Raw genomic sequence first — 126,365 nt, 5'->3', positions numbered from 1 at the left:
AGTATTATTCCTTGAGTTAAAACTACAACAGATGCAGTATTATTCCTTGAGTTAACACTACAACAGATGCAGTATTATTCCTTGAGTTAACGCTACAGCAAAGGCAGTGGTAATTCTTGTGTTATCACAAAGTCCGTGGTATTCTTGTTATCACTATGACAGTGGAAGTGGCTTTTCTAGAATTATCAATACAACAGAGGCAGCGAAATTCCTTTAGTTCTCGCTTCAACAGAGGCTGTGGTACTATTTGAGTTACTACTACAACCATGAAAGTTGTATTTCAGGTGTTACCACTACAACAGCGACAGTGGTATTCTTCAAATTATAGCTACAACACTGGCAGTAGTATTTCTGGAGTTATCACTACAACTGATCGCGAGACGGTATTCCTGAAATTATCGCTAAAACAGAGGCAGTGACATTCCTTTACTACCACTTCCAAAGAGGCTGTGGTATTCCTGGAGTTACCACTACAACAAAGGCAGTGGTATTCCTGGAGTTACCACTACAACAGTGGCATTAATATTCCTGCAGTTATCACAACAGCAGCAGAAGTGGTATTCCTAGAATTATCACTACAAAAGAGGTAGATTTATTCCCGGAGTTATCACTACATCATAAAAAGTGGTATTCCTGGAGTTTTCACTTTAGCAGAGGGGGCAGTGTAATGTCTGGAGTCATCACTTGCAGAAGAGGTAGTGGTATTCCTGGAGTTTGCACTAAAACGGCGGCAGTGATAGTTCTGGAGTTTTCACTAAAACAGTGGCAATGGTATTTCTGGTGTTATCACGAAAACAGATGCACTAGTATTCTTGGAGTTATCACTACAATAGCGGAAGTGGTATTCATGGAGTAATCGGAACAACAGTGACATTGGTGTTCCTGGAGTTATCACTAAGACAGTAGAAGTGACTTTTTTTTCGTAATTATCACTACAACATAGTCTGTGGTAGTACTATTTGAGCTACCACCACAACAGCCGTATAGATATATGTGGAGTTATCATTACAACACCGGAAGTGGTATTCCCGATATTTAACACTATAACCGAGACGGTGGTATTCTTTCAATTATCACTACAACAGATGCAGTGTAATTTTTCGAGTGATCACAGAACAGAGGCACTGATATTTCTCGAGAGTTAGCACTAGGCCTATACAAGAGGTGGTGGTATTCCTAGGGTTATTGCTGTAACAGTGTAAGTGGTATTTCTGGAGTTATTACTGCAACAGTGTAAGTGGTATTTCTGGAGTTATCACTGTAACAGTGGTATTTCTGGGGTTATCATGTAACAGTGTAAGTGGTATTTCTGGAGTTATTGCTGTAACAGTGGTATTTCTGGAGTTATTACTGTAACAGTGTAAGTGGTATTTCTGGAGTAATTACTGTAACAGTGTAAGTGGTATTTCTGGAGTTATAACTGTAACAGTGTAAGTGGTATTACTGGAGTTATAACTGTAACAGTGTAAGTGGTATTTCTGGAGTTATTACTGTAACAGTGGTATTTCTGGAGTTATTGCTGTAACAGTGTAAGTGGTATTTCTGGAGTTATTACTGTAACAGTGTAAGTGGTATTACTGGAGGTATCACTGTGACAGTGTAAGTGGTATTTCTGAAGTTATTACTGTGACAGTGTAGGTGGTATTTCTGGAGTTATTACTGTAACAGTGTAAGTGGTATTTCTGGAGTTATCACTGTAACAGTGTAAGTGGTATTTCTGGAGTTATCACTGTAACAGTGTAAGTGGTATTACTGGAGTTATTACTGTAACAGTGTAAGTGGTATTTCTGGAGTTATTACTGTAACAGTGTAAGTGTTATTTCTGGGGTTATTACTGTAACAGTGTAAGTGGTATTTCTGGAGTTATTACTGCAACAGTGTAAGTGGTATTTCTGGAGTTATCACTGTAACAGTGGTATTTCTGGGGTTATCATGTAACAGTGTAAGTGGTATTTCTGGAGTTATTGCTGTAACAGTGGTATTTCTGGAGTTATTACTGTAACAGTGGTATTTCTGGAGTAATTACTGTAACAGTGTAAGTGGTATTTCTGGAGTAATTACTGTAACAGTGTAAGTGGTATTTCTGGAGTTATAACTGTAACAGTGTAAGTGGTATTACTGGAGTTATAACTGTAACAGTGTAAGTGGTATTTCTGGAGTTATTACTGTAACAGTGGTATTTCTGGAGTGATTGCTGTAACAGTGTAAGTGGTATTTCTGGAGTTATTACTGTAACAGTGTAAGTGGTATTACTGGAGTTATAACTGTAACAGTGTAAGTGGTATTTCTGGAGTTATCACTGTAACAGTGTAAGTGGTATTACTGGAGTTATTACTGTAACAGTGTAAGTGGTATTTCTGGAGTTATAACTGTAACAGTGTAAGTGGTATTTCTGGAGTTATTACTGTAACAGTGTAAGTGGTATTTCTGGAGTTATCACTGTAACAGTGTAAGTGGTATTTCTGGAGTTATTACTGTAACAGTGTAAGTGGTATTACTGGAGTTATTACTGTAACAGTGTAAGTGGTATTTCTGGAGTTATTACTGTAACAGTGTAAGTGTTATTTCTGGGGTTATTACTGTAACAGTGTAAGTGGTATTTCTGGAGTTATTACTGTAACAGTGTAAGTGGTATTACTGGGGTTATTACTGTAACAGTGTAAGTGGTATTTCTGGAGTTATTACTGTAACAGTGTAAGTGGTATTACTGGAGTTATTACTGTAACAGTGTAAGTGTTATTTCTGGGGTTATTACTGTAACAGTGTAAGTGGTATTTCTGGAGTTATTACTGTAACAGTGTAAGTGGTATTACTGGAGTTATTACTGTAACAGTGTAAGTGGTATTTCTGGAGTTATTACTGTAACAGTGTAAGTGTTATTTCTGGGGTTATTACTGTAACAGTGTAAGTGTTATTTCTGGGGTTATTACTGTAACAGTGTAAGTGGTATTTCTGGAGTTATTACTGTAACAGTGTAAGTGGTATTTCTGGAGTTATTACTGTAACAGTGTAAGTGGTATTTCTGGAGTTATAACTGTAACAGTGTAAGTGGTATTTCTGGAGTAATTACTGTAACAGTGTAAGTGGTATTTCTGGAGTTATTACTGTAACAGTGGTATTTCTGGGGTTATTACTGTAACAGTGTAAGTGGTATTTCTGGAGTTATTACTGTAACAGTGTAAGTGGTATTACTGGAGTTATTACTGTAACAGTGTAAGTGTTATTTCTGGAGTTATCACTGTAACAGTGGTATTTCTGGGGTTATCATGTAACAGTGTAAGTGGTATTTCTGGAGTTATCACTGTAACAGTGTAAGTGGTATTTCTGGAGTTATTACTGTAACAGTGGTATTTCTGGAGTTATAACTGTAACAGTGTAAGTGGTATTTCTGGAGTTATAACTGTAACAGTGTAAGTGGTATTACTGGAGTTATTACTGTAACAGTGTAAGTGGTATTTCTGGAGTTATTACTGTAACAGTGTAAGTGGTATTTCTGGAGTTATTACTGTAACAGTGTAAGTGGTATTTCTGGAGTTATCACTGTAACAGTGGTATTTCTGGGGTTATCATGTAACAGTGTAAGTGGTATTTCTGGAGTTATTACTGTAACAGTGGTATTTCTGGAGTTATAACTGTAACAGTGTAAGTGGTATTTCTGGAGTTATAACTGTAACAGTGTAAGTGGTATTACTGGAGTTATAACTGTAACAGTGTAAGTGGTATTTCTGGAGTTATTACTGTAACAGTGGTATTTCTGGAGTTATTGCTGTAACAGTGTAAGTGTTATTTCTGGAGTTATTACTGTAACAGTGTAAGTGGTATTTCTGGAGTTATTACTGTAACAGTGGTATTTCTGGAGTTATTGCTGTAACAGTGTAAGTGGTATTTCTGGAGTTATTGCTGTAACAGTGTAAGTGGTATTTCTGGAGTTATTACTGTAACAGTGTAAGTGGTATTTCTGGAGTTATTGCTGTAACAGTGTAAGTGGTATTTCTGGAGTTATTACTGTAACAGTGTAAGTGGTATTTCTGGAGTTATTACTGTAACAGTGTAAGTGGTATCTCTGGAGTTATTACTGTAACAGTGTAAGTGGTATTTCTGGAGTTATTACTGTAACAGTGTAAGTGGTATTTCTGGGGTTATTACTGTAACTGTATTACTGGAGGTATAACTGTAACAGTGTAAGTGGTATTACTGGAGGTATCACTGTGACAGTGTAAGTGGTATTTCTGGGGTTATCATTCTATCAGGGACAGTTTACAATAGAGATTTATATGGAAATCACATTCCTGTGTGTATCTATGTTATATGTTTATCACAAATAGTGATTTTTTTTAGATTAATCATCTTCAACTACACAAAGAAAATGTAAATACATTAGATGATAATAAAAATGAGAACGAAAATTTGAGACGGACAAGAAGTTTTATTAAAATATATACAAAACATCTCATCTTTCGAATTATTCTAAAAATATTATCAGAAAAAAATGGGACCAAGACTAAACATCTGCGTAATTGTACAATTTGTGAGAGGTTGTGATGACCACTCCGTGCGCGACTGATATGACCAACTGAAAGATTTCTAATTACTGAGATGACCACTCCGTGCACGACAGATGTCACCAACTGAAAGATCATAACATTAAGGTGAGAAATTCTATAAAAAGGACTTGGGAAACGACTCCTGGTAATATGAACTGTACCAATAAAATAAACGCAAGGAATTTTTGAGGGATATTGTCGTGTCAATCAAAAATGTTACTTAAACTTGTTTTAATAGCAACTGATCAGTGGTGGTCTCTTGAAAAATTAAAAAAAAACCCACTATTTTACAAGTAAAAAAGGCACACAAGTGAAGCACATTTTATACAAATTTAGAGTAAAAAAATAAACTGAATTATACAGCTGTATCGTCCTTCTAAGAGGTAAGAAATGGACACTTTGCAACTGTGTGCGGGCCTGTCAAATGTAAGTTTACAAGTGACAACATAAGATCTCGTTTGTGCACGAGCTTGACAAATGTAAGTTAAGACATAAGATCTCGTCTGTGTACGAGCTTGACATAACAACATAAGATCTCGTCTGTGTACGAGCTCGACAAATGTAAGTTAAGACATAAGATCTCGTCTGTGTACGAGCTCGACAAATGTAAGTTAAGACATAAGATCTCGTTTGTGTACGAGCTCGACAAATGTAAGTTAAGACATAAGATCTCGTTTGTGTACGAGCTCGACAAATGTAAGTTAAGACACAAGATCTCGTTTGTGTACGAGCTCGACAAATGTAAGTTAAGACATAAGATCTCGTTTGTGTACGAGCTCGACAAATGTAAGTTAAGACATAAGATCTCGTTTGTGTACGAGCTTGACATAACAACATAAGATCTCGTCTGTGTACGAGCTCGACAAATGTAAGTTAAGACATAAGATCTCGTTTGTGTATGAGCTTGACATAACAACATAAGATCTCGTTTGTGTACGAGCTCGACAAATGTAAGTTAAGACATAAGATCTCGTCTGTGTACGAGCTTGACATAACAACACAAGATCTCGTTTGTGCACGAGCTTGACAAATGTAAGTTAAGACATAACAACATAAGATCTCGTTTGTGCACGAGCTTGACAAATGTAAGTTAAGACATAACAACATAAGATCTCGTTTGTGCACGAGCTTGACAAATGTAAGTTAAGACATAACAACATAAGATTTCGTTTGTGCACGAGCTTGACATAACAACATAAGATCTCGTTTGTGCACGAGCTTGACAAATGTAAGTTAAGACATAACAACATAAGATCTCGTTTGTGCACGAGCTTGACAAATGTAAGTTAAGACATAACATAAGATTTCGTTTGTGCACGAGCTTGACAAATGTAAGTTAAGACATAAAAACATAAGATCTCGTTTGTGTACGAGCTTGACAAATGTTAGTTAAGACATAACAACTTAAGATCTCGTTTGTGTACGAGCTCGGCAAATGTAAGCATACAAGAGAACACGTTGCCATTTTGTTTGTGTACGAGACTGTTGAACGAAAGCTGTATATGAGCATGCAAACGTAAATTTACTGGTGAATAGTTTGCCGTCTTGTTGGTGTAAGAGGATTGCAAATCTAAGCTTACCGGTGAACACGCTGGAACTTGTGTCCAGAAACACGTTTCCATAATGTAACCGCAACAATGAGCTTATTTTTGTTTTAAGGTGACCAAAATATGATAGATATTTGTATCATTTCGAACAGAAACCAAAAAGCAAACATTCAAGATAGCTGTACCAGACTAAAACTATAATTTATTCAGAAGGACTGTATGGATGATGACATACAAATATCCGGAATGTCGAGCTATCCTGGAAAGATAGTGCAAATTTCCTAGGGAATATTTTGATGGTCAGTGATTGCATGACGCGACTAATGCATTACAATGAATGACTTTAGTTTTCATGATGAAAATCAACTTACTGTTTACTATTAATGGTGCACCCTTGTTTCCGTCTTCATATACTCGGTACACTTTGATTTACTCATGCGCAAAATATATCTGATTACTGTACATAAAAAAAAACTTTATGATGTATGCTTTGTTAAATATTGTAAGGATTAATGAACAGGCGTAAATGATTATTGTACTTCACACTATTTAAGCAAAGATGATGAAAAAAGCCAATACGACCAGCATAAGGATAACAGATAGAACATTTGATGTTATTTTCCATCGTCGACTTTCCTGTATAGACAACATGTCCTTACGTTGAATCTGATGGGACGACAGAGTCTCCCTGTTTTGATCAGTTCCACATATCCAATTTATCACCAGCCATGCACAAAAAGCACACTTAGAGTAATCTGAAAGATAATATTAAGTATCGATTATTAGTTATATTTTTTTAAACAATAATTTTATTTCCAGAAAAAAGATACAACGATATCACATACATTGTCTTCGAGCAGGAAAGCTCTCTTACTTCATTCATTTCGCTTACACCAGAATTACACACACTTTCTTATATTATTCACATTACACATTATTTTTAAATAATGAAGATGATATAAAAGAAAATAAAGGTCGAAAGCTAAATAAATAAATAATGAGAAGAAAAGGAAAAGTTTTTAGCGCATTTAGAGCTACCCTTATAATAATAGTCAAAGGGAATAACCCCATTAAAAAGTCACGCTTGGACGTCGCCACGTGGAGCGAGCATCGGCAACCTGCTTATAATTAATTCAATGTAATTTATAGATGAAGAATCATATTGTCGCGTTGATGCATATCGAAAGTACATATACATCAATTAGAAAGCTGTTAAAAGGCGGTGGATTACATGCATTTTATATTCTATTTTTCGACAAGCGAGTTTACGTGAAAAGAATATTACAGTAATACGCCACAGCGCAACACTAATCTTAATTGTAAAATATGTATTTTAAGATACCAACCGTCGTCTGTCTTGCTGTGGGGATCGTCTTCTGTGGGTTTTTCCTGGTCGTTCTGTTCTTCACACTCGCAAACGTCTTCCATATTTTCCGATTCACCATTCAGGTCGTTTGCATCGAGTCGCAGTTTTTGATTCTCTATGAAATCCAGCGACTCTGTCTCCAAACTGATCTCGTCCCTGTTGTTTGAATGTTTATCATCTTTTTGCCTCTCCCATATAGCAATGTCTAGACGCTTTTTCTTGCTGTGTCTTGTCCAGAAAGTGAGACGATGCAGCTGCAACAATGCACGCATAATATGTGAGACTCTCAAGCAATTCGCCTTTTTTTTAATTATTCATGCAATTTGCTTTTTATTATTCTTGAGTTATAATAATTTGATTTTCAAGTAATTTTTATTGTCGTAAACGCCATGGCTACATCTTGATATTGTTTTCAATCAACTTGCATTTTCAGTAACACTACTACGACCTAATGCAAATTTTCACAAACCCTGCTGAACAATAGATATATTTAGATTTAAATATCATTGAACAGTCACTATCCGCTTTTATCACACTGCAAAAAAAGCTATGTAGTAAAAAATGTATTTTGCGCTCTTGTAATATTACCCAGCGGATATGTGATTGGGTGAAACTTCCCATTGTTCCTATAATGCTCTCTTTCATGAGTATTTGCAAAAGTATACGATAAACAGAATCTTACATTCGTTTCCATTTCATGAGATTTATGATTGAAACTCGTCACGATTATTTTGAATTTCATTTCACCTGAGACTCGATGAATAAAACAGTCTTGTGTTATAGATCTCTTATATATGAAAGCCTAAAAAGGTCAAATTAAGCGAACAAAGTCGTAATAGCGCCTTTCAAAAATCGAAATAACGCCTCTCAAAAGTCGTAATTACACGTAATGATTTCATATTTTATCCCCTCGAAATTTGACCTTTCTAGGCTTTCGTACTTATAAATGTAAACTCATGCAAGATAATTGTTACTATTTTTACACAGTGACTTAAATCATCACTGGCGTCATACTGTGGTACCTACACAGTCGCTAGGTATAGGTTTGGTAAGTAAACTGACGACCACGGCTGTAGCACCAGTGAGTCCAAACAAAAAGCAGGAGAAGTAAAGGTAGTGGAAGTCCTTGATAACACCAGGCCGAGGATCGGGTCCAGGATCTCCACATTTTGGAGTGGTGTATGAGTACTGCACGATGAATCGTACCATACCCATCAACATGCCAACAAGGAGACCGAAAAAAGCGCCCTGGAAAAACGAGAAACCATATATATATTTGTGACTTCTAAAGCTTTTTTACAAGAACTGCAAAGCGTTCTTTAAGTTACCTAAACAACAAATATTCACGATATACGAGTATGATACAATGGTTTAGTTTGTTTTGTACAATGCGTAAAGCTTATAAAATATTGGTTAACAATAGAACCCACAGGTTTGTCGTTTTGATATTGTTTTTCACCTTTTCATTGAGCCGAGACCAGAATAAGCCGAGCAGGAAGATACAACAGATCGGAGGCTGGGTAAAGCTGGACACTTCTTGTATGTACACAAAGAGTTCACTGCCCTCAGAAGCCCGTATGACGGGGACCCAGATAATACTGATGACCACCAACAAGAGAACGGACACCCTGTGTTAGAAAAATATATAGGATTACTTTCGACGAGATATATGAGTATTCCATTGTCATTAGGCTGGACACCATGTGTTACAAAAGTATACAGGATTACTTTCGACGAGATATTCAGGTGTTCAGTAAACCACATGCAAATAAATATTCCTTTATAATCATGCTGGGCACCATGTGTTAGAAAAGTATACAAGATCCCTTACAGCGAGATATGTTAATGTCATGAATTTATTATACACTTATTTTGCTATCAACGGATATCTTCACGGACAAAATGTATTGGAGAAAAACCCAGAATATGTTATGTCAGTATCGACACCTACGGAATACTAGTAAGTTATGTCAGGATTATTCAATAGCACGGATAGCTGGACGGACACCATGGGTAAGAGAAACATACGGAATACTAGTATGTTATGTCAGGATTATTAAATAGGCAGGATACATGGATGGACAGCATTTGGTAGAGAAATTTACAGGATGCATTATGACAGGGTCATTCAACAGGGCAGATACCTGGACGAAAATATTTTGATATAGAAGTACACTGTATACCGGATCATTTATTGCTCTGTCAAGACTTGTTATTGAACTGAGGTTTTCTTTCCAATGAAAAGCAATCAGTGTGATCCAGTGGCTGGAGAGAGCACTTCTACATGATAATAATCTTACCCCCTATTACTAAGCAATAGCATTTTAACTTCGTTCAAAATTTATCTAGCTATGTCTGTCTGTCGTTATCAGTTTTGCATTAAATGACGCAAAAAGAATTTGGTTCAGTGGAACAAACAAGTGATCCCGGCAGGATCTTGGCGCCCACCAGTGTTTGGTTTTCATTTGTTTATTAAAAGTTTAATCTTTTCCCTTCTTTTTTTCTTCTTTCCTCTTACTTGCTCTTAACTATACGAAATTTGAGAATTCCTCTCAAGAAATGGCTTCAATAATCTTCATCTGTTTAATGAGAGATGGTCAGCTTTCAGCATTTTGTTTATCTAATCGTCCCAATACTTCCCAAGAAAAGGCAATAACAAAACTTTCTTTGTCAAAATTCGCCATGGCCACCTATTGGCCATGATGTTTTTCGAATCAATCAGAAAGTAGAACAATGTACATCGAGGGACCAAGCATTCTCGATACTCCAGGGATTACGACCACTTTCGCTCTCTGAACCAAGGGGAACTTACATATAAAATTTGAAAAAGATCATCCAGTACTTCACAAGAAATAGTGATAACAAGAATTATATGAGGACTGAGGGACGGACCACAGACACCAGGCGATCGCCCACGATCTGATAGTTATGGACTAGAAGTGGAAATATAAATTTTTATATTAGACTAAGACCAAGGTGGATTAGAATGAAAAGGGTTTGAATATCCTTTACTATTGAAGCTATCGATGTCCAGACCTGCCGATAATCATAATCTCAAGTTCTGAAGCGGACTTCCGTATCTTGGTCCAGATATCCATGGCGAAAATAGTGCTGCTACTGTTAAATATTGAGGTTAGCGAAGACATCAGACCAGCTAACATCACAGCCAGCATCATTCCGCGCGCTCCTGTAGATACACAAGTTCCTCTTAATAACAACTGATATTTACAACAGTTTATTTTGTAAATAAGAAACTGATAATATGATCATTTTAGCACAGAATGTAAACATTGAGCTTTCCTTGTTTTATATAGATCACACTTCAGATATCTAAGAGGCGTAACAGAGTATATTACCATTTATACACTTTAAGTAGTTTGGTATTTAATACCGTTTGGCATTGTACTGATGATGAGTTAGAAATGCTCCTGTCTTACCTTTGGCACGAGATTGGTAATGAATAACAGGTATTTGTGCATTATCTGGGGGCGTAAAGATGATGACGATCATGTAAGGGTATGAATGATGACGAGGTAGGTGTGTTACCGTGAATCATGAGTTTGGTGACGAGTATAAGGTATTGTGAGCTGCATCAGGATAAGGGGTTGATGAAGAGGGTAAGGTATTGTGAGCTGCATCAGGATGAGAGGTTGATGACGAGTATAAGGTATTGTGAGCTGCATCAGGATAAGAGGTTGATGACGAGTATAAGGTATTGTGAGCTGCATCAGGATAAGAGGTTGATGACGAGTATAAGGTATTGTGAGCTGCATCAGGATGAGAGGTTAATGACGAGTATAAGGTATTGTGAGCTGACTCAGAATAAGAGGTTGATGAAGAGTGTAAGGTATTGTGAGCTGCATCAGGATAAGAGGTTGATGACGAGTATAAGGTATTGTGAGCTGACTCAGAATAAGAGGTTGATGAAGAGTGTAAGGTATTGTGAGCTGCATCAGGATGAGAGGTTGATGACGAGTATAAGGTATTGTGAGCTGCATCAGGATGAGAGGTTGATGACGAGTATAAGGTATTGTGAGCTGCATCAGGATAAGAGGTTGATGACGAGTATAAGGTATTGGGAGCTGACTCAGAATAAGAGGTTGATGAAGAGTGTAAGGTATTGTGAGCTGACTCAGGATAAGAGGTTGATGACGAATACAAGGTATTGTGAGCTGCATCATGATAAGAGGTTGCTGACTAGTATAAGGTATTGTGAGCTGCATCAGGATAAGAGGTTGATGACGAGTATAAGGTATTGTGAGCTGCATCAGGATGAGAGGTTGATGACGAGTATAAGGTATTGGGAGCTGCATCAGGATAAGAGGTTGATGACGAGTATAAGGTATTGTGAGCTGCATCAGGATGAGAGGTTGATGACGAGTATAAGGTATTGGGAGCTGACTCAGAATAAGAGGTTGATGAAGAGTGTAAGGTATTGTGAGCTGCATCAGGATAAGAGGTTGATGACGAGTACAAGGTATTGTGAGCTGCATCATGATAAGAGGTTGCTGACTAGTATAAGGTATTGTGAGCTGCATCAGGATAAGAGGTTGATGACGAGTATAAGGTATTGTGAGCTGCATCAGGATGAGAGGTTGATGACGAGTATAAGGTATTGGGAGCTGACTCAGAATAAGAGGTTGATGAAGAGTGTAAGGTATTGTGAGCTGCATCAGGATAAGAGGTTGATGACGAGTATAAGGTATTGTGAGCTGCATCAGAATAAGAGGTTGGTGACGAGTACAAGGTATTGTGAGCTGCATCAGGATAAGAGGTTGGTGACGAGTATAAGGTGTTGTGAGCTGCCTTATACTCGGATAAGAAGTTGATCATGATGTAGAGGTATTGCCAGTTGTGTGAGGCCATAAGTTGACGGTGAGTTAGAAGAATTGCTTGTTACCTGGTGGCATGAGATTGATGACGAGTGAAGGATACGCTATATTGCTGCAGCCTGTGGTACTGCCGCACACTTCTACACATGTTTCGGTATCAGCACAGGCGACCGTATCTATTAAAAACATAACGTTTAGGATAGATAAAGTTGATCGTGTAAAATATACAACCTATCAATATTCCATCCGTAGTTCACAAAATACAATAAAACCTGAGGTTTTGATGAAGGTTTTCAATCTTTTTGTAATTTCTGGGAAATTCGAATAGCTTAGCGATGCCCGTTAACATTAAATCTCTTTGTATGTCGCAGACCCTTCTGATATGTTTTCTGTGAATAGTATAAGTATGAACACGAGACTGTTTAACTCGGTATATACGTGTTTTGCACAGGACAGGTCAGTATCATCCGGACAGAAATGAAAAGGAAAGCCTTTTCTAGTGGTCACGACAGCTGAACTGCACTTCTTTGCTCTCTTGCACTCACTACTCAGTAAAATGAGAGTGCCAAGTATTAGCTTCCTCCGTTGAGTATTTTTGCAAGTACTTCAGTTTGTTAAATGCCATTCACAATTGTGTTCTGAAAGCTAAACATTACAGAATGGAGGGGCGCTTTGGCAATTAGTCAACACTTTTAGAGCGTGCCAGGTTCAGACGTCATCATTCAGGCCCCAGACGGGTTCAGTCGCTGGCCAGATTTAGTAGCTGCATAATGCAAGATTTATTGTATAAATATACATGTAGGTTGTTTTATACCAAAACAAATGTTGGAATATATATTCAAATATCATTTGGAAAACGAAAAAAAGCTTGTTTATGTAATCAGAGAGTGTAAATGACCAATTATGTTGTTTGCTAACTGATATACCAAAGTACAAAATAGCGTAAACAGTAATACAAGTCACTCGAATCTATTTACTTGTTTCGCCCTTTGTTATATATTTTTCATTGATTGCGTGACTTTTTAGGGAAAACCTTGGGACAATTAAGTATTTAAGAAAAATTACCTCATAAGTATTTTTTAGATCGAAGTCTTTAGTATTTTCACATTGGTCCTTGACATACCTAGCTTATGTTTACACGTGAGCATTGCTATTACCCTTCTAGATCATAGGACTATTTGTGTAGTTGTTTAAACATGTTTAATCAGGTTTACATCCGTACTAACATGCATGCTGTTTAGCTTCACTGTAAATACCATCTTTCTAGGCCGAGCATATCTTTGGAACGTAATTCCGTTTTATCCTCATATGTATGTTTCATGAACAAATGCGATTTTGTAAATTATCCGAGCTACAAATTCTGTATAATTCATACTTCGAATAACACTATGAAACACTTCACCACCACGAAATCGATTGTAAATCTGCATTAAAATGATATGCATTAAGCTAAGGAACTGCTGTTTCAGGTAGATGCTAACTTGGATAATTCATCTTAAGTACAAGCAGACATTGCCTATCCATTTGACGGACAAAATAAAATATATACCACATTTCCTTCAGTCATCTGGTGTCACACTAAAGGCATATCGAAATGTTTCATTCTGAAGCACGTTCAAGGTGACGGTACCACCAATCAAAGATATTTACAATCACCAAAACCGTAAAATATTTAAAATCTATCTGTAAGCATTTTCTAACCTAACTGTAAATGGTATACAACTCGTTTCGAAGTTTTTCATAGAATATTTTATCTATCGCTGTTTGCAGATTCGTACAAAGTACTGAAATCGACAGCGGAAGAATAAAATTAAGTTTGTTGTTGTTAATGCTTCGTTGAAAAGAAATTGATATCTATGTACTGTTAATATAACCAACACAAGTGTAATAGACTTTGGCCTATCACAATTGCATTTCACTGAAAGATCAATTCCCATAGTATTGCATTTGAATCATGACAATAGACAATGATGTTTGATTTGGTGTAGAAAAGTTACGATGATGCAATGGAAAATAGAAGTGCCTCGTTGTCTTGTAAACATACCCGGGAAAAGGATTCGAGCAATCATTCCCGGGAACACAAACAGAAATAGAGGAAGCACCTTCAGAAATCCGCAGAATATGGTCCCGGCTTTGGCGTGGTCGAATGACTTAGCAGCTAGCGCTCTTTGTACAATAACCTAGGATAATCAAATATTTACAGAGAGTAAACTGACATTCACATCATTTTACAATGAAACTATATATAAACATAAGTATCTATTATCATATGCTTCTCTACAAAGAAAATTATAATACAAAATTGATAAGAACAGAGAACAACAATCTATTATAATGTACAGATCAGGTTAGCCGGGCTATAGGTTTTTAATGAAGCAGAAAAAATAAAAATGGTCGAATAATATTCTGTCATATTATTTATTAAAATATTTTTAAAATATCAATAATGTGGACAAAAATATGCTTTGCCACATGTTTTATCGTCGCTTTTCAAGCAATTGACGAACTCCAACACACGAATAGGGATTAATAAAATGAGCATAACGCTGTACCTATCCCTAGTCACCACCACCACCACATAATATACCTGATCCGAACACCAGTACCATATGGAATTGATTGACAGACCGATTATCCCCGGCCAAGGTAGATCTCCTGTTGTCGGATTGCGGAATAAGTGCATGTAATCATCACGTGGTTTTCCACACGTCGAGTTGTTGTTTAATGAATTATTAGCTATGGAATACGGATACTTGTCAACCATACCGCTGAAGCCACCGACCTCCACAAAACCTGCAATATATCAAAATCACCGAATACTATGGAAGCCGTTAATATGTTCATACATTTTCACAATTGAACTGTAAATGGTAGCATTGAATTTAATTGTTACTCTTTAATTAAGTCACAAGCCATGGACGTAATAGAGCTAAACGTTCATAAGTGAATTGTATCGTTGTTATAGCGCTTTTTAAAAACGTTTAACCTTCTCTTATAACTAACCATTGGCGACATGTCTTTATTAATCACTTGACATGAAAAACCATATTTCGGTAAAGTAAGGTTTTCATTGCGTGCAAATACGCTAATTTCTTACACATATTGGATTCCAACCTCTGAAGAGCTGAAAGCATTACAGAATTCTTCTATGAAACCAGGAACCGTATTCACGAAACCGTTCTCATGCTCAAGCATAGATTTAGTACTCAAGTCTTGTATCTTGTTTTAGTTAGAAATGAATAAGAAAGGCTAATTTTGTCAAAGATTTATAAATATTTTGAAAAGACTTTTGAATGCTATATTCAATGTCTATATTTGACATTTGTTTTATAGGATATGATTCAGGTGAAATAAGAAAAAATTATCTTGAATACAAAATCTATGCTTGAGCATGAGAACGATTTCATGCACACGGACTCTGTTCTTTCTCAAACTTACTAAGGATCATAAGGACTGTTGCACCGATGATCATGATGATGGTTTGTACGAAGTCTGTCCACATCACGGCTGTCAGCCCTCCTGAATAAAACAAAAACTACTTATAAACATACATTTTGACAGAAGATATCAGGCATTCTGGAACATTTGATATATATCGTGATTCACTTACCTGTGATGGTGAATATTGCCGCCACACCTAGCAGGAGCAAGATCGACCAATAGATGTCCCATTTGAGTGACTGTTCGATGAAGATGGCACCAGCATACAGGTCGGCCTGAAGAATTACAATAAAAACGAAAGTTATTTAATAAAACACAGCTTTTCTCCTCGATTCATATAATCTTCTAGCTTGATTTATTCGTCATCGATTTATCTAAATTACAGGATGAAATTTGCAATTCTCATTCAGATGTCGCCCCGAAATAAATCTCAAACACAAACAGATATCATGAAGTCCCTTTGGCTAAATTTCGTATGCTTAGCATATGACAGTCAACTGTTTCATGTACAAGAGAGAAGACGTCCCGATAGAAATGCTTACAGATATCTTGGTGAATATATAAACAAGCAAGGCGAGCACTGCAAGGGAAATTTGTATCCTCTGACCTCCAAATCTACGTTGGAGGTATTCTGGCATGGTGTAAACCTATAACACAGAGCATAAAAACGACACTCAAACACAAAATCCACTTGATTATCTTAACTTAAGGTAAAGCTATGGCGTAATCAAAAGAAAACGAAAGACAACATGTTATACCGATATTCCAGATACTAAGTGGGGATAAGATGATCGGGAAAGTAAGATACTTATAATTACACTCTGCTATGTATATCACAGTTACTATATCGTAAGATTTTAAAATTTCCATATCGCAAGGGATTTGTACACGAAAACAACAATCAGTTGTCAGCATTGGTGATTACAGATCATGTCCATTTGAGGAATGTGCTTACGTAAGGCATCGATTTGTCACCATTCTGACATGAATATTGAAAACACCTTGCCATCACACATTGGTGTTATCGATCCCATTGTCTATACAAAGTAAGCATGATTTTTTACACTTTAAAAGATTTCCTATGTGTATACCATTTACCATATTATGGACTATAATTTTGCTGTAAATATTGTTTCGTTGAAACAGGAATACTGATAATGTGTATAAGGTATATTGCTTATCATAACTCTGCTTTGTCCAATGTATGGATTAGTTATTCGATGTTTGAGGAATCATAAGTCTGTTACCTAGAAAAGCAATTGTCTTCTATTTTATCTTATATAACTTCAAACTATTACGAAATTTCTTTCTGTTTCTTTTATGCCAAATATGACAAATATGCCGTTTGTCACACGGTATCGATATCACTAGGTTACAAAGGTTAAACTACATTGTCGGTTAACATCTCAACATCTACATACCTGTCATGATGTTATGATTGAATTACAAACAGATCTTTATCTTATATTTGCCAAACAATCACAAGAAAGTTCTTTGTTTGAATGTATGTCATAACCTTCATACATGATTCAGTGTAACACACCAGCTTGACATTCAATTTTGCTCTCTCAACCAAAACCTTTTACCTTGATAATGGTACTTACTCCTGAGGCTATATATACCGGCAGGAAGATATACCCAAGGAGCAGCATGATGTACAGGGCCTTGTAGATGTAACAAAAAATAACAGCATTAGTTTCATACACTATGGTAACATGGGTGCTAATTACGAGCATTGCATACAGGGCCCAGAAGATAATTCAATAATAATTCGTCTTATCAAGTCTCCGAAAGTTCGGTTGATGTAGGAAATATTCAGAGAGAATCTCTGAATTAACATTCAACATAGAAGTACATATCAATATGATTCTGGAGAAGTGATAACGACAGAATAAACACAAAGACATTTATAAAAAATTTAACTGCAATCCGACTCCTTCTCAAGATGTAAGATATTAACATAAATAATGTAGATCGATCACAAAAATACGTCTTGTCAAAATCCGTTCTCTACTTATGATATATTGCCTGTAGCTATTGGTTTCTGTTTCGTCTTCTGTTCTTCTATTAAAAGATGTGAATCTGTAAGCTATGAAAATAAATGAATTCGATAGACGATGAAAAATAAATGAATAGAGAGGCTATTAAAATAAATTAATCTGAAAGCTATAAAACAATTTAATCTGAAGGCTTTCGGTATATATCAGTATATATCTGGAGGCTATAACTGAAGGCTATTAAAATCGATGAAGCTGAACGCTGCAGACTGAAAGATATGCGATATCATATCCCTTAGATGAATTGATAAATAAAAACGTGCTTTGCTAGTTGTGTTTCTGATCACTCAAAGAAAACATAAGTGTTGGAGTTGCTGGTTATTACAAATGCCTCATTATCTGTCCTCTCCAACGTCTGTCGCACAGATAATTTTAACACAAGTAGCAGTTTTTAGTTAACACATCCATACGGATGTACATATAGCTGAGCAATCTGGGTCATTTTGAGGCAGTGCGTTCTTATAAAGTGCAAGGTCTACTGTTGTCTGGGACTCTGATGCATGTGATACTTATTGGTTAACAGAACAATTTAAGTAACAAATGTTGTTCTATCCATGAAACTTATGTGCCTACATTGATATGTCTAAAATATTTAAACTAGACATAATGATATACTTACATTGAGTTCGTATAAACCTATAGCTATGCCTGAAGCTGCACCGGAACCAGCAAGTCCTACAAAGTGTATACTCCCTATGTTACTTGCGAAGAGAGACGCTCCAGTCTGCACAAAAAAGACATAAAACATAGGAGCACTCAGGATACTAGCAAATCCGTAATAAACACATCACAGTAAGGATAGCTTTATGATAATACAAAAACAAAATATCTTGCAACATTTTTCTTTAAACAGACCTAAAAGCACAAGCGAAGCAGAATAGATATGTGATTTCAAATCCTGAAAGTAAGAGCCAGACAAATTACAAAGGCGTGGTTCGTTGGCAACCTTATCATGCCTAAAATTCATTTTTAGCAGTATCTGTAAAATAATTTAAAGTCGCGCCTTTAACACAAAAGACTCGTAGCTCTGAAGAGACCATTATTCCTACAGATTGGCTAATAACCCCTGCATGTCCATATTGTTTAGATAAATGCCCCCCTACACACACACCCACACACATACCCTTTGTTTGAAAGCTAGGGTAAGACATTTTCCGGATGCAGGGGCCACTCCTCTACTAAAACTTAATAAGGCATCATTCTACTTTCTTTTTTGAATCAACATAGAATTGCCAATTGCATTGCGTAAACTTACATAACTGAGTATCCCGTGGTATACGATATATCCAAGTTGACGTTGACATCGGAGATAAACATAATGAATGGGAACACTTTCTTTGTTCGGTTATCAGTATGATCCTATTACCTCATTATCCAGAAATATCGTATTGTTACACTTTATGTGCAGAAGTTCATGGTACATAGTAAAGTTGTAAAATAAATTCTGAAGTCATGAACTCTACTTGAATCCAGAATTAAGAGAATTTCAGATAATATTTTTAAGATGTTTCAGAGATGTGTATCAATATGAATAAAAGTACAGTAAATCTCACTTGTGTCGAACACGCTTGAATCGAATACATCGTATAAGTCGAAAGTTTTGTTCAGTCCCGATTTCTTTAGCTTAGTAAATTAAAGACGGATGATTCGAACACCGTTGAGTCGAATACTGCGTTTGTGTCAAATATAATTAGTTCCATCCTTTCTAAATTCTACCAACTTCTTTTTGTGTCGAATTTTTTCAGGCGTAGCCATGTTTCAGTTAAAAAGTGTGATCGGTCAGCCGTATCGGTGTTAACGAGCCCTATTGTACTTTTCGATCGAACATTAATCATTGCTTTTAAACAGATGCATAGGTGAAAGTTAGAACTTACACAGAATTAGGGAACCAAACTTATACAAAGTTTTCTTTTTTTCTATGTTACGGTTACGCTTTTACGGTGCGGACGTTATGCTTCATTTATGTTTTCGCGGCCTTCACCTTTTTGTAACCCACCTCAACGCTATCGATGTTACGCATTCATTGAGTCTTATTTCAAAACCTTGTTCACGAGACGTGTTGATCTTTAGGATATAAATATGAGTACAAAATGTGTATTACATAAGGTGTCGGTTTCACCTATTTATGTGTATGTGAGTGGGTGGTATCCTCGCGTTTTGCATTACATTCTTTGTTTTATATATTCGTACTTACGACGGTTTATTGAAATAACAGACATCTTTAGTGTATAAAAAACACAAAAATAGTTTAAGTTGTAACTTATCCATTACTGTCACGTCATGCTACGAGACACGAATCCGGTAAACAATCGGTGAAGATACAGACAATTTTCGATGCACAATGTCTTCGTTCTTGCATACATCATGCCTCGACTGAACAACATCTGAAGAACAGGGACATATCCTGTCCTATGTGAACACTCCTTTACATTTTATTGTAATATCTAAGTCACTGTTTTAATCATTATAATTAATCGAAAATATCAAGACAATATGTTGCAATTGAATTCATTATTTCGCATAACGTTATAATGAACATGCGTCTTTCGTACATATCTTTGAGACAGGATAAACTCATATACTAGTTGACGTTGATCCATGTCAATACAATTTTCTAAAGAATTATGGAGTGATTGAACTTCTCCAATATTTGTTTCAGCTAGATTATTTTCCTTACTAAGCTTATATCTACAAGTCTCTAACACCACGGACAAATCTTATGAAAACCAGTTTTATGCCCACTTTATTCACTTTGCTGTGTTAGTTGGTGTAATTTCTGTTCAAAGGGTTTGTTAAGGCGTTGGAACAGTGACTTACCAGGACGAAATGCATGTTACGTCCAGCCAAGAAGTATCCACCCGCACTGCCGCGGTTCTTCCTCGAGGTCTGCAGCAGACAATAAGCAAAAATATTTACACCACCTTACCTTATAACATTTCATATGATGTAATCGTTCAAGTCTCATTATCACCAGCAATTTCTGCATCCTAACTAGCTTACCAACGACAATCTAAAAGTATTGAAATTTTATCATTTTAAAATTACTTAATATTACTTTTCATAAATCCATTGGATTTATCAACAGAAAGCATGGTGATAAATACATAACCATGAAAAGTCTTTAGAGATGGAGACATTGATGAAATGTCAATAAAGACAATACGATAAAGTCTGCACATGATGTTGGTACAAGGAACAGTGTAGACGAGTAAATGATGATGCATATGATAGTCTACAGAAAATAATATTGAGAAGTATGATGAGATCACTAGAAAACATAATTTTCGAATGCCGACTTACCCAAAATATGAAATAGAGAAATAAGATGAATTACTTGTTTTCACATTTGTTACAAGGAGTGCTGGTTAAACCTCTATCGGTCTTTCTTTTTAACTTCGTCTTGAAGCTTGAGTAACGGACATTCGCACCACAGAACTGTTTGTCTTTATCTCCAAGTGCCAGCAAACAATGGCCCCCGACTAAAGGACATTGCCCAAAATATACTAAGGTCTTCCCAGTTGCTATTAAAATCTTGAGAATGTACAAGTCTACTGAACTTGTTGTAGCAAAAAACATAATTGCAAAATTGGATGGAACTAGTTGTTACATTACAGCAATACTTTATTAATTGAATTGGTTACAAGGTACACAGGAACTTGTCATCCTCCACCAGCCGCCACAATCACATTGTGTGATGTTCCAAGCTCGAGGAAGTCGGAAAAAGTAAGATAGATCGAGAATTATGTTAAAACTCTCATGATTTCTTCTGCATAAGACTCTCCCGTAAACCTCTGATACATAGTCACCCTGTCCTCATGATCAATCACCATTGATCTACCCGCTACGAAGACTAAATTTATAGGCATTATTTGAATTCATATTAATGTGCCTTTACATTGAGAAAAGTTCAATTACTATTCATTTTCTGTAAAGTACATTGCTTGTGTAAAGTGAATAGTGCGCTATATAAAGGATGTATTATTCAGCATTGGGGCGCTATCTTACCGTTCTTCATCACAAATCGGTAAAACAATCCGATGAATAATATTTATTTGTACAATTTCAATTAACTTTGATATATCAAAAATTTGGGTAAATAACCAAATTTTCCCTGTCTTCACAATAGATTAGTATTTTCACTTCCGACTGAATTGTCACTTCACATCTCTCTCGATTAGAAATGAAAAGAAGTAAAAATGTGAACTTTCGTTTGGCTTTACTCACATGGAAAGATTAAACAAGACATCTGTCATCGATGTTACGCATTCATTGAGTCTTATTTCAAAACCTTGTTCACGAGACATCTTTAGATATAAATAAGTGTATTACATAAGGTGTCGGTTTCACCTATTTATGTGTATGTGTCATCGATGAAGCAGAAGACGCTTATAATCCAGGAACACCTGGTCTTATTCTCCTTGTGTTTTTTCCTCTTTTTTCTCTTGTTCATGTTTTGCCTTCGGTTCTTCGGTTTTGAACTTTAAAACAAGATCTATAAGATTCTGGTTCTTAGAATCCCGCTACTGGTAAATCATTATCTAGTGTTCCCGCAAGTCTGTCTAGCTGTTCTGGTTCGTAGATTCCCGGTACTAGTAAATTATCACCTAGCGTTCCCTCGCATCTGTCTGGCAGTTCTGGATCGTAGAATCCCCTTGTTGGTAAATAATTACGTAGCGTTCCTCACGTCTGTCTGGCAGTTCTGGTACGTAGATTCCCGGAACTGGTTAATATTTACCTAGCGTTCCTACACGTTTGGCAGTTCATGAACGTAGAGTCCCCTTGTTGGTAAATCATTACCTAGCGTTCCCTTGCATCTGTCTGGCAGTTCTAGTTCGTAGAATCCCAGTACTAGTAAATCATTTTCAAGGACACCCTCACGTCTCGTTTCTGATTAACTTTTCTCAATAACCGTCAAATCGTTAAATAATACCTAAATTTTTACAGAACACTAATAAAAAAATTCATAATATTTGTCATTCTTCAAACACACGCGTTCGTGACAAGTAATGGGTTATTATACCCTGATTTAACTGCCAGTTATATTGCGTCTCATGAATACATCAACAACAGGCGCGGACATGAAGGTTCAAAAGTGGAAAGTAAGAATCACAAACAATGATGCGACAAGTTCAGTTTGCGACCAGTTATAGTGGTCAATTCAAGTTTTCAATAAAACAGGAATTTCAAGATAGTTAGCAGGTGTGTAAGTAGAACAATGTTAATGTTAATGTTATTAATAAAACCGAATCAAGAAGGCAGAAATTGAATCGGTAATGTAATATGTAAAGCGGTGGGGGTTTAGAAATTCATTATCCATTTACTGTTTCCGGAGAGTTAATTTAGAAATATCTTAATATAAAGTAAAATTGCTGAACATTATAAGATTCAAGTTCATTTATGTTGTTTACACTCGATCACTGAAAATCCACGGTCGACGTCCTTCACAACAACCGTGTCCTATTCAACACATCAAACTTGTTTACATAAGGAGTGCCTTATAAAATGTATTGGTTTTTTTTTTGCCACGTCAGTGATTTATGAGTTGTTTGTTCATATAACCCTCTGGTCAGTCGGTCGCTGACCATGACCCGGGATAATTTCTGCTTGACAACGGATTCAATTACTCGTTTAAACTGGCATGTGAAGTATGTGCTCCATTCGAGCTACTACAAACGAACGGAGTCGTTCTCCAATTATACCAGGAACTTACCCATAATCCAACGAAGAGGATGAAGACAAAATAGATGATAATGACGATGAAATCTCCATAATGAAGAAGTGTTCCGGAAACTTTCTTCTCTGCCATGCAGGATAGGTGCAGTGTGGCTGGCGACAGGTGTGATCCGAGGCGACGTGATACAAACTACACCATGTACACCTCGCGTGTTAAGGTTAAAGCTTACCTACAACTTTATTCATGCTAGCGATTAAGTGAGGCCTACACTAGACGAAGTGGAGTAACCGTATGTTTGTTCTTCATAAAATTATGTTTGGTTTATTGTTGTTTTACTTACACTTGATGTACCATCAAATGATGTTGAACATCAACTGTGTAACTGTGTGATATATGTTATTGCGAGGATTCTGGATAGAATCAGTACACCTTGGTGGTTGTACTGAAGGGCGATGATGTAAGGTAAATCGTTCACTATACATAGTAACAGAAAGAAACAGCGGAGCACATCTGAACAAGCCTACAACATGAACAAGCAATTAGTATAGAAGATTTATAGTGTTGTAAAGGATTAGGGAAAATGTGGGTTACATACTTCTGTATTTGGATCACAGTGTAATTAAATTTCATTCAAGTTATTTGAAAAAGATGATTGAGCGCTCGTGATATAGGTATATTACGGATTATGGACATATCTAGGTGTATATTCACAAAGGTTGCTTGTCTTTTAACATGAAAAGACAACTGACCTTTAAAATTCTTACATAACGTCTCTATTTTCTGTATGTTGATTCGTCCCATAGTTTACAGTCATCCATTTATTCCGGTGTTCTTCAATGTTTCCACTTCGTTGTGCACCATTGATGCAATTAGTGGCTTTACGTATTCCTGGCTAAGTCCTAAACAATCTCATTGTATAATTACCGACTTGCTGAAAGACACAGCTACAATGCTAAGTCAACACAAATTACCATGATTAATTTAATTACCTAAAATTGTTCAATATATCATTCAAGTCGGACGCATGAATGTGGGGAAAACTAAATCTTCAGATAACGCGTTTCGGGAGGAATACTATTCGATTTGAGTTTTTGACATTCAAACGACTCTCAAAATCTGCATTGAAATATATCCCAAGCTGTTCGCTCTTTTTCGCTGACGACTTGCCGCTCGTGTTGACTTTTCTAATTCTGGTGAGGTAGCCGACAGCTATATTGGACGTCACCTTCTCAATATTTCTTGGACTTCTCTCCTTTGGTGGAAACTTGATGCAAATTGACTCCCTTCTTGGACGTCACCTTCTCAATATTTCTTGGACGTCTCTCCTTTGGTGGAAACTTGATGCAAATGGACTCCCTTCTTGGACGTCACCTTCTCAATATTTCTTGGACGTCTCTCCTTTGGTGGAAACTTTATGCAAATTGACTCCCTTCTCTCTTAAAAGTCAATAATAGAAATAAAATGACATCATAAAATCACAAGATGTTCGTTAGACATGAGGAACTGCCTGCTACCTTCTCAGACACAATAAGTCAAAACAAAGCCGAGAGAACAAAGCTGTCACGGAACAAGTGCCAATATATTAGCCCGTGTCTCGTCGTTGATATATCAAGGCTGAGAAACTCGTGGTTGTCATAAAATCCAAAACAAAATGTTCCATTTTATTGATAAAATACTTCAATGTTAAATATGAGTCTGTCAACAAGGCTCGGAGTTCTAGTACGTTGGATCTTGTTTGCCTATGAAACACATATAAACTCCAATCAGCTTGAATTTACGCTTCTGTAGGCTACTTACCTTTGTACTATAATATACAAAAGCTACTGTACCATCAACGTTGAGTTTGATACAATAGGTTTTTAAGCGTGTGCACATATCGAAACTATTGAAAGATGACAATTATATGACTATAAATTGCACCGGACATTTAACTGCGTAAAGAGAGTATAATGTAAACAATCGGGTGCCATACAACATATGACAACAGACTTTGTGTTTCTATTGTTCTCGGTGTTGTTGTTTTAATTAAGAACTTCTGTTAATCTGCATTGGGAGTCACTTAAGCTATCCAAACAAATATTGTGTGACATCATTATCATTCTGTTTGTCTGATCTTCAAGTCTCGAAATAAAGGTGTCTTCTCACTTAGCCAACATTTTGATTTTTATGGTATACAGGTAAGGTAATTTGTTGGCCAGGTGAGACTAGGTGTGAAAGGTAGAACAATAGGAGATAATTACAGGTAAGACTATAGACTGCTTCATAAACTTCTTTCGGGAGAAAATAACTCTGGATAGTTAAGAATTACACGTATATTTATTTCACATTGAATGCATTTACAGTATTAACTTACTTATATACCCTATATATAAGAAACATAGCTATATATAAGAAACATAGCTACTATTTTTCAATTACAGAATCATAGAAAAACAGGAATTTCATAAAGTACACATATAGCTACTATTTTTCAAGTATTTTAATTATATATGTACATACACATATATAGTCAAATAAATTAGTTGATGTTAACCTGTGCATTAGCCATCATTGAATATGAACGATTTGAAAATATGAAAATTAGCGCAAGACCTTTGGTATGTTTTATTTGAATTTCAACCCACCCAAGCCAAGAAGAAAGCTTTGATGTCTTCTGTCATCACATCCATGTTTTAAATAATTTTAGTTACAACAACACTACTATATTAGGTAAACATTTAGGTACACAATTACCTTTATTTCACGAACGGACTATTAAATGATAAAACAACATTTAGGCGAATAATGTTAACGATATCTAATTGTATGTAACAATTCTATCAATTATGTAAGTGATTAACAGAAGACACAACAACATCTAATAGGATATTATATATTTTAGAATTACTGGTAGCACGGAATAGATTTTTTTGCGTTTTCAGTTCTAAATCTGTCATTTTGGAAAAAAAATATTGATTAAAACACTTGTAAATACATTTTTTATTGATATCATAATTTAAACTCTTGAGATTAAGATTTTAGAATATAATACATAACGCATGTAAATTTAAGTACATATATAAGTAATTGCCGCAAACATTTAAGAATTAAATATGATTTCCTACATGAGTTGATTTAAATCAGTTCTAATTCTGTCATTTTGGAAAAAAAATATTGATTAAAACGCTTGTAAATATATTTCTTATCGATATCACAATTTAAACTCTTGAGATTAAGATTTTAGAATATATTACATAACGCATGTAAATTTAAGTACATATATATTAAGTTATTGCCGCAAACATTTAAGAATTAAATATGATTTCCTACATGAATTGATTCAAATCTTTATTTTATAAATCATATTCAGCTAGTCATTTTTTATATTTTCTGTCAAGGAAAGTAGGAACAGACTATAGCTGAAAATCAATCAGGTGTAAAATTTGACATGTTGGCCAGGTAGTACAGGTAAATTTCAGAATGTTGGCTAAGTGAGAATGAATCGAAATAAGGAGGCGAGTGTTAACAATTTCGAAATAACGAAGAAGGAATAAATCAATCAATCTGGAATTAACTAAGAAAGAACTAATTGTGCAATTTCGAATTGACGGATAACGTTGATTCAGCTATCTCTTCGTGCAAAATACAACGAATTGAAAGTCATTTAATTAACTTTGGAAGAGGGATAACTGTACAGCTATCAATCCTTAAGTGAAGAATCATTTTTCCAATTCTGAAATACAATCGTGAGAGAGAATGCAGCAATCTCGTCATATGAAATGTACGTTCAACTAAAACTATATTTTTAAAACAATCAAGGAATATCTAAACCTCAAAGTTTCGGTGATTTCCCCAATATAAATGCACACGATGAACACAGGAAAGTAAGAAGGGTGAAATAACATTCAAAATGCTCACGGAGAAGGTTACACAGGGCTGCTTAGTGTTGACAACCACGTGACAGCTACACATAATGACAACTGTGTCCTCGCCTCATCAATATGTGCTTTACGTAAATAATTAATTGTCTACTATCATCTCTTATTCATAAACCTATTTCGTTTCAATAAAGTTGTTGAAAAATGACACAACATAAAGGTTTTTTCCCGTCGTTATCTTAAATATCTGTCAAGGGGAGCTTTATATTTTTGAAGGAATGTTTTCGTGGTATTTTTAAGCATAAGATTTTGGTAATATTGTTTTCTGTTTGTTTTTCAATACAGATAAAAATGAGTAAATAAAGAAATTAGTAAATAAACAGATAAAATGTTATTAATAGTAATAAGAAAAGAAATCAACCATTCAAAAAAAAAATCTGCAATTAATACCTAAATATTCACTTCAACCTAATTTATCAGTTGCAAATATTTCCGTTAATTATGAACATTGAAAAGAAATATAGATTATACTTTTCTTTTTTTTCACTTTATCAAGTTCAACAATTTACACACAGAAGAAATTCGAGGCAAAGTCTAGAGCTGGTCGTGAATATCCACAATTAATTTTCTATTTGTTACAACAATGATGAGTGAAGTTTTGTCAATCTGTAACAGTTAACATATCGGTACAGACACGATAATGATACAGCGGCAGTAATGAATATAGATGTACTTCGCCATTTGTGCCGTATCGATATTTTTCCTAAACGATTATTTGTTCCAGAAAAGTAGTTTTATAGATCATAAGATTAATTATATTGATTAGGTCAGCACGACACCAAAGTTATCTCCCCTTGTCATTAAAGGAGAGTTATCTCCTCCTAGTGTATGGTTTTCGTTTTTCCTCTCATGGACAGCGAATATTAAAAGCAACAGCCATAACAAAGAACGAAAAGGAAAATATCATTTTATAAACGAGCCAAATAATGTGGTGAGGACAATTCAAACGGAGCTAGCTAACAATATGGATTAATATCTGAATATTAACAAATTGTTACCAAGGCAACCCTCTCTATTCGTCAGAGACATTAAGATAAACAAAAAACTCTTTATGAATAGCGCAAGCATTGAAAACTCAAACAACAGCGAATTATGTCTAATATCTCCACTCTGGTATAAATATTTGGAGTAAAGCCTAACTCAACAAATCACTCGTTACAACTTCTGTTGTCCACGGTCAACTAGGACCGGTGCTGACTGGGACCTGCGTTGACTGGGACCGTTACGATAAATAATTCATGCTGCTGATCATACATGTGTGTAACTGATACAAACACGTATACGTTTAACGTTATCAATTTAATGGCATTTCAGCGTGTTGATACAAAGAGATGCGCTTTACCCTTTGACGATCTGGAATTGATAATGAGGTAGAAATCGAGTGCATTTTCTTGTCGGATATTCTAATTAGCATATCCTCTCTAGAGATGGGGTCCCAGTCACCAACAGCCAAGATCAGGAACTCTTACGTCTTATAATTTCCGGCAATTTCATCGTAACTAATCAGAAATAAGTCTACTCATCTTTGACCAACTGAAATTTAAAATGAGATAGAAATGGAGTGTTTTCATTTGTCGTATATCCTAATAAACACACCCCCTATTGAGACGTTCCCTGTCAGCGCCAGGCAAGATAAGGAAATGTGACGTCTTATATTTTCCAGCAAATACATCGTATTTAAACAGAAACAAGAGTACTAAGTCCTTGACCAAGTGAAATGAATTTTGAGATAAAACTCCAGCAATTTCTTTGTCGTATTTTAATTAACACACCCTTTACGAAAACTGTCCCAATCAGCGCCAGCCAAGATAAGGAAATCTTACGTCTCATATTTTCCGGAAATTATCAAAAATAGATTTCACATAATCCCCTGACTTATATAGTAACCTATACATTTTACTAGGTAACTAGGTCATCTAGGATTTTCAGAAAATTAGTAATAAAATCAATCGATACATCTGGAATAATGAAAGAGGTTCCATCCTCTGTTCGATCATAAAACATATTCTTTCAGTTTCTGGCAATCTCAATAAAAATATTTATTAAACTGACTGACTTTTTCACTCTTTTCTAATCATGCTTATTATCAACAGTCAACATATTTGAAGACGGTAAAGTTTCTTTTGGACAAACTACCCGTATACACTTCCATAGATTTTTTTGGAGTTGTTATGTTCCCTGCTTAGTCCGTCCGTCCGTTCGTCATAATTTTGTCCGGATCATAACACAAAAAAAATCTATAAGAGGTATCAACATTAAACTTCATATGAAGATCGATCACAGCCATGAAAAGAGCAATGCACAAGAACCATTACTCTCTTTTGCATGATTTAGGAGTTATTGCTCTTTGTTATATTTCATACTTAAATATTTCTGTCGCATTACTCTAAAACTATCAGAGATATTTACATGAAACATCCTAGGTAGATAGGTCTCAAAGAATAGGAGGACGGTGCACAAGATTCATAACTCTCTTACAGCCCTTTGTTATTTTTCATACTTAAATTTTGTCCCAATTGGGGAGTATAACCCGTCTCTGACGGCCCTTGTTTAAATTAGTTTGGACTAAAGTTTTGTAATAGTGAGATACATGTATTGCTCTGCGGATCATAGATGTAACCTGATTACGCTGATTATTTTATATTGTTCAAGGTCACCTTGATATTTAAGCTCATCTCTAATCCTGTTATGAACTGATACGATAAAAACCTTAAACAGTGAACTAAACATTGTAAGGGGTAAAAAATCTCTTCGTACAAAGTTTTGTTTTGTTTTTCTAATATATTGAATTGGATTACCTAAAAATATATATAGTGAACGGCGTGTGTTAAGATATGTATCAAAATGAATCACATAATGTCTATTTCAAAATTAATTGAAGTTTGTCAAAAATACCGTGACTTGTTTCTGTATTTCATCACAAAAAATATTATAAAAATCTGCGTAACTTTTCATTATGTTGATTGCCCTTGACAAGGGCCATTTTAGGACATCTAACAAAATAAACCACTTAATTTCTTCTTCAAAATTTATTACAGTTGATCACAAACTAATTTCCCTTTTTTTCGTTTAAATATCATGAAATGTCATGAATATATATATTGTTACATTTCCTGATGTTGGGTAGCCCTGGCCCGGGCCGTCTCAGCCAACGGTGAAACGCTGTGCTCTTTCAGAAATATATTCATATAACCGAGCATGTGATTTCTATTTCAAAATGATAATATCAGTAGACCACTCACTAAAAACACTTAAATCCGTTTAGATACGATGAAATAACCTGAACATACGAGAGAGGTAGATTTCCTGATTTTGGCTGGCCCCGGCCAGGACCATCTCTGTAAACGTTGTGGGTTTTTTTAGGATATATATATTTAAAAAAAAAAAAAAAAACCATTTGATTTCTTGTTCATAATTGTTTCCAATTGATCAAAGACTTAAAACTCTTGTTTTTCGTTTTTTGTTTTGTTTTATAACATAGAAAATCTTCAGATATACGACGTTAGATTTCTTGATTTTGGCTGGGGCTGACTGGGACCGTCTCCGTAGGGGGTGTGTTTATTAGGACATACAACAGGAGAAAGCATTCGATTTCTACCTTATAAATTAATTTCACTTAATTAAAGACTCAATACACCTATTTCCGTTTAAATACAATGAAATATCCCGAAAGTTATTAATATTTCTGATATGCCAATGGTCAAGTCTGTCTCAATAGACGGCGTGTATTTTTTTTTTTTTTTTTTTATAGAAAATGTAAGAAATAAATCACTTACTTTCCTGTACCTTTACTTTACAAAAATTAAAGATATATTGCTTTGAGAAGTAAAAATCCAGTATTAGAATTTTTTCTGGTGATGATTTTGGGAAAGGTGTGATTTTAGAAAGTAGTTTAAAATAAAAGAAAAAAAATATAAGCTTTCCGCACTTCTTTTTCAAGTTCAGGCGTCAGAACATGTGTAGCGAAAAAAAATCACATAGCATTCTAATTTTTTCCTGAATAACAGACATTGTCAGATATTTTGACAGTAAGATAAGAGTGTGATACATGATATTTAGCAAAAAAAAAAAAAAAAAAAAATGTGAAAAAAGATAACTTTGAACAACATAACAACTAAAAAATTAAAATGTTGCTAAGTGACCAAATTCGCTTATTTGACCAACTTCTGGTATTAAACATTTTAGGAAATTTTGTGTTTGTAAAGAGAAATTTTCGAGGATACTTTTTCATGATTAAGACAGAATGGTTTCTCCGTGCTTTAAGTTTTGCAATTTCCACCTAAATAGACAATCTTTTGAAGATCAAGAAACAAGTTGAAATATCAGTTGTTGGATCCTAAAAAGATGGCATTCACGAATTCAATTTGAAATCAATTATTTGAGGTGATAATTCATGCAAAATTTAGTCGAGATATACGCAAGAGTTACACTCAAGAGAAGTACATTAGCAACCAGAAAACGTTGAAATGGTTGACGCCCTCAAAAAGTAGTCCATTAGATTTCCAGGTCAAGGCTGGCCCTGATAAGGACCGTCTCAGTGAAACGTACATTCATTAGGATAACCAGGATATGAAAGATCGCATTTGCTATTTAAAAATTATCTTAGCAAATACACGTAATTCTGTGCTTTTGATTTCCTTGTCTCATTTTTAAAATTTTATTTTTTAAAATATTTTAACGGTTTATTGTATATTAAAATAATATTGCAATAAAAGTTACAGCTGGTTATACGTAACAATTGTTAGATATAATTGTATATCTGTATTACCTATAAGCTAGGACACTTATTCATTTGACACTTTATATGTCATTATAATTTGTTTATAACCAAGAAAAAAATATGCGAGCAATTGAGGTCTTTTCTTTCTAATAATGAGTCACATTACGCCAGCTTATGCTATATCATCTATATCATTTTATAATTACATTCTTTTGTTTTCATTTATTTATCTTATTGATTTTACGACCACTATTTTCGGCATTTCAGCGGACGAGTTTCATTTATTTTTAGATATAGCATCAACCAGTCTGCTGTATGCAGAAGTTGGTTGTGCAATTTTACAGATATTTTGTTTATTTTCCTGTTGTGATTTTTTGTCTCTTGTGGGTTTGCCTTCGTCGATTTTTTTTGTATCAAAAATTGAAGTTGCTAAAAAAGGAACCTTCATTGACATTCTTTCTTCAAATTCTCTGAACGCGGCCTTCTGTATTCGTGTGGTCCTACCAGAAGGAACGCAATTGAGGGGAGATAACTCTTGTCCTACATTTCTACTTCACGCCAACTTTCGCTATTTATAGTCGCTTTAGATCGGTATTTTGATATTTTTCTTTGACTTTTTAACTTTAAGTCACTTGTTGATAGAATTCAACACACACCATAACAGAAATGTGCGATAATACGATATAACAACGACGGTCCCAGCCAGCACCGACCCTGGTTAGCGCCACCTCAGTTGTTTGAGACTGTAGGTGGTTGAAATCCGTTACCTACAATCGAAGGTCATCAAGCAGAATATAGACAGAGCACGAAGCATGTGCAAAATGACGTACGTACAGCATCAGACGAAACTCTCCAACTGATATAACTTACCCATAATCCGATGAGTAGAACAGACGCAAAATAGACAATGATGACGATTATATCTCCATCATGTAAACGAGTGCCAGCAACCTTGTCTCCTGTCATGGTGGACTGTAGGATAAGTGTCGCTTAACGTTGTAAACGTGCAGTACGTATGCATTTGATTAATTTTTTTGATGATTTTACATAACTACCAGTTTCAGAAATCAGGTAAAGTCGGTCTGCATTTTCAAATCTTGATTTATTCCACGGATGCCCCTATACGTAACATAGATTTATTGCTCGGCCATATATAGCTGCCTACACGCACGGTAGAATTTTTCCAGAGAGTATCGATCGAGAGATCAGATTCATCACATTTTCATTTTTCACTATTTATCAAAATAGGACATTGTTATTGTTTCTCGTGATAATCTAGCTATAAAACTTAGTTAGACGTATACATGTTTATAAGGTATTAATACAAATTATACTATTTACTCCACGGGAGGAACTCATCAGGTGTTGGTATCATTTCAATAGTTCTCTATTGCAAGGTGAATTTGTTCATACGTGCATGAAATATTAGCATCATTATTTAAATATTACACAGAATGAATATCTAATGGAAAATACATCAAAATTAGCAATTCAAATCCATGGTCGTATATACCATCAATATTTCCATGATTCCGTAAATTGAAAACAAGCAATATGTTATGTAAATTAGATTGACTGGAGTGTCCGCCATGTAATAGGAAAACCACTCGGACCCGTCCGTCATTCAACGGAAAGGCCCGAGTGGTTTTCGGGTTGACAAGGAAAATTGCGACTGACACAAAGTTTGGGAGACGGTGTCAAACTGTGACCTGCCCTCCGATAACGGAAACAAATTATACACATTACAGAACATTAAAATCTTTCATGTAATAACAATTATATAACCCCTTTATGTAAACTCTTCCCTAAAATCTGGAGAACTTCCTAACGGCTGGAAGGAAGGTCAGGTTACTACTCTACACAAAAAGGGGGACAAGAAATCACCAGCAAATTACAGGCCAATTAGCTTAACGGGTGTACTATGCAAAGCTATGGAGAAAATTATCAGGACAAGAATAATGACCCATCTGGAAGATAACAATCTCGTAAGTAATCACCAATTTGGATTCTTCAACGGAAGGTCAACTGTCTTACATATGTTAAAAGTTATTGATCATTGGACAGAAGTAACCGATCAGGGGGGATCAATCCAAACAGATTATCTAGACTTTATGAAAGCATTCGACACTGTCCCACATCAAAGGTTCTTAGACAAATTAAAGGCATACGAACTATCACCAGAAATAATTGAATGGGTTCATAGTTTCTTAACTGGTGAAAAACAGCGCGTAACAGTATATGGGGAAATGTCAGACCGGAGGGCGGTAACAAAGTGGGATCTCACAGGGAAGCGTTTTAGGCCCATACCCTTTTGTAGTTTACATCAATGATCTTCCGGAAAATATTAAGAACATATTTATTTGCAGATGATACGAAAATTTACAGTCATAATGATAACTTGAATTTCGAGAAAGATTGAGATAAGCTTCAATAATGGTCCGATAAGTGGCTCTTGAAATTTCACCCGGACAAATGCAAAGTTCTGCACGTAGGAAAGAAAACCGATAATACACCGTTACACTTATATAGAGACGAGGGAAATGGAAGAGTCGAGGTTACATTAGATCAGGTAACGAAAGAAAAGGACCTTGGCATTATAACAGACAACAACCTTAATTCCAACGAACATATACACGAAGCAGTCAATAAAGCCAGTAGAATAATGGGAACCATCCGAAGAACATACACGTGCTTAGACAAAAAGGTCATCTGTCTTTTATATAAAGCGCTTGTGCGTCCGCACCTTGAATATGGGGCCTGCGTGTGGAATCATTATCTGCAAAAGGACATAAATGAGTTGGAAAATGTACAGAGAAGAGCAACGAAACAAATACCGAGAATGAAAGACCTAAGCTATGAAAGCAGGCTAAGGATTCTTAAATTACCGACACTGAGGCACAGAAGATTGAGAGGAGATATGATTCAAGCATACAAACTAACTTTTTAACTTTAAGTCACTTGTTGATAGAATTCAACACACACCATAACAGAAATGTGCGATAATACGATATAACAACGACGGTCCCAGCCAGCACCGACCCTGGTTAGCGCCACCTCAGTTGTTTGAGACTGTTGGTGGTTGAAATCCGTTACCTACACTCGAAGGTCATCAAGCAGAATATAGACAGAGCACGAAGCATGTGCAAAATGACGTACGTACAGCATCAGACGAAACTCTCCAACTGATATAACTTACCCATAATCCGATGAGTAGAACAGACGCAAAATAGACAATGATGACGATTATATCTCCATCATGTAAACGAGTGCCAGCAACCTTGTCTCCTGTCATGGTGGACTGTAGGATAAGTGTTGTTTAACGTTGTAAACGTGCAGTACGTATGCATTTGATTAATATTTTTGATGATTTTACATAACTCACTATCGATCTGGTGAATTATAAAGAGGTTATAACACTCTCCGATGTATTTACTACCAGTTTCAGAAATCAGGTAAAGTCGGTCTGCATTTTCAAATCTTGATTTATTCCACGGATGCCCCTATACGTAACATAGATTTATTGCTCGGCCATATATACACGCACGGTAGAATTTTTCCAGAGAGTATCGATCGAGAGATCAGATTCATCACATTTTCATTTTTGACTATTTATCAAAATAGGACATATAAAGTTTTATAACTGTTATTGTTTCTCGTGATAATCTAGCTATAAAACTTAGTTAGACGTATACATGTTTATAAGGTATTAATACAAATTATACTATTTACTCCACGGGAGGAACTCATCAGGTGTTGGTATCATTTCAATAGTTCTCTATTGCAAGGTGAATTTGTTCATACGTGCATGAAATATTAGCATCATTATTTAAATATTACACAGAATGAATATCTAATGGGAAATACATCAAAATTAGCAATTCAAATCCATGGTCGTATATACCATCAATATTTCCATGATTCCGTAAATTGAAAACAAGCAATATGTTATGTAAATTAGATTGACTGGAGTGTCCGCCATGTAATAGGAAAACCACTCGGACCCGTCCGTCATTCAACGGAAAGGCCCGAGTGGTTTTCCGGTTGACAAGGAAAATTGCGACTGACACAAAGTTTGGGAGACGGTGTCAAACTGTGACCTGCCCTCCGATAACGGAAACAAATTATACACATTACAGAACATTAAAATCTTTCATGTAATAACAATTATATAACCCCTTTATGTAAACTCTTCCCTAAAATCTGGAGAACTTCCTGAAGGCTGGAAGGAAGGTCAGGTTACTACTCTACACAAAAAGGGGGACAAGAAATCACCAGCAAATTACAGGCCAATTAGCTTAACGAGTGTACTATGCAAAGCTATGGAGAAAATTATCAGGACAAGAATAATGACCCACCTGGAAGATAACAATCTCGTAAGTAATCACCAATTTGGATTCTTCAACGGAAGGTCAACTGTCTTACATATGTTAAAAGTTATTGATCATTGGACAGAAGTAACCGATCAGGGGGGATCAATCCAAACAGATTATCTAGACTTTATGAAAGCATTCGACACTGTCCCACATCAAAGGTTCTTAGACAAATTAAAGGCATACGAACTATCACCAGAAATAATTGAATGGGTTCATAGTTTCTTAACTGGTGAAAAACAGCGCGTAACAGTATATGGGGAAATGTCAGACCGGAGGGCGGTAACAAAGTGGGATATCACAGGGAAGCGTTTTAGGTCCATCCTTTTTTCGTAGTTTACATCAATGATCTTCCGGAAACTATTAACGCAAGAACATATTTATTTGCAGATGATACGAAAATTTACAGTCATAATGAGAACTTGAATTTCGAGAAAGATTGAGATAAGCTTCAATAATGGTCCGATAAGTGACTCTTGAAATTTCACCCGGACAAATGCAAAGTTCTGCACGTAGGAAAGAAAACCGATAATACACCGTTACACTTATATAGAGACGAGGGAAATGGAAGAGTCGAGGTTACATTAGATCAGGTAACGAAAGAAAAGGACCTTGGCATTATAACAGACAACAACCTTAATTTCAACGAACATATATACGATGCAGTCAATAAAGCCAGTAGAATAATGGGAACCATCCGAAGAACATACACGTGCTTAGACAAAAAGGTCATCTGTCTTTTATATAAAGCGCTTGTGCGTCCGCACCTTGAATATGGGGCCTGCGTGTGGAATCATTATCTGCAAAAGGACATAAATGAGTTGGAAAATGTACAGAGAAGAGCAACGAAACAAATACCGAGAATGAAAGACCTAAGCTATGAAAGCAGGCTAAGGATTCTTAAATTACCGACACTGAGGCACAGAAGATTGAGAGGAGATATGATTCAAGCATACAAACTAACTTTTTAACTTTAAGTCACTTGATAGAATTCAACACACACCATAACAGAAATGTGCGATAATACGATATAACAACGACGGTCCCAGCCAGCACCGACCCTGGTTAGCGCCACCTCAGTTGTTTGAGACTGTTGGTGTGAAATCCGTTACCTACACTCGAAGGTCATCAAGCAGAATATAGACAGAGCACGAAGCATGTGCAAAATGACGTACGTACAGCATCAGACGAAACTCTCCAACTGATATAACTTACCCATAATCCGATGAGTAGAACAGACGCAAAATAGACAATGATGACGATTATATCTCCATCATGTAAACGAGTGCCAGCAACCTTGTCTCCTGTCATGGTGGACTGTAGGATAAGTGTTGTTTAACGTTGTAAACGTGCAGTACGTATGCATTTGATTAATATTTTTGATGATTTTACATAACTCACTATCGATCTGGTGAATTATAAAGAGGTTATAACACTCTCCGATGTATTTACTACCAGTTTCAGAAATCAGGTAAAGTCGGTCTGCATTTTCAAATCTTGATTTATTCCACGGATGCCCCTATACGTAACATAGATTTATTGCTCGGCCATATATACACGCACGGTAGAATTTTTCCAGAGAGTATCGATCGAGAGATCAGATTCATCACATTTTCATTTTTCACTATTTATCAAAATAGGACATATAAAGTTTTATAATTGTTATTGTTTCTCGTGATAATCTAGCTATAAAACTTAGTTAGACGTATACATGTTTATAAGGTATTAATACAAATTATACTATTTACTCCACGGGAGGAACTCATCAGGTGTTGGTATCATTTCAATAGTTCTCTATTGCAAGGTGAATTTGTTCATACGTGCATGAAATATTAGCATCATTATTTAAATATTACACAGAATGAATATCTAATGGAAAATACATCAAAATTAGCAATTCAAATCCATGGTCGTATATACCATCAATATTTCCATGATTCCGTAAACTGAAAACAAGCAATATGTTATGTAAATTAGATTGACTGGAGTGTCCGCCATGTAATAGGAAAACCACTCGGACCCGTCCGTCATTCAACGGAAAGGCCCGAGTGGTTTTCCGGTTGACAAGGAAAATTGCGACTGACACAAAGTTTGGGAGACGGTGTCAAACTGTGACCTGCCCTCCGATAACGGAAACAAATTATACACATTACAGAACATTAAAATCTTTCATGTAATAACAATTATATAACCCCTTTATGTAAACTCTTCCCTAAAATCTGGAGAACTTCCTGAAGGCTGGAAGGAAGGTCAGGTTACTACTAAACACAAAAAGGGGGACAAGAAATCACCAGCAAATTACAGGCCAATTAGCTTAACGAGTGTACTATGCAAAGCTATGGAGAAAATTATCAGGACAAGAATAATGACCCACCTGGAAGATAACAATCTCGTAAGTAATCACCAATTTGGATTCTTCAACGGAAGGTCAACTGTCTTACATATGTTAAAAGTTATTGATCATTGGACAGAAGTAACCGATCAGGGGGGATCAATCCAAACAGATTATCTAGACTTTATGAAAGCATTCGACACTGTCCCACATCAAAGGTTCTTAGACAAATTAAAGGCATACGAACTATCACCAGAAATAATTGAATGGGTTCATAGTTTCTTAACTGGTGAAAAACAGCGCGTAACAGTATATGGGGAAATGTCAGACCGGAGGGCGGTAACAAAGTGGGATCTCACAGGGAAGCGTTTTAGGTCCATCCTTTTTTCGTAGTTTACATCAATGATCTTCCGGAAACTATTAACGCAAGAACATATTTATTTGCAGATGATACGAAAATTTACAGTCATAATGAGAACTTGAATTTCGAGAAAGATTGAGATAAGCTTCAATAATGGTCCGATAAGTGACTCTTGAAATTTCACCCGGACAAATGCAAAGTTCTGCACGTAGGAAAGAAAACCGATAATACACCGTTACACTTATATAGAGACGAGGGAAATGGAAGAGTCGAGGTTACATTAGATCAGGTAACGAAAGAAAAGGACCTTGGCATTATAACAGACAACAACCTTAATTTCAACGAACATATATACGATGCAGTCAATAAAGCCAGTAGAATAATGGGAACCATCCGAAGAACATACACGTGCTTAGACAAAAAGGTCATCTGTCTTTTATATAAAGCGCTTGTGCGTCCGCACCTTGAATATGGGGCCTGCGTGTGGAATCATTATCTGCAAAAGGACATAAATGAGTTGGAAAATGTACAGAGAAGAGCAACGAAACAAATACCGAGAATGAAAGACCTAAGCTATGAAAGCAGGCTAAGGATTCTTAAATTACCGACACTGAGGCACAGAAGATTGAGAGGAGATATGATTCAAGCATACAAACTAACTTTTTAACTTTAAGTCACTTGTTGATAGAATTCAACACACACCATAACAGAAATGTGCGATAATACGATATAACAACGACGGTCCCAGCCAGCACCGACCCTGGTTAGCGCCACCTCAGTTGTTTGAGACTGTTGGTGGTTGAAATCCGTTACCTACACTCGAAGGTCATCAAGCAGAATATAGACAGAGCACGAAGCATGTGCAAAATGACGTACGTACAGCATCAGACGAAACTCTCCAACTGATATAACTTACCCATAATCCGATGAGTAGAACAGACGCAAAATAGACAATGATGACGATTATATCTCCATCATGTAAACGAGTGCCAGCAACCTTGTCTCCTGTCATGGTGGACTGTAGGATAAGTGTTGTTTAACGTTGTAAACGTGCAGTACGTATGCATTTGATTAATATTTTTGATGATTTTACATAACTCACTATCGATCTGGTGAATTATAAAGAGGTTATAACACTCTCCGATGTATTTACTACCAGTTTCAGAAATCAGGTAAAGTCGGTCTGCATTTTCAAATCTTGATTTATTCCACGGATGCCCCTATACGTAACATAGATTTATTGCTCGGCCATATATACACGCACGGTAGAATTTTTCCAGAGAGTATCGATCGAGAGATCAGATTCATCACATTTTCATTTTTCACTATTTATCAAAATAGGACATATAAAGTTTTATAATTGTTATTGTTTCTCGTGATAATCTAGCTATAAAACTTAGTTAGACGTATACATGTTTATAAGGTATTAATACAAATTATACTATTTACTCCACGGGAGGAACTCATCAGGTGTTGGTATCATTTCAATAGTTCTCTATTGCAAGGTGAATTTGTTCATACGTGCATGAAATATTAGCATCATTATTTAAATATTACACAGAATGAATATCTAATGGAAAATACATCAAAATTAGCAATTCAAATCCATGGTCGTATATACCATCAATATTTCCATGATTCCGTAAATTGAAAACAAGCAATATGTTATGTAAATTAGATTGACTGGAGTGTCCGCCATGTAATAGGAAAACCACTCGGACCCGTCCGTCATTCAACGGAAAGGCCCGAGTGGTTTTCCGGTTGACAAGGAAAATTGCGACTGACACAAAGTTTGGGAGACGGTGTCAAACTGTGACCTGCCCTCCGATAACGGAAACAAATTATACACATTACAGAACATTAAAATCTTTCATGTAATAACAATTATATAACCCCTTTATGTAAACTCTTCCCTAAAATCTGGAGAACTTCCTGAAGGCTGGAAGGAAGGTCAGGTTACTACTAAACACAAAAAGGGGGACAAGAAATCACCAGCAAATTACAGGCCAATTAGCTTAACGAGTGTACTATGCAAAGCTATGGAGAAAATTATCAGGACAAGAATAATGACCCACCTGGAAGATAACAATCTCGTAAGTAATCACCAATTTGGATTCTTCAACGGAAGGTCAACTGTCTTACATATGTTAAAAGTTATTGATCATTGGACAGAAGTAACCGATCAGGGGGATCAATCCAAACAGATTATCTAGACTTTATGAAAGCATTCGACACTGTCCCACATCAAAGGTTCTTAGACAAATTAAAGGCATACGAACTATCACCAGAAATAATTGAATGGGTTCATAGTTTCTTAACTGGTGAAAAACAGCGCGTAACAGTATATGGGGAAATGTCAGACCGGAGGGCGGTAACAAAGTGGGATCTCACAGGGAAGCGTTTTAGGCCCATACCCTTTTGTAGTTTACATCAATGATCTTCCGGAAACTATTAAGAACATATTTATTTGCAGATGATACGAAAATTTACAGTCATAATGATAACTTGAATTTCGAGAAAGATTGAGATAAGCTTCAATAATGGTCCGATAAGTGACTCTTTGAAATTTCACCCGGACAAATGCAAAGTTCTGCACGTAGGAAAGAAAACCGATAATACACTGTTACACTTATATAGAGACGAGGGAAATGGAAGAGTCGAGGTTACATTAGATCAGGTAACAAAAGAAAAGGACCTTGGCATTATAACATACAACAACCTTAATTTCATTCTCTCGCTTTAACAAAGAATTAAATTTAATGTGGTTTGATAATTAATTTTATCTTCCAATCTACATCCTTGTCCACATTTCAGAAAACTGGTTATCAGTGAAATCAAAATATAATCGATCGGTTTCAGTTTACATTCTTTATTACAACGGAGATTACAGGTCATCATGCTTGTTCTTTATCGAATCCATGACCAAAACCTCAACCACTTAGACAGGAGATTCTCATTTTGTTGAATGTAAAAGAGCCCCGGTCTAAGTAATTGTTAGTCGGGGTTAACTGATATCTCTAATATCTGTACTACTCTTATACCACAGGGGGCCGCTTGAAGTTTTTTTGACTCTTCTTATTTCTAGGAGTTATGGGCCTTAGCGGTCATCTGACTGTGCAAACCTATATATAAAAGAGGCCAAATAGACCTAAATTGCTCAACTGCTATAATGCTTACAAAGAAGACATTGTTGCTTAATGAAACAATTTTCTGCAAACTTGAAATCCTGTTCTTTAAAATGCTACAACACAAATACCATGACTCCAAAACTATTGCCTATTGAAAGAAGGAATTTTAAGATTTTAACATATTTGACCCTAAAGACCTTGAAAGCGGGTCAATGTCATTTGAATAAATTTCGAAGCCCTTCATGCAATTATGTTATACAGTCTGGACCCTTTGGTTATTAAGAAGTCATTGAAAGTACAGTTTGTGCAAGTCAAGGTAAATCACACGAACAAACTTGGCAGCGCTTCATCCCAGCAGGCTACAGGCCAAATATTGAGAAGTTATCTAAAGATTTCAACATACCTGATACATGTGACCTTGAAAGAGGGTCGAGGTTAATCATGTTACAAACCTTGAAACCCTTCATCCAAGCATACTAAAGGCCCAATATAAGCACCCTGAATCTTTTGGTTATTTAAAAGCCGTTGTAACATTTCAACATCATTGAGCCTATGACCTTGAAAAGTTTGTCAAGGTCATTCAAATGAACAAAATTGATAGCCCTTCACCCTAGCATGCTGCTAGACCAAAATCACCATCCTAGGCTTTTTGATTGTTGAGTAGACGTCATTTCAATATTTTGACACATTTGACCCCTGTGATTTAAAAAGTGGACCAAGGTTATTCATATTAACAAACTTGGTAGCCCTTCATCCATGCATGCTACGTGGCCAATATTAGACCTTTTGGTTATTGAGAAGTTATTTGAATGGATAGTTTGTGCACAGCAGATGACGGATGCTATATGGCACAAGACGATGGATGAAATACGATGGCTATACATTAGTCTGACCCTTCTGGTCAAATCACCTAAAAATCAGAATAAATAAAGCATATTCATCACTTGATCTGATCCAAACAGGGCACTGTACGAAAACTGGAATAACAATAATTTCAACCTAAAAACTACATATTTAAACAATAAACAGATAATGAAAAGCATGAAAAATTTGTTTATTGCTCCTGAATAAAGATTGAATCCAAGAAGTTGCCATGTTTTATGTATTGTAGGTATGAAGGTGTTTTGACTCAATCAGGAACATGTGAAAATTGGTCTGTAGCTAGATTTTCATAAAAACAACAACAAACAAAATCCCAGCTTGTCTGAAATATCCTTTAATTGCTTCTATTTCACATGTCAAAACTGTTGAATACCAGCTTCTAATTAAAACTGTAAACGAAAGTGTAATTAGTTTGAAGACTAGTGGAATTATAAGCCCTTGTTACCTCTAAATAGTTAAACAAATTCTGGACACAGACTTCAACAATTAAATAATTGTATTTTAAACACATTTCTAAATCTTGCTTTGAAATTGAATAAGACATAATTTTGCAAAGGTTATCACACAACAGATGATGACTGATTATGTATATGCAACAGACACAATTAATATGGAACAAGGAGTGCAGCCTTTTTATAAGCATCATTTGAAATAAAAAGAAGAACATTCACATTACAAGAGATCTCAAAGGGATCTTGGCGCCCAACATTGATCTTTATATGCTCTTCGCAAGTTGGATCTTTGCCCTTATTTTCTCTTCCCTGTTTTTCCACTTAAAAAAATTGAACATTCATTAGCAGAAACAGTGATGATAATCTAACTGCCAAATCCAAGATGGTTGCCTTGAAGCCATTTTCTTATTTCTGATCAGTCCCAAAATCAAACAGGCACAAGTAGAAACCAAAGCAAACATCCATATGAAGTTTGAGAGAGATTGATTCAGTACTTTTAAAGAAAAACGATAACAATCTTTATCATGCAAGATCAAAGATGGCTGCCTGTCGGCCATTTTGTTTTTCTCAAATGAAATTTGAGAGAGAACCATCAAGTGCTTTTCAAGAAATAGCGATTACAATCTTCAGTGAAAATATCCAAGATGGCCGTCTGGAAGCCATTATGTTTTTTCTGGTAAGTCCCAAAATCAAACTGGCACAACTAGGGAATCTACACTTGAAATTTGACAAAGATCTCAATTAATTCTCTAGAAACAAAACCTGTTTACAGACATACAGGTGAACTGACCATGGACCATGGACATAGAGCGATTCGACCATCAGATGGGCGGCTAAAAACATGAAACATGTTCAGGTCTTTAAAGACTATTTGTTCAATACATGAAAGTGATGGCTGTAAAATATGTTAATAAATAAGGGGAATGAAGGGAACATTAAGTTTACAGGGCACAGGATGAGATGATCACTGTGGTTAGACAAAATTATTTCATTCATCAAAATATTTGGTATGCCAACCGGAGTCATATTCAAAGTAAACTAGTGCAATTTCATAGAGTTCCTGTGCTGTATTGGTGAAAAAGATCTATCTTTAAGCTAGAAATGTAAGCCAATCACTGACTAATACCCCAGTTCCTTTTCAATTGCATAATATAGTTTTATAGTACTGACACTGTAATTTAATAAATATATTGGCTGGTTACCATGGTAACCAATATTTTGCTGGACATCTACACATGGTCCCCAATATTCTGTTATAGTCGATCCAGTAGTTAAGGACAGACAAATTTTTTCTATGAAAGGACAGATGGTACAGTTGTTATGATAACCAAATTTTTTTTAGGGAACAAATGTTGCATGCACATCTCCACATGGTTGCTATCATTACTATATATAATTATATTGAAATTGATCCACTAGTTTATGTGGCTTTGTCTTGACAAAAATCCAGTTAATAATGACCCATTACCCAAGCAACAACACATTTTGTTATTTAAAAAGGAATGCATGCACATTTACACATTGTATCTAACACTGATGTATTATAAAAATGAATCTGATACATTAGTGTAGGAGAATATGTCCAGACAAAATTTTCAAACAAAATAAAAATTTATAAAGACTAGTTACCATGGTAACCAATGTTGTACTGGAAACGAGAGGTCCAATGGGCCTGTATCGCTCATCTGGTATTCAATGTTCATCAAAAATAGAATCAGTGTTCACATCACAAATATATTGGCATATACACCATTGGCATTCAAAGTGGGCACATCCAATCGATGTTAACCAATAACAAAGAGCTACTAATACTCGCCTCTAAACAGTGACAGTTATGACCTGTATTTTAAGTAGATGACATATCTTTTTTCTCAAAATTTGCTGGGCTTTGCCTTAGAAACCCCTTTCCATCAAATACCATGCTTCTTTGCCTTTTGGTCAGGCCAGTGACTTTGAATATAAGTCGAGGTCATTTATTTTGCAAACGTCGAGTTTCATCCTAGGAACATACCAGCCAAATATCAAAACATTTGGTCTATTGGTTATTGAAAAGAAGTTGTGCAAAGGAAAATGTTGACGCATAAGTTCACTTGGTCCTTTGGGTCAGCTGAGCTAAAACAAGGTTGCATGCGCATTTACACATGGTTCTCAACGTTCCTGTGTAATTTTATCAAAATCAATTCTGTAGTTTAGGAGGAGGAGTCTGCACAAAATTTTTCTAGACAGACGGACGGACAAGCTGAATCCAGTATACACTACCCCTAACTTCGTTGTGGAGGGGTATAAAGACATGCATATAAAACAAAGCAACATTTCACCATTTACTAATTAAGTAACAAAACCTTAATGATAAATGATAATAATTGTGAATAATTTACAATGAAATATAAATGAATTTACAAGTCATGCATTTAGTCTCCTTCCAACACCAGCACAAACAACTGAGGATGCAAATAACTGCTCTCACAATCAATCTTGTTTATTGTAAAATATATTTATCTGTTGTCCCATATGTTTGCTGTCAAAGAATTGCCTTCAATAGGGTGAACAGGCTACTGTTCATTAACATGCCTTTTAAAGTTAAACTTTTCCTATAAAGCACATCATGTCCTGGAGTTACTTATGAATGGTATTTTTCTGTAAAAATTATAGTAAAGTTAAACTCTCCTCTCCAGGAGGTAATATGAGAGTCATTTTTGTAATTAAGCACCTTAAGACATTTCCATCATAGAAGAAACATTTGGTTTGACCATACCTGGGTGTTGAGAAGAAGATTTTTGAAATCTGAGTCAATCTCACCCCTTTGACCCTGCCTAATAGCACCTGGGGGTCAGTCAGGATCAATCTATTCATACAATCTAGCCTTCAATCTTCACTCATAATTCTAACCAAGTTTGAAAAATTTCCATTGGGAATTTTACAAATTATGCTGAAAAATCTAGTTTTCTTATATGAACTATAGTTAACTTTACCCCCTCTCCACAGTAAAATTTGAGTCCCTGGGGCAATGAAATTAACAATTAAGACACTTAAGCAGTGAAGAGCATTTGATTCTGCCATACCTGGATGTTGAGAAGAAGACTTTTGAAATTCAAGTAAATTTGACCCCTTTTGGTCCACCCCTCAGGCCCCACGGGTTAGGGACTACATAATTCACTTTTCTGTTTCATCTTAAGCCAGGGAAGGTTTCTACAACACTTCACTGGAGTTGGTTCAGGAGATTTTGAGAAGAAGTTGAAAATGTTGAAAAGTTTACGGATGCACAATACTGTATGAAGGTGATCGCAATAGTTGAAAAATTAAAGAAGACTTCTATAAAACTTAAATGATCACATAATGTAGACACTATTGCAGGCATTCAATCAAACAGCGCTTCATTAGGCAGATACAAAATCTGATTGGTGATATTCTACCTCCAGATCTCATTCTTTGGGTAAGACACAATAGGTAAGATAGCATAAGCCTAGATGTCACAACAGAAAGAATGGAATTCTGAGCCAATCACAGCTCCATAGGTTAAAATGCATGAGTCATCACTAACAAACATTCAGGTAATGGGTGTTTCCAGTGTGATAACGGGGTAGTCTAGTGATAAATGTTTCCAGTGTGATAACAGGGTAGTTATATGATGAACTATAAGATCTTTGTTTAAACTCCAAAACACCTCTCTCTCTCTGCAACAACTAAAAACACAGTTCTTACCTCATAAAATTAAATAATTTGGAGACATACAGTTGTAGTTCAAAATTAAAATTTTCACCTCAGAATGTGCAATTTTCCTGTTTATAGTGTATTAAGCACCTTATGATTTCCTCCTCAGAAACACTGAAATAGTTTAACACATTGGTAACACAGGCCAGTGCCTTAGTTAGAAATATCACTACACTGAGTTCCATGTGACCCAGTGTAATGACAATGCACCACATACCACTGATTATACTGCTAAGAAATATATGTCGTCATTTTGCAGCATATGACATATTGGCTATATTTGATCACATGATCACACGACATTGCACTAGGTAGGATAATCATCTGTCTTTGGGTGTCACCATAGGTGGGGTTCATGTTGTGGCATTCTCACCACGCCAACCCCACCTCCTAACCGACGATAATTCATGCCTCCACACAATTTCCAACAGTTCTGTTCAGGGTCATACACTTCTATTGTCTTTAGGTAGGTTGTGCCATCAAATCCACCAATAGCCATCAACTGGCCATTAACTACAGCCAAACCAACCTGTGAACATAACAAAGAAACAACAAAAACTTTAATCTTAAATCTAAAACTTAATTCATAACGATAACAAAGACAAGGGAAAGGAATTAATATCAGCACTAAGTTTGTTTTTCCATCCCATAAAACAATCTGTAGCTGTCAAATTGCTGATTAGTGAATAAAATATTGTTTAAACTAAAGACATGACCAGGATAGGAGATGTCTCAAAACATTCTAAATGTCAGTTAAAATATACAATAACACAAGACAAATGTATTAAAATATAAAGAGTATGTATAGTACACTTTTTTTCTATGATATTGTCTTCAGCAAGTAACAAGAACATGTTTTTGTAATCACATAATTAAGTAAGGGTGTTAGTTTTATGTTTCAGAATCTTTCTATAATGGTTCCAGCAGGGTTTTCCATAAGAGCCGGTCGCCGGCCAATTTGACCGGCAACTTTGATCATTTGGCCGCCTACACCAATCCGGTTCCGTAATAATGTTCCGTACACGACTACACGTACACGGCAGGCCAGCCCCCTAATTTCACTACACAGTCTACTACTAACAAAATTATGGAAAACTCTGGGTTCCAGGAACACTTACCCCACTCCTCCGAGAAGTCATAGCAACAACTGGTTGCCAGGTATTTGTCTGCGGATTGTAGCGTTCTGCACTACTGAGCTCTGTTGTGTCATCCCGACCGCCTACAGCGTATATCATATTATTATATACTGATACCCCGAGGTGTTTCCTACGTGTACCCATTGGTGACATTGGCATCCAGCGGTTAGTTCTGGGGTCGTATCGTTCAACTACAAAAGAGCCATAATTCTGTTAACAACTTTTCTTTAAATCAGATTTGATAAAAGTAGATAGAATATCTTGCATCAAGTAGATTGTAGCATTCTGATACATGCTCCTAACAATTCTATAGCCTGTAACTGTAATTACCCACAAGGCTGTACCATTTTCATTTATGCGTATGATAATTTTGTAACCTGGAATTATAATTACACACTAGGTTGTAATGTGATATATGCGTATGACAATTTCGTAACCTGGAATTATAATTACACACTAGGTTGTAATGTGATATATGCGTATGACAATTTCCTAACCTGGAATTATAATTATACACTAGGTTGTAATGTGATATATGTGTATGATAATTTCCTAACCTGGAATTATAATTACACAGTGATATATGTGGTGACAATTTAAAATTGTAACTGTAACTAGAACACTGACAGGTCAGAAAGGGCCCTGCCATGTGGCCTGAAATCCCCTCTCCCCCTAACCCTTCCTTCAACACAGATAAACAGATTACTGGCGAGACCTTAAGTACACTCAGCCATAAAAGTCAAGAAAAACTGTTACTAAAAAAAACCAAAATACTAATAAATACAATACAATATCCCAAGCAAGCAAGTTTGATTTAGATTGGACAAAGCAAACTCGAGTGATCTCACAGAAACTTGACTCTATCTTATAACTACAGTGACCATTGACCCTGCGACCTTAAAAGCAATCCAAAGCAAACAATTTTTGCAACATTCACGTGGGGCCCTAATGACCCAGTATGCTGTAATATTCTGATAAATGCTGACAACAATTTTAAGCCCACAACTGTAATCACCCAGTAGGATGTTACATTCTCACTTATGCAGATGACAATTTTATTGCCCCTAACCATAGTTACCAAGGAAGATGTACAATTACAGTTCATACCTGTGTTTAATGGACAGGTACCATCACTACCTCCTACAGCATACAGGTAGCCTCCTAAAACAGCCACACCTACACCCAGTCGTCGTGTACTCATGGATGCTACTTTTGTCCACTTGTTAAGCTGAGGATCATATCTGTAATAAAACAATGTCTTTCATATCAATATTTAAAAACTAATTCTTTTTTCTTCTAAGGCCTCATAAAAATTCTACATATCTGAAAGAATGTTTCAACTATTTATAAATCTGAGAAAGTATAAATGAACATATACCTTTCTAGGTCGACTCACTCAAAAAATTAAAAGTTTTAAAAAATCAAACAGATCGGCTCATTGATAATTACCACACAAATAATATATTGCCCTAGAAAACAAAACAATTACATTACACTTAAATTGCAATGTATGCAATATTAAATAAACACAAAAAAAAAGTGATAAGCTATGACTGGAACTTTGTATGTGTGTATACAGTATTCATGAATTATGTGAGAAAATTTAAGTGAAATGATTAGAACCTTATTGCATTCATTTCATTTTATTATTGACTAAATCGCTATCAAACCAGATTTTTAACAATAAAGTTAATAGAAATTAAATAAAATGGGAAATATCTTAATACAAATGTCAGGAGTTTTATCAAGTTGATGAGAGCGAACAGAAAATAAATCTGAACCTTTCAACAAAGTTGAGACAGGAGACGCCATCTTGTCCTCCAACTGCATACATGTAGCTGTCAAGCACAGCCACTCCTACACTTGTGCGACAGGAACTGGTAGGAGCCACATCCCCACTCCACTGGTTGGTCTGTGGATCAAACCTGGAAAAACACACCACAGATATCAGACTTTAAATGTCTGCTACATAATATTACTCATGTTACATGTCACTGGTTTGTTTGGCCACAAAGCTAATAGACATAATTAGATAAGTTGATTATATTATACTCAAATGGTCAGAACCGACGAGAACTCAATTGTATACAAAGAAATACATACATCAGTTTGGTAGGAGATCATATTTTATACAATAATAACTCACTTGAAAACATTATTTTCATTTAGGCTTGTAAAGTATTTTAACTTCAAATTTTATTTTACAATAATTGTGAAACAACTTATGTTAAATCACATTCAACCACAGTTATTGCGAAAGAATTGAGCAACCACTTGGTGTTGTGTGAAACTGGATCTATTACCTGGACACTAACTTGTGGTTGGGCAGGTGACCATATCATATGACCTACTGAACCATCACTCTGTACTGGGCTAGTGATTAATTAATACTTATATAAATATGATAGGTTTCAGAACTATATCTAAGACAAGACAACAACATCTGTTTCAGTTACTCACCTTTCAATGCTGTTGAGATAAGACTGACCATCATGACCCCCTACAGCATACAGGAGGTCATTAAGGACAGCAACGCCCACACCACAGCGGCGCTTACTCATAGGGGCCACCATCCTCCATTCATTTGTCTGAGGGTCATATCGCTCTACACTTGAGATGGCATCCCCACTACACCATCCTCCAACTTAACAAATAAAACATCAGTCAATACATGTATTACATTATAGACCGTAGCCATTTCTGTTCTGCAGATAAAATACATAGTACAGAATGAGTTTTAATTAAACAAAATTATTTGCAACAGTCTCTTGCTATTTACAAACTTTTATGAAGAATTTCTTCATAGTTTAAGTTGAAGCTCTTTAACAAAAAAAAAGATCATTTATAATTATTTAATAATATGCTCAAATTCAGTGAAAATAAACTTGATAATTGGTTGCTTTTGGTACAAAAATAGCATACCAGCAAACAACACTTCTCCACATCTGATTGGTTTCCTTGGTCTTGTACGTGGGCCTTGCATCAAGGGACGTTCCTGGGGCAGGAGGAGATAATTCTTGGCTTCATCCAATAAATCTCTGCAGGAGTCATCACTTTTGATAAGAAGATCAGAGCCAACTGTACCAACAAGGAACTTTGGGCTCATCAATGGTAGCCGTACATGTTGAACAACCTGCAACAAGCATTATCGTAAATGTACTATGTGTTATTCCTGTATTGTGACTCAGCTTTTTGAAAAATACTGAGGCCCACACAAATGAAATTGTTCATATTAAGTATGGGAACAATGGTTAAGAAAATTTATTTGAATACTGAACATTAACTAAACGTATTTAGTTTTACAAGTCAATGACTCCAATATACTGAGACTTCATGAAAAGCTATAATGTACTTGTACATTCACTGCTTTACAACGTTACAGACAATATGCTTAATTGAGTTTTCCCAGTTTATGAGAAAACTGAATGGTCAATGGAAGATTTTGTATATATTTTTCAGCAGAATTGTTACCCTTAACAGATAAGTCTGAATAAATAACACATACATCATGTGTCAGAGAAGAGCCCCATGGGTCTTAATGGTCACCTGAGTCACAATGCTTCTTGTAATATGTCATAGAAATGAAGATGACCTAAAAATCTCGGTGGTCAGCAATGGTCAATTGTATGTACAAAGTGTAAATAAAATACAAAGATGCTTAGGGGGAATATTTTGTAATTTAGATAATTTATGATTTTTGCTTACATTTGGAAGGTGTGTGCGTCGGTCCTGGATATTGTACTTGACCCAGGCCATAACAGCACTGTACACCTGCTCCTCACTACGCACATTTAGCTCATCACTGGAGATGATATCCACCAACTGATTTACTGGCAGAAGTAAGAACTCCTCACTCTCCATCACCTGAAAGCACAATTTATCATGTAATTACACAAATGATGATATGAAAGACCCAAATGAATTGCTGACAGTGCAAAGCAATAATATGAAAATTAACTAAATCTACTTGGGGGTTAGATTTTCCCTGCTGGGCCCCGCCCATTTGACCCCAGGAGTCTGAAACCTGTGCTTTATACAAGACTGATTTCACTTCATTGAAGCATGCTACAGACCAATTTTGGACAATATCCTACAATTCCTGACAAACAAGATAGATTTTAAAGAAACTGATTGATTTTCCCCTATTGGACTCTGCCCCTAAGGCCACAAGGGGGTCGTGGCAGACCCATCAATAACATAATTTTTTTCCTTTCCCCTCCAAGGATGCTTCAGACCAAATTTGATTAAAATTCACTTAAGTCACTCAAGAACAATTGCAATATGAAGTAAAAAGCACAATGCAGTATTCCTACAGCTCACCTGGCCCTTTGGGCTAGGTGAGCTAAAAAGTTGCTGATGTCAATATTTTGATCTGAACTTTACATGACCAATGTCAAAATATTCTTTCAGGAGGACTTTGTAACAAGAGGCCCATAAGGCCTGTATCACTCACCTGAATTAGTTTGCTGGATTTGATTTATTTTAACTAAGACAAATGTATTCAAAGCACTTATATCCATTTCTGCCCACTATAAAAAACCAGATTTCACCAAATTGTCTTTTTAAGTTTACTTCAACCTTCTTCAAAAGCATTCAATAAAGAGTTTTGGACATACAAACCTCTTGAAAATTATGTTGTGTGAATTTATCTGCAATTCGTAATAAGTCCCTGCATGCATGTGTATCAGCAAAGGCACGGATACCAAGACAGTTAGATGGATCTAATTGTCGCTTGAGAAATTCACAGCACACTTCCTGGATTTCAGCCAGCTGAAGCAGACAGGCTGCAGGTAACAGAGTCTGGACATTGCTCTCTTCTACTGTAATATTTGACGTGTAACAAAAATCAACCAACAACTCCATAGCACTCTCATCAATATCCCGGATAGTCACCTCTGTCTGACGACTTTCTGCTAACTCACCAGTAAACATAGCATGAAAGTAAGGACTACATGCTGACAAGATGACACGGTGAGCAAATATTTTCCTTTGTGATACAATAAGAACAACATCACACAGTTCTCTGTGTTTGCGGAGAACATTGATAGAATCAAGGGTGTGACGGGGATGTTTGTCAGAGGTGTAAGCCAATCTGGCTGGGGAAGGTGGACGATCCATTATTCCAATTAAATGTCTTGGAAGCAAGTCCAATATTTCAGGCTCCAGATTTCAGTTTTGACAGGAACAAACCAGTTGTTTTTCTCGATAGCTCATGAAGAATGTCCTGTATCTCTACATGTAAATAAAAACAATATGCAGAAGTAAATAAAACATAAAATAGCCATAAATTATTCATAATCAGACGATGACAAGATGGTAAAAAGATCATAGGGAAAAAATGGTAACAATGTACTATAATTGATTATAGTAAAGCCAAAGAAGTTTGTCAATTTCTCACCATCTCAAATACTACATATGTCAGGACTTGTGAACTTCACACTGGTCATTTGTTTGATAAAGGTGACAGTGTATTCATCCAGAGGTCATAATGAAATCTTCTGATGGTTGTGTTGTAAGAACTTCTATTCTAATGACATTACCAACTGAAATATTTCAAAAATGTTCTACAAAGTGTTTGAATATAATTCTTGATATTTCACAAATAGATACCTTTCATTTCAAGCTCTGATTATTTGTCAGCAACACACGTGTCAATAAATACTAAATAGAACGTAGAAAGGTATGCCAAGTTCAACAGCTGGTAGAAGTATCCAAAAGGGAACACACTGTATCTTCATTTAGTTTATAGAAATAACTGACATGATCTGAAATACTTTTTTTTCATTTTGTGAAAATTTGATGCTTTTTCATTAATCTTAATTACTTTTCTATCCAAATATTCTTTGCCATGATACTTTTCGTTCCATGTTTAATATGATGCAAACTTTTATGTGTTGTCCCACTGATTCATTTCCTACGATTGTTTTTATGAATGATATCATGCCTTGCTGCATTCTGTTTATACAATCTTTTCTACATCTTTAACACATAGGTTGAAAAATAATTATGTAGTTACTGATGTGAAAGAGCATGTACAATACATGTTCCTGTTGAGTGGTCTGACCAGGAATCAAACTCCGGTCTCCAGTATATTTAATCAATAGGCTCTATCAAGAAGCATATATGTTCCATCAGCTGAGACCATATTTAACACAATATAGAAACCACACAAATCTGCTTCTTTTACACTCCCCCTCTTTTTCTTAAGATTTCCTAAATCTCAACCCAAGAATCCTTATACCACAACATGTGAAATTCACTGAACCTCTTTCTGAGAATCCTAATACCACAACACGAGATTTTGTTGGGCATCCTTGTGAAACAAAAGATAATATACATTCAAGTGTCTCAACCAGGAATTTAATCCAGGTCTTTGGCATGATAATCAACTGGATGTACCTACTGAGTCTAAGAAGCATGCTCCATCTGCTGTGTGTCAGAGATCATATTAAACACTATGTACAAGCCACACAAATCTGTTCCTTTTACAGTATGTATACTCCACAACCCGTGGTATTATGTTGGGTGCCATTTTGAAAGAACATGAAAATACATGTTCCTGCTGAGTGCAGCGACCAGGAATCAAACCAGGGACTTCGGCAAGAGTCTTTTACATTTATGAACACCTTCTTTAGAAAAATTACTATTCACCTGTACAGCAAAATGAGTAAGAAGCCCTGTTTCACAATTCCTATGACTTTAATTCTTTTACAGCTTTTCAAGTATCTGCAGCTCACCTCAGACATTTGTGCCCATGTATATGTCATACATTTACTTTACTAAGTACTGATTCAATTAAACCGCAAAACATACAAGTCTTTTCTCAGGGGAGTTTATCATGTTATTGTAGTCTACATACGTACAGTGAAATGCCAAAATTTATGCAACTTTTGACATTACTCACAGTAAAACACATTCAATCATGAAAATGGTCTCACATTTTGTATATTATTGTCTAACTTGGCTGAACTAATGCCAGAGATAATTTCACAGAATGGTTTTAGCCATTAATCCCTTGACATCAACATCATAGAAAATGTGTGGCTTATTCTTAAAATATGTCTCAAGAGAACCGAGTACGTAATCAAAACATGCCGGGAACTGGTGATCTTTGAGATCTGGTTGTCAACGGCATTGCCTTACATACAGGTTCTCTACAAAACAATTTCCCGACCGTGGTTAATTGTAAGGGTCACATCATTAAATACTGAACATTTCAGGTAAGATAGACATCAACTTTGTAATTTATCAGCGATTTTGTTATGAATATCCAACACTGAGATTGATGACGCCGAAAGAACAAGTTGCATCAATCTTAGCACATCACTGTATATTTGAATTCATTATCATTTCCGATCGCGACGTTCTATAGCCAACATTTTCTGAGAATTTGGACCTCCATGCATCCGCAGCAAACGTTCAGGTTTGCTTTTAAGTAAAATTATCGAAATCGATATACGTGAAATAACCAAATCATGAGAGCATCAAGTAACTATCAAGGAAAAGTAAGCAACAATCCCGATTTCTCCGACAAGCAAAAAAATTAAACCCAAATAAAACAACAAATCTGAGTAACAAACAAGTCGAATTAACATCGATATTCTCTAGAAAATATTATAAAAGACCGTCACTTCATATACTTACAGTACACATTATAATATCATTATGAATTATATGCTTTGAAGTACCAAATACCACGAAGAATCCGAAAATTTAGCTGATACCAAAGGCATTTTTATAGTTCATCACAGACGTCCATTTTTTTCCACAGGAAGTAGAATCTTATGACTAATTTTCGCGTCGGAAAAAAGTTTCCGGATCAATTTTAACACTATTGGAATACATAGGAGTTTACAAAAATAAAAAGACGAGTAAAATAAACTGATAAAATAGATTAATAACAATAATTATCTAAACGGTTGGTATACTTTTAAGCGAAAAGGAAACAAAGGGCATTCGTGTATGGAGAAAGGTCGGAATAGTAGAAATGATTATAGAAACACGTTTGCTTTATATACATCTGTCTGAAGACTCAAGTCCTGGAATGACTGTATACCAATTCGCGGACGATACGAAGTTTTTAAAGCGATTAAGGCAGACATATTTTCCCTGCAAAGATGGTCAGAAGTCTGACAACTCCATTTTCACATAGACAAATGAAAAATAATGCGCGTGACACTCAGATGTTTATCAAATTAATTACACCTCAAGGAAAATGTAGAAGTATTAGAACTCGAAAACTTAGAAAAAAGTAATGTAATAAACATATATGTGAGAACGTGAATACAGCTTATTCCAAAAATGGCAGTTCCGTCTATGACGGAAATTGGCTACAAATTATACGAACTTGGAGAACTTTAAGTTGTTGTATATATATACATATTTGGTTAGCCATCACATTGAATTTGCTAATAAAGTCTGGTGTCAACATCTAAAAAAAAAACACGTAGAAACGGTAGACACTGGTAGGATGAATGGGTTATGTTTTAGGCTATGTGTTTGGGAAGAGTAATGTTTTAATTTCAACTTGTTACATTTTGAGTAGAAATAGTGAGAATTTAATTTGTCTATCATATCCTATATATTATTAAATACATTCGTTTTTATCCCGGGGTTTGAGTAAAAGTAATGTTTCTATTGGGTGAGGGATGGGACAGAGAAGAGGTAGGGTCTTGTATGATGTATAGTGAGCCTATGTCAGACTTGTTTAGGGTTTCAGTTTTTGTTTTTTTTTGTCAGTATCTAAAAGTTTGATGTTTGGAATCTATCCGAAAGATTACAGAAACTTTAACTAACACTAGCACAAAGAGATCTCGCAGTAATATGACAGAGGTATACCAAATATTAGAAAATATTATAAAAAAAGTGATTTGTAGTTCCCATTTTTTATAGAAATATATTGTTATCAATACAGTGAATACCGATACAGGAAAAAGCATACCAGGTATCCCGGAAGGTCCGTCCCCTTTCCCGAACCATTGCCTTTGATAGAAAATTATTGTTCCTTAGGACTAATTAGTTAGTCCTCTAATCGACATTGGGAAAATGATAAGACAAAAATGTTTGCTACCTGTAATAGATGTATGAAAAGTTGGATGTGGAGTTATAAACTCATTGCATTTAATGTCTTCGCTTTATTGATTCATTCGCATTAGAAAACCGAAAATAGATGTCTTTTTATGACGATGGCCTACATTCAATCAACGTGTTCTTTGTGAGAAAATCTCGTTAAAATCTCGTAAGAGTTGGTTTCAAATCAACGATCATACCGTTAATCTTTTTTTTTTCAAAATCTCATTGAAAACCACCGGTTACCAGACTATGTTTACATTTGTAAGCTTTAAATCTCACAGGGACTTGGCACCTATTCCTTACCCGCTGTCCATATGTAAATGGATTATAATGGATTATGGACCATGCGAAAAGAATTTGTGTCCCGTGTTTCATCCTACAGACGCCTTCCCAGGTCGTGTAATTCAGCAGATGATAACTCGTGCTCACCATTTAATAACTCGTGCTCACTAGATGATACCTCGTTCTCACTAGATGATAACTCGTGCTCACTAGATAATAACTCGTGCTCACTAGATGATAGCTCGTGCTCACTAGATGATAACCCGTGCTCACCAGATAATAACTCGTGCTCACTAGATGATAACTGGTGCTCAGTTGATGATAACTCATGCTCACTAGATAATAATTCGTTCTCGCCAGATGCTAACTCGTGCTCACAAGATAATAACTCGTGCTCACTAAATGATAACTCGTGCTCACTAGATAATAACTCGTGCTCACCAGATTAAAACTCGTGCTCACTAGATGATAACTCGTGCTCGCCAGATAATAAATCGTGCCCAGTAGATGCTAACTCGTGCTCACAAGATAATAACTCGTGCCCACTAGATGAAAACTCGTGCTCACTAGATGATAACTCGTGCTCGCCAGATAATAAATCGTGCCCAGTAGATGATAACTTGTGCTCACTAGATAATAACTCGTGCTCACTAAATGATAACTCGTGCTCACTAGATAATAACTCGTGCTCACCAGATAATAACTCGTGCTCACTAGATAATAACTGGTGCTCAGTTGATGATAACTCATGCTCACTAGATAATAATTCGTTCTCGCCAGATGCTTACTCGTGATCACAAGATAATAACTCGTGCTCACTAGATGAAAACTCGTGCTCACTAGATGATAACTCGTGCTCGCCAGATAATAAATCGTGCCCAGTAGATGATAACTTGTGCTCACTAGATAATAACTCGTGCTCACTAAATGATAACTCGTGCTCACTAGATAATAACTCGTGCTCACCAGATGAAAACTCGTGCTCACTAGATGAAAACTCATGCTCGCCAGATAATAAATCGTGCCCAGTAGATGCTAACTCGTGCTCACAAGATAATAACTCGTGCTCACCAGATGAAAACTCGTGCTCACTAGATGATAACTTGTGCTCACTAGATAATAACTCGTGCTCACTAAATGATAATTCGTGCTCACTAGATAATAACTCGTGCTCACCAGATGAAAACTCGTGCTCACTAGATGATAACTCGTGCTCGCCAGATAATAAATCGTGCCCAGTAGATGCTAACTCGTGCTCACAAGATAATAACTCGTGCTCACTAGATGAAAACTCGTGCTCACTAGATGATAACTCGTGCTCACTAGATAATAACTCGTGCTCACCAGATGAAAACTCGTGCTCACTAGATGATAACTCGTGCTCGCCAGATACTAAATCGTGCCCAGTAGATGCTAACTCGTGCTCACAAGATAATAACTCGTGCCCACTAGATGAAAACTCGTGCTCACTAGATGATAACTCGTGCTCGCCAGATAATAAATCGTGCCCAGTAGATGATAACTTGTGCTCACTAGATAATAACTCGTGCTCACTAAATGATAACTCGTGCTCACTAGATAATAACTCGTGCTCACTAGATAATAACTCGTGCTCACTAGATAATAACTGGTGCTCAGTTGATGATAACTCATGCTCACTAGATAATAATTCGTTCTCGCCAGATGCTTACTCGTGATCACAAGATAATAACTCGTGCTCACTAGATGAAAACTCGTGCTCACTAGATGATAACTCGTGCTCGCCAGATAATAAATCGTGCCCAGTAGATGATAACTTGTGCTCACTAGATAATAACTCGTGCTCACTAAATGATAACTCGTGCTCACTAGATAATAACTCGTGCTCACCAGATGAAAACTCGTGCTCGCCAGATAATAAATCGTGCCCAGTAGATGCTAACTCGTGCTCACAAGATAATAACTCGTGCTCACTAGATGAAAACTCGTGCTCACTAGATGATAACTTGTGCTCACTAGATAATAACTCGTGCTCACTAAATGATAACTCGTGCTCACTAGATAATAACTCGTGCTCACCAGATGAAAACTCGTGCTCACTAGATGAAAACTCGTGCTCACTAGATGATAACTCGTGCTCGCCAGATAATAAATCGTGCCCAGTAGATGATAACTTGTGCTCACTAGATAATAACTCGTGCTCACTAAATGATAACTCGTGCTCACTAGATAATAACTCGTGCTCACCAGATAATAACTCGTGCTCACTAGATAATAACTGGTGCTCAGTTGATGATAACTCATGCTCACTAGATAATAATTCGTTCTCGCCAGATGCTTACTCGTGATCACAAGATAATAACTCGTGCTCACTAGATGAAAACTCGTGCTCACTAGATGATAACTCGTGCTCGCCAGATAATAAATCGTGCCCAGGAGATGATAACTTGTGCTCACTAGATAATAACTCGTGCTCACTAAATGATAACTCGTGCTCACTAGATAATAACTCGTGCTCACCAGATGAAAACTCGTGCTCACTATATGAAAATAAATCTGCCCATGCTGATAACTTGTGCCAGATAATAACTCGTGCCCAGTAGATGATAACTCGTGCTCACTAAGATAATAACTCGTGCTCACTAGATGAAAACTCGTGCTCACTAGATGATAACTTAAATCGTGCTCACTAGATGAAAACTCGTGCTCACTAGATGATAACTTGTGCTCACTAGATAATAACTCGTGCTCACTAAATGATAACTCGTGCTCACTAGATGATAACTCGTGCTCGCCAGATAATAAATCGTGCCCAGTAGATGCTAACTCGTGCTCACAAGATAATAACTCGTGCTCACTAGATGAAAACTCGTGCTCACTAGATGATAACTCGTGCTCACTAGATAATAACTCGTGCTCACCAGATGAAAACTCGTGCTCACTAGATGATAACTCGTGCTCGCCAGATAATAAATCGTGCCCAGTAGATGCTAACTCGTGCTCACAAGATAATTACTCGTGCTCACTAGATGAAAACTCGTGCTCACTAGATGATAACTCGTGCTCGCCAGATAATAAATCGTGCCCAGTAGATGATAACTTGTGCTCACTAGATAATAACTCGTGCTCACTAAATGATAACTCGTGCTCACTAGATAATAACTCGTGCTCACCAGATGAAAACTCGTGCTCACTAGATGATAACTCATGCTCGCCAGATAATAAGTCGTGCCCAGTAGATGCTAACTCGTGTTCACAAGATAATAACTCGTGCTCACTAAATGATAACTCGTGCTCACTAGATAATAACTCGTGCTCACCAGATGAAAACTCGTGCTCACTAGATGATAACTCGTGCTCGCCAGATAATAAATCGTGCCCAGTAGATGCTAACTCGTGCTCACAAGATAATAACTCGTGCTCACTAGATGAAAACTCGTGCTCAATAGATAATAACTGGTGCTCACCAGATAATAACTCGTGCTCACTAGATGATAACTCGTGCTCGCCAGATAATAAATCGTGCCCAGTAGATGATAACTCGTGCTCACCAGATAATAACTCGTTCTCACTAGATGATAACTCGTGCTCACCAGATAATAACTCGTGCTCCCTAGATAATACTCGTGCCCACGGGAAAATGATTAGTGCGCATGACACAGATAATATTTACATGTGTCCCAAAGAGGGCTCCGTAATTTTCTGCTCCCAAAAAGAAAATATCAGAGATTGCTGAATATATCTAGGTAACTAAAAAGAGAAGACAGCTAACTGAGCTATCCAAAAGTTGATGTTGTTGTAGATATCATAATAAGCTAAGCAGTTATTTTGCAACATTATCTTTAGTTTGGGAATGGCAATAGAATAGAAGTTATCAAAACACAACCAGTAGAAGATTAGAGGGTAACGTTTCCATGCATACACGGTCATCTTCATCATACAAATTACCAGTGTGGAGCGCACTACCACTGCTGTAGGTAGTGTACGAGATGGCAAGGAATCGACCGACTTTTTCGGCTTTACTATAAACATAAGTACACTAAGGTCGAAAATAGTGTGACGAGATGGTTAAAATATTGTAGACAAAATTACACACAATGGTAATGCAGTGTACTGCAGTCAATTCGGCTACGCTTCGTTTAACACTGTCATAGAACAAGTGAAGATACACCTCCAGAGAATTAACACATGGTTTCAGTTGAGAATATATCGTATCGACAATTTTCTATCATCTGTGGATTACGAGGTGATATGTAGTTAAAACTTTTAGTTAAATAATACTCATTGGGTTAATTCTGTACATGCATTTCTGTATATTTCATCATCAGGAAACAATACGTTTGTCTACACATTCAATATCACTCTATGTGATAGTCAAAATTGAAAATTGAAATAAAATTTTTAAAATTGAGAAAAACGCAAATGTTTCTGTACATTCATATTGATTTGTTTTTGTATACTGTCGGTATGGAAACCTGGGTCGGTGTTTCAAAGACAGAAAATAGGCTACCAAGACTTATGCACCCTTACTACTAATACTATATATACAACAACTATTATTATTACTACTACTATACTACTGTATCTTGTACTGTTCGTTCACAACACTTCCCATACTGAAACGTCTAGATAAAACGTTAATACGTGAGAAATGCCGACTCGAATGTCCAAAATCTTACGCAGGCTGGGAGATAGCAGTGTTTATGTTGTTTGGAATAAACTATTTATTACATCTGAAATAGATCAGTTATTTAACTTTAATCTATGGGCAAAACTCTATATTCAAAACAAACTATTACATTGCCACCCATCTTTCCTCGTACCGTGGAGTGTTTACAGCTTAGCGTGCCGTTCGAAGTGACTTGGTTTACATTATCGCTGCCGATGACGGAAATGTGTACGATAAGGGAGAAACAGGATAGTCATTGGAACGGATTTTTATTGTAGGTATTTTCTCAATGAACACTCTGTACAGACCATGTGCCGGAGAAACCCCCAGTTGTTGGACACACGGCCTCAACACTGAATGAATCAATGAGCTAGTTGTTACCGTCTCATAAAGCACAGCAGGAGAAAATGTTTTCTTGACGAACGATAAGAAGCTTTCCATTTTAAAAACAAATGGAGCGTGGATAGAGCAAAGTGGCACGCATGACCGGCGAGATGTACCTCGAAATGTTGGTGATCTTATCCTGGGTAGGGGACGCCCTGACCGGTTCCTGCTTTCCAGCGCTCGACTGGTGCACACGTTGTGATGACATAACGTTGAACTGTATCGACGTCAACCTGGCGTGTTTGACTGTTAACCATACTTTTCGTGTGAGTACTTTATATTTGATTATCTGTCTGATACTGATAATGCACTTAGTAATGTCTAAAAATCTAAGCTGTTCAGCACGATAAAAAAAAACAAAAAAAACAAAAAAAAAAAAAAAAAATGTTTTCTGCTTTGAAGAAGTCGTTTTTTTGGTTACCAATTACTTGTATGTATAATATATCATTAGATATTCCAAAAATACATAGATGTATTTGATATCATTTGATTTAGTACAAATGCTTACGAACTCTTCTTCATTTGCTGTTCATGTATCCAAGAGTATCACGTATTGGAGATGTCTACATATCGTTTGGCTTTGCTTATTTTACACCTGATCACTACAGATTTTCATAAATCATTGAAAGAATTTATCTTATAACACTAACAATCATATTGTACTAGAAGCAGTAAGTAACACGACTTGTTTGGCTGTTACTAATAACATTAATAACGACAACTAAATAGTTATGAAAGCAAATAATGATTTTTTTTAAAATTACTTTTGCTAATAAATATATTATGTAACATTATACACTTTCAAAACCATGCTGATATCCCGTAATTACATTGAATGACAATAGTGACAAGACCGCATACTCTTATTATTAGTGAAGCGTAAAAATATCAACAAATGCTTCTTCCAGAGTCAAGACAACACAAGTGTGAAATATTTAGGTATGCCATCTTGTAATCTTACACAGAAACAGTATACCGTATAACATAAATTATAATTTAAGTTGATTGGTATGGTGGCTGATTCGGGACATCGTAATATCGCTTCGTTTAATGGGAAGCGATATTGCGATACCACGATACCACGATGCGATATCACGATAGCACGATGCGATACCACGACAGCGCGATGCGACACCAGGATATCGCGATGCGAGTCCACGATATCGCATCGTGCTATCGTAGTATCGCATCGTTATATCGTAATATCGCAATCTCGCTTCCCATTTAACGAAGCGATATTACGATGTCCCGAATCAGCAACCATAGATTGGTGACATCTCACTATCTCAGTGCCAGTCGGGATTATGATTATTATTATAATATATAATTATTATTTACAAGGGTATATGTATGAATTCTTGATTAAGAAACAATGATATGACGTCATTTTGGCATCGTGCTGACCTACTTTACGTCAACGTGTTACATGTCGCCCCAGATAACGCACATTACAACTAGACAAAAATCATTTACATGATTGTGACTTTCAGGGAGCCCGACTAATAAATAAATTAAAGTGGGAGGGGGGGGGGGGGGGCCTCGATAACTTGACACATACTCGATGATTATCATATTATATCTAGATGTTAGCTTTTGAACGGTTTTCAGTTGAAACTCATTATCTGTCGATATGATTGTAATTTTAGTACTATTGATCGCCATTTCATGTTCACCAAGACTGCATTCATCTTGACAATGATTAATTGTAGCCTGTAAACTGCGTCTGTTATTGACGTCAATCTCCACGATTGGGCCCCAAATACTAGGAAAATGACGAAAGTAACTCTAGCGTGACCCCGAAAGGTCAATGGAATACAGTTCACTGTGAACGTCATAAATCCTTATGGATGTATTCTAGCTCTGATGCTTGGGTTGAAATAGAATTTATATATATATATCTTTATCTACATTGTGTATATATATATATATGTGTTTATATACTTCGTTATCTACATTGTGCTTTTTAGCTGAAAATGACGTTTTTTTTTTAAATTGAATAATTTTCTATTGTGGTCTACTTTCTTTGATGACGTAGCTAATGACGTGATTCGGTTAATAGTGTCAACAACGTCAACGTTTTCGCGTTGCTAAGGTCTTCTCAACTTCGGAAGTCTTAGGTAGATTCGTGGATTCCGAATAGATGAACCACTTTTCCTGATGTTTATGACACCAAAACAAATACTAGAGGTTTCTTTATCTAGGAAAAGCTTTCAATTTGGTGAAAATTACAAATATTAAACCAAAGGGGGCCCTCGATTTAACCATAACTTCGAATATTTCTTTATCCAACCACATAAAGCCCAACAACGAATTTAACTACCTGAAAATGGTCAAATAAAGGATGTTGCTATGCAGTGTTAAGCTCATTTAATCATACTGGATTTTTTTTTCACTTCTCAGATGAGTAAACAACTACAGCACTATTTCATCTTTCATTCTTGTTTGTTTACACCCACTACGCGTCAATCATAAAAGTCAATTCATTACATTATAATAACGATAAATTGTCGTAGAATTTTATAATATAGATCATAAATTGATATTAATTCGAGACGTAGCAGTGATAAACCTTGTTAAATTATAGTTATATATATTCTTTTTAAACCAGGATATACAACGTACAGTTCAAAACACCGGATTTGTGTGGGTTTAGAAAAAAAATGGGTTTCAAAATGGGGGATAGCAAATGGAAAATCTGTCTTAAATTTTTAACAAAATCAATGTTAAAGTGAACTGTCTATTGTTTGTGTTTTCTGCTAGAAGAGGTTCAAGTAAACACATGAAGTAGGTCACAGTCAGTCAGTTTATGATGGATCTTTTTCAAAATGAAATGATTTAAAATGACTGGAAATTTTCCATTAACATTTCCATTTCCATTGCCGCTAGGCAATCATAATCCCTACTTAGCAAATTGCTGATCCCACAAGACCATGGAAAGCCTGGTCACGGCACACAAAACAGGTCACATTTTCAATTTCATAGCCTGTGACCATTGTCTGATCCAATATGGTAGAAATCATCATCATCATATTGCTTGTCAGGTTTCAAGAAATAGTAGGGTCTTTTTAAATTTCGCCGTGAATATCTTTTGGAGATCTACCTCATTTCCTTACCTAAATATAATGAGTTTTGATTCATGATGGAAAAAGCAGGAGTTTCTGTACTTTATTTTATTCAATTTTCCAAGATCAAGAAGCCAGCTGAAATATATATTTCCGGGTCCTTAAATCTGGGAAAGTAGTCACCAAGTCGCAATTCACGAATTTGAAATCTGTGAGTTGTGGTGATAATTAATGCAAAAAATTTAGATGAAATCTATCCATGACTTCCAGAGGTATACTCAAGAGCAGTATCTTAGCAACCAGAAACGTTAAAATTGTTGACGCTATTAACCGAACCACGCCGTCAACTGCGCCGTGTAAAAATGTAGTCCACCAGCGAAATTTCTTGAAAGAGTTAAATCGCCCGTTTTCAACCCATACAATATCTAAGTACAATTATAGATGACAAGGTATATAAAAAGATAAAGTTCAACGGTATTGTGTTAGAAATAAATTTATATTGAATAATGTCAGTACATCCTTAACAACCAATTTAAGACAACCATAAAAAAGGAAACATTAGCACACACCCTCCGCGCTATCAAGAGAAACCTCTCCACTTTCTTATGACGGGAACTCTTCTCTTTCACTACAAATGTACATCACCGTCTGTGTGTCTGTCCGCCTATCTCTCTCTCCCTGAGCAGCATGTATTGCGTAATATGATAACTTATAATTACATAGGGATCCTGATGTAGGTAATCGTCTGAAGCCGTACAAAACACCCATTCAGCGGTATGTCCTTCTCTCGCTGCGTATCAGGGATATTAAATAATGCTACCATGGTGATCCCAACTCACACGATGCTATCGCAAACGTAGTTAAATAGACACGTTTAAAGCTAATCGAAAAGAAACCATAAAAACTATTAATACACAATATGATAAATCGAATACTTTAAATAACTGGAATTCTTTGTAATCATATTACGTTCTGTAGTTAGGAACTCAAAGCGTATAGGTCGCTTGGTTTACTAAATATCTCGATCGGGGGAACATCTGGTTAAAGTGTACCATTTCTGGGACAGAGAACGAAAAGTCGACACATACTAAATGTACTTCAGCTGATTTTAAAATCACATACATGGTACAGAGTAATAATCAAACGTTAAAGCTATATATCTACATGAAGGAAATGATGGGCGTTGAGGATTATGAGAATTATACTAGTATCAACAGTTGGAGCTAAACTGCAAACATTTTATAGGAGAACTTCTATCTCCTGTGATTTAGATCCAAGTTTATATCACTAGGGAGGGCGGATTATAGTCTAACGGCAGGCGCTGATTTTAACTGTATCTTGGTTTGGAAACACTTTAATGCAATTTTATTGAAAACGACTGTAAAATTTCAAAAAAATATTTTGAAGTAATATAATATACGGTGCGTGATTGAAGAACATCCAATTGCCATAGGCATAGTTGTTAATGAAGATATTGTCACTCATTTAATATTATCTTGTTCCAGAATCTGGGTTGTCTGTGACGGCTTTAGTACTGCCTATATATAACGTAAAAATAGCAGCGACAATATATCATTTCTAAACTTTATCAGCCATACTACCATATCTCTCTCCTCCAGGCTTCAATCGTACTGGTACGTAAAGCTAGGACAGGTAAAAAGTGTAACCAGACACTTAATAATCTGCCACAATAATTCACCCGTTACGAAAAAAAAACAACCTGAAAAAAAAAACACGACGACATACATTATGCATCATAAAGATAAGACTTGTCTAATTCACAACACATCGGTCGAAAGCAATGAGGTCCCAGGATAAGATTGCAATGAAAATTACAAAAATCAACAGCCCTTCCTAATGTGTAGATGTAAACATTGAAAAACATGTATGGTAGTATCAAGTACTCTTCATGGCTGAAAAGGCCTTCAGCTGTTTTCCCAAACTTGTAAATTTCAAGACTCCAGGGTCTCACATTTCCCTTTTTGGTCCCGCCCCTCAAAGCCCCTCAAGGGAAGGAACCATATAATTTACAATTTTGGTGCGCCTTTAGCCATGAAATTTTCTTTTTTCTTTTTTTTTTTTTGAAAAAATTATTGAAATCGATTCAGGAGTTTTCCAGAAGTTGGAAATGTTGAAAAGGGGATCGCTGCTGGTCACCCTGCTATTTCCTAAGTCTTTTGACATACCGCCCTAAATTGAGGAATATGAGAAACGTAACAGACAACCATACTTATATATGTTACACCTACTTGTTGGGTTATTCATGTAATTGCAGCAATATAGGTCAGAGTTCATAGGGGTTGACGTCGTCGTAAGGATCTTGTTGCTTCTGTTGAAATATCTTCTGATATACACTTAATATATTGTATTTTTTTTTGTATTTCAGTTTGCTGCAATAAGTAATTTTACAAAAGCTGTCCACTTCCAAAATGGAGCGACACTGGGAATCCTTGGCGTGGAAACGCAAACACAGTTCGACCATTTCTGTGGAAGAAATAACATGCATATACATTCTGTACACTACCTGGATCAGCTGTGTTTTCAGGAAAGAGAGATCACTAAAGGCGTGTCAGAAACAAGTACATCAGATGAGGATGGAGCAGATACCGAAGATGTCAGTGACTTTATAGGTGTGTACACAAAATAGTTGGTGATAACAGTGTCAGATTGTAGATGATAAGAAAAACGACTTCGGTGGTCGAGCATACCCTTATAGTTAATTGTACATGTAATTGTGTTGAACAATTTTCTAAAGAGGTGTTTGACACATAAAACCATTTTTCTGATTAGAAACTTTACAATCATTCAGTCCTTAAATTCTAAATAGACAATGACAGGTCAACCATTTAGCCTGTAACTTCTAACTAGAACCGACTTTTCTTAATAATTCTGAACAGACACTTAGAAACTTGACGATAACATGTGGAGGAGTGTGGTAGGGTTGGGGGTTGCTAGGGAAGTTCCCGCCATCTCTTCCTTAGTAACCCCTACACTTACGACCCAATATCCACATGTAATCATCATGGTAATGTGTGACGTCATCACTCACAGAATTATCGCCCCTGTTACTAATTGTCTACCCTGTTCCGCTTGCTTTGTTACAGGGTTTTGACGTCATTGATGTTTCTAGCTATAATAAAGTATGTGATTAGACTGAAGGGTTGGTTTTTACGACGTCATTGATGTATTTGGCTATGGTAGACTACGTATTTCGACTGACAAGTTGATTTTTTTACGACGTCATTAAGTTTTCGGCTATACCGTTGAGTGTATACATCCTTTTTTACAACGGGAAATAACTTGTATGGTGTGTATGGTGTGTTTTGGCGTGTACTCTTAGTATTTTGCATGCAGAAACATAATTAATTTTTACAGTTTGTTTATTACGAAATATTACTATTTTACCAACAAAAAGCATAAAATTATTACATATATTTAAATTATCACATTTTCTATTTGCAAAACTTACATTTTCATTTATAAAATTATATCTTTAGTATTTGTTTTTCAAAACATGTAATGATGACAAAATAATCAAACTTTTGCTGCTGTTTTGCCGTTGTTCACTGCTGGTAGTTGCATGTTTTTCTGTTTTCATTGACAAAAATTTAGCATTTTACAATTCTTAATTACAAAATATTACTATTTTACATTTTATACTGACAAAAACAATATTTGAAAAAAAATCACATACAAAAATTTTACATTTCTTATTTGCAAAACGTTACTTTTAAAAAGATGATTGGCCTCAAAATGTCTTAAATTAGCATTTCCGGTATTCAGTGATGTTATAATGATGGTTACGGGTCCCACGGGTTGTTTGCAATTGTTGGGGAAAATTAAGGCCAGGTAGGAAGAAAAACTATAGATATGACCCATTTCGATGAAACACGCGTCATTACTACAATGTTGTCGAATTCTGTCTCTATGATGCCTACCGCTGTTCGTTCTCTTTACAAACTTTACTTTAGGTTAAAAAGAAAAGACTGGATATCTGCGATAATGAGTTGACCAAGTTAGTTACCGTGGATTATTGATGTTTGAAATATTCACTAAAGACTTGCGTGATGTACAAAGGACAGGTTCATTTCTTAAACAATTTAAAATGTTAGTAGCACAGAGCAATACATAAAGAGAAGGTGTTTGTCAGTCGTAAGGGGAAAATGTTGTCAAGAAAGCAAGAAGATTATCTGAGTAAGATATAGCACGATCCCAAGCACGTTTTAGGCTTAACGGGTCCCTCAAGGTTGTTTGAGGGCATGAAAAATGAAGGTTAATATAATATCAATCAATCACAGATCGCGATTGACTACAAAACCAAAACCTCTACAGCGTTCGAAGACAAGTGAGAAACCAAACCCCGCTGGTCTAAACCCCTTTAATCGGCGTTGATTACAAGTGTGATGCAGATTTGGCCGTCATATCTAACATCAAGGAGAATAATGACGGTGTGTGCTTTTACTAGTTGTCATCGATCTTTTTCGCGGTATGCTTGGGTAAAGCCTCTTAAAAACGAGAAAGCCAACACCGTTTTGGAAGTTTTCAAAGAAACCTTTGTCGAAAGAAAACCAGAACTCGTCAGATCGGACCACGGAGAGGAGTTTCTGAACGACTCGTTTAAACGCTATTGTAAATCCACAGGCGTCACACATGTAGCGAGTCACAGTGCTCACAAGCTGCCTTTGCCGAATCCTTCATAGGTAAATTGAAAAATATCACTAAAGATACTTCCACTCCAATCAGACATACAGGTTCACCGACGTGTTACCGGGTCTCCTTCGAAGCCACAACGGTAGGAAACATTCGATACTGCACGGTTTCGCCCCAAAGGACGTAAACGAAGACGCCAAACAGCTCAATTCAATCAGAAGAGAGAATAAGAAGCCTTTGAAGAGAAGGAAGTACAAATTCAAGAAAGGAGATAAGGTAAGATTGAGTTATAAGAAACGTCAGTTTCGTCGCATATGGCATAAGAAGTGGACCGAAGAAAATATTTCTCGAATGTATTTCCGAAGAAACATCCCCGTGTATAAAGTCAAAATTTGCAGAAAGTAAATAAAGGAAAAAACGGTCTGGAAGAAAGAAGTTTTAAAAACGAAAAAAGTAAAAGAAATTAGCATTAGTTCGGTGGTAAGGCCGGCAGCCAGATTCGAACTCTGGATCGATACCAACGTTGTATCCTCGAAAAAGCATACAAAGGGAAATCGAAAATGTATCAACACCATATTTACATCACACCTAACGATCACGTTTGTCCGATTTGTTTTCAATCTTTCACGAGGAAATATTCTAAGAAAGTGCACAAGAAACGAAAACATGTGTCATGAGATATGCATCAAAGAAAACATCCAAATGACGATACGCATCTCCCTGACAGTTCAACCTGACACAGTGTACCCATCGAAGAAAAACAATATCCTTTCAATATCAGCGGCGTACCCGAACATATGTTGTCATCCGTATCCGTCAGTCATTTCTTGCCTTGGATACATCCTTTTACGTGCCTGATCGCGGGCCCTACCGGAAGCGGAAAGACTGTGTTCGTAAAAACAAATCGTAGAAAACGTCCGAGAAATGATGACTCCCGTACCCGATCGCGTCGTGTGGTGTTACAGGGAACATCAGACTTTCTACGTGTTCGTTGAAGGCGTCAACTTTCACGAAGGTTGACCTAATCTAGATCGTGACGGAAGTGGATGCAAGCGTGACGTCGTTATTTATGAAGAAGGGTAATCACAGAAACATTAGCGTGATGTACATCGTACGAAATTGAATGTTTCCCCCCCCCAAAAAAAAAAAACGAACACAGAAACATCAGTCTTAACGCCCATTGCATCGTGTTGATGAAAAGCCATAGAGACACTTCGCAAAACAGACGTCTGTCTTCACAGATGTTTCCGAGAGGAAGCACTCTTCTGCGAAAAGCTTACGAAGAAGCAACGTCTTAACCCCCCGGTTATTTGCTAATAGACCTGAAACAAGGCACTAATCCTGATCACAGATTGCATACCGATATATTTCCCGGACAATATCAAAAGGTTTATCTTCCCTAAAAAGTCTATATAAGGTAGCCATCTATCGAAACATTTTTCAAACATTTGAAACGAGTCGTCGTTTCTCGATAAATGGATAAACACTGTAGAGACTTGCAGTATTTATGTCGAGCTAAACATGCAACGTGTAAAGCGATCCTCGAAAGGCCGACGAAGGTCTAATAAAACTATCTTTGAGTGCATTCAAAAGATATTATAAGGTCGTGTGCCGTTGATGAAACAACAGAAGAAACGTTTCTCACTCTTCGGTCTTCGTATATTAGTCAAGAGGCTGCTGTTAAAACAAAAGAAACGCATCGTCCAAAAGTGGGGTTCATTCAGGCACTGGCACCCACAGTGTTACCGTTAGCGACCAAACTCTGGGATGGACTTCGAGGGAATATGAGAAGTGATGCAGGGGTACAGTGTACGAGTGAGACCTAACCCGCCGGTGAACTCGATCGTGAAATCCATGCACGACATATACAGCGACATGTCAAACATCTTAAATCGAGACGATCTTCCGTTAGACGATAAAATGGCGTTATACAATCAGACTTTACAGAAGTACATGTCCAGATACCGGCATTACAGACACGACATTAATAAACCTATCTTGATTGATAACATCCACTCAGTTGGTGTATCGAAGGACAACGCAGCAACAGGAAAACCAAAGGACTCCATTCAAGACATCATCTTACACAGTGTACCGAACCCTCCACGTTCAAAAATGGAAATGTTGATGAATCGATTGAAAGACATCAGAACGTGGATGGCAAACGGGTTCCTGCACAGCCTTTACAACCGATTTTTACTGCAAAACATTACATAAGGAGCTACATGGTTTATTCAGGTTTATACAACATCGTAGAAATCGACAGGGATCGACAGGTCTTATTTGATTTCAATGCCTAAAACGAACACTTTGGAGATAGAAATCATCTCAGAAAAGATTTCATCTATGCCAGGAACATGATTGCCTCGTGCATTAACGTCGCCATGTTCGTTAGTATGTAATACCGATTCGGATACGAAACAAGGTCAACACTGGATTGCCGTATACATAGACGAAGAAAGAAGTGGAGAGTATTGCGATCCGTTTGGATTGTCCCCTTCTTTCACGACGCTTCCCTTAACTTTTTAAACAAACAGTGTATAACGTTGACATATAACCCTATTCGAATATAGCAACTCAACTCTCTAGTATATTTATATAAATATTTGATACACAGAGAAAGAGGGATAGCGATGACTGACTTAACGGAAGTTCTCAGAAAAGATTCCGATGCAAACAGTTATCATGTAGGTAGTTTTGTTCAAAATCTAATAAGTGGTCAACAAGGTAAAAAAGATAACTATGTGAGAAAACATAAAAGAAAAAACTAAAAAAAAAAAGAACTGAAAAAAAACCACCCCAAAAACTCAAAAACAAAATGTTGTATTAGACCTTAAAAATGCAGCCGGCAACAATGAGTCGATTGGTCATCGATGGTACCCTGTTTAATACGTTTTTTCACAGTTTCCTGACAATTGTAAACAACCCGGGGGACCCATAGCCATCATTAGAATATCACTGAATACTGTAAAAGTTCAAATAACACATTTTGAGGCCAAAAATAATTTTTACAAGTTATGTTTTGCAAATAAGAAAATGTAAGATGTTAATAATTTTGTACGTCAAAAACAAAACGAAATGCTTTTGTCATATTAAATGTAAAACAGTAATATTTTGTGAGTAAGAATTGTATAATGCTAAAAGTTTGTCAATAAAAACAGCATAGCTCCGTTTTTAAATGCAAAGTCATAATCCGTTGTTTTTAAAAAAGGATGTATACACTCTACAGTACTGCGGGAACTGGTTTGAATGGCAACTACACAATGTTGCTTGTACTGAAGGGCAAGGTCACATCCTTGTTGATATTGTAAAAGACAATGACAAACAAACTGATGCTTGGAAGGTTCATAACAGGTCTATACATCAGCTTCAGAAATGTTCAGGCATATTAGATTAACATCCTCGATACTCCAGGGGTTACAATCACCTTCGCCCACTGCACCTTTGGAATATATGACAAAATTAAAGGCACAAGTGGGTTTTAGGGTAAAAAAAATGACCAATCATAGACTGATATGCTTCTTCGAAGATTAAGGAGCGACAACCAATTCAAAGCCAGTATAATATACAGTTGTGAGACTTCTTCATTCGTTTAATATATACAAAGGATCAAACTAGTCTTCTTGTCTTATCCACAAAATGCCGCATATGGAACCTTAAAATTTGGCATGAACTTGTCCAGGAGTGCAGAGAGCGCTAGTAGGTTTAACCCCTGGTGTATCGGGGATGATTAGGTTAGATGCTGTGTCGCTTCCAATTCTTGGTCACACGTGACATTGGTTTGTTTCCAAACACTACTTGTTTTCCAAAGACTCGTAACAAAGCCTTTATGTTTTTTTTAAATGAAACAATGAAGAACTCCTGTTATGATCTCTGTTGCAGGTTACATAGTGTGGGGAGGCGTGGCCTGTGGAGTGCTTGTAGTCTTCCTGGTGGCAGTGCTGGCTCTGATGCTACGCCGTAAACAACAATCACACAGAGATACAAATAATTCAACACGCTGAATTTGTATTAAAACTGAGGAAACTCATTCAAATCTCCATGAATTTTGACAAGAAATTACACCACTTCAACTTTTTGTAACATCCAATCTCTGAAGATATTTGCCTCTTGTTCAATTGCAATATATGGGCCTTGCCTTGTGAGCAAATATCACTGTCATAAGCAAATATCACTGTATAAGCAAATATCACTGTCATAAAAGTGCATTAATAAAAGTTACAGAATGCATAGAATTAATTTGGAAAGAATTGAAATATAGGTTAACCTCCATACCTTAGCAAAGATGACAATAAGTATTAATCGATAAAAGTGCCCGAGTTTGCTGCAACCACACACATGTGTAGTATACAGTATTACGTATCATTGTTGTAATTATTGTTTGCTAAAAAAAATATTTCACTCTGAGAAATTCTGTCGGAATATGTGTAATTATGAATATTTTATTCAATGTGTTTAACTTATGAATAGCATAATAAGTATAATTACAAATAAACGTGGTTACCTTTTCTTCGTTTGGATATGTTTAATACAATCCTCTTTAAACCTATACAAGTACTCCAGGGTCAACATAAATTATCTCGCTACCATTAAAGACCTCATGAAGCATCACTCGACTCAAATGCCTTGGACCTGGTCTATATTCTCTGACCAACTAACCACTAGTATGTTGATCAGAAGACTTGTGAAAGAAATTGGTAATAGAAAGTTTGTTTTAGAAAATGAAAGCATTTGTATTTAAAAAATTGATGTATGTGTTGGAAATCAGTCATAGAGGCACAGCTTAAAAACTGCTCGTCATTAAGTAAGCCAAGAGCAAAGGGTAGATAAAAATGGAAGTTACATGTATATGTAGTTAGTATGAAAGAAGTAAAAATATATTGATTAATTGGGGAGGAATACTCTTGTGAGCATGAGGGTAAGCTTGGGCGAGTGGAACAGACAAGGTCCGAGTTTGATCTGGTCAGGTCTGGATGTGTGGAAAGATCGAAAGCTATCTATTTTGATGACCTAATAATAGGAATATATGTACTGGAGAATATTCTCTTTTCACAACTTAATAAACAATATATGATGATGTTTAAAATCATCAGTCGTTCAAATACTTACTATCACTCTGAAATATGATTGTCAATTTTTAATTCATCTTTCACTTCGCGTCTTATTTCACACAAAAAGGTTGTAATCCTTTACAAGCAAGCAGTCAATGTATGAACATTCCACTTTTTGTTTAATTGGAAACAAAGTTGTTTGTATCCCTTAAAAGAAATGATATTCTTTGGGGGAAACGATGTTCATCAGCCCAATAGCTCTGTCACTATTTTTCTGCATGGGATCCTTTGTAGCTGAATTATATATCACCAGCCAGGTACTCTCTGTCAGTATATCAATCGTGCTGTCCACAGAATAACATTGACAAATTCAAACCACATGGAATACACCAAATTTATACATCAAGTCTTCGTCTTTTTTCCATATAAACACCAATGATAAAGTTCCCTGAGAGTTTTGGTGTCAGGATCTGAAACATTAAAGAATATATGGTACAAAAATGAATATACCCCCGTCATCATTTATCAAGAAGAAACGTCTTTATCATGAATAAATTCACAGTCAGCTACTCGTCTCAATCTCATTTCACATAAACATGTATTCACTAAAAACATGCCTTCAGTGAAAACTGTCAACTGTCAGAGTGGAGTGTAAGGACTTTTTGATTTGAGACTTAGTCACTTACAAATTCATAATTGGTAATTAATAACTGCTAGGCTTCTGAAATTTGAAGGGCTATGAATATGACATTTTCATTCAAACGAAAATGTCAAGGGGGCTTGGGTATTTTTTCTAATAACATACAATTTACTTAAAATGCAGCTTGGTCGTGTCCATTGTCCAATAGCAACGTTTTAGTTATGTACCAATTCTAGGGTCTAATGCTCATGTATAAATCAGAAATGTTTAAATAGTTTTCTTTGATACAATGTAGGTTACTGAAAATGAAGTCTGCAAAACACCACAGCATATGAAAACATACCAAGCACATTATGAAATCAAGTTCTTACTTATGATATTGAGCTGTTGGAACAGCTGATGAGTCTCTGGGATCCGGTCCATGACCTCGATGAGGTTGGTGGATTCCACCTGCGGCAGACTTATGTTGTAGTAGATGTATATTTTGTTGTTGAAGGTGGCATACACAAAGCAGGGAACATTTTCGTGGTCAGTCACACTGAACTGTCCTGGAGGGTAAAGGTTATATTTCAGTATTATATATATAGATTGTATAGCAACATGTGGTTAACTTAACTCTCTAGGACGAAGGTATAGTTCTAAAATCATTAAACCATCATTGTGTAAATCGTAGCAGCATACCTCAAATCTTTAGAGCAAAAAAACATTTAACTGCACGTTGTAAAGGGAAAAAGGCAATATAAAGTGCCACATTGTAAGTATGTAACCATGGTACGATTTCTCCAAGCTGTGCTTTAGAGGTCTAGAAAGGTTAAGTTATCTTAACAGTACATTGTGAGTACCTAATCCTGCTAGGGTGTAAAGGCCAAAAAAAGTCAGGCCATTTTAGTAGTACACCCCGTTTGAAGTGGAGAGACCCAGATAGGTTAAGTAATTATATAGCACTATATTATTATATGTAACCCTGGCGCCGATTCTCCAGGGCACAGAGACCCACAAAAGTCAAGATATCATAACACCACATTGTAAGTATGTAATCCAGGTACCAATTCTATAGGCAGTGGAGGAATACAAAGACCAAGTTACTATAGTAGTAAATTGTTGGTATGTACTGTATGGTTGTTAATTTTGGCGGGCTAATATTTTGCAGTTGTCCTGGGTTAAGGAAATGTCTTTCCCACATGTCTATGAAATAGTATCCATTTAAACAGGCATTACAAATATATAATGAGATTTTCATTCCCTGTTAAAATAATGAATTGCAAACTATCTTCACTGACTTTGAAAATAGCGAAATTAAATTCCCCACAAGTATTACAATCTATACAGTATCTGTGGTTTAGACGATCACAAAGGTCAAGTCAAAATAGCCCTACATTCCTAAAAATGTAACTATGTTACCATTACAGCACTACATTCATTAGTATGTAATCCTGGTACCACCACACCAGAGTGTAGAGTACAGAAAATGTCAAGTCAATCCTGGCACCAATACTCAAGGCTGTAAAGGCCCTCCAAGGCCAAGTCATAATAGCATCACATGGTTAGTATGTAACCCCAGGTAACATTCTCTGGGGTGTAGAGACCCACAAAGGTCAAATCGTTATAGCACTTTATGGTCTATATGTAACAAAAAGGTCAAGACATAGTAGCACTACATGTTCAGTATGAACCCCGGGTAACAATTTTCGAGGGTGTAGAGACTTACAGAGGTCAAATCATTATAGCACTACAGGGTCTATATGTAACCCAGGTAACAAATCTCAAGGGCATAGAGGCCCACAGAGGTCAAGTCATAATAGCACTAGACGGTCAGTATGAACCCTGGGTAAGATTTCTAATGCAGGTGTAGAGCAGTACAGTTAATAATCATCTGGATTTTGGTGAAACAATACATAGTCCAGGAACAGACAAATTCCTGGTAATAACTAATTATATGTAGTAAAACTCTTTTTAATGGTTTTACTACAATCTTGCATGCATATCCTTTCACAGATGAAAGTGTCTTTGCTCTCAAATTTACATTATCATCAGATGTAAGCAACATCTACAGCCATTTTACCAATGTACACAAACAAAAACTAAACAACTTACCAGCAGTGAATGTCTTCACATTCTCTTCAAAATGATAGCGAACTACATCTTTGGTGTGGTTCACAATGTAAGTCTGACCGTCCCATGCACAGCAAACGACCTCTTCCATGCCATTTCCCTGTCAACAAGTTCACAGTTGTGATCTGAACATACCTTCCTGTTTGTCACAATGATAACTAAACATATGGGATAATCTAGTGATATATATACACAGGACACTTAGCCTTACTGGGTGATACATAGATAGATTACAAACATGTTCCAGTAGCACTGTCAAGGCCTTCATTTGAACTGAGTCAACCTTAATAAACATATATGAAAGATATTTCAAATTTCTGAACAAAGGTTTTTCTCTTAAGATACTAACACCAGGTAAATCATAACAACACTTAATTCCTGCTTGCTTCTTGAACTTTTTACATTTGGAGAGAATAAAAACACATTTTCTTGCATACATATGAAATTCAATATCCTAGAGATGCCTGTGACTTACTATGATGTTCAGATAGACATGCTTGGGACTCCCCATAATGTCAACATAGACATGCCTGAGACTTACTGTGATGTCTATGTAGACATGCCTGAGACTTACTGTGATGTCAATGTAGACATGTCTGAGACTTACTGTGACGTCTACCTAGACATGTCTGAGACTTACTGTGATGTCTACATAGACATGCCTGAGACTTACTGTGATGTCTAAATAGACATGCCTGAGACTTACTATGATGTCTACATAGACATTCCTGAGACTTACTGTGATGTCTACATAGACATGTCTGAGACTTAATGTGATGTCTACATAGACATGCCTGAGACTTACTGTGATGTTAACATAGACATTCCTGAGACTTACTGTGATGTCTACATAGACATGCTGAGACTTACTGTGATGTCTTTGTAGACATGACTGAGACTTACTGTGATGTCCAGCTTTGTTAATGAAAACAGTTGGTGATCGACTTGTAATGACCATAAAATCTGTTTGTTTTCAACCAGCAGCAGTGTTCCTAAAATCAACAAAATTATCCAGCACCTGAATCAGGTTTAAACATTATTTTAGAAGGGTGATAAAAGGTTACAGAAGTTAGTGATAGATGCATTATCTGAGGATATCTCCATCTAACCTTAATAATTGAGAACATGTTTAAATCTTTATGGTGGTGATACAAATATCCTGGTATATCAATATCGTATGATCAACACTCATGGTACCATAAGTAATGCTTTACCTTACATATTACATACAAAAGACAACATACCATCAAGAGTGCAAAGGGCATAGAAGGTCCCAGCTTCTGTTTCATTGGTTCCCTTTTTAATGCCGCCAACAATTTCGGTAGAAATAGAAATGTTTCTGGTTCTTGAAATCCCTAAACATTCATTTTCAAACCTACAATATGTAAGGATACAAATAAAATGAGGCAAAAATTTGGCCAGATTCAAATGAGATGAGGCACACATTGTGGTAGGATACAAAGAGATGTGGCACACAATGTGGTAGGATGGTAGGATACAAAGAGATGAGGCACACAATGTGGTAGGATACAGAGAGATGAGGCACACAATGTGGTAGGATACAGAGAGATGAGGCACACAATGTGGTAGGATACAAAGAGATGAGGCACACAATGTGGTAGGATACAGAGAGATTAGGCACACAATGTAGTAGGATACAGAGAGATGAGGCACACATTATGGTAGGATACAAAGAGGTGAGGCACACAATGTGATAGGATACAAAGAGATGAGGCACACAATGTGGTAGGATGCAAAGAGATGAGGTACACAATGTGGTAGGATACAAAGAGATGAGGCACACAATGTGGTAGGATACAAAGAGATGAGACACACAATGTGGTAGGATACAAAGAGTTGAGGCACACAATGTGGTAGGATACAAAGAGATGAGGCTCAGAATGTTGTAGGATACAGAGAGATGAGGCACACAATGTGGTATGATACAAAGAGATGAGGCTCAGAATGTTGTAGGATACAGAGAGATGAGGCACACAATGTGGTAGGATACAAAGAGATGAGGTACACAATGTGGTTGGATACAGAGAGATGACATACACATTATGGTAGGATACAAAGAGGTGAGGCACACAATGTGATAGGATACAAAGAGATGAGGCACACAATGTGGTAGGATGCAAAGAGATGAGGTACACAATGTGGTAGGATACAAAGAGATGAGACACACAATGTGGTAGGATACAAAGAGTTGAGGCACACAATGTGGTAGGATACAAAGAGATGAGGCTCAGAATGTTGTAGGATACAGAGAGATGAGGCACACAATGTGGTATGATACAAAGGGATGAGGTACACAATATGGTAGGATTCAAAGAGATGAGGCACACAATGTGGTAGGATACAGAGAGATGAGGCACACAATGTGGTAGGATACAAAGAGATGAGGTACACAATGTGGTTGGATACAGAGAGATGACGTACACAATGTGGTAGGATATAGGGAGATGAGGTACACAATGTGGTAGGATACAGAGAGATGAAACAATGTAGTAGGATACAAAGAGATGAAACACTGTGGTAGGATACAAAGAGATGAGGCACACAATGTGGTAGGATATAGAGAGTTGAGGCACACAATGTGGTAGGATATAGAGAGTTGAGGCACACAATGTGGTAGGATACAGAGAGTTGAGGCACACAATGTGGTAGGATACAGAGAGATGACGTACACATTATGGTAGGATACAAAGAGGTGAGGCACACAATGTGGTAGGATACAAAGAGATGAGGTACACAATGTGGTAGGATATAGAGAGTTGAGGCACACAATGTGGTAGGATACAGAGAGATGAGGCACACAATGTGGTAGGATATAGAGAGATGAGGTACACAATGTGGTAGGATACAGAGAGATGAGGCACACAATGTGGTAGGATACAGAGAGATGAGGCACACAATGTGGTAGGATACAGAGAGATGAGGCACACAATGTGGTAGGATACAAAGAGATGAGGTACACAATGTGGTAGGATACAGAGAGATGAGGCACACAATGTGGTAGGATACAGAGAGATGAGGCACACAATGTGGTAGGATACAGAGAGATGAGGCACACAATGTGGTAGGATATAGAGAGATGAGGTACACAATGTGGTAGGATATAGAGAGATGAGGTTCACTATGTGATATTTAATTGATATGACCAGTAGCTGCTTACTTGTGAATGTCAGCATCCTCAGCCTCTGTAGTATGGTAAAGTGTTACATACGTTCCTCCTGGCTGGGAAACGAGCACTTCTGGACGACCATCCTCACACATATTCACAGTTAATGATCCAATCTGATTCACAAAATCAATAAAAAAAGTGCACAAGTCTAACAAACATGACACCAGTAGAAATGTAAATAGGTGTGTGTAAATCCAATGGGAAATCATCAACACACAACTGCATAATCAGGATGTCTGACAATTTGACTTTATCAAAATTGCCATCAGGATCATATTTGGGTACTGAATGTCTTCCTCAAAATCCCTCACTGCAATAATATCTAACGTACCTATCACTTACAGCAGTAAAATGATGGTGGATATTGAGACAAGTAAGAAGTCATTCTAAATCTTAGAAATCACAAAGTGTCATGGAATGGATCTCATGTTCAGTGAAAAAATAAGTCAATGGTCTTTTTTTATAGTACATAAAGACAACACATTAAGAATTAAGTACCATGAGAACTGCAGATATAACGAGCTGTAAGGTGGTCACTGATACCATTTACTATATATATCATTGTCCCCATTATTTTCTTCCCTCTGAATTTAAGGATTGAATTCTAGATACATAGATCTCCTCTGGAGTATGTCATGACACAATAGAAGCTCTCTTCAACACTCCATGTAGATGATACATGATACATTACATAATCAAGTGCTACCTGTGATCTAATGTATACACAATAAAAGAAGTCAAACAGCTTTATAACGATACCAGGGAATTTCATTGAGGGTTAGCTCCTATTTGATCTGTCAAACTTAGTGATTGGTCTTTTTCTCTTGTCTGGAGCTAATATAAGCATAATACTTTGATTTGGCCGAAACATATTCAAGTACCCTCTAGCTAATACTTTTGGGGAAAAACAATATTACTAACATTATCAAGTAGTAAATTGAAAACTGCAGTATGATGTACTATGTAAATCATAAAAAAATCAAAGTAACTGTACACAAGTTCCCTGTCCATATGCCAGGTTTACAATTTGTTGACTATCAGTGTTACCTGTCCTGTGAGTTGCCATTTCCCTGACTGTAAAAATTTTCCACTGGTTTGTTCAATATCATGGTCCTGGGAAACTGACCAGGTGAAACACCTGACCACTCGATCTGAGTACCCAACCATCACCTCAGTCTGTCCATCCCCATCTGATGGCAGAAGTTACAAGTATCAGTCAATATAACATTTTTAGATTGCTTTTGTAAAGACAAGGAGCCAACATTAAAATTATTGTAAAATCACATTCAAACATTTTTGTAAACTCATCACTCTCAAACAGATACAATCTCTCATCAAGATACAATGATAAAGCTTTGTTCTCTGTTTCTTTCCATCAAATGTACATATTTCATGAAACTATACAGTTGTAATCAAACTCAAGTCTATGGCATGATAATTGCCTGGCTCTACTAACTGAGCCAACGAAGCATGCTCCATCAACTGAGTAAGAGACTGTATTTAACACATATACAAGCCACATTGACTCACTCTTTTTACACAATGTATACTCCCCCTGTTTTTTATTTTTGGTTTTTTTTTTTAGATTACCCAATCATCAACCCTAAACTCCAAAGACCACAACCCATGGGATTTCGTGCCAATGTGAAAGAACGGGGAAAACACATTCCTGTTGAGTGCTCAAACTAGGAATGAAAACAAGATCACTGGCATGATAATGTACTTTCAACTGAGCTAGAGAAGCATGCTCCTGTCATCAGATGAGTGACAGTAACTGTAAATAACACTCAACAGATGAGTGACAAGGTACCAGTTAAGTTTCAATACCAGACAGCAAATACCTTCTTTGCTGTTTAGCAATTATTCTATCTTCTTTTAACAGTCAAAAACAGACTGTTCACCAACCAAATATGTGGCTTATTTCCGTAAATTAATAAAAAAAAAAACCAAGAACACCTTCCTAATTCATACGAAAAACATTTGATATTTTTCTAACTTATGAAGTGATTGGCAGCAGCTTTAACAAAGATAAAAAACACTGCAGTAGTTTACTATTCACAAAAGTGCATCCTGTTCCCACACCTTTTAATACTATCCTATCAAATTACAAATAGTGTCCTACTTACACATCTAATACCAAAATCCCACTCCCACACTTAACCTACATCTGCAAATAAATCATGCTCCTACACCTATAAGCATTAATACCACCCTACTCCCAAACTTACCAGTTACCCTACTCCTACACCTACTGATATAATCCTACTCCCACACCTACTTATATAATCCTACTCCTACACCTACTGATATAATCCTACTCCTACACCTACTGATATAATCCTACTCCCACACCTACTGGTATAATCCTACTCCCACACCTACTGATATAATCCTACTCCCACACCTACTGATATAATCCTACTCCCACACCTACTGGTACACCTACTGATATAATCCTACTCCTCACACCTACTGATATAATCCTACTCCCACACCTACTGATATAATAACTCCCACACCTACTGATATACCTACTCCCACACACCTACTGATATAACACTACTCCCACACCTACTGATATAATCCTACTCCCACACCTACTGATATAATCCTACTCCCACACCTACTGGTATAATCCTACTCCCACACCTACTGGTATAATCCTACTCCCACACCTACTGATATAATCCTACTCCCACACCTACTGATATAATCCTACTCCCACACCTACTGATATAATCCTACTCCCACACCTACTGGTATAATCCTACTCCCACACCTACTGGTATAATCCTACTCCCACACCTACTGATATAATCCTACTCCCACACCTACTGATATAATCCTACTCCCACACCTACTGATATAATCCTACTCCCACACCTACTGGTATAATCCTACTCCCACACCTACTGGTATAATCCTATACTAATCCTACTCCCACACCTACTGATATAATCCTACTCCCACACCTACTGATATAATCCTACTCCCACACCTACTGATATAATCCTACTCCCACACTTACTGGTATAATCCTACTCCTACACCTACTGATATAATCCTACTCCCACACCTACTGATATAATCCTACTCCTTCACCTACAAAATGTACAAATAGCTTTTACCTACATACATACCAACATCATCTATGAGAAGAACTTTGCCATTTGCAGGTAAGTGTTGAGTAAATGATGGCTTTAGTATTTTGTCCAGTTCCTCCTCAGTATCCTTGCCAATCTACGAATAAAGTATTCATTAACAAAAAATGAATGAGTAAAACTAACAAAAAGTTTTAAAAAATTTAATTACAATCTGTATATCCTATGTCTAATTAGTATATGTCTCCTGTTTGGTCATTTTCCAAAATCTATCTGATACTTTTCTAAGGTTCAAAACATTGTAGATTTTGAATTATAAAAGTAATTAAAAATATACAAGTTGCCAAATTGTAAAATATCAATGTTACAATGAGCACCATGTGATGACCCTGATCAAATGAAAAAAAAAAGAATTACCTCCCCTGAAGATGAGTCCCCTTTCACTTCAAAGAGATAGCACCAGCCCTCAGCTGTCAGGACCACCAAGATATTCTGTTTGTGAGATATTGAGACCCATCAATAATTTGTAACAAAATATAAGTAGGATTTGGGGGAGTTCATCAGGGGCATTATAATACAGAAACTTCAAAATGGCCACTGAGACTTGTAAGTAGTTAAAAAAGGAAGAACTGTTCAAATTCATCAGCTTAAAACAGTCAATAAGGTCTAATTTCTTTTGTGGGGTACAAAATTACATGACCAGAAAAAAATATACATAAGTACAGGAGGTTTATTGCTTTTAAACAATATTTTCACCAATATAATATTCCAGTGAAAAAAATGTACTTCATATTTACTTACTTTGCCTTTTCCATAGACATCTCCCACACCAATACATGTAATCTGTAAGAATTATGAGCGACAATTTAAACTGATATTAGTTGATAACTGTTTGTATGACTATATCATCCTTCACTTGTTAATTGCTTGTAGTTCTTTGTCATTATAAACAATGTATGCTGAAAACAAAAGAAGACTTCACCATTGTTCGAGGCTACATATTTCATACATGTATGACAATATTTCCTAATCTTGAAAGGTCCGCCATTATTATGCAATCTTTTGATAATATCATAAATGGGTTTATAAATGGTTCTAATTCAATGTATAGTGGTAGACAAGTTACAGGATAAACTATGTACTACTTACATGTATTAAACATCATAACAATTTACTGTGTAAAAAGTAACTTAATTCATAATTACAGATTACATGTTTCCAAAATACTTACCATTCCCAGGTCTGTACAAACTTTCCATGGTCTTCGATTTGTTCCTTTGAAGATTGCAAGGTCGCCTTCTGTGTTACCAACTATCAATTCATTGGCCTGTTGGACAAATAATACGTTTGATATAAAAAGAAATTGTCTGAATACTTGCTGAGCAATAGAAAAGCTACATAGGGTATTTCCAAACTGATCTCATTTTTATCATTAAAGCATATTCAGTAATCTACAAATGCTGCAGTCAGTGACCATGGATTTGTGGATACTGTACATAGTCATAGGTTAATGCCGGCTGCTTATATTATTGTTTCTTGGTTTGGCGAGGAGATACTGGATCTCCAATTCATCCTTTAATTGAAGAAGGATTTCCTACTCTGAGCTCAGACACATCGATGCACACAGAAGTCATATTTATGTTTGAACTGATATTTTGTTCTCGTGTTTCATTTTATTGGAGGGAGATAACTCGCTCCTTTACAAATAAAATTTCAATATCTTATAGTTACCTTGTCATTGTCGATGTCAGCTAAGGTTATTGCTTGATTGAATAGATTCCCGTCAAAGTCAACTTCAACCCGTTCAACAAATGAAACGGTTCGCCACATTATACAATCTTTGACATTTCATCGGTGTTACAACATTATGTACGGAAAATGAAACCAGACTGTTGGTGGAAATTAGGTACGCCGGTCTCGGCCCCGGTACCTCTACCAGGAAATTTAGAAATAATTCATACAAATCAAACAAATTTCAAAAGTTCAGCATAAATTTATTTAAATGTTTTAAAAATCTGAAACTTTGTATGAATTAATCTAGATATCTTCTGTTACGGCACAGACTGAAGGAGTGACCTCCTTCTATAGGTATAATAGCTGTATTTTGAAAAGAAAAATGGAAAATTTCACGTATGGGTGTGGCATACGAGGTTTCACCCCATCAAAAATACAATCTCGATATCTAAATTAATTCATACAAGTGTCATAAATTCGAGATATGAATAATTTCTTAATTTCCTGGTACGAGTATTTGGGGCCGGACTGGGGCCGGGACCGGTCTACACATTTCACCACCATCCTATCCCTCAAATAATCGGCAGCTTCAACAACTTGATATTGTGTACAAAAGTATGTAAATATCAGTGTACATTTGTCTGATAGTTGTTGCAATGAAATATCTGTGTAGTTGTGTAAAGTCAAAATTGAAATATTCTTTCAGCCTGTCACATTTAATGCAAGTATACTTATCACTAGGTTTATTGTGCTATCTATAAACGCAACACAATCCGCTAGACTACGGTACGCAGATGAATATACATCCTCGGCTCATTAGTTTCTGACCCGTTAAGAACCATTTCTCGCTAGATACGCTATGACAACGAATTGCCATCAAACAAGTACATATATCAATGCAAATATTATCATATTATAAGATTTATTTAAACAAGAGGCCTACAGCCAGTGGCCTTGACGGTCACCTGAGATAAGCAATATTGAATACAAAGGTTACAGGGTAGTTATCAAGTGTCAGGAAACAGAAATTACGACACTGAATATAGTAAGAATTATCGGTGTATGATGAGAGTTTTGATGGTTTGTAGACATTGACAATTGCTTATGATCATCAATGTCACAATTTCTTTTTTCATGACAATATTGCTTATCTGAGGTGACCATCAAGGCCGCTAGGTCTCTTGAATATGTTGTAAAGAACATGTTTATTTACGAAAATTCATAAAATTGCTCCTATATCCACTGAAGTTTGAAACTGTATTTCTGTGCGGAGTAAATATTTTGTCATACCTCATCAGGCAGAGTTCAACGTAACGTTGGTGTCAGGCAGAATTAAACAACAAACTACTTGCCAAAATGCAGCTTTCATTTTCTATATAGTTAATATGAATTCAATTTTGACGTTTGCCATTTATATGCAGCTCAGACCATATTTGTATTATGAAGAAAGAAATCAATTAAGTGGATGATATACATGTACATTAAGAATTTTCGATCAGAAAATCAAGCTTGTACCATAATTATTTTGACAGGAGCCTCAGTGATCTAGAGAAGATCAATCTATATTCCAGCACATCATGACATCTGCAGGTATGTGAAATTCACAGAAAGAGGGGGCACTTTGTGTCAAAGGTAGGGACCTATTATAGAAAACTTGGATTACTGATCCTTAAGGAGCTAATCAGTAAAATTTGGTCAGCATGTCTGATGAATGAAATGTTTAGATGAAGGATAAGTCATGGATAAATGCTATTTATATTGATATTGACATGTGTGCACTCATGCGGAAAGATACCAACTTTAAGGCTTTGCGTGATAAAATATTCATCTGTTGAGGCATGCATTGACACAAGATTCACACCAAAGACTTTTCACATCAAACATGCATATATATAAATAATTAAATTAACAAAGTGTCAATTAGAATGTACATTTGTCCATATTTGATCTCCATTCACTTTTCTATTGAAACAAATATCGTTTTGTGTGACAAATATAATGTTTTTATTGACAGAGTACAAGTGTTTGGATGGAGACCTGAAAGTGGTTGACAGCATGAAGAGTGATTTCGACGAACATGGATACATCATGGTCAGGTAAATGTTTTGAAATTCTCTTTTTCCTGAAGTTTTATTTGAACAGTAAGATTTCTCAGTTATTGCTCTTTTTAATATTTTAGGTAAGCATACAACTGATAATCCAGACAGGAACAAGATAATATTTAATGGAAGGTTGCATAATGTAACAATTATGGTGGTGTGTGGAGAGACAATGTTTCCTAACAAAGTGGATCAAGCTTTACTGTACTTACTCAGTACATACAGTTATACTAAAGGGACACAATAGAATTACTATATATAGAACAGATTCAGTAGATCCAATCATACTATCTGGACTTGGTAGATCCAATCATACTCTCCGGACCTTGTAGATCCAATCATACTGTATGGACTGAAATCCAGTCGTACTGTATGGACTCTGAAATCCAGTCGTACTGTATGGACTCTGAAATCCAGTCGCACTGTATGGACTCTGAAATCCAGTCGCACTGTATGGACTCTGAAATCCAGTCGCACTGTATGGACTCTGAAATCCAGTCGCACTGTATGGACTCTGAAATCCAGTCGTACTGTATGGACTCTGAAATCCAGTCGTACTGTATGGACTCTGAAATCCAGTCGTACTGTATGGACTCTGAAATCCAGTCGTACTGTATGCACTCTGAAATCCAGTCGTACTGTATGGACTCGGTAGATTCAGTAATAGACTTGGTGTATCCAGTTATACTGTAAGGACTCAGTAGATCCAATCATACTGTCTGGACTTGGTAGATCCAATCATACTGTCTGGACTTGGTAGATCCAATCATACTCTCTGGACTTGGTAGATCCAATCATACTGTCTGGACTTGGTAGATTCAGTTATGATTAGATACACTGGTGGGCAGACAAACAAGATGGATATATATTTTTACATGTTTAACATTCTTTTATTGTAGAAACTTTTTGGATTCAAAAGAGCTCTTGCAAATCAAGAAGGCATTGGAGGACTATGACAGTGTAACAGGCAAAAGCTATAAAGTAAGAAATCACATACCCAGAAGACTGAAACTTCTGTGTGAAGTCTTCAAATCATCTATTTCAACAAAAATTTCAAATTTAGCTCATGCATTCACATTTTATTGTTTATAATCTTATACAATGCCAAACATTTGTTTTAATTCTAGAACTAGAAAGGAACAAACTCAACATTGTACACTTTATTCTAAAAATGTATCTTTGTTTTGATATCTCGGAGAGAATTTAAGCAAGCTCGCTAAAACGTCCTTTTTTGTATGTGTGCAAGTCAACTTTGTTAATTTTACATTTTCTTGTTATAAAAAGTTTGTGAATATTTAAGATAAACATTAATTCAGAGATACATATATCATATAACAATATATGTATTATATATGTCCCTGATTGACTGTATATCGACACCTGAGAAATCTGACAGATTTTACAAGGAAGAGAAAGAACTGAAAATCATGTCATTTTAACACCCGACAGATATCTGATAAGGATGGGAGGGAATGTAGGTTAGCCCTCTGGAGTCATCCAGGCAATGATGTAACAGGAATGGTGGCACGCTGTGAAAAAATGGTGAACACTTGTGAAATGGTAAGAACAGATCATCACAACAACGGTGAACTTGTGCATGCCGAAGGAAATCTGTGATTATTACATAAGTGTAAATTAGGACTTTCACTGTGAAATATGTTCTTTGTCTGGAAATGGTTCAATATTCTGTAATGTTTGTATAATTTGAAAACTTATGAAATTGAATACAGAGGTTAAACAATTAGACATGTTTTCGTAGTAAAGACTGAAATAATTATTTCTAAGGTAATTAAATAAAAAAGGAGAGCGTAGGGAGATATTAACAACCTCCAAACACCTTCCGACTTTTTATTTATTCCCAGACATAACTTCCCCCGGAGATGTATATATAAGTTATTTTCAGTTATTTCGGTCTTTTATCACAGATGTTAATTTGAAAATTAAATTTCTTTTGAAAGAAACATTGGAAAGTCCATTGATAAAGATTTTTACGACAATGTCTCGTTCAAAGTTAAAGGGATGTCTTCATTCTCCGATGATGAGAGATTTTCTTTCAAAAAATGGCAAAAGATGGGACAAGTATATGATTGTGAACAAGACGAAGAGTACTTTATAAAGAGTATGACTAAAACTTAAATTACTGAAGATGATATTGCGATGTTTATAAACTTTCTCATTGGAATTATCTTTATAGATTTCAGTGTTAAGGTCTTATAGAGTATTGGATTACTACGTATTCCAAAATTTGTTGTGTGTTGACAGTTACTAGGTGGGGATGTCTACCACTATCACACAAAGCTGATGATGAAGAATGCAGAGACTGGAGGATGTCATCTTTGGCACCAGGACTATGGGTAAGTTATATGCAGACCATTTTGTCTCCTGACATAGCTATCGGAGGTAGGGTGGGTTGAAGATGAACAGCATAGTGTCATTTAGCACTACAAAACTTTTTCTAACCCCCAGGTGACATGTCATGGTATGTTATACGGGCAGACTTATAGACAACGCTTCCCTACATATAAGGAGTGCAGTAGTGTATGCTGATATAGTGAGCTGTATTGCTTATTACTTTCATATATATATATGGTTAAAATGGATTTACCTTAATCTTAGACCTGTGAACAAGTCTTTGTAATGTGATTCCCAGCTGAGGAACTTTGGAATGTTACTTTAACTGTTGTATTAGTATAACTAGATATCGTCATATTTTCAGGTACTGGTACAAAAATGGATGTCTGTTTCCCGACATGTTGACTGTTTTCATTGCTATTGACAGATGCAATGAAGAAAATGGCTGTTTAGAGGTAAAACATTTTGCTCTAGAAAATCTTTGTGGCATTACGCCAGTTATAAGAAATCTTTAGAATTACACAATTTTAAGATAAATAACGGAGTTGGTTTGTATCAGTGCATATCTAATGTAATATCACACGATTACATAATGTTAGAGGGCATTCTCCAGATTATATTTAGCGTACATTCTAGGTATTTTCTTCATTTTTCATAATTTCTGTGAATGCTGTCATGTCAACTATTACAGACTCTGTGTATGTGATGTATTTACATGTACAGGGAAAATCATTTTGTAAAGCAATACAGTAAAGCCTGTACAGCCATTGTCTCCCCACTTACTTAAGAGCTGACTGATTGGATACACAGATCTGTCAGTAGAGTATCTGAATTTGCAGCCTCAGGTAAACGTCTGAGGTAGATGGTTTTATCTCCATTCGGGGCCGTTCGATAATTCTCAGGAAACTTAGATCACTGGCCATTTTATGCTGTCATGTTTGTGTTTTTGGGCAAGCACTTGACTCCAGTTACTTTTCACAACATGTGATGGGACTTCCATATGGTGTTAGGTAGTGTAGTCACCTGCTTCTACGAGGAGACTCCTCTTTATCTCTCTTTGCATTTTAATGCATTATGAATATGCCAGAAAGGAAGGGACCATGAATAGCATTTTTTAATTAAAACTACTAATTAATGTTATTGGTGGTGAAATTAAATGGATTAGTAAAAGGAAGTGTGGAAGTTTTAGGTAATGAAATAACTGAGGCGGGGTCAATGGAGTGTAATTATAGTTAATTGGGTCAAGATGCTTAAGTGTATTTATAGTTAGAGTTGAGGTGAAAGGTGCATAAGGTACATTTAAAAACAAATGTGATCTTTGAAACATATTAATAAAGAGAATGTAGTGATTATACTGTTGATGAAGTATTGTTTTGCAGATACTGAGGGCTTCCCACAAGTGTGGAAAGATAGATCATTTGATGGTAGCTGGCCAGACAGGGGCTGACATTGACAGAGTTATGGACATCAAGAATTCAGGACAATGTCCACTGGAGGTGGTGGAGATGGAACCTGGTGAGAACAAACTCTATAGCAGCTTTATGTAAATAATCTAACTAATATTAGATACTTAGAAAATAGTTAAACAAATATGTATTATAACTGTCTTGAGGACAACAAGATATCACCGACATTGTCAACAGAATCATAGTTCAAATTCAAATTTCAAAATATTGAAAAAACTTCATCGACGACACTTGGTATGCAAATACTTACAGTTGATAAGTATTTTGGTTTACTTTTATCATAACTAGGTTTCCTAATGTTGTACTAAAATGCCCCCTGAGGAATTTTCACTGTATAATATTGTAAAACAATATGCATGTTGTGTAACAAAATCTGTTTTGTTTTCAAAGGGGATGCTCTTTTTTTCCACTGCAATTTACTCCATACAAGTGGACCAAACTTTAGTCCTCATAGACGATGGGCTTTCCTCACTGCATACAACAAAGCCTCGAACAACCCAGTCCTGGTTCACCATCACCCCCAGTACACACCTCTTTATAAGGTACCCGCCCCTTTCTTTTGGTCACTTGCTTGATTGAAGTACATATGTACATGTAAAACACAGCTTCTAATCAGATGTTCTAGATTACATATATGTGTCTGCCTTATAAACATGTGTCCTGCTGTCTGTTTTCAGGTCCCTAATTCAGCCATTCTTGAATGTACCAACTTCACAGACATGACAGGAAAGGACTTCCTTGATCCCAAGAACGACAAGACAGTGGTATCTGTCGACCGAAATGACAACGATGGATCTCCCGAGGAAAAAAAGAAGAAGTCCAGTGAAGGAACATAGATGATCCTGTCACAATGAAAATTGTGCCTTTATAAACGTGGGATATACAAACCTTGTGCCTTTATAAACGTGGGATATACAAACCTTGTGCCTTTATAAACGTGGGATATACAAACCTTGTGCCTTTGTAAACGTGGGATATACAAACCTTGTGCCTTTATAAACGTGGGATATACAAACCTTGTGCCTTTATAAACGTGGGATATACAAACCTTGTGTAGATCATGCTGCCCTTATTGAAGTGATGTTTACGATTTTTAGTCGGCGGGAGTTATCACTCATTCAAGTACATGGTAGTTAAACATCATTCTTATTCTCCCTGTTACGGAGTACGAAAAAGAACAATTTGTAAAAAGTTGGATTTCCAACAATGCTAATTTCCCATAGAGGTCAACCTAAAGATTTTTCACCCTTCGAGACCACTCACCGACACATTGCTTTGTGCCATCTAAGTTGGTTCCCTTGGCTTTAAATTTAATCCAAGTTAATCAATGCCATGCTTGCCTAATTAGCTAATTACGTAGCTAAATTACTAAACTATGAATGCTCTTTGTCATAAAACAAATAAGAAATTATTCTTTCAATAAAATAGGAAAGTTTGAGCCAGAAACTAAATATCAAAATACTGAAACAGTAAAGTATACTGCAGATATTATTGATTTTTAAGCATTTTGTGAGAAAAATGTCAAATTTTTGTGAACAAATGACATTTTGAATGTCTTCCATATTAGTTTTTCCAAAATAATTTAGCGGAAAGATAACTTTATCTTTTACCTTTATCCTGCCCATAGATCTTAAAAGATCTTGTTCAAAGTGTTGATTTTTGGCTTATCACCCCAAAGACTTGAATGATAGAAGACATAGGAGACCACCCTGTTACACTCCAAACCTTCATGTACGCAGGTGCCTCTCCTAATTATAGAAACGCCTAGCATGCATACAAGTAACACCAACATTTCCTTGAATGACTACACCTGTTAATCATAATTAGGACGTTAAATATATTATATGACTTCTATTTACTATCTACTTGAAATATAAGACTTCCCCAGCAGATTTGGTTGTTTGACGTTTGAAAATCAGATGGCAATAACTTTACTGATGATCAAGTGCTTTGAATGTGTGCTGTGTGCTGTGTGCTGAGATAAACAAATGATTAAACTGTGTAATTAGTGATGATTCAATGATGTTGATTTTACCAATTAGAGTCAATATTCTTTTATTCCATGTTCTGATGAGCGATTTAAGTTGAATCAGTTTCTGATCAAAGTTCAACTTGAGTATCTCGTTCAAATTGACATGAAATTCAATTCCAAGATGTGAGAAACTGTTTCAACCCCACTGTAAATGTAGTTCTGAAATAAATTTCTCAGAACTGTATTTCTTACAACCAATCCATACACCAGAGTTTTTGAAATATTCATTTTCAATCCTGATATCTTTGCATTAGAAGAAGTTCTTAAATTGATTCAGGAAATGACCTTTCTGTACCATCTAGGGCAAGTGAAGTATCGTCCCCATATTGAGACAGAAGTATTGGACAGTTATCAATATCAATAACCTTAATTTCACCATTATTTCTTAATCTAACTGCCAAAATTTCAGCACACAGAATAAATATATAAAGTGCAATAGGGTCACTTTGACGGCAACCGCTTCTTATTGAAAAAAATGGAGATAAATTCCCACCCTGATTAATAGCAGCATTAGCATTATGTAATATTTTAACCCATGTTATCATCCTACTTCCATACCCAAAAAATTGTAAAACTTTTTCAATAAATAACAAAGAGAGACTGAATCAATAATAAACTGTTTTATTTACTTCTTATGCTGTTTTGAAACCCAACCTTTGGGATGAAATATTTTACATTCCACTCATAGATTTTATTTCGTCAGCAGCTGCAGCAGAGCGTATGATGTAACTGCCATAAATATTGATTGTAAATATGTTTGTGTTCATTATTTTATACAACCATCAGTTAGTATGACATTTTCTAGCGTTGTCCTCCACTCCGTCTCGCTGCCACAGTTTTCAACCAATCTATCAAACTTGGTAGGCTAAATCACTAGGATAGAAGTTGTGTTTTCTCAAAAGTCAGTTTGATAAGACTGTATTGCCTTTTAATGTTTTCCTGAACTAAGTCTCGTCCAGGCATCACATCAATGAGTGGTCCATCGTTTCATTCAAACTTTGTAAGCATTAGAACCATGGCATAAAATTGTATTTTCCCTGATGGCAGCTGGATTCAACAATGTCCTGTATGGGGACAGATGGGGTATCTTCTCCCTTAGCTTTAAACTAATTATTTTTGATTTATAATCAGAACATAGAATTGTGGTTTTTGGGTTTTATTAATGTTTTTATTTTATCCTGATATCTCATCAGATCCAACCAATTTTTTTTTAAATCTGATTTGAGGTTGCGTTTTTATTGAGGTCATTTATATTCAACAATAATGTCAGTATTTCAAAGAGGTATTGCCCTTCAGTCATTTTAGCAATCAAGCTATTTCCAGTCCGTCTTTTATAAAACTTGTTATGCTTTAATTTATCATCAAAACAAGAAGAACTATTCGACCTATTGACATTTTGTTGCAGTATTCCGATGTCCACATTTGTTTTCGTTTAGATAAAATTATTTTGAGTATTGCTTTGGCACGGGACAGGTGTATATTGTTCGGCCATGCTGTACTCCTTATTTCATTATATTGTCTCACTAAAAGTAAATGATATGTCCGTATCGTATACTACAATGCACATTTATATGCTGACAGTGTTTGGATATAATTTTCAGGGACAGCATCAGTGACTACAAATGTGATATCAAATAAGCATTACCTGCTGTGATACCACTCTGATTGAATTGTTCATCTGTGATATTGTTTTTTTGTGATTTTCATGCCAATAATTGTTGTGTTCTGAAATTTGGTATGCCAGTACCATTAATGAAATGAGACTCAGATGGAATAATGCTATTGTGAATAGATAGATAAACAGAAGATTTTCCTGGTTTCTTTATAAACAACCAATATTTCTCCAGGTGGTTTGTGAATTTTGTATATACATGTATATATCTCATAAGCATGATGGAGTATTAATATTTTACTCAAGATTAAAACAATATTAAACGAGAAATCATTGAATTTTCTGTTTATGTTATTTTTCAAGTGAAGTTGGAAGAAGTTGATTCCAATATAAAACACATTAGTGTGTGAAGAAAAAGCATGGCACTGCATACTATTTGACATCGTATGGTTATGATATTACAATCGTGACGTAAAGACAGCAACATTATGAATTTGCCTCTTTATGCAGTATGCTGCTGTTTGATACCGTTATCTACCAAATTTATAAGATAAGAAAACAGTGTATACAGCAAAACTTCGGTAAAGTGAAATCTAGGAACCAAAAGAGGTCATGTCTGTTTCATGAGAGCAGGTTTCTCATATCTAAAAAATCTACTCTGTAAGAGCACTGCAGGTGTTGTGAAAACTGAAGGGGTTGATCTAGTCTAACATGGCTCAAACCTACTCCTTCTGTAAGGTATGTGTTTCCAGAAATTCCTGGACCAGTGTATCTATTGTCCGTCGCTCTTCTTTGTTACCCAACAAAGCCATGACACTTTAAAAATGTGAACTGAAACAGGATTTTTCAGCGTCTAATGTGTCTTTCAAGGGTTGCTTCAGAAATAGGCATTTTCAAATCACAAAGACAGATTATTATCGGATCAGGTTGTTGAGTCCACTCAACTTTCAAGTTCACTTCCCCCAAACTTTGGATTTCCAAACAAAATGTCTACATCTTGAAAGGATATAAAATTAAATTGATTTTTGTTAAGTGCAAACCAAGCTGTAAATTCTTCAATAAGTTGGACTATGAAATAACACTCAGTGTGCTTCACTGTTTTGTTCCAATGTTTCTGGTTCTCTTTCACAAAAGGTACAAATCTGACTAGATGTTGTCTTAGCCTTTTAATAAAATAGAGTTTGGGGAAAGAATTCTATGACAGATTTTATATTGAAATGCTTGAAGTTTGTTTTTTCTGGTACATTTAAAAGAATTATTGTTGATATCATCCCATTTCATGCTTCCATAGGAATTTATTTTTGTTTCTTCAAGGGACATTTTACACACTTTTAAGTATTTTTTAGTTTTAATTAAGGAAATCATGTCCTTCTGTTAAATAGGTGTATTTGTGTTACCATTTTCTGCTGCTTGTCTCAGTTCTATCCTCCACTTCCTTTCCAACTTATTAACTAAAGTCAAATGTTCCATAAAACCAAATGAAGGTATATCTGACAGTTGATCAGAAGCACACTAGGCAGACTTTGTCACATGCTAATCTGAAACGTTTAGAGACAGATTTCTGCAGAGGTTTGTGACTAAGGATGAAACGTGGGCCCATTATTTCACCCCACATGCCAAACAACAGACTAAACAATAATAGCACCTTGATCACCCCTGCCAAGGAAGGCACAGACTTTGGCCTCAGTTTCCTGGGATGCTGATGGTATTGTTATGGTAGATTATTTGCAAAAGGGACAAGCAATCAATGGCCCATATCATGTATCAACTCCTAGGCAATTAAATAAAAATATTTTACTCAAGAGACGAGGTGTGTTGTTCCACCAGGACAATGCCTCTGTTTACAAGTCTGTCGTTGCCATGGCTGCCATTAACAATTGTGGCTTTGAATTGATTGAGCATCCACCTTATTCGCCTGATCTCGCTCTATCAAAACTTCCATCTATTTCCAAAATCGAAAAAAGGCCATTTCCGGTTCCCACTCTCGGTCAGATGATGACATCATACATGCAAAGGAGGACTTTCTGAACGGTCAAAAAACGGACTTCTTTAAAAATGGCATTGAGGCCCTTAAACACCACTGGCAAAAGTGTATAGATACTGAAGGGGATTATGTTGAAAACTAATGCAATATGTCTGCCAAAAGTCAAACCCTCAAATATGAGGCTCATATTCATTAATCAGCCTTTGTATTGAGATACTGCCATTGGCTCTTTGTTTTCCAATACATAGTATATTTCTATAGTTCTGTCTTTCTGATCACTTCCAATCACACCAGTGTTTATTTTGTCTGCGATGCCATACTATCATACTTTATATCTTAACTAAGTTTTTATTCCATATGAGATTTTATTACACAGCTTTAGAAATTTAGAATTTTTGCAATCCTTGTTCCATTTTCAATTCATGACATATTATCAATATTCATATTATGAGATCACAATCAATTTCTGACGAGAGCAGCCATTGGAAAAAGCTCCAGTATATGTACTACACCATTGACATATACCCAAAAATATTACAAGGATGAATGAAGTGGATAACAAGCTGATTATATGATAAAAAGATCTCTGACCACACATGGCCGTGTCATACTATAATCAACACATGCATACACATTGTTATCTTGAACAGGAATCAAATAACATTTGGATAACCTCTTGAAACATTATGAATGATGTTATAAGAGCTAAACTGTATTTCATTTATCTTTTCTGAGAAAAGTTCTATAAAAGTAACACAGTCCTATAAAGATTACTGTAAGTTTCACAAAAAAAGTAACATTTGAGTCGTGTCGTGTTTTGGTCGTCAACGGCCTGGTTTTCAAAGGGGCAAGAGTTCTGTCCCACTGGTTCATTATGGCGTCCCTGGCTCCTGACCATCTTCCTCGCCCCATTAGTCGGTATTGGTAGGGAGTACAGGGTCCAAATAAACACGTCCAAGCCAACTGCGGATCTGTTAGGAACAATTTCGCTGTAACAGATAATACAGAACTGGTTTGATATCAAGAGTGTAGTACTGTTACTGGACTACATACAGAACAATAAAAATCATATCAGACTAACATGGCAGTGTTGTCCATGAAGCAGAAGGCACTTACTCTTCTGGAACACCTGGACTTTTACTCCTTGTACTTTTTCCCCTTGTTCATATTTTCCCCAGTTTTACTGAATTAGAGTTTGGATAATGATTATGTTGATATAATATTTTCATGCTGTTTATCTCCTGCTGCGATCAGCATCAACTTAACAAATGATAAAATAGTACAGGACTGTGTTTAAGGCTTACATACAGTGTATAACATTATATTGTTGTTAACAAAATCTCCTCTGAATTTTAATGAGCCGATTCAGAAATGATGATATTTCAGTGCCTTTAATAACCCGATTCAGAAATAGAAATAATATTTCAGTGCCTTTAATGACCCGATTCAGAAATAGAAATAATATTTCAGTACCTTTAATGACCCGATTCAGAAATAGAAATAATATTTCAGTGCCTTCAATGACCCGATTCAGAAATAGAAATAATATTTCAGTACCTTTAATGACCCGATTCAGAAATATAAATAATATTTCAGTACCTTTAATGACCCGATTCAGAAATAGAAATATGTTCAAATGCCTTTGTTGACATACCAACTGATGCATACATGATGCACAAGGAGAGTAAATGGAATACATACCTAATGATGGTTTACAACCGAACAATGTGGCCAACTCGTCCATGTAAATCATGTAGTCTACACTGAAGAAATGTCCCTTAGAATCATTAAACACCTTTTTATTTCTACTCCGAATTCTCTCCACCTCAGCCTGTTGTAACTTTACATCGGGCAACGTCACCTTTCCCTGAATTATAAATAATTTTTTTCAGTTTCAATAAATGATATTCGTTTTTACAAAATAAGTTTATATATATATATATATATTTGTATCGATCATGTTTTTAGATTTCGTTATGTTCATGTTTCAGTAAATAAAATAACAAAAATCTGCTTTCAACTGCCAACAGACCGTCGCTGACGAAAATGAGAAGAACAATACAGAAGTACAATACAGTTTAGATTATTTTCGGTGTGCTGTATCAAATCGCAATTTGTATTGAAAGGTGTTATTCAATTTGCTTGTCATTTATACAATTCTTGCAAGTGACAAATATAAGACTGTGTCATAGTAGTGTGACTAAAGCAGAGTACATTTCTCATTTGTAAGTGTTGGAAGGCCCTAGACAAACCGAGACTTACTTTGAACACGGCCAATGCAAGTCTAGCCTGCATCTCTGCTATTGGTGGCTGTGGCCCTGCTGCTTGTATCAAGCCAATCACACAGATTGTTGGCCGAGAAGATACCAGCGGGAACATGAACTTATAAAGTTTATTGCGGTCTTTACTTAGTCCAGGGATGGGCGTGTGTAGAAACGGAAAGTCAAATGTATATCCTGTGGCAAAAAGTATAGTGTCGACATTGCTTTCAACTGTTCCGTCCTCAAACTCCACGCTGGTTTGGTGGAGACGTTTTACACCTGATTTGATGACGATGCTTCCACATGCTATGCGACAAGGCAGTTCATCGTTGATAAGGATGCCATTTGCAAATGGTCCTCCACTCTCCGGCTCCAGGCAGTAAGCCTTGTGATTCACGGCTTGGTTTATTTTTTTCAAATATATTGCTTCAACTAGAGATCTTGGAAGATATCCAACAACTCCCCGCATAAACCTCGTCAAATGGACCATGTCCATTGGCATTCCAGCTTCCGATATCCGACTGAATATGTAGCGTCCATTACGCGTACTCAGATAGACCTGTTTAATAAGGAAAAGTTGGTTCACTATGAGAGCAAAATATACTTATCAAACATAAACAAATATCTTTATGCTGTCTTACATACATTTTAGAAATATATGCAGATTTGGAATATTGTGTTGTGAAAATAATAAATAAAAAAATATGTGTTTGTGAAAATGAGAGAGGTTTGAACAAGCATGCTTCCAGAAGGCTACTTACTACACCTATTCATATTTCCGAAAAATCCATCCAGGCCAATATATTTCAATCATGGATATATTAATGAAGTGATAATAGGTTATAAGATACTGTTTATAACAAATAAATATTTGTATAATAACAAGATGCTATTGCAATTGTAAAATGAAATTGATATTTCAGACTTGAAATTTTTATTTCCAGTCGATTATTTCGGATATAATAAACAAAGCACGCATGCCACCATTCAGTTTTTTACTTTTCCTCAAACACAAATTACCTGGGAAGCCACGTGACTCAGTTCCACAGCTGCATCCCCACCAGAGTTACCAATACCAACAACGACAACCTTCTTGTTCTCGAATCCATGGAAATTTCTGTACTCATGCGAATGCATGATCTCCCCTTGGAATTCGTCCTCACCAGGTAAGTTGGGTACAAATTTGTTTGCGTAATGACCACAGCAAACCATCACGTAATCAAACGTCTCAGTTGTCAGTTTTCCTGTTTTACAATCCTTGGTCTGCACTGACCACTTGGTGTCCACTGATTTCACTGATACAACCTTTTGATAATGGTAGAGATATCTTAGCACATGAAACCAGTATCTGAGCTCCATTAGTTATATCAACAGCTGTTACCTATTAAGGTATTAAGGCAAACTGTGGGAAAAGTTACAAAGGATGACTACAATAAATTGATCATACCAGGGACACAGCAAACCTTATATATATATTTAAGGACAATATATATACTATACTTCCTCTATTGTACATTGTAAAATTGAATAACAGCTGTATACTCTTAACCTGTATCATATGTAATACCTGTAGAATCTTAACCTGTATCATATGTAATACCTGTAGAATCTTAACCTGTATCATATGTAACACCTGTAGAATCTTAACCTGTATCATATGTAACACCTGTATGATCTTAACCTGTATCATATGTAACATCTGTAGGATCTTAACCTGTATCATATGTAATACCTGTAGAATCTTAACCTGTATCATATGTAACATCTGTAGGATCTTAACCTGTATCATATGTAATACCTGTAGAATCTTAACCTGTATCATATGTAACATCTGTAGAATCTTAACCTGTATTATATGTAACACCTGTAGGATCGTGACACCTGTATCATATGTAACATCTGTAGGATCCTAACCTGTATTATATGTAACACCTGTAGGATTGTGACACCTGTATCATATGTAACATCTGTAGGATCTTAACCTGTATCATATGTAACACCTGTAGAATCTTAACCTGTATTATATGTAACACCTGTAGGATCGTGACACCTGTATCATATGTAACATCTGTAGGATCTTAACCTGTCTCATATGTAACACCTGTAGAATCTTAACCTGTATTATATGTAACACCTGTAGGATCGTGACACCTGTATCATATGTAACATCTGTAGGATCTTAACCTGTATTATATGTAACACCTGTATACTCTTAACCTGTATCATATGTAACACCTGTGAATCTTAACCTGTATTATATGTAACACCTGTAGGATCGTGACACCTGTATCATATGTAACATCTGTAGGATCTTAACCTGTCTCATATGTAACACCTGTAGAATCTTAACCTGTATTATATGTAACACCTGTAGGATCGTGACACCTGTATCATATGTAACATCTGTAGGATCGTGACACCTGTATCATATGTAACATCTGTAGGATCTTAACCTGTCTCATATGTAACACCTGTAGAATCTTAACCTGTATTATATGTAACACCTGTAGGATCGTGACACCTGTATCATATGTAACATCTGTAGGATCTTAACCTGTATTATATGTAACACCTGTAGGATCGAGACACCTGTATCATATGTAACATCTGTAGGATCTTAACCTGTATCATATGTAACACCTGTAGAATCTTAACCTGTATCATATGTAACACCTGTATGATCTTAACCTGTATCATATGTAACATCTGTAGGATCTTAACCTGTATCATATGTAACACCTGTAGAATCTTAACCTGTATTATATGTAACACCTGTAGGATCGTGACACCTGTATCATATGTAACATCTGTAGGATCTTAACCTGTCTCATATGTAACACCTGTAGAATCTTAACCTGTATTATATGTAACACCTGTAGGATCGTGACACCTGTATCATATGTAACATCTGTAGGATCTTAACCTGTATTATATGTAACACCTGTAGAATCTTAACCTGTATCATATGTAACACCTGTGAATCTTAACCTGTATTATATGTAACACCTGTAGAATCTTAACCTGTATCATATGTAACACCTGTAGAATTTTAACCTGTATCATATGTAACACCTGTGAATCTTAACCTGTATCATATGTAACACCTGTAGAATCTTAACCTGTATCATATGTAACACCTGTGAATCTTAACCTGTATCATATGTAACACCTGTAGAATCTTAACCTGTATCATATGTAACACCTGTAGAATCTTAACCTGTATCATATGTAACACCTGTAGAATCTTAACCTGTATCATATGTAACACCTGTAGAATCTTAACCTGTATCATATGTAACATCTGTAGAATCTTAACCTGTATCATATGTAACACCTGTAGAATCTTAACCTGTATCATATGTAACATCTGTAGGATCTTAACCTGTATCATATGTAACACTTCTCTTATCTTCATCTTTATCATATGGAACAGCTAGGGACCAAGGGAAATCTACATTTGAAATTTGAGAAAGATCTTTGAAGTAGTGATAATAAACTTCATTGAAATATTCCAAGATGGCCACCTGTTAGCCATTTTGTTTTTCTGATCAGACCCAGAGTAAAACAGGCGCACTTCAGGACCAAGAGAAACTTACATATGAAATATGAGAAAGATTCATGCAGTACCTCTGAAGAAATTGCGATGTGCATTGCGAGTGTTTAGGATGATAACGCTAGTAGAAATTGTTTCATGATGTCAGTCTTACTAACATATCATCGCAAAATGAACAAATTCAATTTGCAAGGTCAGAGGACACTGTAATAAAACATTAACCTAAACGACACATTATGTAATAAAACAGCTTATATGGCCTGATATTTAGTGTATGCAATGATGCTGTTTACCTGTGTTACATATAACCATGTACCTAAAAAGTTTATGGTAAATAACAGCTTCCATATATCGTGCATACATATACCTTGAAAGGCTAATCTTTGTGTCAAACATAATTACCTCTTTGTTGAAGTTAATGTATGGAAGCAAACCAAATTTGTCAGCGTACATTTGGAAGTACTTCAGCATCTGTCGGTTGTGAGGATACATCGGGGTGTCTTTAGGAGGAGGGAAATCACTATAAGCCGTCATCTCCTTGCTGGTGTTGGTGATTGTGGATTTCATGACACTGCCCTGACCCACTCGGACATCTGGCTTGTAATTCCACAGTCCACCTATAGTACATGTAATATGGATTCTGACAATGTCGGCTTCATTTTTTTGCTTTAATAGGAAACATGCAGTACAAAACTTTCTTCTCACTACAAACAAGCCACTACATCACACCTACCACACTCCAGTACATCACACCTACCACACTCAGTACATCACACCTACCACACTCCAGTACATCACACCTACCACACTCAGTACATCACACCTACCACACTCGGTACATCACACCTACCACACTCAGTACATCACACCTACCACACTCGGTACATCACACCTACCACACTCAGTACATCACACCTACCACACTCCAGTACATCACACCTACCACACTCAGTACATCACACCTACCACACTCAGTACATCACACCTACCACACTCAGTACATCACACCTACCACACTCCAGTACATCACACCTACCACACTCCAGTACATCACACCTACCACACTCCAGTACATCACACCTACCACACTCCAGTACATCACACCTACCACACTCAGTACATCACACCTACCACACTCAGTACATCACACCTACCACACTCCAGTACATCACACCTACCACACTCAGTACATCACACCTACCACACTCAGTACATCACACCTACCACACTCAGTACATCACACCTACCACACTCAGTACATCACACCTACCACACTCAGTACATCACACCTACCACACTCAGTACATCACACCTACCACACTCCAGTACATCACACCTACCACACTCCGGTACATCACACCTACCACACTCAGTACATCACACCTACCACACTCCAGTACATCACACCTACCACACTCCAGTACATCACACCTACCACACTCCAGTACATCACACCAACCACACTCAGTACATCACACCTACCACACTCCAGTACATCACACCTACCACACTCAGTACATCACACCTACCACACTCCAGTACATCACACCTACCACACTCCAGTACATCACACCTACCACACTCCAGTACATCACACCTACCACACTCAGTACATCACACCTACCACACTCCAGTACATCACACCTACCACACTCCAGTACATCACACCTACCACACTCCAGTACATCACACCTACCACACTCCAGTACATCACACCTACCACACTCCAGTACATCACACCTACCACACTCCAGTACATCACACCTACCACACTCCAGTACATCACACCTACCACACTCCAGTACATCACACCTACCACACTCAGTACATCACACCTACCACACTCCAGTACATCACACCTACCACACTCCAGTACATCACACCTACCACACTCGGTACATCACACCTACCACACTCAGTACATCACACCTACCACACTCCAGTACATCACACCTACCACACTCCAGTACATCACACCTACCACACTCCAGTACATCACACCTACCACACTCCAGTACATCACACCTACCACACTCAGTACATCACACCTACCACACTCCAGTACATCACACCTACCACACTCAGTACATCACACCTACCACACTCCAGTACATCACACCTACCACACTCCAGTACATCACACCTACCACACTCAGTACATCACACCTACCACACTCGGTACATCACACCTACCACACTCCAGTACATCACACCTACCACACTCAGTACATCACACCTACCACACTCCAGTACACCACATCTACCACACTCAGTACATCACACCTACCACATTCCTGTACATCACACCTACCACACTCCAGTACATCACACCTACCACACTCAGTACATCACACCTACCACACTCGGTACATCACACCTACCACACTCAGAACATCACACCTACCACACTCCAGTACATCACACCTACCACACTCAGTACATCACACCTACCACACTCAGTACATCACACCTACCACACTCAGTACATCACACCTACCACACTCCAGTACATCACACCTACCACACTCCAGTACATCACACCTACCACACTCAGTACATCACACCTACCACACTCCAGTACATCACACCTACCACACTCCAGTACATCACACCTACCACACTCCAGTACATCACACCTACCACACTCCAGTACATCACACCTACCACACTCGGTACATCACACCTACCACACTCCAGTACATCACACCTACCACACTCCAGTACATCACACCTACCACACTCCAGTACACACACCTACCACACTCAGTACATCACACCTACCACATTCCTGTACATCACACCTACCACACTCAGTACATCACACCTACCACACTCAGTACATCACACCTACCACACTCCAGTACATCACACCTACCACATTCCTGTACATCACACCTACCACACTCGGTACATCACACCTACCACACTCAGTACATCACACCTACCACACTCAGTACATCACGCCTACCACACTCAGTACATCACGCCTACCACACTCCAGTACATCACATCTACCACATTCCACTAAATCACACCTACCACACTCAGTACATCACACCTACCACACTCCAGTACATCACACCTACCACACTCCAGTACATCACACCTACCACACTCAGTACATCACACCTACCACACTCGGTACATCACACCTACCACACTCCAGTACATCACACCTACCACACTCAGTACATCACACCTACCACACTCCAGTACATCACACCTACCACACTCCAGTACATCACACCTACCACACTCCAGTACATCACACCTACCACACTCAGTACATCACACCTACCACACTCAGTACATCACGCCTACCACACTCAGTACATCACGCCTACCACACTCCAGTACATCACATCTACCACATTCCACTAAATCACACCTACCACACTCAGTACATCACATCTACCACACTCCAGTACATCACACCTACCACACTCAGTACATCACACCTACCACACTCAGTACATCACACCTACCACACTCCAGTACATCACATCTACCACATTCCACTACATCACACCTACCACACTTAATACATCACACCTACCACACTCAGTACATCACACCTACCACACTCAGAACATCACACCTACCACACTCCAGTACATCACACCTACCACACTCCAGTACATCACACCTACCACATTCCTGTACATCACACCTACCACACTCGGTACATCACACCTACCACACTCCACTACATCACATCTACCACACTCAGTACATCACACCTACCACACTCGGTACATCACGCTTGCATTCACTATACAGCAGTTCATAAACCAAAACACGCCACCTTACACATCCCAACTATAACACTATGCATTGTATTAAAACACCTACACCAGAGTCACATGTTTTAGCTTCTCCTGCGGACGTCTACAGTACTTACCTATGGCGTCAGACCTTTCGAAGCAGACAGGTTGGAGTCCTTCATCAATACAACATTTGATGGAGGAGAGGCCACTAGCCCCGGTCCCTATTACGGCTACCCGTTCCATAACACACACGTAGGATGTCCTCAGTCAGCTGTTAAACAGTGTGTAGCTGTCCAGGCATTTATGTATTAGTATTGCAGGGGACTTCAGACTGCGTGTTATATTTGAGAAAACGTGTTATCGCTTAAACCGACATTGTTATCATAGCGATAAAACCACTTTTATGATCTGATTTTTCACCAGTGATAATTAAATGATGCAAACGAACTCTTCAAAATCTAAAATAATGTACATTTTACCTGATACCTTGCTGAACTAAGCGCAGTGACCTTTAACCCTGTCCTACAATTGCAATATCGAAATACATTACTTGTACATGTGTATCGCCGATGAGGTGTTTTCAGTACATTTGACAGCAACTCGTGCCGTGTTGTATAAATATAACACTGGTTCACATGTGTAATAATGAGGTCAGAAATTAGAACGTTCAACCCAGGCAGTAGATACACACGACTAGAATTAAATTTCGAGAATATCAAGATGGTGTTAAGACCTTGATCAGGAGACGATAATCTAATCGGAGAAAAATTTAACTGTGATATTTTGTGGCACACACATTAGTCATCGTTACAACTGCAAGCACAGTTTATACAGGAATCCAATCTCATACTGCATTGTGTCGGAATGTAATGTACAAATGTATACCCCATTTGTATTTATTTTAAAGCAAAAATTGTTGTTTTTTCATGAAAAGGGGAAATGTTTCTCGTTCACGTAAATTAGACGTAACCAGTTAGGTATTGTAAACATCTTTCGGAAACTAATTAATAACGAACGTTACATCCTCCTCTGATATTGAGGGCAAGTACGCATGCTTAAACTAAATGGTATAATTTTTATCAAAAATATTCTCGACCCCTTTTAATTTAGGCATTTTAAAATGTTCCTCCAAAGTAATTGAACATTGTACCAGGGACGTATAATACAGTACTGTATTATACGTCCCTGATTGTACTTATTCACTTCTCTAGTATACGAACACTGTTCGCTACCTCTCTATTACTTGGGACATCTCAGGTAACTTGCACTTCGTTGTGTTGGTGGATTAAGCCCTCATTAGTATGGGCAGGGACGTATATATTAATATATATAATAGTATATCTCGTTAACAACAATATAATGATATATACGTCCCTGGCATGGGGATGGATGTAAGCTTTCAATTTACTTCACTGATTTTGTACAAACTTTTAAACTAGGGGCAATCAGAGACGTATGTGTGATATATACGTCTCTGGGGCAATGTAGGCACATACCTCTTGTTCCGGGATATTTTTTACGAAGGATAACAAACAGAATTGTTGGTTTACTTAGAGTTCGACTTGTATGACAATTTCTCTACACCTTGAAAATACATGCTAGTTTTTCGTTTTCATGGCTGATAAATCAATATACTTGATGCAATATACATTAGTGAACGGTCACCCGTAGTAACATACCTTCAACATGTCAGTGTCAGATATGGGCTTGGCTTAAAGGGTAAACAGAAAAAATATGCTTGCTGAGAAATGTATATGATATACTGATCAATGAGATATCTAACGACATCATATTTTACAATAATAAATAACCCCATTCCGGAATTTAGTTGTTTTTGTTATTAGTTTATACATAAATCCGGATAAGTTGACCGGGACATGATTTAAAATCATAATCCCGATAGAACCTGAACAAAATGGCGTCTACATTACACAGAAGATTTCATCTAATGTTTTATCTTTTAACAAGGATGTAATTTTATTTGCATAAGTACACTGCAGATGCAACTATGTTTGTCTAAGTAACCGATGTCACTGATGATAGCAATACAGTGTATATATATAGATCAACCATTTTATTGCCTTTACGTATCTGTATGCATACCAGTGTATAACAATTAACATCGTCATAAAAAGGTAGATATGCATGCACCTTTATTTCGGTATGGCAGGTCTCTTCCATACAGTGTTTTGAATATACAAGAGGTCTAGCTGCCATCACGGTCACCTGAGATAGGCAATCTTGAATATTGTGACACTGAATATAGACAGTGTCAATACATGCATATCATCAAAACTGTCATCCTATATTGATAGTTCTTATAGATTAAAAAAAAATCCTCCCCAAGAAGAAATGTGAGGCTCATTCTGGTAAGTAAAGCATCTTAAGGTGCTTCCATTCACAAAGAGTATTTGATTCTACCATATGTGGGTCTTGAGAAGATTTTTGAAAGTGAAGTCAATTTGACCCCTTTTGGCCCCGCCCATCAGTCCCTGGGGGTCAGTCAGGATCAAAATGGGCATACCATCAAGCCGTCATCCTTCACTTATAATTTAACCAAGTTTTATATATTTTCAATGAAAATTAAACAAATTATGCTGAAAAATCTAGTTTTCCTATATAAACTATAGTAAACCTTACCCCACTCCCCACGGGGAAATGTGAGACCCTGGGGCCATGAAATTCACAATTTTGGTAAAGCACCTTAAAATGCTTCCATTCATTACAAGTATTTGATTCTATCATATCTTGTTATTGAGAAGATGATTTTAAGTCAATTTGACACCTTTTGACCACGCCTCTGAAGGGGTTGGGGACTGTATAATTCACAATTTTGGTTCATCTCAGGCCAGGGAATGTTTATGCAAAATTTCATTGAAATTGGATAAGGGGTTTTTGAGAAGAAGTCAAAAGTGTTAAAATTGTTTATGGATGCACAATGCCGGATGAAGGGTATACAGGTGACCTAAAAAGCTAACGAACAAAGACATTTCACATTGAAAAAGTGCCAGCATTCAATCTCATCCTGAAGACCTAACATTAGTGTTATGGAACTGAATATAATCCTAATACTAAAGCACTGCTGAAAACATTGTTTGTGTTCATCTACTACTGAAGCATTGCTCAAAACCTTGTTTTTGTTAATCTACTATTGAAGCATTCCTGAAAAAAATGATATTATCAATACATGCCCTGTTACTTTGTTACTTCATGTCCTCTGCTATTTGCCAGAACTATCATTTGTCTTTACACTTGTCAACTCCCAAAAACTTGTCATTACTTCACTTCGAACTTGGGGTCTCAATCTGAGCTTAACCAAGATCCCACTGCTTAAATCGTTTGACAAAGGGTAGTGTAAAGTTCATCTATACCAGTACAAGTATACAGGTCCTCTCAGCAATAGCTAGGCCAGGCATATCACAGAAGATCAGTACAACTACACAACAACAAACACATCATTCATGTATTCAAATTTTATGTAAAAAGTCATTTGATACAAGACTTATGTAAAATGCAATAGTACACAACATTTAAACTACATGTTCAATCTGACTTCAGAATAACTGATTCATTACATGAATATATAACACAATAAGGGTCATTTTTTGTGTATTTCATCCTGGCCAGAATCAAGATAACACCAAGAGGCCTTGCAGCCTCATGCTCATCTGAGCTAAGAAATGTTGAAGAGACAAGCTATAAGTTTAAGTAGGTTTCAAGTGTCACAAAAAGAAAATACCTACCAACTCGATGGTGGCATATGCAGTTTTCATATAAACTACGGTAAATTTTACCCCCTCCCCAGATAGAAATGAAAGAATCTGGAGGCATGAAATTCACTATCTTGGTGAAGTGCAAGTTATGAAATTCACCGTTTTTTGAAAAGTACCTAAAAACCCTCTCATTGATGATGAGCAGTTGATTCTATAATATATGAAAGTTTTTTTTAAAGTTTGAGTAAATTTACCCCTATTGGCCTTGTCCTTTATGCCCCTGGTGGGTAGGGACTACATAATTCATTATTTTATGTTCAGGGAAAGTTCAAAGTTTCTGAAGAATTTTATTGGTTCAGGGTTTTTAGAGAGGACTTTGAAAATGTAAAAAAAAATCACAGATGCACCACGAGGAACAAAACGTTATAGCAATAGATCACCATGAGACTTTGTCAAAGGCGACCAAAAAATAAAGGGTTGGCTTTAACTCAATCCTCCTAAATAACAACAGATTTGTTCAATAAAAACACACCAACTGGAATGAAAAAAAAATCTTAAAAGACAATAAAAATCTTAATATGAAGTAGAAATACATTGTAAACTTTTAACAAAATGTTTTCTGGTTAAATAAACTTGTATTGGATCTGGCTAAATACACTATATTCAACACGCACAAAAAAATAAAACAATGCAAGAAACAAGCAAAATATACAGCAGTATGGTTTCAGATCAAGAGTAATTCAAAGTGAACCTAGTTTTGTGATTATTTCAATACCAGACATAACATGTTTAAATGTTCTTTTATAATTTCACTTTTTATCACATAATTTAGATTTTGAGATTTTTGAACCAGCAATTCAGGACACCTTGTTTTTCCACAAGATCATTAGATGTAATTCTATGGCAACTTTCTACAGTATCTATCTGATTTTACATACTGGCTTCGAATGCCATCAATGATTTCCAGTGTTTAATCAAAATATTTCACAACAGACATTTTAATTTCATGTTAATTTTATTTCAAGCTTTGTGCCTCAAAACCCATCTATATAACTATGGTCTGGTGACAGCAGATCTATAAAGGCATTAATGGCAATCTTGATTGTCTATCTGTTTGATTCAAATACCAAACCAACGGATAAAGATTTCCAACAATTGTCAAAACGGTGTCATGTTTTAAAAGTGACAGTTTAGGTTTAAAAAAGAAAAGTAAATGCTAGTGATGATTGGATGGTGGATTTTCATAGATAACCGCAGCTCTTCTATCTATGCTCCAAGAATGGCATGTTTCCTCAGGGAAACAATTGGGTCCCTCAGTTTTCCAAGAATCTATCAGAATAAAATGACATAATTATAACACTGATGACATCAAGTATGGTACATAGTGGGTATAGATTCAAACTGTTCACTTTACCTACATGTCAGTTTCTGCTAATCCAAACTTAACTAGAGTAATGTTTCAGCAATTCACATGTATTTCAAGAAATTTTTTTGGATAAATGGACTAACAAACTTAATATTTCAGTTCTAACAATATGTTTATATTATATTATTCAAAACAATTTTCCCTAAAGATCAGAGTGATACAAACCATTCTTTGTGCAAGGCTACCCATACAGATGGCTGGGGGTTCAAACACTGACTCGTCTCTGATTCCAACTGTCAAGTTTGTATACCCAATAGTTTCAAGGAAGTTCACTGAAATGACATCAAAATATTTTGGGTATTATCCCAAAGGAAACAAATGGTTTCAGTCTTGCACACATGGTCCCAAACACAGAGGCGCATACAAATCCATACAAAACCAAGTACACAGTATGACAAATGCTGACACAACTGTATGCAAACACACAGGTGCACTTTAAACATACTGAAAAATCATTATGGCACAAAACTCAAACAAACTTTAAAGTCACGAATGCAAGAACATGGAGACGATATCAAAGTTATAAAAGCTAATACCAGAGGGAACTTAGCACACAACAAATTCTTATTTATTCTATCCAATTTGGATTTTCTCTTTTAAATCTTTCCACTTCTTTCTTCTAGTAAAGAACCTATTTGCTATATTTGAGATGAATGAATAATGTGGTAACCTATGTGTGTTAAAGGATTAAAACGACTCTCTACGTTTTGATGATAATACTTACTTCCATTGACCTGTCCAGACAACACCTCACCTACAGGGACACAGTTGCCAGTTACACTGATGCTCGCTTTTATTCCTGCATAGTCCACCTGATAACTCTTCAACTCCATAATGTTTTCTCCAACTCCGATAGTGTACACATATGGTTTGATTTCACCTATACATAAACAACATACCAGTGTACATGTATAAAGCTTACTTGTCAATAGACAAGAGGCTTACTGAGCCAGCATTTCTGACCTGTTTCTAAATGACACATTATATTGTATATGCAAACACATTTCACGACTGTGACCTGCTAAAAATGGCAAGGGCATCTTTGTTCGACACCTGGTTTTTTTTTCAAAATGATGGTCATTTACATTTTTTCAAAATCTATGACTGAATGGATTGCAACTAAAGGCACTGATGATATTTTTATATATTTTGTTGTTGTCTACCCCTGTGATCTTTGTAGTCCTTTATCCCGGTATGTTATGATCCAAATATCAGTAAATGTAACTACTTAGGATGTTATGTGAAACATGATATTACATCAGTACCTGGGATACAAAATTTTACGTGAAACTCGATTTCTTGCCAGTAATTACCTGGAATACAAGATTCCCTGAAGGGGTCCTTCAATATTGCAATTTCACATTTCCCCTTTGAAATGATGTACTGCCTTTCCTGAAAAGATAATGAAAATGTGAATAATAATTTGTCATAATCTTTCAAATGAAGTAAACAACCGCTAAGTGAAAACATTTATGAGCTTCACATACATGACAAATTCAGGCAAACTAGGGTATATTCAAAAGTTTTACAAAGAGCTGTTACATAGTTGCCCAGGTGGAGCATTTCCATATATAATCAATAAAAACACTTGGCTTTAAGTAAGGGACTAATTTCAGTGTGACAATTTTAATCAAAATTGATTTTTCCTTTTGTAACAAGAGTTCCTCGGAACTGTATGTGTCGCCTGCATAATGTGTCATGGTCACCCAGAAATTGAACTGGATGTGCAAAGATCAACCATAACGTTGTTATACCAAATTTCATTTCTATAACTTGAAGCATAAAGGGAAAACTGCACAAAGCAATATTCCTGAGAAATTTTCCAAGTTCAAAGGGGCATAACTCAGCCAAGAAGGGTCACAGACAGCCGAGAATCAAACTTAAACTGTACCCTTGCAACAAAAAGCCATATGCCAAATTTCATTTTGATAACTGAAGGCATTACTGAAAAAAAGTCTTGAAAACTTTCGTATGGACAACGACAAATGCAGAAAGAAGGAATGCTTCTGTAATGGTTAACAGGTAGGCAGCTGCATTTTAGCCATTCTGTTATTTCTCCGTTAATGCAAGAACTGAACCAAACTCGGCATGGTGATGAGCGACCTAGGTTTGACAGACCTTGAGGGACCACAGACTGAGAAGATAGATTTGTGTGTAGACAGGCCAGGAGAGCTCCATTCACCACTATCAATAGGTTTAGAGGGCAGTGGACATCAATTTTCTCTTCAGTGACTTCGCTCTCACATAACAATAAAATGCACAAACAAGCAAGAATGCAGTGAGCATCATCAGACATGAAATATTTGGTTTTGGCAAAGAGTCCATTGGTCTGATCGATGAAAGCCAAATTTTAATAAGTCTGACAGGTCTTGTATGGAGACCAAGAAATAATGCATGCCATCTGTATCATATTCTGGGCACAACAGCTTTTTGTGGTGGTGATGTTATTGTTTGGAGATGCTTTTCATTAAACTGTAACTTTTGCTTGAATTCCTAGATGAAACTTTAAACAGTAGAATTACCTCATTTACATTCATCAACCTTTAGCTTTTCCATGTATCAATGCCCATCCATTGGCAGACTACCCTATCCTAATGGATGACAATGCCAAACCACACAGAACATGCCTAGTGCAAGACTATCTTTAACAGGAAGTGAAACTGATGATCTCATGACCTGCAATGTCATCAGACATGAACCCAATTGAGCGTGTGTGGGACTATCTAGGACAAAAAGTCAACACATCAGATCCAAAATGCTGAACAAATGGAGAATTACAAGCTGCGATGATTCAGAAGTGGTTGAGGTTTTCTCAGAACAAGCTTTGGTGTTTGGTCAATGGAATGAGATGATGGGCATAAGAATTGTACAAGAAACATGTTGGTTATACCTGTTTTGATATTTTCATACCAAATAGAACTCATTATTAATCTTCTTGATCAAGTAACACATTTTGATGAATTAGAGACCTAAACAGGATACAGTTAAACTTGGCCTACTTCTTGACATTTTGGGAGTGGTTTTTTTTTTTAGCAAGTCTTTTTTAAATATGCACAATTCCATTTCTTTTAATTTCTTTTCCTGTCGACTGTTTCGTTAGATGCCTAAACATTCCTATATATCTTTTTGAGTTTTCTTTGAATACTTTCTTAAATACAGAGAACAAAACATTAAAAATTACAAAAATACTGTGCACTACAAAAGGAATTAATTTTAGATCATATGATATTTCAGCAATGTCGGATGCAAATAGTAAAGATCACATACCCTGGCGAAGTCCAAGATGATTTTCCCACCATAATGTTTCTCACCATAGTAAACCTTGTAATCAGCAGCAAACCTTTGGCTGATAGCATCATAAGCTACTAAAACTGTGCCCTGTTTGAATGAAACCAAAGACCATGAAATTAAAGTAAAACAAACCCCACATCAGTAAAATACATAACTGCCATCTAGAAAAAAATCATCCTATAGATGTAGACTTCATCTTTAATGTCTTTTACAGTGATAGTATATGATATATGTGTGAAATATTTGTTTGATCTGATTTTTTACTCCTAATGCCAACTTAGTTGTTAATTAAGAACTGATGTGGATATTGGTATTGATAGAGGAATGCTTGAACATTTTGACATCATAAGTATCTTTTTACAAACCAGTTTCTTGTTGAATTTGTTATTAGACCGAATTGGTAGTATACACATGGTAATAACTACTTAATTATCTGTAAAATGACTTCGGGATCTCTGTAATCAGACGATTACCCCATTTTGATCCATGCGGTCGTGAGATGGGGATGGGGAGTGAAAATTGGGAAAGTTGGCAGGTATGTTTATTGGACCTGCCTCTCCCGCCCAAGGGGCTGACATCCAACATTTATGCCAATATGTTCCCCCTTCCACCATAGATGCTTGTTGACTGGTGACTGTATGCCACCGGGTCAGGTGAGCTAAAAATTATAAATGTTGTCATAGCAGCCAATACATTTAAATGTAAGCATTTGGTATACATTACAATGTAAGCAATATTTGATCACAAGTATTAGAGGTCATTATTTATTTAATGTCTCAACAATGATTCTAACCATGGACCTCTGGCCTTCTAGCTACATATCTTTAAATGCTGAGCTAAAGATACCTCTAGATGAACAGTACATGCAGCAAGTATTTGCCAGGGTTATTCTTGTTGCTGTCATTTAAGAGGGAAATAATGACAAGGAAACATTTAGAAATAGACAACACAAAGGGTGAATATTTGGAGCGATCTGCTCTTCAAATCGAGGTGCTGTACTAGAAGTATATACAGCATGATATATTGGCCTACATAGAATCACTGATAATGAGTTTGATGCCCATGATCTCCCTGAATTATACATAAGAACATAAATGAACCTAAAAGGCAGTAAATGAGAGGTCTGATTTTGATTCGAACGAGTTAAAACAACAATGAAAACTATCATGTAGGCCTAACTATCATTTACATCATGGTCGCGAATCAAATTACTAACGTGCTTTTTACCTCTTCTAAATTATCCCTTCCATGTTCGTCAATCCCTGTGACAATTCCCTCCAGCGCTTCCCACTGCTTAGGGACACAGCAGCTGTCGCACAAAACGACGAAAAGGCAGACGGCCAGGAGACTACAGACAACGTTCATGGCGGTGATCGGTGGTCCAGGCTAACTTAGGTAACACAGACTGACTCACCTGAAGTCACTGTCATATGACTAGTTTACTTTTATTTAAGCGGATGCAGTGGTGCGCCTAATTTCATTTTTGAAAACAAGGAATAAACTGTCAGCATAATATCTGTAAAAAAGAAACAATAACAAAGGTTATTTGGATTCAGTGGCACTCTTAAATCTTATTTTTACATGTGTGTAATAACAGAGACCCGTTTCACGGTAAGAGGTCGTTGTGCATATCTTACATGCCGGTGAAATCGTGCTGCTACGCTAAACGAACGTGCACAAGAACTAGTACTATTCGGAACACCTCGCCTCGTTAAAGTAAATCTTATACCTCCCGGACCATTGCATACTGCCGAGGAATGGCCGTATTTTTAAAAATGCACTTGCATTGCATGCTTAATGCGTTACCAAACCTGCTTACGTCACGCCTCTTCTGGCTTTCGGTCTCTACAACTATTGTTCTGTTGCGTCGGCGCGAGCAGGTGTACGTATTTACTGTTGTCAAATAGAAACTGGGTAGGTTGACTCGGAGACATTTATATATATTGTTATATACGTCTCTGGTTGACTGTTGGATTTCGCGTCGGTGCATTACAACGAAAATAATTATGAACTTTGTCCCGAGTTTCATTTCCTCGCCACACCGACATGTAAATTAACAAAGAAGTTGTATTATCTTACAACAAATTAAACCGAATATTGAAAATTATATACATGAACAATGAATTACCTTTAATCTGCATTCATGAGCAATGTGAATGCCAACTGTGAAATTTAATTTGAAGATTTATCATTTATCTATGAGGGATACATATAACGATGGTTGTCAGAAAAATATATAGGGGGAACGAGGTTTATATTTAACAATATATAGCAATAACGGACATCAAGAGATAAAGACAGTAATGATATAATAATTTACCCATTGGTTTTGCCCCATCAAAGAGCTTAAGTGACAGAGCTTTAATTTGGAAATATTAAAAATATCAAACCTATAGGCATGTATGACATTGGTGGGCTTTCAGATCCAGAGCGTTACAGACCTTATGGGCCTCTTGTTTTTGTACACATTTTATAAAGCCTGATGCTTTCTACTACATGTGACATAATAAATGAAATGATAAGAGTGACTGATTTGTTTCTTCTTGTTTTGTATTCTAATGAGCCAAAGACTGGTTCCTGAAACAATGTTGAGCCAAGACTTGTATGCATTGTAATTGTTATCAGTAAACTGTCAAGGATTCAAGGCTTCCAGGATGATGGATTCGCGCTGACCAGTTGCAATATATATTTAATTGTTATCATTTATCAGAGGGGAACTACATGGTCTTTGGCCTTTTACATAAAGTGTAAAGGGAGGTACGTGTGTGGCACAAAGTATGGGTACTACTGAATTTGACTTCCAAAAAAGATGCAGAACATTTTAAAGTAAAAGAACACACAGTATAGAATTATTATATGCCCCTCTCCATAATATTTCGGAATAAAATACCTCCTACATACTATTCTAATGACTTTCATAAAAGTATCTCCTTCCTAATATTTCAAATAATTGTTCTCTAGATACTATTCTGATAACCGTCATGGATGTATCCCCCTCCTAGTATAGGGGGAATACATTTCTGACGGACAAAAAATATTCCCGAATACTTTAGGATGGGGGATACAAATATGATATGGGTGTCCATGCTATACGGTATTATTTTGATATTGTGATATCTCATCTGTGACGTATGATAGGCTGTCCCCGATATTATGTGTTATTTTGATATTGTTAAGATATCATCTGTGACGTATGATAGGGCGTCCGTGATATTATGTGTTATTTTGATATTGTTAGATATCATCTGTGACGTGTGGTAGGGCGTCCATGATACTATTGTGTTGTTTTGATACTGTTAGCTATCATGTGGGACGTATGATAGGGCGTTCCCGATATCATTGTTATTTTGATTTAATATTGTTAAATATATCATTGTCAGTTCAATTTTGAACCTCACCTGATTTAACTTTATAGAAATGATCGAACCTCTTTATGTAAATTTAGAACCCCAAATCAAAAACTTTCCGTAGGGACATGAAGATGGAATAAAGTTCTATATAATTAGTATTACACAAATGTACCATTGTATCTTGTATATTCCATTATTAATGCTGTACATCTTCTGTTTTTACGACCTCTAGTTACACACGTTTACGTGTTGCACGAAGTTGCTTGAGTGAAGGAATAAAATCTTGAGCCAACACTAATGATTCACCTATTTGAAGTAACCATTATATTATAAGTACACTCAGTACAAACAAATTAAAAAGAGATCGACGGATTGTAGCAGATTAATACATCACTCTGGGTAATAAGTTACCTATTTCAATTTTAATCGAAAGAAAGTCCCATGCCAAATGTCATAGTTTCAAAGAGTTTAAGTGATCTGAACCGCTGGTGTTTTAAAGTAACCTTTATCTACATCAAACTTTCTGAAATATGTATATTTATACACAACAGTATTCAACTCTATATTTTCTTCTGTGACACGTGTATCATGAATGCCACAAAGCGCGATTCGTGTTCAGAGACTTGAAAATCACGTGCACCGCGCGTTGTGACGTTAGCTTAGACACCCTGTATGCTAATCCTACCACATTATATATGCATACACAAAACTGTTCAAATAGAAGAATTGAACCACCAAAATACGTAATTTGAACAAGTGACATACATGTAAACATACATTTCATTTATTAATTTTAAGTTTCGTTTAAGCCATAAAAGCAAATTTGGTGGTTTAAACCAGAATTATTGACGCACTTTATTTGGTAATTATTTTACAACTGTGTGAATGCGCGACACTGGTAAGCGTATGAAATTTAGTCACATGATCACATTGACGAATGAAAATCGTAATAAAAAAGCGTTTTTGCGGGAGAGTGTGCACTGTCATTCGGCTGATAAAGACTGACCGTGTCAGAGTTGTAAGTAAATGCTCTACTGCTTTATATCAGATGCTAAGTAAAACTATAGGTATTTAGTCTCGTGTACATGTACCGACTGTTTATTGTTGTTAATGCTGATATGTTACCTTTTTATTGAAAAAATAAGTTGAACTAAAGTTAATTATACTTTGGAGTATTTGGTTACAGACAGATTCATACAGATATTCAGATAAAAGTCAGATACTGAGATAAATATCATAGGATTTATAACTCAATGCCATAAAAGAGTTAATAGAAAGTTGAAAAATCAATTTCATATATTTTTTTTTTTGAAAAAAAAAAATTTTTTTTACCCCCTCCCCCTCCCCCCGCCCCCCGTTTTGTACATGAATCTTGACTCTTGACGAGTGGAGACAAACTCCGAGATAAAATTGTTTTTTTTTTTCAATAAATGGTAATAAGTGTAGAGGGGTTCAATGTGAATTCAGAAGGCAATGGAGCGAACGGAGAAAGTAAGCCATGGTACTGAATGTGACGGACATTAGTAATGATGATTTCTAAAGTGACCACTGTAAGCTTATACTATCGGCATTGTTTAATCAAATGATCATCTATAAATATCCATGATTATTAATGTTCACCTAAATAAAATATTTCTCTCTTTCTCCTACCCCCCTCTCTCTCTTGGTATATATCCAAATATTTATCTTGATTATATAAAATTTCAAAATTTCTATAGGGCAAAGGCTTCATGTTAATTTGAAAACTTGTGCCCGATCCTATTTTGTACATTGATCCTAATGAAATATGTTTATATCAAATGTGAATACATACACTACTTCATGACACATATCAGGGCTCCAAGTACACCTGAAGTACAGGTCACCCAATGGACCAACTGAAGTTTTTACTCGCCATTTGAAATTTTTGGTCGCCATCAAACAAATGTTTGGTTGCCATTTATTGAAACTCAAGTTTTACTTTATTTATTTGTAACATCAGTTGTTGTTTTATTGATAAAAAATACAAAAAGTCATTTTCAACATGTTTATCCTAATGCTTTATTACTCATTTTCGCACTCAAATTCTAGGGGCCACCTCTTATGTACTTTTCTGGGGCTTACAAACCATCTTGAAATGTATGCATTTGGTTTAAACTGAGATATTTCAGGTCCTTCTTCACTAATACGAATTAAAGTCTCAACAGTTGTTGGATCCAAGCAGCTCCTGACATCAGATTTAATTCTATTGGCAGTAGAAATCGTTCGTTCACATTGTGCACTTGATACTGGTATGACAAGGAGTATTTTCACAAGGTGTTCTAAATAAAAAGAAATGAATATAAATTAAAATTAACATCTTGTGTTTATATTTTCAGTCATAATATTAAAATTAGTGTGACTGAGATTTTACCTCAAAATCATCTTCATATGGCTCTTTGGTAAGAATTGTCTCCCACAACCCTGTAAAGGATTTGTCCATGAACTCGTTTGCAACGAGTGTATTCAGTATACCCCACTCTACAGGTATTGATTCACAGTTACACCCATTTCTGAAATGAACAGTTGAATAATAAGCTAGAATATGTTGTGATATCATAATTATACAAAATAGTCAATCATGCATTATCATTTTCAAGTTGAATATTACATTGATATATCATAGCCATTCGTCATCAACACATACAATATTTAAACTACATGCAGAAGGTGGGCCAGGGGATGGGCATGGGAATGTTAAATAATAACAAAACTATTCAAACATGCAAACAATAAAAACAATTAGTTGAATGCTTAACTCAGTTATGAAATACCTCTCCAATACTTGTCTAAACCAATCTACTAAATACAGTAGCTTATTTTCACCAAAGTCGACAAGCTCTAGATTATCATCAGGCCACATTTAATGATTGAAAATAGAAAAGTTTACTGCCTTTGCAGGACCTTGTTCATCATTATCAAAAAGTAGAGAATTATATCTACTCTTCATGCCACCGACAACCACATCTATTGCAGAATGCAACGCTTGCCTAAAGTAAAGTGTCATAGTATCCATGGAAACATCATTCATATCAATATGTTGCATTCCCTGCATTTCAATTCCCTGATACTTAACATCTGCAGTATTTTGGGTTGAAATCATTTCAAAATATTTTGACAAATATCCACCCTGTTTAGGTCTTCCTTGTAAAGCTTCAATGCCCAGAATACATGTTTTAAGGCTATTTATAGCTATGGGCAACATTGTTTTTTTACTTTGAAGTGTAAAACTCAAAGTTGTAATGTAACTGAGAATATCAAGAACAAAGTGGCAATATGCAAGAAATGTTTTTTATTTTCTTGAACACATTCTTTGCTCTGCCTTTGATGTCTGCATTTTTGGAGGTAGAATCTAGGTGTTCCATATGCCCAAGTATGACAGAAAACTGACCTGGATTGGAAACATTATCACCCTCTGCAGGCTTAAGGAGTATCTTTAGAGCTCTTTCTATGTGTGCTGACCAATGGGTTCCCCTAACTCTGGTTGGATTTCTCATGGTTACACCAAGCTCCTCTCCAAGAACTTTCAATTCTCTCCTACTCTTTGGGCTATAGTGGTATGTTTTATACACACGATGAAGTATATCCATTACAGCTGATGCCTCGTCACAATTCTTCAGCATATTCATTAGACAACTCAAGCCTTTAACATAAAAAGATCACATTTATAAGACGCTTCAAACTATGACAATAAATACCATTTAAATAAATTTGTCTATTAAATATTGTTATAAGAATAATTGTATGTACCTGTGTGGAAGGCACCAGATTGGAATTAGCCATGGAACATCATCACTTAACTTCTTCTGTACTCCCCCGGCTTTCCCAAAATTAACAGATGCTCCATCAGCACAAAAACCAACCAAGTGGTTTCTATAAGTAGGGAAATCTGCATCTTGTAGTGTTATGTTGATGGCATCAACTGTGCCTTTATAAAAATATAATAAAATATTATTGTCTAACATAATTTGTCTAATAAATTAAAATATATATATAATGAGAAATTTTTTATTTTCATTAATTTTTTCAATTATTAAGTTTCAGTTACAAATATCTACGTGTATGTTTACCATCTGCATCTGTAGACCACATCAGTCAAGGTAGTGTCATGATCGGGTTCCTTTGGTTATAACAATTTCATCAAGGTCCTGATTCTGGTCACAAACTCCAGAGGAAGGCCTCAGTATAAACTCCTAGGTAGCTTCATCCCGAACACCCTGGACACACAGTCTTGGTTCTCAGAAATATGGCACACTGCCTCTCCAACACACAGTCCTGGTTCTCAGAAACATGGCACACAGCCTCTCGGACACACAGTCCTGGTTCATAGAAACATGGCACACAGCCTCTCGGACACAGTCCTGGTTCTCAGAAACATGGCACACTGCCTCTCAGACACAAAGTGCTGGTTCTCAGAAATATGGCACACTGCCTCTCGGACACACAGTCCTGGTTCTCAGAAACATTACATAAAAGCACCCAGCTTATACATCCAACCCCGTGGCACCCAGCCTATAACATTGGAGAACCTTCCTGGTTCAAGTCCGGGGTTGAAATGACCGCACACACAGGTAGCACTTACCTGTGTTGCATGATTTGGTTACGCCTCAGCGACTCTTGCTTTCTGACTCAGCAATTTTTATCCAGGGACCTCTGGTAACCTACACAGGACAGGTGTACTATACCCTGATCACTGTATAGGACACTGAGCCCCACCACTCTATGGTACTGGATAGCTAACTTACCGAGTACAGCATACTTTTTGACAACCTGGAATATTGTTTTCTTCAATAAATTGCATGATATCGTAAACTAATCTAGTATTTTCCCCAATATATCTACCCGCAATAAATCCAGTTTGATCATCACTGATTAATGTATCTAAAATATTTTTTATTCTACCTGCTATAGATACTGAAGCAATTTTATATACAATATTTAACAATATGGGTCGCCAAGTTTTTAAGTATTGTCTATGCTTATCTCCCTTGTGAATGCATGTAATAAATCCTTGTCTCTGAGTTACAGATAGTAAACCTTTATCATACCCACAATTTATGGACCGAACAATAAAAACACCTAATTGTTTCCAAAAACACTTTAAAAAATTCTACAGTAAAACCATTGGAACCCAGACTTTTATTATTTTTCATATTTGTAATTGCAGCTTCTCCCAAAGTAAGTAACACTTCTAAACTTTCAGATTGAATATTATCTAATTTTGGAACGTCAAATGAGCTTGTAAAATCATTCAAGTCTATGTCTTCGGTATCATAACTGTCGTCATTTAATTTTTCATAAAAAGAGCGTATTTCTAATATTTCGTCCTGATCGGTAATAGTAATATTTGGTTTCTGTATCTTAGGGATGATCTTGGAAGTGAAATTCCTGTTTTCTAAACTCAGAAAAATAACTAGTTGGCTTTTCCCTTCCTTCTTGCCATCTGGCCCAAGACCTTATAATGCCATCTGGCCCAAGACCTTATAATACTCCCATTTAGTTTTTTAAGCCTCAAACTTTCTAGTTCCTTTTTCTTGCTATCTAATTCTTCTAAATCTACATATTCATGTTTCTCTACTTTTTGTATCACTTTTTTCAAATTAAATTCGTGCTTATTTTGTTGTTTCTTTTTATAAGAAGAATAAGAAATGCTTTTGCCCCTAATTTCCATCAGAAGTGTTTCCAGAAAATGTTGATCATCAATCATAAAAGTTAAATCTGCATCTGGAATATTACTTATGTTATTAATGTTGTAAACTGGCAGGCAATATTGTACTTTTACATCCAGAATAAGTAGTTTTACCATATTAAGATATTCTTGATTATGTAAAAGAGATGAATAAAATTTCCAAAGCCCTTTCCCCCTTCTAAATACATTAAATTTTAAAACAATTATAGGAAATGAGTGGTCAGATCTATATCCAGATTCATTAGCTGACTTTTGAATACTAGACAATAAATTTTGTGAGACAAGAAAGAAATTATTATATTATTATGTCAGTTTATTGTTGATTGATCGTTTAATCTCACCTGATGCAATAACTAGTTCAATTTTTTTCAAAATTGAATTCAAAATTTTAGTAAAAATTACTTTGCATAATATTTTTTTCTTAATTAATATAATAATTAAGTAAATGAGGTAATTTATGTAACTTAGTCACAAAAAAGAAAATCTTACTCCCAACAGAGAATGCTTTCACTTTTTATCAGTATTGAACACAGCTAGTTATATAACTACATCGCAAAACTTATATAATTGTAATCGATTATTGTTTATTTCAATTTTTTTAAACAATTTTCCATCATTATTGAGTTTTTTGTTAAATTAATTTATTTATTAAAAATCGTTTTGTAGATTTGTCAAGTGTTTCTAATAAAGTACTGAAACAATATTTTTCAAACTTGGCATGCTATATCCCTATGATATAAAGTTGTGCTTTTCACTTTCTAGCCCACCATCATCAGATGGTGGGTTATTCAAATCGCCCTGCATCCGTGGTCCTTTTGTCCGTCCGTCCGTAAACAATTCTTGTTACTGCTATTTCTGGAAGAGTACTGGATGGATCTTTCTCAAATTTCATATGAAAGTTCCTCTTTGTCCCTAGTTGTGCATTGTACCTTTTTTGGACTGATTCGAATTCGAGATGGCCGCTTGTCGACAACTATACATCATCATGACCAATTCTTACATCATCATCACCATCATCATCATTACATCATACATCATCATCATCATCATCGCATCATCATTATTACATCATCATTATCATCATCACAATCATCATCATTACATCATACATCATCATCATCATCCTGGCCAATTCTTACATCTATCATCGTCATCATCATCATCATCATCATCATCATCATCATCATCATCATCATGGCCAATTCTTACATCATCATCATCATCATCATTACATCATACATCATCATCATAATGGCCAATTCTTACATCTATCATCGTCATCATCATCATCATCATTACATCATCATCATCATCATCATCATCATCATCATCATCATCATCATCATCATCCTGGCCAAT

General features: G+C 36.3%; 7 protein-coding genes across 8 annotated transcripts; 2 read left to right on the top strand and 5 right to left on the bottom strand.

The window, feature by feature from the left end:
* Nucleotides 1-6,640: 6,640 nt before the first annotated feature.
* On the bottom strand, nt 6,641-23,593 carry LOC132554409 (sodium/glucose cotransporter 4-like). The gene is made up of 15 exons (XM_060218724.1): nt 23,498-23,593; nt 20,605-20,673; nt 18,407-18,511; nt 17,335-17,394; nt 16,273-16,377; nt 15,900-16,005; nt 15,728-15,808; nt 14,877-15,082; nt 14,334-14,469; nt 12,358-12,465; nt 10,494-10,644; nt 8,917-9,085; nt 8,484-8,705; nt 7,438-7,711; nt 6,641-6,846 (listed from the first exon to the last, which is right to left on the bottom strand). Exons 1-15 carry the CDS (start codon nt 23,591-23,593, stop codon nt 6,641-6,643), a joined length of 2,094 nt encoding a protein of 697 aa, XP_060074707.1.
* A 19,895-nt stretch (nt 23,594-43,488) lies between these two features.
* On the bottom strand, nt 43,489-56,212 carry LOC132554398 (kelch-like protein 20). The gene is made up of 9 exons (XM_060218707.1): nt 56,115-56,212; nt 53,091-53,702; nt 52,176-52,334; nt 51,393-51,603; nt 50,931-51,114; nt 50,252-50,395; nt 49,578-49,711; nt 48,453-48,661; nt 43,489-47,863 (listed from the first exon to the last, which is right to left on the bottom strand). Exons 2-9 carry the CDS (start codon nt 53,586-53,588, stop codon nt 47,672-47,674), a joined length of 1,731 nt encoding a protein of 576 aa, XP_060074690.1. The 5' UTR covers nt 53,589-53,702; nt 56,115-56,212; the 3' UTR covers nt 43,489-47,671.
* Nucleotides 56,213-62,855: 6,643 nt separating this feature from the next.
* LOC132554406 (uncharacterized) lies at nt 62,856-75,076 on the top strand. The gene is made up of 3 exons (XM_060218720.1): nt 62,856-63,122; nt 68,305-68,548; nt 74,451-75,076. The coding sequence occupies exons 1-3, from the start codon at nt 62,955-62,957 to the stop codon at nt 74,570-74,572; spliced, it is 534 nt and encodes a 177-aa protein (XP_060074703.1). The 5' UTR covers nt 62,856-62,954; the 3' UTR covers nt 74,573-75,076.
* A 319-nt stretch (nt 75,077-75,395) lies between these two features.
* On the bottom strand, nt 75,396-86,518 carry LOC132554405 (KICSTOR complex protein ITFG2-like). The gene is made up of 12 exons (XM_060218719.1): nt 86,391-86,518; nt 85,891-85,986; nt 85,461-85,502; nt 85,077-85,151; nt 84,699-84,798; nt 82,606-82,748; nt 81,550-81,671; nt 79,616-79,746; nt 79,275-79,363; nt 78,354-78,471; nt 76,631-76,807; nt 75,396-76,089 (listed from the first exon to the last, which is right to left on the bottom strand). The coding sequence occupies exons 1-12, from the start codon at nt 86,487-86,489 to the stop codon at nt 76,022-76,024; spliced, it is 1,260 nt and encodes a 419-aa protein (XP_060074702.1). The 5' UTR covers nt 86,490-86,518; the 3' UTR covers nt 75,396-76,021.
* A 437-nt stretch (nt 86,519-86,955) lies between these two features.
* LOC132554397 (L-proline trans-4-hydroxylase-like) lies at nt 86,956-96,292 on the top strand. Of its 2 annotated transcripts, XM_060218705.1 has the most exons (10): nt 86,956-87,008; nt 87,926-87,983; nt 88,408-88,489; nt 89,392-89,473; nt 89,942-90,052; nt 90,755-90,846; nt 91,209-91,299; nt 92,224-92,359; nt 92,701-92,852; nt 92,988-96,292. In XM_060218705.1, the coding sequence occupies exons 2-10, from the start codon at nt 87,971-87,973 to the stop codon at nt 93,144-93,146; spliced, it is 918 nt and encodes a 305-aa protein (XP_060074688.1). In that variant the 5' UTR covers nt 86,956-87,008; nt 87,926-87,970; the 3' UTR covers nt 93,147-96,292. The 2 variants fall into 2 exon arrangements, with proteins under 2 accessions (XP_060074688.1, XP_060074689.1); XM_060218706.1 differs by lacking the exon at nt 86,956-87,008 and having other exon boundaries at nt 87,948-88,025.
* Nucleotides 96,293-98,642: 2,350 nt separating this feature from the next.
* Nucleotides 98,643-107,762, bottom strand: LOC132554431 (dimethylaniline monooxygenase [N-oxide-forming] 2-like). Its single transcript, XM_060218750.1, has 6 exons — nt 107,654-107,762; nt 104,155-104,369; nt 101,220-101,504; nt 100,201-100,758; nt 99,640-99,805; nt 98,643-98,927 (listed from the first exon to the last, which is right to left on the bottom strand). The coding sequence occupies exons 1-6, from the start codon at nt 107,760-107,762 to the stop codon at nt 98,656-98,658; spliced, it is 1,605 nt and encodes a 534-aa protein (XP_060074733.1). The 3' UTR covers nt 98,643-98,655.
* Nucleotides 107,763-110,977: 3,215 nt separating this feature from the next.
* LOC132554435 (uncharacterized) lies at nt 110,978-117,376 on the bottom strand. The gene is made up of 6 exons (XM_060218755.1): nt 117,177-117,376; nt 115,926-116,036; nt 113,972-114,050; nt 113,383-113,538; nt 112,824-112,930; nt 110,978-112,561 (listed from the first exon to the last, which is right to left on the bottom strand). The coding sequence occupies exons 1-6, from the start codon at nt 117,312-117,314 to the stop codon at nt 112,499-112,501; spliced, it is 654 nt and encodes a 217-aa protein (XP_060074738.1). The 5' UTR covers nt 117,315-117,376; the 3' UTR covers nt 110,978-112,498.
* Between the last annotated feature and the right edge of the window lie 8,989 nt (nt 117,377-126,365).

Source organism: Ylistrum balloti, unplaced genomic scaffold (assembly GCF_031769215.1).
Source record: "Ylistrum balloti isolate Yb309-2 unplaced genomic scaffold, AGI_CSIRO_Ybal_v1 Utg370402, whole genome shotgun sequence".
Lineage (NCBI taxonomy): Eukaryota > Metazoa > Mollusca > Bivalvia > Pectinida > Pectinidae > Ylistrum > Ylistrum balloti.
Note: the sequence above shows the minus strand (reverse complement) of the source record. Positions and strands in the feature narration are given on the sequence as shown.

Bases quoted from the DNA above. Each gene is read 5' to 3' on its own strand.
- LOC132554405 (XM_060218719.1), bottom strand. From the start codon at position 86,489: ATGTGGCGAACCGTTTCATTTGTTGAACGGGTTGAAGTTGACTTTGAC. The intron at 78,472-79,274 runs GTAAGTCTCAGT...ACTTGTTGACAG, and splicing joins TAACAAAGCTGGACATCACA to GGAAATGGCATGGAAGAGGT. The intron at 76,808-78,353 runs GTAAGTTGTTTA...TTTACCCTCCAG, and splicing joins TGTGAAGACATTCACTGCTG to GACAGTTCAGTGTGACTGAC.
- LOC132554398 (XM_060218707.1), bottom strand. From the start codon at position 53,588: ATGGATCGTCCACCTTCCCCAGCCAGATTGGCTTACACCTCTGACAAA. The intron at 51,115-51,392 runs GTATGCTATTTT...TTATTTGTTAAG, and splicing joins TGGAGAAGTGTTGTTTGCTG to TTGGAGGATGGTGTAGTGGG. The intron at 50,396-50,930 runs GTGAGTAACTGA...GTGTTTTTCCAG, and splicing joins TATCTCAACAGCATTGAAAG to GTTTGATCCACAGACCAACC.
- LOC132554409 (XM_060218724.1), bottom strand. From the start codon at position 23,593: ATGGCAGAGAAGAAAGTTTCCGGAACACTTCTTCATTATGGAGATTTC. The intron at 12,466-14,333 runs GTATGTTTACAA...TGTTTTTAATAG, and splicing joins TGCTCGAATCCTTTTCCCGG to ATACGGTCGCCTGTGCTGAT. The intron at 9,086-10,493 runs GTCTGGACATCG...TTTCTAACACAG, and splicing joins GAGATTATGATTATCGGCAG to GGTGTCCGTTCTCTTGTTGG.
- LOC132554431 (XM_060218750.1), bottom strand. From the start codon at position 107,762: ATGGAACGGGTAGCCGTAATAGGGACCGGGGCTAGTGGCCTCTCCTCC. The intron at 101,505-104,154 runs GTAATTATGTTT...CATTATCAAAAG, and splicing joins ACATTAACTTCAACAAAGAG to GTTGTATCAGTGAAATCAGT. The intron at 99,806-100,200 runs GTAAGTCTCGGT...TTTATAATTCAG, and splicing joins TTGCATTGGCCGTGTTCAAA to GGAAAGGTGACGTTGCCCGA.
- LOC132554406 (XM_060218720.1), top strand. From the start codon at position 62,955: ATGACCGGCGAGATGTACCTCGAAATGTTGGTGATCTTATCCTGGGTA. The intron at 63,123-68,304 runs GTGAGTACTTTA...TTTGTATTTCAG, and splicing joins CTGTTAACCATACTTTTCGT to TTTGCTGCAATAAGTAATTT. The intron at 68,549-74,450 runs GTGTGTACACAA...TCTCTGTTGCAG, and splicing joins AGATGTCAGTGACTTTATAG to GTTACATAGTGTGGGGAGGC.
- LOC132554435 (XM_060218755.1), bottom strand. From the start codon at position 117,314: ATGAACGTTGTCTGTAGTCTCCTGGCCGTCTGCCTTTTCGTCGTTTTG. The intron at 116,037-117,176 runs GTAAAAAGCACG...TCATTCAAACAG, and splicing joins GAAGGGATAATTTAGAAGAG to GGCACAGTTTTAGTAGCTTA. The intron at 113,539-113,971 runs GTAATTACTGGC...GTTTATGTATAG, and splicing joins CAGGGAATCTTGTATTCCAG to GTGAAATCAAACCATATGTG.
- LOC132554397 (XM_060218705.1), top strand. The intron at 90,847-91,208 runs GTAAGTTATATG...TCATATTTTCAG, and splicing joins CTTTGGCACCAGGACTATGG to GTACTGGTACAAAAATGGAT. The intron at 91,300-92,223 runs GTAAAACATTTT...ATTGTTTTGCAG, and splicing joins AAGAAAATGGCTGTTTAGAG to ATACTGAGGGCTTCCCACAA.